The sequence below is a fragment of the Protopterus annectens genome, chromosome 3.part1, assembly GCF_019279795.1.
Source record: "Protopterus annectens isolate FY-2018-M chromosome 3.part1, PAN1.0, whole genome shotgun sequence".
Taxonomy (NCBI): Eukaryota; Metazoa; Chordata; order Ceratodontiformes; family Protopteridae; genus Protopterus; species Protopterus annectens.
The window spans coordinates 987,718,369-987,862,547 of record NC_056732.1 but is presented as its reverse complement, the minus strand read 5'-3'; positions in this window follow the sequence as shown (position 1 = coordinate 987,862,547).

Genomic DNA, 144,179 nt, shown 5'->3' with positions numbered 1-144,179 from the left:
TCCTAACTAAAGCACACATTTCTCTATATATTTGATCATACAACTTATATGTGTTTGAATGATTAAATACACATCTTCCTAAGCAGCACACATTGTAAATATATTTTTCTAGGCAGCATGTAGATTTTTCTAACAAGTCCAATACCATATTATTGCTAGCTATAGGTCCCCATCTATGACCCAGGATAACCATACCACATACCTGAATGTACTGGAGTCATGCACAATTATGCCCAACACCATATTCATAAGTGACTTCAACTATCCCACCATAAACATGTATACATACACAATAAGTAACATGCAGGCTCAAAGATTCCTTTTTTTTTTTTTTTACTCAGATGATTTTTATTTTGATGAAATACAATAATTTAATACATTCATAACATTCAATAATTATTTACAGTATTTACATTCAGCCTGACAAAAATGATTCATATAAAAACATTTGTAGTTAAATAATAAGTTAATATATAAACTATGATAGATAGGAAGAGTTTGGTTCCCTCTGTAGGGTATCAATCAAATTCAAAACTTTCCTCCACGGACTATTAACCAATGGCTTAGGAAAAGTTCTTAACTCTTTAGTTCTTTTCTCCATTAGTATGCATTTCTTCAGTGATTATAGGAATTCCTCCATTGTGGGTGCTACATTAGAGTTCCATCTTCTAGTTATACATTTTCTGGCTATTGCTAACATTGTCTACAACAAATACAAGTCATTTTTCTTCATATTATTACTATTAACAACATTCAATAAAATTAAAGACTTTGTCAGAACAAATATATCAGTATAGATAGTTTGAAGAAAATTGTTAATCTCATTCCAATATGGTTTAATATTAGTGCAGTCATAAAAAATATGAGACCAGTCAGCATTAGTAGACAGATGACATTTCCAACATAACTTGCTATTTGAATGGTTCATTTTTGAGAGTTTCTCAGGTGTCAAAAAGGCTCTGTGTAGAAATTTCCAATGAAAAATCCTCCAGAATTGTGAGTAAGAATTTAGTTTAACTGAAAATAAAATGTTTTATCTTCTATTGATAATGATACTTAAAACCCTTTAGTTAGGTATTGCCAGTAAGAATCTTTAGGAGCTGTCTTATAGACAATTAAAGATATGATAATTCATTCTTAACATTGATATTATTATGTACCATTCCAAAAATCCAGTTTATAATTTTTGGTACGGATTTGAAGGATGAGTTATGTATTATTCTACACAGGTCCTTAGTGTATGCTGTGACACTCTGAAGAACCAACCAGTCATTAGGGGATAGGCCATAGGTTGACAATATACTTTGTATGTTCAAAGCTTGTTGGTTTTCAGTACATTGCAACCAACAAAATAGATTATTATTTTCCCATAAACCAAAATCTCTCTATGTGTTTTATCAGGGAAATCCCTTGTAATAGTAAATGGTATTAAAAATCTATGCCACAGTTTTATATCTAAATTTGTGTTAATGAATTTTCTAAACACATCAAAAATATTGTTTATTAGTGTTAATTTGGTTAATTTTGTTGCACTATACTGTAAATTTAAACTTAAATAGTGCCATATCTTGTTACCTTTGTCAGTTGCCAAAGCATTCTTTGATAAATAATTTTCATTCATTAGTATAATGGAGTGTAACTGTTTCCAGTTGGAAGAGTATCTAGGATTTATCCAGTTCATCACTATTTTAATTATAGATGCCTTTATACAAGTTTCAATCTCTGGGAATTTTAACCCCATTTGTTCCCATTTTCTGATATGATGAGAATATGCCACTCTATTTCTTTTGGGGTACCATAGGAATTTCATCAAAGTTGAAATGATTTCTTTAAGGATTTTCTTTCCTGGTAGAAGTATAAGGGCTTGTGTGATATATAATATTTTAGGTAACAAAGTTATTTTTATCACTTGTAACCTATCATCAAATGTTATAAACAGATTATTCCATTTGATTATTAATGTTTTTATTAAATCAATGGCTTTAGCATAGTTAAGCTGTAAGGTTTCATCTATATTCTTGCCTAGGACTATTCTTAAATAGTCTAGAGTTATAACTTGGTTTCCAATAATATGATTAACTGGAACCTGTATATTCTTTTTTTTATTTATAATAAATATTTTGATTTAAATTTTTTGAAGGAGAGACCTGAGATTTTTCGGAAATTTGTTCTTACTATATCCACTTCACCTAACACTTCCTTAGAGTTGGGTAAGGTAAGTAAGACATCATCAGCAAACATCATTATTTTAGAAATATATTGATCATATATATTTATACCACTTATCTTTGCGTTATTATGTATTAAAATGGCAAGAATTTCTATGGCCAGAGCAAATAGGATACGGGACATGGGACATCCTTGTCTAGTACCTCTAGTGATTTGGATTGCTTTGGAAGTAAAGGGACCTAATTTGACATATGCTAGATTATTTTCATAGATGTTCTTTATCATTGTTATAAAAAAGGGGGGGGGTCAAATAACTGTAAGACTTTAATTAAATAACCCCAATTTAAGGAGTCAAAGGCCTTTTGAATATCTAAACCTATTATCAGTGCTTCATGGTTTCCTCTATTGAGGCAATCTATCAAAGTTAATACTCTTTTAATATTGTCCTGTGTATGCCTGTTATGTATGAAACCAGTTTGGTCTTCATTAATTATTTTAGATATGGGTATTTTCAATCTATTGACCATAATTGACATAAATAGTTTATAATCATTATTCAACAAAGAAATTGGTCTATATGAGTTGCAATGATTAGGGTCCTTATTCTCTTTTAATATAGGGGAAATTAGAGAGTATCTCCAAGAAGAAGGGATATTTGCTAATGTTTGAACTTCAAGAAAGGTTTGATGTAGGAGAGAGATTATAGAAGAAGGGAACAATCTATAAATGTTGTTAATTAAGCCATCTATTTCAGGTGCTTTATTAGACTTACTTCCTTTAATCCCATCTATAATTTCCTTTTGAGAAATAGGTTTTTGTAGATCTAATTTAAGTTCCTCAGGAATTCTTGTTATGTTGGGAACTATATTCTCTAGCTTCTCACATTAATTTGCACTTATTTTAACTTTATGATGCTCTGCATAATGATAATTTAAAGCCTCCAGAATGTCCCTTATGTCCTAGACTTTTTTCATTTTCCCTTCATGAAAGATACTATCAATGTTATTAATTTTTAATTGTATATTAACTTTCATAGATAGGTTATGAAGATGTTTAGGAGAGATAGCATAAGAATTTAATTTCAGTTTTTCCATAGCTAAATTAGTTTTATGGGATAATATTTAATTGTTTTGCTTCTTCTATTTTCTTATTATTATCTGTAGCAATTACGTTTTTATTAGATTTAAGAGATAATATTTGATTTTGGAGTTGTTGTAACTCTGAGTCCCATTCTTTAATGTTATTTTTGTACCAGCTAATAGTTTTACCATATAGATAGGCCTTAAGAGAATCCCAAACCATAATTGTGTTGGCTTCAGGTTTATAATTAATCTCTAAGAAAAGCTGAAGTTCAGAAGTTATCCAAGATTTAAAGTCTTTAATTTTTGTGATATATGAAGGAATCCTTGAAGTAATAACTAATTGATTGAATTCCAAGTGTATTGCTGACAACAGGGAATTATGATCTGAAAAGGGACAAGGTTGTATTGAAAAATTCAAGATTTTAGAATCAAGATCTTGTGAGATATAAATTTTATATATTCTAATTTGAGTATCATGTCTATAGCCCTGGTGTGAGAATAGTAAAGAATTTGGTCCCAAAGTATTAGATGTATCTTTTAATTTAAACATTTCTGTCCATTTTTATAACTGTTTGGCTGAGAACAATAGTCTAAGAAATTTCCTATTGGTAGTTTCTGTAATATTTGTGATACAATTGGAATCACCTCCTAGTATAATATTACCTTCAGAAGTAGTTATAATAATGTCTAAGTGTTTCTTAGCTAGTACAACCCCCCATACCCAGGAACCAGTATAAATTAACCAGGGTCCAAATTCTATTATTAAACTTAAGTATAACTAAGGCCATGAGTCCATCATTTTCTACATGTTTGTAAATGATTTGGGGATTTAAGAAAGTCTTTTCCATAGAATTGCTGCTCCTCTGGTCTTATTTTTATAAGAAGATTGAGCAAGTATTGTGTATTCCTTAGGGTCCCACATAAATGTGTCATTTATTTTAAAGTATGTCTCTTGGAGAAAAACTACTTGACCCTTGTTTAGTTTAAGATACCTTAGTAGGTTAGCTCTCTTATATGGGTTGTTTAAGCCATTAGTATTTAAGGATATCAATGTTAAATCCATATCAGAATTATTTAAAGATAATAATAAAGGAACTTGTGCTAATAGAATCCTGTATACATAATTCTTGAATAGACAATAGAATATCAAATGTTGTATTTCTATTTATCGCAATCAAAATTACTTTCCCTATGAAAGTTAAAAGTAAAACAATTGTGTCAAGCATTTCAAAACTAGAAAAACAGTTAAATAACAAAAATCTACATATTTCACTCTGATATAAACTTTAATACACCGCATACATTGAATGAGATGCATTCCTAGTCTAGCAAACAAAACTAAGTCTGCTAGACTACCTATCCCAACCATCAACCATTGTTGGTTTGAGCCCATGAAAACAAAGTAAAAAATGGAGAATATATTATAAATTAAGAGAAAAATAGTAGTGATAAACAACTAATAAGATATTGATTCCAGTTAGGTTTTAGAGATGAGTTACATACACTATTATTAGAAACATTAAATATTTATACAGTAATTATTCACTAAGGAAGCAAGAGACATATTAGGATATATATAATCTGAATGTAGTGCTTAATAAACTAAGGAAACATTAGCTTTATTAACAATCTAAATGATTACCCAAAATACCTAAGCATGTCATCTGTATAAGTTCTAATAAAAACTTCAAAATGGCAGAACAAATCAAAGAATCATTTAGCATTTGTATTTACTTGCCCTCTGAATAAATCTTATCATGACAAACTCACACTAAATAAAAACTTCATGAGAATTGGGTGTTAGCACATAGTGAGTATCTGTCATTCCCAAAAGATGTTAACATAGATTTTTAGAAATAGTCCATAAAACATATCTGTCCTTAATTAACTCCTAAACTTTTGTAATAGCAGATGTTTAAATAACTGACTAAAATCAATAATAATTAACTGGCATCAGTTAAAATGACAAAAATTAGTAAAAAAAAATATTATTTATATAAAACTTACTATGGATATCAGGTCTTAAAAGTGAATGACTCAAAGACAAAATTAAGATAGAGATAGCTGTAAATATCTACTATAGTAATAGGGTAATACTGAAATTTATAACTTGTTTGTTGTGTTATCACAAGTCATAGATATTACTGAGCTCTTTCCCTGTTATAAAGTGCTAATATACTAAAAAACATGACTTTATAATAACTGAGAACATGACATCTGAAATATAAATAATATCTAGGATACAATAAGGAAATCAACATATTAAAAGCAAAGTAATTATAGTTCAATCAAAATTATTCATATATATATATATATATTTGCTAGGATTTAGTATCGTCTTTGAGTATCCTTACAGTTATTACCATTAGTTTTAAGAATTTTGTGCAAATGTATAAGCCTATACTAAACACTTGCTAACTGCATAGGAACGTTATTTATAAAGCTCTATTTATAAACAGCTCCAGTATATTCACTAGAAATAGTGGCTATAATTAACTGTTTACAAGAAAAAATAACATTTCTGTATATATTTGATCACAAAATATTGTCACTATTATAAAAGGGAGCCATGAATATGTTTGCTGACAGTGTAGCTCATAATTCTTGTAAAAGAAGCCTACTATGCTATATTAACCAATCAGAGACTTGATATTCACAATTAGGCTTGCATAGACACATTAGATGTAATGTAATCTGATCTGCATGCATAGAATGCATGATGTCATGAGCTAAGTAAGAAAGCTTCACATCTGATGTTGTAAATCTTTATTCATTCCTTAATATTAGGACTTTGGTTCCATCCTCGGAACCAACATGGCCATTTCCAAGCCCGCGCCAGCGAAAAACTCTCAGTTAAGACCTACCCATAATGCCCCTCTCATAGTTGTTCCAGATCTCATTTGCCACGTTCCTCGTCAGACGTGCCTAGCCATCTCTCAAAGCTAAGTGGAAAATTGTGATTTTAGATATAGTTTCTCCTCAAAATTTCTTGTTTTTCAGTCAATTTAGCCTTTTCTCACTGTTGCCTATAATCTACTTCTATTTCCTACCCTTTACCTTTGGTAATTAAATTTCTATCATCATTGGTACTTTCCCTCTCTCCTGCCTTTGGTAGGCCATCCCTTACCACTTGTGGTATTTTTTAAATACCATCGTTGGTATTCTCTCACTTTTCTCTCCCTTCTTTTGTTATTCTATTAGGATAGCCTTGTTGACTTGCTATGTCAGACAAAGCTAAGTTGGGGTTTAAACAGTGTGACAAGTGTGGGCATAAGATGCCCAACTCAGATGGACACACTTGTTGCGTCTACTCTTTGGGCATGGACCATATTAAAGCTGATTGTGACATTTGTGCTAGTTTTAGTAATCGTACACTAGCAGAACATAAAAATAAGCTTATTTTAAAAGGTTTAATTAAAACACCTTTTTCGGAGGTTCTATCTGGGTTGGAGGTCTCCCCCCCCTCCAAAGACCAAAAAACATAAGGAAAAATGGAGTCTCTCAGTTCCGACATCTCTGTCAGTTATGGAACCGAGTCAGCTCCGTGCTTCTATGGCACCCTCGGCGCAGACCTCTTCAGCACCAAGCTCTATGTCTTCTCCTTCGGTGCCGTCTATGATATTCACCCATATTTCTGTTCCAACCTCAGCACCACCGACATCGGTGCCATCCTTGGTTCCGACATTGGCTCCTATGACTGTACCTGCTTCGGCACCATCCCCAGCCACAGTGCCGATAGTTTCTTCAGCTCCATCAGCTCCTAAAGTTGAATATCTACCAAGAACCAGATACTCTCCAATGTATGACCCTCTTTTGGGGCAGAGGTTTAGCCCTTTTCTTGAAAGACCTGATTCTCCTTCAGCAGCCTCCTTTAGATCCACCAGGAGGTTTTCTGTATTAGTCCTAGTGCGGGTTGTGGACCAGCTTCTGGCAGTTAGGGGATTGCCAACTCCAGCTAGACCTTTCATCTCTCTTAGCTCGGGATGCTTTACTATATATCCCCCTGTTTATCCTCCTCCGGCCTCTACCCAGGTTCCAAAGATCTCGGTACTGATGTCCACCCCGGTGCATACTGTCTTGGCTCTGACAGCAAGTTTTTCCCTGTCGGCACTGACCACCCTTGCTGCATCGGCTCAATGGAGCTGATGCTCTCTCGAAGCAGTGCTTGGCACCTATTTTCTTGCTGGCGCCATCTATGTCCATGGCTCCGATGGCTTCCAGTCCTCTTGGAGCTCCTCACCTGGAGTCGGGCTCCTCAGGGTGGGGTGTGACCCCGGTTCTGAGGTTGTCCTTCTCAGTTCCGGGCTCCCATCCCTCCTCGGGTGGGCCTGCTTTCCAGGTGATGGAGAGAGTCTTTGCTTCCGCAGGCTCACAGTCAGCACCAATGACTTCAGCACCAGAACCCTCCCTAGCATGCAGCTGTCCCAACCCCCTACTTCAGGATCCTGGGTACAGGAGCCACAAGACCCCCCTTTAAAGGGAATGGAGTCCTCCTCAGAAGATCCCACTGGGAGCCACCCCGGAAGAAATGGTGCAAGAGGAAGCACCTTGGTTTCCTGGAGGAATCTATCACCGAAGACACCAATTGTGATGAGGGGGAAGGGTCTTCACGGTCTCCCCCAGATGACGTCTCATTCGGAGACATTCTGGAAATCCTCAAGCAGCAGGGAGACTGGAAATCCTCTAACTCTTTTTCTGAGGAATCGATGTTCTTGCAGGTGTTTCAAGCCCAGCCATCTACTTCCTGGGTGACCCCACCTGCAGATAAACTTGTTACGCTCATTGTGCAGTGTGCCTGGAAGGCCTCAGACAATGTAGAACCTGTCCCCTGGAGCCCAGACAAAATTCTATCTACACTGAAGATCATCCCCACTGGTCCAAGCAGTTGACAGTTGATTCCATGGTCATGGCGGTGGCCACCAAGAGGGACTTGGCAGAAGATAGCTCCACTGTCCATCCTTCGAACAGGGAGTCTTGGACCATGGACAGACTAGGGAAATGAACCTATGCTTCAGCAACCTTCACCATTTGGTCACTAAACTACCTGGCACACTTCACTTGCCTCCAAAGAGACTTCATTTCTGAAATGTCTTCCTCTTTGGCAGGGGTACTGAAGTGCATGACACTGTCACCTCGCAGATAGCTACCCTTGAATCCATCTCAAACTCCTCAATGCATTTGATATCTCCCACCACTGAGGGGGCAGCTCGAGCTGCCGCATCAGGCATTGTCATGAGATGTAATGCTTGGATGTGGTTGTGTGACTTTGCAGACCCCCTTAAATCTTCCTTCATCAATGCTCCTGTCAACGAATCTGCACTTTTTGGACACAAAGTATGAGACACACTTGCATGAAGTGAGAAAGACGGAAAGACCTTGTCTGCTGTAGGTATATGCTTTTCCACCTCCCAGAGGTCCTACTCCAGGAACCAGAAGAGAGGAAAAATGTGGTTCAAGAAATTCCAAGGATCTCTTCGTGACACTCTTGGTGAGCAATCCCCCCAGGGCAGAGGGGGCAACTCATCTGGAAGATGCCCCTTTCAGGATAGAGGGGGTCCATGTAACCAGGGCACTAGAGATTCCTTCTCTGGCAGACCCTACCAGTGATCCTGAGCAGTGGCCCAATTGCTTTCCTCTGGAAGCAGTCATGGGTAATTTTTCTCTCTACCTACCAGCCTGGCAACTTATTACTACCGATGTTTGGGTGCAGAGAATAATATCCGGAGGCTACCAAATACCATTCGATTTAACTCCCAGACCCGTAAAAATGAATCCCCAATGTGCCACCCAATCAGAGGGAATTAGTAGCCTTAAAAATAGAAAAGCTGCTAAGACAGAGTCATCCAACCAGTCCCACCAGACCAGAGAGGATCCAGGTTTTACTCAAGGTTTTTTTAGTACCAAAAAAGACAGGGGACTGAAGACCAATCCTGGATCTCAGCCTATTGAACAAATTTATCAAATCTCAAAAATTCCGAATGGACACAGTACAGTCCATTCTCCCCTTCCTAGGGAGGGACAACTGGATGTGCTCTATAGACCTCCAGGATGTGTACTATCACATAAAGATGGATCACCACTCCCGGAAGTTTCTCCACTTCCTGCTGGGAGCCAATCACTACCAGTTCAGGGCACTGCCATTCGGTCTCTCGACAGCCCCCCGAGTGCTCAACAAATGTATGTCAGTTGTGGTAGCTCATCTTTGACTACAAGGATTCCAGGTGTTTTGGTATCTAGATGATTGGCTCCTTACTGCTCCGACCAGGAATCTCCTAGTCCACAGCCTCTCTTACACTCAAGGTCTCACTCTTTGCTTGGGGATTACAATCAACAAGGATAAATCTGAAATGTCTCCAACAAAGACACTGGAATTTATTGGAGCAGTCTTCGACACAACATCCTGTCAAGCTTCTCACCCCCTCACAGGCTTTCAAAAATAAAACACCAAATCCAAACCCTTCTTCCACAGACCTATGCACGAGCATGTCTTGTACTGCAACTCTTAGGCACCATGGCAGCTGCCATTATCTTAGTACCATTAGCAAGGCTGCACATGAGAATCCTGCAGTGGCTCCTTTCCACACAATGGTTGTTTTTAACTCACCCACTCGACCACATGATACATCTTACAAACCATTGCAAGGAAGAAATGCTATGGTGGATGAAGTCACAAATGAATCTTTGATGTCAACCGTTCTGTCTTCTCCAGCCCATGGCCATGGTGACCATAGACACTTTCCTGTTAGGGTGGGGGGGCATTTCTAGGGAAAGATGGTCCAAGGCACCTGGTCTTCCATGGAGGCCAATTTGCACATAAGTGTCCTGGAACTGAGGGCAGTTCTCTTAGCATTACAAGCATTCCATACATCCCTACCTTCTGGGACCATTGCAGTTCAGTCAGACAACATGTCAGTCATCTGGTATATCAACAAGCAAGGTGGAACCAGGTCTTACCCCCTGTGTCGGGAAGCCATGAGGATTTGGCACTGGACAATAGTTTCCAACCACTTTCTTATAGCAATGCACATTCCCTGGAATTCCAACCTTATTGTGGACAATCTGAACAGGAACATCCTGATGCCTCATGAGTGGTCCCTCAATCCTGTAATAGCATATCACATTTTCCGATGCTAGGGCAAGCCTTGCTGCAATCTGTTTGCTTCCCCCTAAAAACAAATGCAAACGCTACTTTGCCCTGATCCCCCCTCAGGGGGAAACTCCCCGAGGGATGCTGTAATGCACAATTGGCCCTGGGTCTACTGTATGCCTTTCCCATTTCCTCTCATTCCGAAATTTCTCCAGAAAGCTCAAAGGCTGAGAAGCAAAGTGATCCTCATTGCCCCCTATTGGCCCCATCAAGTCTGGTTACCATTTCTCTGGCCTCATCTGATTCACAGCCCATGGATCCTGGATCATTCCCAAGGCCTGTTATCTCATCCTCAGGGACTGATTCATCCCAATATCCACAATCTCAAGCTCACAGCTTGGTTCCTCCACTTCCAGTGGTTGCCAGGCTGCCTGACATCCCCCATCTCCTGTTTGGGAAATTCTGCTGGCTTCACACAAACCTTCCACTAGGAAAGTTTATTCTAGTAAATGGACTAGGTTCTCTATTTGGACAAAGATCAGAACTTAGATCCCCTCTCTATGTCTATTCAAAAGATCCATCAATATCTGGCAACTCTTTTACTTGCAGGAGCCTCAGCATCAACAACCACTGTGCATTTAGCAGCTATCGCCAATTTTCATAATGGATTTGATAATTCATCGATTATGTCTCACCACCTATGCAAGACATTTTTGAAAGGAGTATTACACGTTAAACCTCTGGTCAAGCGTCCCTTAGAACCCTGGGACTTTACTTTGGTGCTTCAATCTCTCACACGTCCTCCTTTCAAGCCTTTTGATTCATGTGATTTAAAGTTTTTGTCATGGAAGACCTTACTCCTAGTAGCACTTACCTCAGTGAGAAGAGTATCTGAGCTGCAGGCCTTGAGTGTCAAGAGGCCTTACTTGGTCTTCCACATCGATAGGGTATCCCTTCGTACTGACTCTTCTTTCTTGCCCAAAGTAATTTCTGGCTTTTCCATTACCCAATCTATTGACCTGCCGGTTTTCTTCCCTCAGCATTCTAATAGAGGGGAGTACCTTTTGCACACCCTTGATGTGCATCAGCAGCTTCATTGTTATTTGGACAGAACTAAAACTTTCAGGAAAACAGATCAATTGTTTGTGGCTTTTGCTGGACCCAGATTGGGTAAACTTTATTTCCAAAGTGACTTTATCCTCCTGGCTTAGAAACATCATTACCTTTTCTATCAACAGAATAAGCTATCCTTACCTTCCAGAATAAAGGCTCATTCTACCACATCTATGGCTACTTTTGTAGCTTTCCATTCCAGAGCCTCTGTGGATGATATCTGTGCAACAGCCACTTGGGCAAGACATCATACCTTTATCTCTCATTACAAATTCGATTTGGCCTCCAGGGGATGAGCATTTTTTGGTTCTATGGTGCTCAGAAATATCCTTCCTTAGGGCCACCCAGGTCTCAAGTAGCTGGGGATATGGTCCTAATAGTAAGGAATCAATAAAGATTTACAACATCAGATAAAGAAGTTATGTCTTACCATAATGTTCCATCTGTGTTGCTGATCTTTATTCATTCATTACTTCCTGCCCTCCTTTCCCCTGCCTGGACTCCTGGTGGACTTTAGGAACTCCTGGTTAGAGTATTTGCTCAGACAGAACCTTCTACTGTTTTTTTTCTATTACTACCTCTATTATATAGGGGTGGGCAAACTCGATCTGGAGTAATTATGAGAGAGGCATTATGGGTAGGTCTTAGCTGAGAGTTTTTGGCTCGCGCGAGCTTGGAAACGGCCGTGTCGGTTCCGAGGATGGAACCAACAGCTTAATAGTAATGAATGAATAAATATCTACAACACAGATGGAACATTATGGTAAGACATAACTTCTTTTTCTTAAATTTCAAATTGACATTTTCCCACCCAGCACGCTACACAGTACAGTTTCCTGACCTCACTTTAACTGCATCACAAAATCTGCTTATTTACATTAACAAATGCAAAGTTTAACTGTCAGATACCTCCAAACAGTAAAATAACATTCAATGCCAATGAGAGAGAAAACAGAACTTTAACATTAAATTCTACAGGAAACATAACTTGTAACCATTTAAAAACCTTGTGCCATAAAACATACAATCATATAATTGTCAGAGAGACCCAATTTATGTAAAAAAACAGCAAACAGCTTTTTGTTCATGCAGGTACCAGTATATATTCTGAAACAATTAGAAGTTGTAAATATTAAAAAAAAACTAGTTAATATATACTAAATCATAGATATGCCCTGTTATCCCATGTATTCAAAACAGTTTTGATAAATTAATCCAAGCAGTGACTATGCCTGTGTAATAACTCAGAAGAACATTTAGCAGGGCAATGGGCTATACATTATTTGAAATAAAACATGTCATCTTGAGGTCATAAAAGCAAAGATAGCTTACTGTTCAATTATATCACTCAATAAACCAGTAATATTATACTAGTATACTAAAAGCATAAACAGTTATTTAATTTGTATATGATCAAAAAAAAGTATAGAAATGAAAAAGCAAAAAGATAAAGAAAAGCAATAAGAAAAATATTGTCATGACATACCTTGCTTGAAAATTTAGCAAGCATAAAATAAATTAAAGTCCAGTTGCAGTAGATGTTTTGAGAGATTTAGTGGAAACAGCAATCTTTGAGTTTTTTTTTTTTCTTTTTAACATCAGTCCAAGATTTATCAGTAACTCTCTTCAGAGATGCGGATGCCCATTCCATATCTTCAGGTAAGGAAATAATGTTATTGTTTTTAATAAAAGAAGTGGCTTCCTCTAGGGCATTAAATGATTTAATTTCATTCTGATATAGAATTTTTATTCTGGCAGGAAAGACAAGTTGAGCTTTGATGTTATTCTGCTTTAACAGTTTTGTTAATGGCCAAGTTTTTTTCCTCTGTTCCAAAACCCTGTTAGAATTGGGTTTTGATTAAATTTTAGGGGAGTTTTCCTCCAGGAAGATTTTAGAACCAACTCCTTGTCCAAATAAGATATAAACGTTATGACTATTGATCCGGGAAGAGTAGAGGAGGATGTTGACACTGACTTTCCTAAAGCTCTATGAGCCCTTTCAATACCAAAGGACAGACCCTCCTTTAAATCTAAAATCGGTGGAATCCAGGTATTCAGGAATAAATTATATCTTCTCCTTCAACTCTCTCAGGCATGCCAAAAATCCTAATATTTTACCTTCTTCTTGTTTTCCAGGTCATCCACTTTACTGAGAAGCCAAATGTTTTGTTTGATGAGAAAAACTTTCTGGCTTTCTTCTTCCTTCAGTCTTCCATCAAGATCATTCAGGAATGCTTCTAAGTGTGTTATTCTGGACAGATACTGCTGTATAAGTTTCTTGAGAGAATCTGTTTTTTCCTGACAATTTTCCTTGAGGTTTTGGAGGGGGTGGAGCCAAGACGCCCAACTGATACCAGCAGTTTTTCAGAGCTCCATGAAACTAGTATAAAAAAACAGGAAATAACTTATTTTATTTTGGCTCAGAGATTCCTGAATTTGTCATTGCAAACACCCTGGAGCAGCTGGTCTGTATGCCTACTAGGAGGGCAAATGTCTTGGATCTCTTATTCACAAATATGAGAGAACATTCCACCCTCTCTTGTGTAATGACCTCACTGGTCAGATCAGATGACAAAGTGGTAACCCTTGAAATAAATATAAGTTCTGAACTCCCTGTCCCTGTACTCAGTCTCCTATAGACTACTGGCAGAGATCTATGCCTAATATACAAAGTATTCTTTGATCCAGCCCTGATGGATCTGCTACACATTCACAAAACAAACAGCACTATAATTTGCAGGTCTTAGGATCTAAACCTTGCCTGTGACATAAACAAAACATATTGGAGGGACAGTTATGTGTCTCAGAGATTATCCTTTCTCTGGAACAGACTCCCCAGTCATGTGAAATAGAGCTCTTCCCTAAGTCTATTCAAATGCAATGTGGACCAATGAATGAAAAATCCCAAATCCACCTCTTGCTTGTTGCCTGTTTGTAGATGCCCTAAGGCACATGCATATGCCAAACTCATTCTAGCCCATGGGCATTAATAATTGAGAAAATTGGGGTATGAATAATTAGGCTTACAAAGGCTCTAGGGCCATTAACTTAGTAACATCATATGATCCTAAAAGATCTCTTTGTCTTTCTGACTATGCATAAATTCCCTGTCTCCAGAAAAGACTACATAAATGTTTAATATTTTACTAGACTATACTAACAAGGATGTTTTAACACAAGAAATATAGCCATGCCACACTAAAATAATGTACTGCTAAATAAGCTCAACTGCACACTTACATGTAATAAAATGATAACATTTATACCCACAGAACCAAACAAACATACTCACATGTCTAAAATCTCCCACACATTAAAACAGAGCAACATCAAGTTTGGAACCTTACCTGTTCATAACCTTTGACAACTAATATGTGCAGTAAACACAAAAATTTAAAGTAAAATGTAGCAGATGTAAAAGAAAAAACATCTATTAACATTGCAGGGAAATAGCAAAGCCTTCTTTGAAGACAACCAAAGAAAGAAATCAAATATGCAGCTCACCATTTCTCCTTTGAGAAAAATATATCTTAGCTTAAACATGTTAAATGCATACATTCATGTGACACAGATATACTGAGTTGCACTGCTCTTCTATTAAGTGATTCATAGTAAGAACCATTCCGTGTAGTGTTCAACAACTTAAATGTTAATTTGCATGAATATGAATAATTTTGCTCAGCAGTTTGAAAAACGTAACAGCCGAGCAACCTACCAACCCATGGTAGTAGGCAGAGGAAGCAGCTGGCAAACCTCACGTACAAGTACATACTCCCCCAAAATACAAACACGAACACACTTACACACACACACACACACACACACACACACACACACACACACACACACACACACATGTACACACACACACACACACACACACACACACACACACACACACACACACACACACACACACACACACACACACACACACACACACACACACACACACACACACACACACACACACACACACAACTTGTATATTGTGCTTACCCTCATTGCTCTCAGACAAGGAAGGCTAAATACTGCAAAGCTGCTGTATATGTAGCCATCTTCTAATTGTATTCCCGTACAGACTCACAGTCACACAACCTGCACAGACATTCAGAGACATACATGCACACATATGCATAAAAGCACACACACACACACACACACACACACACACACACACACACACACACACACACACACACACAAACACATACACACACACAGACACACATGATATACATAAACACACACACACACACACACACACACACACACACACACACACACACACACACACACACACACACACACACACACACACACACACACACACACACACACACACACATACACACACACACATACACACACACATACTTGCACACACACTCGCATGTGCATACATACACACATGCAGACACACATAACACACATGTTCATAGACACAGACACACACATGCACACACATACTGATATATATCCATTGTCTGCACACTCTGCATCCTGAATGTCTCTATCAATAATGGCGACAGGCATCAGTCACCTAACATAGACAAATGCACACATACATTCACTCACAAAGCATTCATGCCTGTACATTTAGTTATGGAATTCACTCACACTTTCTGCATACTCCCTCACACACTGACAAATGGACATAATTGTGCATATTCTCTCATACACTTGCTTCTCACTGCACTAGTTATCAAGATTAGTAACCTGAGCAGATTGTCATCTACTATCTGTAAAGTGCTGTGCACACCTATGCATCTCATGTTTTCCTCCACATGAGGTTGCCAGAAGAGATGTCTGTAAATCGTTGTACTATTAAATTTACCATCCAGAGCTGTGTAATAGCCTCCACAAGGGTCTGAGTAGCATGGGCTGCACCTACCCCAATTATGGCACTTACATACTGCCTTAAACCTCAATTTGCTGCATAGCAATGAGCTCTGCTAAAGAGGAACATGGAGGATTATAGATCTGGCAGTTTTGTCTAGTGCATAATGTACCTTGTATGAATTTACATACTAGGCCAGCTGTCTATTGATACCACTGACAGTTTCAGCTACCATGTAACTGAGAGATGAACTATTAGAGCACATGAACATTTGGAACAGAGTTACCAACAATGTAAACTGGACTAAAATGAGGAAATATACCATAGTGGTATATAAAAGTTATTTTTTAAACATATAGCAGGCCAAAGTAATACTCAGAACACAGAGGGAAGCGATTATATCATTGTTCTTAAACTGCTTGAATTAAGACACATCAGTTAGCAAGCCAAATTTAAACTGAGTTGCCTGTGTGCCATTCAAAAGGGGAGTATATTGCAATGAAATGCTCACCAGCGTATATGTCTGGTTTGCTTGACTGATGATGACGTTTATGAAAATGGCCTTTCATTGGCTATAGAGCTGTATTGATGAGACACTGTAGACTGAAGCTTTCACCAACTAAAGCAGAATAGCAATGTAGATTATTTTTTATGCTTCAAAATCAGAATATTGCATCAAATGCAGAACTATGTGTCAAAACCTAAGACAAAAGCCTTCCATTAGGCAAACAATGAAACAATGATTTAGTCAACAAATATTAAAAACAAACTTAACAAGGAAACAGTACCATACTGTTTTCAAGTGAAATAGTGCCTTGGGTGAGCTCCTATTTTGCCTTTGCTTAAGACAAGTCCTGTTACACAAACATATTCTGTAAATATTCCAAGTGGTAAAGCATCATTACTATACAATGAGTACAAATTACTTTTAGTGTGTTGGTTCTGATTCATTCAGGCTTATCTATATTTATATCTACATGTTTTCCTGTTGGTGTTATTCTAAACACATGAAGCATTTTGTATGTTTTAACAATTATTACCCTCACATTTGTAAATGGTTGGGTCTAAAAGTACATGCTGTGACACATCACTACTAACATCACTCAGTACCACATTTCATAGATTTTGCCATTGTTTGACAGCTATGGTGAAAATTAAGTAGCTATGTTAAGAAAAAACTCACATATAATGAAGTTAATTTGCATTACGATATTGTTGCCATGCTCAAAACCCTTACCTAAAGGAAGATAAGATTCATACTGTAAGAACTGCATCTTTGCTATTGGAAATCAGTTCACAAAATAGCACACATTCACTAATTATCAGCCCTGGTAAATACACACAATCCCTTTTTCTTTAAGTTCACTTGACAAAAGATCTAACAGAAAACATTCTAATAAGTTGAGTGACATGGATAAAAGCAATATTTGAATTGTAACTAAATGATAAATAAGCCTTTTGCATTTATAGGTTGATACACCCTAGATACTGCCATAGCTCAGCATCCTGCCCATATGTTATATTCAGTGATAGAGAAATGATAGTCAGCTTCAATAAAAAAATACTTTTTTGTTTTAAGTATCTGCAAGAAGAAAAAATGTTCGAAACACCTGCTCATCTCCTTCATCCACAAGAAGATACATGTGAACATTCACAGCTATAAAAACTAGGGAAATCCCCTCGCACACTTGCACACACAATATCCTTTGTTGCCTGAATCTCACATGAATCAAGGTATAAATCAATGAAATTAAATGAATAATTTCCATTGCTGAAATTGTTTCTTGGCCTCGTTATTTTGTCATGTCGTTTGTCAGCATGTATGCACTTACTTTTCATAAAACAACCCTATAATGAACATAGCACTTCTTAGAAAATATTCCGGAGAGGTAAATGAGACTGCTGTCTTTAAAGTGACTGATAGAGATTTTAGATAACTTAAGTTAGCTTTTAATTCCTGCAAAGTTATGACTTCCAGATGAAAACTATCAAGAAAAAAATTAAACAATACTGAAAAAAGGGACGGATGAAGAAGGTTTCAATTCAATTCATATACATTTGTATTTTGAAATGTTTTATTTTGTCTTCTAGTAATATAATTAGCCTGATAGGCTAACATTTTGTCTTCCACAGTGGTACACATGCTATTACAAGCCTTTGAAGCATCAGATTAGCTTTGAATATGTGCTTTCCTTGAAATACTTATAACATAAAAACTTATTAATACCTAGGTTTGCAACTACTACATACTTCTACCAACTACAATTTTGGGGAATAAAAACATTTTTTTTAGATCTGTTCTTATATTCCTTCTGAAAATCAAAGCTGGCAGTTAGTGTATGGGACTAAAACTCAGACAGTTAATGAGTTGCTCACTGTGTCAAGGGTGCAGGGTTTGAATCATTCTACCTTCATCAAACTACTACATAACCTTGAGAAAGTCAATCACCAGAAAATGCTTTGTAGCAATTCAAAATTTGGACTAGGTTCCTTAGTCTCCTGGATTGCATACCTAAAAATAAACAAAAATTAATGTTTTCACCAAGCTATCCAATATTTCAATCATTATATAAAGTCAGCAAAGCATTACTGAACTATTCAAGAATGTTCCTATTACTTAGCTCTGTGTAAGATAGGTTCTGTCTGATTACTCTCATGTTAAATCCTGAAAAACATCATTCTGATATAACCAGACTAAAAATGTATAATTCAACAAGGGATATCATTTTATATTGATAGAGTCATATGAGAGTCATAGTTAATATATAACAAATGTCATGTGAGAGGAACGACTTCAGTGTATGCTTACAGAGTTAATAATAATGTATAACAAGGGGTATTGAATGTATGAGGTATGCAAATTCACTGGATACTTACTCTATTTGGATAAGGATACTATCTAGTTATTTAGAATGTCACTGTTTGCAGATAACAAAAATATTTTTTTAACAAAATCTGTGTTTATATCTTTTTTACTCATCCCTGCACTTACTATGACTTGGGGCAAAGAATGCAGCTAGATCCCTCATAAGCAATGAATTATTTATGTCAGGACAGAACTCATTCTTTAGATGATTAAGTTATTATCAAAGAAGAGGCATTTGCTAACCAGAAAAAAGTTTTCATGGTAGATTTTTAAGAAGTACACATCTTGATCTATAATGTTGAAAATCTGAAAAACATTCAGTAGCAGAGATGTCTATGCCAGATACCTCTATTCCTCTCAACTGTACAGATTTTCACAGAATGTCCAGATTTTTGCCTCATACTTTTGGTACACTTTTCATAAAATTGTGGTTTTATAGTAACTCATTGGCAAATTATTGATGATTTAAGTCAGAAAATAATGACAGACATTTGAGTTTCAGACTTCATATCCTCAGAAAATTCATGCTAATGCAAAACCTGTTATTCTAGCTACTTCCTAAGCTTGTAACAGCAATATTTAAAATGTGTCCCTATTTTTGGGCCTTTGACCCCCCCCCCCCCATTTTATGGCTGTGTCCAGATTTATTGCTCTAAGAAGTTGAGAGGTATGCCTGGAACTCTATTGTTTTGGGAATGGAGTGTCAGTCAGGGACTCCTAAATAGTAATGAATTCAATGAGAGAAATTAATATGTTGAAAATATGCAATGTCTGGACAAATATAGATCGGTTACAGACTGCAAGAATATAAGGTAAAAGCTGCCTACCCATTCACAATAATGAATAAGAATGACAATGATATAGAGGATTATGAGTAGTTTATCAGTGCTAACTTACATGTTTGAAACATGGATGCCAAGAAATTCACATTGACAGCAAAGTTCAAAAGGTGAATCTTCGCATCCATGCCAAGAACACATAATATTAGATTAGCAATCAACAACCCATTCATAATGCATAGAGCTTTATCTGCTGCATGACAAGTTACAGTTAAAAAAAATGAAAAACTTTTAAGTGTTTACCCACTTTCAAAGCCATAAAATGCTTAGCGAGCACTTTCAGAAAGGTAATATAACACTGCTCCTTATGTTTTCACTCACCTTTAATGCCTCTCAACTGTCCTGATTTTCAAAGAATGTCCAGATTTTTATCTCATATGTTAGGTGTGTTCCTCATAAACTCCATGTTTTCACACAAATTACTGAGGATTGAAGACACTAAATAATGGCATGCATTTAGGTTTCAGACTTCGTATCATTCAGAAAATCAGACAAAAACACATCCTGTTATTCCTGTAATTTTCTAAGTTTAAAACAGAAAATCAGGAACATGTTATCAATATACAGCAAATCTTTTATTCTGCCACTGTCATTTGGACTAGTAGATTTTGCTGCCTAGCCTGAGACCTATCCTTAACAACACTAACAAATGTTAAGCACCCCCCCCCCCCAAAGTCAGGTCTTGCAACACTCTAACATTTAAATGACTTGCCTTTTTCCGAATATCAGGATGTGTACTTCTAAAAAATCTACCATCAAAACTATTTTCTGGTTAGCAAATGCCTTTTCTGGGATAATAACTTCTCCTACCTCACACAGACTTACTTTAGACTTAGTTTATTGAAGGAAAGTGATAAAATGAAAACAGAAGTTTAATTTAGGAGTGGTGCAAAGTACTAACAAAACTTGCTGAGGATGAGAGATTAAAGCTATCATGATATCATGATTCGGACTGATCAGCTTAGGAGCATCAGGCAATATGCTGACAATATATTGAGATGGTCTCTGTGGATGTATTAAGACCTGACTGTGAACCTAGTAATTTCATGACAGGAATGTATGGGGGTTACTTGTAATATGACATTGCTCAGTTTAATGGCATTTGTTTCTTTGTTAGGTTCTTTATTCATTTCAAAATTTGAGATAGGAGCAACAGACTTCAGTAGATGCAGAGGTTTTGTAAGGTAACTGAGCATTATTCTTTTTGAATGAGCTACTAAAGAATGAAGTAACCACTAGATTAGCTGTTTTATCACACGATGCTTAACATTTGGAAAACATTTGTCCTACAAAGGTAGCTGAATCTTTAGAAAATCATATAGTGCAGTAGAGCAATGTTCACTTCTACTAATTACTTTATCAGTGCTATTGAGGGAATAAAGAATAATAATCATGATTAATGATGACATTAATGTTTAAGTGGTAATATGTCACAGTGGCCAGCATGTATGGCAGCAGAATAGTTGGTATAGTTAGTCTGGTTTGTTCATGATTTGCTGGTCAAGTAGTGTGTGTTTGACAGACTGGGGATTAAGTCTAGTGGTATCATTGTGAAACCGGGTCTGACTGTCTCTGCTAAATGCATCTTTGTGTTACAACATCAGTGATTGCTGAAGTTATATTTGATGAGCCAATTACATCTGTTAACCATGGAGGTAGCAGTCATAGTCACTGTGAAAAAGTACTTTTATGCTACATTGTGGTGGGATTCAAACTACAGCAACTTTAAAAGTACAGCTAACTATGCGCAAAACTGTAGATATAAATTTATCGTAGTCTTGTTTCCGTATCATTCACAAAGCTAATTGCCTCTTATCATAATACCCCTGGCATACAACTAAGCACATACTCATTTCTGTTTTTCTGGGAATTGTATATACAGTGAGGACTTTTTATTACTAAATCCTGTATGCCCAGAGCTTTACTTTCTGGGCCACCACTGTAAAAGCAATCTACCCTACCTCCTATTCAGTGGGAAAAAAACAGACAGGATGCAAATACATTAACAAATTAGCATGTGCACACAAATACATTTCAACACACAGACTAAATGGTATGTTTTGTAAAGTGCATTATAATAAAACATTTTCATAAAAGGTAAGCTGCATTGAGATGAGCTCCAGATGTCCACCACCAAGATGTTCACAAACAATCAAGTTAGGGTAATTCTTATTACTATTAGGGAGGTAACAAGACAATAGCAGTACAGTTTGACAGACAGTAATAGCAGAGATCCACTTTGCTGTATGTTGATAGATCTTTGGCTTTTACATTGGAAAATGTTGAGGTTTTAGAGGCTAGGATTATTTCAAGCTTAAGCCAAACTTCTGTTATTCAGTTATGCAGAAAATTCTTGTGGCTGCCATGTTTCAAACAGAAGATATTTATTTTAACATTTGTTGAGCTGATGATGGCTAATTGAAACTTCTTGTTATTTTTATTTGCATGCATCCTGCTTCATTTGAGTATTAACATGTTTCATGGGCAATAAAGTATATGAGAAGGCAATATAATACTTTATGGACAGTGATATAAAAGGAATTTATATAAGAAAGAAGGAAGAGGAGTGGTAAACATAGAATCAGAAGAAAACTTTGCTAATATTGATTGTAATATTTAAGATGTATATGTAAGAATGGAACTAGGATAAGAAACGGTAAGGATTACAATTAGCCATGTACTTTATATTGTGGTGTAAAGTACTGAAAATTCATTGATTTCATGGCAAGTGAGTGTGAGTGAGAAGGTGTATTAAAAGCAACAAATTAGGCTATACTGTATAATTATAACAGTGTTAACTCCCCAAAGGATTCTTTCAAATGAAGATGGTAAGTTTGGAATCCAGTAACTACACCTAAAGGCAATCACTAAGCATTGTGGGAAAGCCAACACCACACATCTTTCTGACACTGTTCCAGGGCAAATGGAAGCAAGGAAATAACAAGGCAAGAAGAAAAACAGACCTCAATATCACTATGAAACTACCAGTGGCCAACAACAAATGATAAAACAAATCAGAAATCATCATCCCGAGTTCAGGTCATCTAAACACATGTTGCTAAGAAAATAGACTGAAGACAAAATGAACACTAAATATTAGCTTGATCATTAAAGAGAAGCAGACTAAACATTGCAGTGGGGATATAATGAAATAGCAACTTAACTTCCTTAATGCAAACAGTTAATTTTTGGAGCACATATGATGCAGTCTGTAATATAATTACAAAAATACTATTTATGATTACATATATCAACAGGCAGTTAAAATTAAAATTTATAATTTTATATTTAGGGTGGCACAGTAGCACAGTAGATTGCATTGTCACCTTACAGTAAGATTTCTTCTGGTTCAGTTCTCACTTGGGGTGCCTTCTGTGTGGAGTCTGCATGTCCTCCTTGTGTTTGAGTGGGTTTCCTCTGGGTGTTCCATTTTCCTCCAAATTCCAAAGACATGCAGTCGGTGGATTGGACACACTAAATTTGCCATAGTGATATGAAAGAACAGCTGTGTCAGGGCTAGTCTTCCCATGCTGTGATCCTTTACTCTAGGTGACTGTCACTACTGAAGTGGCACCCCAACCCTAAGCGCAAAAATGAGAAAAGGGGTTGGGGACAGATGGATGAATTGATCTAAATTTATAGCTCCTGCTGTATTGTAGTGTACCAGACTTAATGGTAGAGTCACAAAATCAAAAAATGTTGCTTCATATAGAATCTAGAAAGTAATTCAAAAACACAGGATAATCAAAAAGCAGCATCTTTGTAGACAAGGACATGCACATGTGTGGAGGTGCAAATTAAGAAGTACCATCTTCCAGTATCAGACAATCAATGGATTACCAATCTTCACTGCAGGCATGCCTGCAGGAAATCTTTCAGCCTGAAGTGCATTATTTGCACCTAATGAAACTTTGCCCAATATGTGAAATGTAATCCTTACATAGGTAGCTCATAGAAAGCCCCACTCACAAACAAATAAATAAGCCAGAAGAAAAGTGGTGCTTTAGAAACATTTTTCATACATATCAAAGTTAAAAAATATAACAAGGGACAGCAATTTCATTAAATTGTATTGGTAAGCTGGAATGCTCTGTGGTCAAATGACCGTAAATGGTCAAATCCTATATGCACACATACACTCTATACAAGTGAGTGTGAGTTAATAATATGCCCACACCTTTGGCACATGTAAATGAGTTCATTAATGGATGCTACATTTCACAGCTTTTATGGGCCTCAGATTTTCAAAAACATCAACAGATAACAACTATAATCTAAAATATTGGCACTGACATTTCTTAAACTTTGTTTGCATTCCTTTTTAGCAAAATGATATGTTAATTACACAAAATGTCATGCATGGCCTATTCCTTTCAAACACTCACACACTGAAAGCATTCCTGTGCCCTATCTAAATAACCCTTTTCCCAGCTCACACAGATGCACAGTCTCATATAGTGACAGCTGTATGAGCCTGCCATTTTTGAAGTAGTCCCTAAAAAAATACAGTTTCATACTGCTGCTTTCTTAATCCTCTTATAGAGAAGCTTAACTGCACACATTGTATTCCTGTCACATAACTCAGCATTGCTAAAACAGTACGGATTGCTGATGTGCTACTAAAAATGAGAAATGTTTCATATGTGCAGGGAAGAGAATTTTTTTCGTTTTTGTCGTGTGATTCTATTGCAATGACTATCCAAGAAGCAGAGCTATCGAGATGGCTACTAAACCAGAAGTGAGACAAGCCTGTTTGAATACAGTTGCAGAGATATTCTGGTGCTTGCTTTCTGATTATCTGTACCTGCTAGATAACACTGCTCTTTTTTAAGTGCTTTTCACGGTTCATTTTAAACAAGCAAAAAGGCTATACTAGTAGTTTCATTTTACCATTTACAACTGAAAGGTGCTTTCTTGAAGCATATTATGTTATGGTTCAATCGACCAAATTAGAAACAGCTAAATGTTTCAGGAAACTTATGGCAGGATGAGAAGATTTAGCAAGGGATGTTTTTTTTCTCATTCATACCTCCTAGATCTCGTTGCTGCCAGCCATCTCACATTTCACAAATAATCTCACCGTATGTCTGAACTTCTGGCAAAGTATTTCCCATGCTGAACCTTGAGTTCTGCTCTTTGTTGTCTCATCCCCTATTAATAAAGTTTTATTTTAAAAGGAATAGAAACATGAAGATATGGTATAAAAAGTTGCTAGACTAACATTTACGATAACAATACTGCTTTAAGACTTACTGACTTTAGTCAAACTGTTTCAAGCATGATTTTGTAGTTCTCAGATTCATGAGACCTGTCTGAATTGATCTGATTCAGTTATCTCAACCTCTTAGCACAAGAAATCTGGACCAAGCTAAAAATGTTGGAGGAACAAAGTCTGAAAAATAAGGACAAAGTTTAACTATTGATCTTATAAACTTATAAAGTTGCTAGAATGAAAGCTTTTCTGTTACCATACATTTTTTGAAAGATCTGAAGTCTGAAACTAAAAAATCTATAATTATTTATTAAATTCAGTCTTCATTGATTTGTCAGAAAAAAACACTCATTTTGTGAGAAACAGACCAAAAATATGAGGAAAAATCTAGACATTCTATGAAAATGTGGGCAGCTGAGAACTATGCCTGCTGGATATCAGATTCAACAAAGTTTTAAAAGTTATATTTTTCTGTTAAAGAGTTTTGTCTCCCCATGTTCCTGACACAATGGAAGAGCTTGTGCCCCCTCTCTCTCTCTCTCTCTCTCTCTCTCTCTCTCTCTATATATATATATATATATATATATATATATATATGGATCACCTACAGAACACCGACAGCCCAAAACACCATCACCCATATGGCCGACGCCATATGGTCATCACTCACAATATCGACAGTGCCAGAACTTCACAAAAAAGGAAAAGAAAATTTCCTTTTTTGTGCTAGCAGGGGGGCTCCACCCCCCCCACAACCCCCGTACCTTTAATATACCAACTCCGAGATCGCACTACAGTGCAAGAATGGAAATTTTTCCATTCCATACTATTGAGAGTCATGGCTTTGCCATTGCTGTCATGGCTTAGTGGTTTAGTACCTTGACTCTAGAGAGATAGTGTTTCCTGTTGTTGATATTCTGAACGTCGACCATATGGCTTCGGCCATATGGGTGTCAGCATTGTGAGCTGTCATCGTTCTGTATGGGACCTATATATATATATATATATATATATATATATATATATATATATATATATATAGGGTCTATATTAGAACATCGAAGTTTCAAAACTTCAAATGTTCTAATATCGACCCCTGTTCAGCGAAAGCTGAAAATATCAAATCAACAGAAAACCAAATTTTTTCCTAGGGAAAGAATTTGGTTGTCCTTTTCTGTTGCTTTGGTATTTTCAGCACTTTGGTGGAAAGTTACAGGTCAGGTTCAGGTAAGTGTGCGATTGAGTGTGGGTTAGGTTAGTTAGGGTTAGGGTGCGGGTTAGGTATGTCTGTGATTGTGTGGACATGAGGGTTAGAGTGGGTTAGGTGAGTTAGGGTTAGGGTGCGGTTTAGGTATGTGTGTGATTGTGTGGACATGAGGGTTAGGGCGGGTTAGGTGAGTTAGGGTTAGGGCGAGGATCAGGTAAGTGTGCGATTGTGTGGACATGAGGGTTAGGGTGGGGTAGGTGAGTTAGGGTTAGGGCACGTGGGAGGTGAGTGTGCGATAGTGACAGACCTTAGGGTTAGGGTTTGGGTTTAGGTAAGTGGATAGTTAGTGGTGTGTGTATAGTTTAGTGTAGGGTAGGTGAAAGATTTTAGGTGTATGTGTGTGGATTGCTGTTTGTTTGGTGTGCTTCTGTTGTGTGTATGTGTTTTGGAATAGCAGATTTTTTTCCCTAGGAAAAAATTCGCTATTCTGTATGTTTAATGTTTTCAGCTTTCGCTGAATAGGGGTCGATATTAGAACACTGGAAGTTCTGAAACTTCAATGTTCTAATATAGACCCTTTAGATATGTATATATATATATATATATATATATATATATATATATACATTTATAAATATATATATATATATATATATATATATATATATATATATATATTTATGTGTGTGTGTGTGTGTGTGTGTGTGTGTGTGTGTGTGTGTGTGTGTGTGCGTGTGTGAGAGTGTGTTTCTGTGTAATACCAAAGATGGCAAGTCTTGGGGTGAGTTACACATTTGCTCTGTTGAGAAACTAAACATAGTCAGATCATACAAATACTCTATTGCTGTAAGATCTCTATAGCTCTCATTGACAGTTCATTACTGCTATCCTCTGTATTGTACTGAGCATGCTTAGAGAGGGAATTCACTAAATTTTCACATGTATTCTTTTACCCTTACCATCTTGCTGCTTCAATCATTGCCAGAAGCAACTAATTTAAATATTGCATTCAAACTGGTTACTTTTAGTAGCATAAGGTTTTGCTTATGGACAAGCCACACCAACATCGAAGAAAGGTTTCTTGTCAATCTTTGTAGTGAACTAACATGTTTTATAAAATTGGAACATATGTATCATCAATTACATTCCTCTGGGCAACTGTTAAGTTTTTGACAATGAAAACATATAATTGTATTAATGCTTGGAGTGTAATGAAGAATTCAAGTATGAGAATCATGGGCAGTCTGTGTCATTATGCACAGTACTCATCATAGTGCAATAATAGATGATCATGGGCTGTCTGTGTCATTATGCACAGTACTCACCATAGTGCAATAATGGATGATCATGGGCAGTCTGTGTCATTATGCACAGTACTCACCATAGTGCAATAATGGAAGATCATGGGCAGTCTGTGTCATTACGCACAGTACTCACCATAGTGCAATAATGGATGATCATGGGCAGTCTGTGTCATTATGCACAGTACTCATCATAGTGCAATAATGGATGATCATGGGCAGTCTGTGTCATTATGCACAGTACTCACCATAGTGCAATAATGGATGATCATGGGCAGTCTGTGTCATTATGCACAGTACTCACCATAGTGCATTAATGGATGATCATGGGCAGTCTGTGTCATTATGCACTGTACTCATCATAGTGCAATAATGGATGATCATGGGCAGTCTGTGTCATTATGTACAGTACTCACCATAGTGCAATAATGGATGATCATGGGCAGTCTGTGTCATTATGCACAGTACTCACCATAGTGCAATAATGGATGATCATGGACAATCTGTGTCATTATGCATAGTACTCACCATACTGCAATAGTGGAGGATCATGGACAGTCTGTGTCATTATGCAGAGTACTCACCATAGTGCAATAATGGATGATCATGGGCAGGTTGTGTCATTATGTACAGTACTCACCATACTGCAGTAAGGGAGGATCATGGAGAGGCTGTGTCATTATGTACAGTACTCAGCATACTGCAATAGTGGAGGATCATGGACAGTCTGTGTCATTATGCACAGCACTCACCATAATGCAGTAATGGAGGATCATGGACAATCTGTGTCATTATGCATAGTACTCACCATACTGCAATAGTGGAGGATCATGGACAGTCTGTGTCATTATGCACAGTGGTCACCATACTGCAGTAATGGAGGATCATGGACAGTCTGTGTCACTATGCACAGTACTCACTGTAGTGAGTAATGGAGGATTATGGACAGTTGGTGTCATTATGCACAGTACTTACCATACTGCAGTGATGGAGGACACAGGAAGAACAAAGCTATTAAACACAGTCACTTTCCAATATGTTACTTAGGTTTCTGATGCAGAAGACAGGGAAATGACAGATGCTACTTTTAAGACAGAAGATGCAGCAAGATACTTGCAGGAGATTTGAAAGTAAGCAGCAATTAAACAATTGCATATTTATGGGCTGTGCAGACATGCAATAACTGAGACGTTTAGCATCTTTATATAATGTGCTGTGGTACAAAAGCAGGAAATGAGTATGTAATGTGCTTATATAGTGATTTGTATTTCTATATTTATTGTTCATGGAGTTGGACTACTCAGATGAATGTCCTCATCTGCTTTAGTCTTTTAAAAGGACCTGGAAACCAATGAAGGAAGTATTGTCATTATGTAAAACAAAAAAAGAATGGGCTAACCTTAATGGAAACATATTGTGCTTTTTCAACATTCCTTTTGGTACTGCACATGGAGAGTAGGGTAGTTAGTGCTGCTAGCAAAACTGCATTAAATGGGAAGTAACACTTCTAAATTTGTTAAACTATCATTTTCAGTTCAGGAAATGTATAGCATATGTTTTTTTATGTGCAAACTACTAGTAAAATAACCAGGATACATATTTGCTAATCACAAGTTTGAAGTAACCCAAGATATAAAACAAGGTTTAGATTCTTGGGAGTGTTTTTTATTTTAGTGCAGTGGGGTGGCAATTTAGCTAAGTGGTACATGAAGGTATTCAGAGATGCATGTACTCAAAGGTTGTAGCATAAATACATGAAGATATTCAGAGATGCATTACTCAAAGGTTGCAGTGTATATACACATGGGGTATAGATATATATGTGTGTATATATATGTATATATATATATATATATATATATATATATATATATATATATCTATATATATATATATATATATATATATATATATATGTGTGTGTGTATGTATGGATCTACTTTTAAATCACAAATCCCACAACACCGAATGTCATATCGCTGAAACAAACATAACAAATACTAAGAATCCTGAAAGGCAGATTTTTCTCAGAGCAAGTAAACACTTGTCCAAAACATACTGTAACCACACATGTAAAACCACCTAGGTGGGGGACTATGTCCGCCACACCTCCCAATGTGGGGGGGCTGCACCCCCACACACCCCCTAACTATATATAGCAACTCTGGGATCGCACTACAGTGGGTAAAAGGACATATTTCCCCACATTGGGCCCTTTGCGATTCTAAGCTTTTGTTATTTTTGTTCTGCCAATACGACGTTTGGTGTTGTGGGATTCATTGAAGAACCAACTAGAATAGATGAGAAAACAAAGAATGAATCCATACTGGACTGGACACTAACCAACTATCCCAAACAAAACTATACAGAAGGCTGTCTCCCAGATGACCTTAGTAATCATCTCCCCACCTTCCTACTCCACAAACACTCCAATCACCCCAAACCAGTAGTCTACAAATTCATACGAGATGACCATAACCTTACCCCACAATACCTAAATACTGTCCTAAGCCACTGCAACTGGGAACCACTACGGACATGAGTTAGACTGGCAGTAGACTACTTCAATACTACTTTCTCTAACATCCTTAGCAGTCTAGCTCCCAGCAGACAGATCAGAGTTAAAGCCAACTATGCACCCTGGCTAAAAAGGGACACCAGAGCCTTACTAAAAGCTAGAGATAAAGCCTGGAAAATCTGGAAAACTGACAAAACCCCTAGCTCCAGGCAATACTATCAACAGCTTAGAAACAAGGCCAAGTCTGAATCCAAAATAAACAAACAAAATTATTTTCTTAGCGGCCAAAGGAAATATTCATATAATCCACAAAAATTCTGGCATGCTATTAACTCCCTACTAAAGCTAGGCAAAACCACTACTCCAGCACCCACCTCTACTAACAATACCCTAGACATAGTTTCTCAATATAATAACCATTTTACTAAATCCATCTTAGCCCTATCCAGTCAAATAACCAAAAACAGTCTACCTCAATCACATCAATGTGCCGCACAATCACAGCCCTTAAGGCGAAATAACATACCTAACACACTAGTAATAGGTGACTCTATAGTCAGGTACACTGACATCCCACTCACTAGGCTGGAAAAGGAGAAGATTACTGTTAGCTGCCTGTCGGGAGCCAGAATCCGCTACATAACACAAGCACTCAGGTCACTCCAGAAAAAGTACAAATGTGACTCTGTCATTGTTCATGTTGGTGTGAATGTCCTGAGACGTACCTCCCTGGACTACATGAAAAGAGACATGGAAGAGCTCTCTGATCATGCAGCCCAGGTGGGTATGACCCTGACCCTGAGTAGCATCATGTCCTCACCAAGAATGATACCTCAGTATAAACAAAAGTTGATCAATTTCAACAATTGGCTAAGTTTCTGGGGTCATTCAAAGGGGATCCAGTGTCTGTCAGCCTGGGACGACATGCTCAACAAGCCACGTTGCTTCGTAAGAGATGGCTTGCACCTGTCATCCCTAGGCTTTCAAATACTGGCCAAGGCTGTTGTGCCCTAATAGTGCCTTTTTTAGCCAAGGCTCAAAAGTCAAACCCACCTCCATAAACAGCACAAATAAAAAAATGAGGGTTATGCTACTCAACGCCAGGAGTTTAAATCTCATAATGCATGTGCTCGAAGCACTCCTCAGTATGGAGAACGTTGACATCTGTGCAGTAACTGAAACCTGGTGCAAGGCTCCAGAGAGCACTCCAGCACTACCGGGCTACAACTCATACCACATATTTCGGCCAAAGAACACGGACCGAAACACAAAAGGAGGGGGTGTATCCATATTAGTCAAGGATACCAACGCCTCCAGGTTAGTGGCGCAGCATGATACCTCTGAGGTCATCCATGTGCAACTAACATCGGGCAAATCTGCAGTGCAAATTGTGGCCTGCTACAGATCACCCTCCATGACCCAGGACCAACACTCTGCCTTTCTAGAGACATTGGAAAACATGAAGGTCCTACCGAACACCTTGATATTGGGCGATTTCAATTACCCTACCATTAACTGGGAAAACTACTGGAGTACAAACGCCTAGGCTCAGCGCTTCCTGGAATTTATCAACTCAAATGCCCTGGATCAGCTGGTAAACTCCCCTACCAGAGGTGAAAGCATATTGGACCTGGTCATCACCAACATGGGCGACAGGTGTTCCGCACCGGAGGTCAACCTGTCACTGGTTAGATCAGACCATAAACTAATCACTCTGGATGTCCACACCCCACCACCACAGCCAACCAAGGAAACCACAATGAAAAACTTTTCTAAAGCAAACTTCACCTTACTTAAGACAGAGGTGGTAAGTTTCTCAGCCCACACGCTAAAGGATAATGCTGCCCAAGATGCAGAAACCTTTACAAATGCACTCTATGAGCACCTACAAGGATGCATGGATCATGCCATCACTAGCAAACTCAAGACTCACTCCCCTAAGAGAAGGAAACCAGTCTGGTGGACCCCTGCCATAAACAAGTTATACAATAAAAGGAGGAAACTTGTTCAGAAAAAAAGCAAATCCCAAGAAGGAAAGACATCCCTGATCAGTATCAGTAAGAAACTAAGGTCCCTCATAAAATCATCCAAGGCTAACTTTGAAAGAAAAATAGCCAAGGATTCAAAAGATAACCACAAAGCCTTCTTTAGCTATGTCAAGAATCTAAGTGGCAACTCGCAGATATGCTCTGAGCTAGCACAAAATATACTGAACCTACTGATATTGCCAACATCCTGGCAGATAGATTCAGTGCAAACATCACCCCTCTCACCTCCAAAAGGGCCCACAACAATACCAGAAAAGTATAGTGTCCCAAAAATCATAGACGCACAGGTGAAAACAGCCCTTTCAAAAACCAAAAACACAGTGTCAATGGGGCCAGATGGTGTCCCAGGATGCGTCTTGCACGAACTACAGAACGAACTAACCCCCCACCTAAACATGCTGTTCAACCTCAGCCTCTCCACAGGATACGTGCTCATAGGATGGCACACAGCAATGGTTATTCCACTCCACAAAGGAGGGGCCACAACTGACCCTGGTAACTATCACCCCATAAGCATGACTTGCCTGTTCTGCAAGGCTATGGAGCGCATCATCATGGAACTCATTAACAAAGACATTGGAAACCTCCAAACACTTGACCCAACCCAGTTCGGCTTTGTTAAGGGCAGATCATGCCTACTAAACCTGGTTTACTTCTTTGAGACAGTCACCAAGGCCATAGAAGAGGGAAAGGTGGTTCACACAGCCTACCTTGACCTCGCCAAGGTGTTCAACACCATTCCTCACTCAGGTATTAAAGAAAAACTCACCAGCCTGAACATAAACCCCCTACGTCACAAGATGGGTTACCAACTGGCTTACAGACAGAACTCACGCGGTAAGAATATCCAGGTCCGACTCCAAACCAGTCACAAGTGGTGTCCCACAAGGCTCAGTCCTGGGACCCCTACTGTTCAGCATATACTTCTCAGAAGTACAGGAAAACACAGGAGGACTATGGCTAACCAAGTTTGCCGATGTCTGCAAACTGGAAGCCATAATTGACTCTCCAGCTGACACTGACATCCTCCAAAAAGGCCTTACTGAGACGGATACCTGGTGTCAAAGTCATGGCCTCAAGCTAAATGCCAAAAAATGCATAGTCATCCCATTTGGGAAAACAAAACACCCATGAATTACCACATAGGTGGCAGCCCCCTTAATACAGAAGAGGTAATAAGAGATCTGGGAACCCAAGTAGATAGTAATCTCTCCTTTGACAATCATATGGCCAAAGTAGTTAGGAAATCCTTCTATGTGGCCCATCTAATTACTAAAGGGTTCGCATCTAGAAATAAAGAGCTTATAGTGCCCTTCTACTCATCACTCATCAGACCCATCATAGAGTACAATGCCTCATTTGGGATGTACCTCACAAGACACTTCCAACAGCTGGAAAGACCACAGAAGTACCTCACCAAGAGGAATACTGACCTCAAACATATGTCCTATGCAGACCGACTGAAAAATCTCTGGCTGTACTCAGTGGCATATCGCTTACTCAGAGGTTATCTCTGCCTGACTTACAAAGCCATGTCCAACTCAGAATTGATGGACATGGTCCACCTAAAGAAATCCAAGTCACTGTGAGCCATGCCTTCTAGTGAGCTAAACCTTGCCACAACAATAAATAGAACATGCTGGAGGGATAGATTCTTTTCATAGAGACTCCCCATGCTTAGGAACAAAATACCTAACTACATTAGGCAGAGCCCCTCACTAACACTATTCAAAAAAAACATTGACGAGTGGATGGGTAACAGAAAATACACTCCTGGGATCACTTCAATTGGCTCTGCTTGACAGAGGCTCAGTTAATTAATCAATGGGGCGGCGGAAGCCAACACACTCTGGCTAGGCTTATAATTGCCCTTGGGCAGATAGCCTAGTACCTACCTATGAACCTATGAACCTATGAACAGCCTAACCTATCCCACATCACCCCCTCTTTCAGCCTATCACCAGTGCCCACCTCAACTATCAAAAAACTCCTCCTAAAACTAAAGCCAACCACACAGGCAGTTGATAACATACCTGCTGCATAACTAAAATGGCTAGTGACTCCCTATCATATCCTGCCTCCATCCTAATTAACAGCTCCATACTAGAATCCTACATACCCAAACTTTGGAAAGTATCTTACATCATTCCTCTCCATAAAGGAGGTAATTCTTACGAATTCTCCAACTACCAACCTATTGCCGTCCTTTGCACCTTATCTAAAATTCTTGAGAAATGCATCCACTTGCAAGTGATGACATTTCTTAACACACAATCTACTATCTGCCACACAACACGGTTTTTGTCCACATCACAGCACTACCACAGCCCTTCTATCCTTCACTAATCATATAATCCTTCACAGGAATGATAACAAATATGTATCAGCCATTTTCCTAGACCTCTCAAAAGCATTTGATATGGTCTCCCACTCTATTCTACTAGACTCACCAACATCATCATCCTTCACCTCCTCTATTATAGCCTGGTTCAGAAGCTACCTATCTGACAGGCAGCCATTAGTCCAGTGGAAAGGAACTCTGTCTACACAACTTCAAGCAACCATAGGAGTCCCACAGGGCTCTATACTGGGCCCACTGTTATTCTCTATTTTCACAAATAACCTCAATAGCTCTACACAATATGCCACACTCTTACAATATGCGGATGATCTGCTCCACCTCATCTCCCACCACCCTACATACACTCACTCAAGATACATTTAACTCAGTAGAAAAATGGATATCAGGTATCCAACTAATTCTAAATCCCAAAAAGGCAATTGCTACTATTTACCCCTAATTGATAAAAAAACCCTCTCCTTTACCAAAACACCTAAGGATGGCACCACCATCTCCCCTTCTAACCACACCAAATGTCTGTGCATTGAAAAAGACAATAATCTCCACTTTGATGTTCACATCTCACATAACATAAAACTAGTACACAAAAAACTAGGCTCCCTATACAGGCATAAGTCCTTTCTCTCACAAAAAGCAAGAGTCACTCTTGCACAAAGCCACTTCTTCTCAACTCTATTATACGCCGCACCAATCTTTACCCAAATCAGACAATGTGACATAGACAAACTAGAATCATGCTACAATTAAATAGCCAAGTTTGCAACTAACTCAACCTATAGAACCCATCACTGTGCTGCGCTAAAAGAATTAAAATGGCTTGAGCTACCACAGCAACTTAACTATCACCAGCTGGGCACAGTCTACAATATTCTCAAATATTCTGAAAAAAAAACCCTCATTATCCAACCTACTTACTGTCTATACTGCAAACCAGTACCTAAGATCCAGTGAAAAGTCTCTCCTCTCCATCACCAAGGCTAACAATAATGCAGGGAAAGGGCTCTACTCCCACACCATTGCCAGAAATTGGAACTCTCTTTCCCTATTTGTGTACACTGCCCCCTCCACATCCATATTGAAAAACTCCCTCAAATCGCACCTTCTTAGTACCTGGTTATGCCATTGTATCACATAACCCTAACCATACTACTATTAACTCCCCAAACTCCTCTCTGATCACATGCTGGATCTCTGATCCCCTGTAGGCTTGGTCATCTGAAAGGGTAATTTTAACTGTGGAATCTTACTTGATATATTTTCTTCTCTTACCAATGTATAACTGACATTGTCTTTTTACCTGTGTTCTATATCTTCTTTTACCTGGAGTGTTTTATTAATTTCTTGTTATAATACTATGCTCAGCATACATGATGTAACTTGTTTTGTGTATTATGCTGGATGTACTGTATTTGTATAACTTGATGCCAGAGCTTTTCTTCCCGGGACTCCGCTGAAAATGGACCTGGTCCAGTCAGAATTTCCCGGTTAACAAATGTAAAATAATAAAAAAAAAAATATATATATATATATATATATATATATATATATATATATATAGATATATATATATATATATATATCTAGATATATATATATATATATATATATATATATATATATATATATATATATATATATGTGTGTGTGTGTGTGTGTGTGTGTGTGTGTGTGTGTGTGTACATGCACAGAAAATACTCCAGGTAATCCAGGTGCAGTTAATAATTGACAGACCCCTATTCAAATCATAGCTAGCTACAGGCTTCCAACTCTGATTCAAGATGCCCACTCCTCCTATCTGGATCTCTTTGAATCTTTCAAGATTCAACCCTTTACCTTGTTCCTGGTTGACTTTAACTATCCAGCCATAGATTGGAATAAATACTCATGCCAAAATATAAATGCCCAGAGATTCCTTGATTTCATCAATGCAAATGCCTTGGACCAGTTGGTTGACATCCCCACAAGAGGTGAAATATCTTGGACTTGGTATTAACCGACATAAGTAACCACTGCAGCATCCCTACAGTGTCATCATCCCTGTTAAGATCCGACCACAACGCAGTCATTTTGAAGTCACCATCTCCCCTGCCCCCCCCCCCCCCCCAGATAGTGTCAAACAAAAAAATTCTCCAAAGCTGATTACAACCTCTTGACGGAAGGTATAAACAGCTTCACAGCCCTCACCCCCTCCACAGATACTGGCACATATGTCTAAACTTACACCAAAGTACTGTATGAGCATTTATATAGCTGCATAGAATCAGGAATACCAGACAGGACGAAATCCTCCTCCTCAAGGAAGAGTAAATCTATCTGGTGGATATCTACAATAAATGTTGTTGTCTTTCGGCTTTTCCCGGTTATGGGTCGCCACAGCGGAACTCCGGTCCACTAATGATTGGCAGTAGATTTTCACGAACGCCGAGGTGCCAGCTCAAAGTTCAACCTTCAACGAAGGCATGCCCATTTACGCATGTCTTTCGAACGCCCACCCAACCGCGGGGAGGACATGCAGACTCCACACAGAAGGCACTCCCCGCACTCCAGCAGAGAATCCAACTGGAGAACCTCTTGCTGTGAGGCAACAATGCTACCGCTGCACCACCGCAGACATCTACAATAAATAAACTCTATAATAAAAGGAAAAAATTGCTGTTCAGGACCAAGAAGGAGCAGGTGTCTAATTGGAAACAATCTCTCCTTAGCCTGAACAAGCAAATAACAGCACTAATGAAATCCTCCAAAGCAAACTTTGAGTCCAAATTGGCCACATCTACTAAAGACAACCATAAGGCTTTTTCATATATGTCCACAATCTCAAGGGAAGTACCCAGATCTGCTCAGAACTGGTGGTCAAGGGCACCACATAAACAAACCATGTAGATATAGCCAACCTGTTGGGAGACAGGTTTAGTGAAAACTTCACTCCTCTCTCCTCCCCATCAGTAAAACAGGACATCCCCAGTATCTACCCACTTCCCTTATCTGTAGGGAGCAAGTCTTCACTGGCCTCTCAAAGGGAAAAAATACAGCCTCCATGGGACCTGATAACATCTCAGGCTGCATCCTACATGAACTCAGGCAGGAACTTGCAGCACCATTAGGCACCTTATTCAACCAAAGCCTGAGTACCGGCTTCATCCCAGCCAAGTGGAGGACAGCTACTGTCATCCCTTTGCACAAAGGTGGAGTGTCCGCCCATCCAGGAAATTATAGACCCATTAGCCTAACTTGCCTGATATGCAAGGACATGGAGTGGCTTATCATGGAATTCATTAACAAGGACATTGGCAACCTCCAGACGCTTGATCCAACACAGTTTGGTTTTGTCAAGGGGAGGTCATGCCTGTTAAATTTGGTTGACTTCTTTGAGACAGTCACCAAGGCCACAGACGAGGGGAAGATGGGGCACACTGTGTACCTTCACCTGGCCAAGGCCTTTGATACTATTCCCCATTCAGGTGTAATAGATAAACTCTCTCAACTAGGCATCAATCCATATGTTACCAGATGGGTAGCAAACTGGCTTACTGATAGAACCCATCTAGTTAAAATAGGGGAAGCCACCTCAAGTAGTAGACCCATAACAAGCGGTGAACCCAGGGATCGGTCTTGGGGCCTCTGCTGTTTGGGATATACTTCTCACAGGTGCAGGCCAAATCTAGTGGGCTATGGCTGATCAAGTTTTCAGATGACTGCAAGCTAGGTGCTGTCGTCAGTTCCCATAGTGATGTGGACATCCTCCAAGAGGGTCTCACCCAAACAAATGACTGGTGTCAGAAACATGGCCTCAAACTGAATGCCAAAAAATGAATCATCATCCCTTTTGGGGAGAATGAGGTCCCCACAAATGATCACATCGATAGTAAGACACTAAGCATGCAATCGGTCATGAGGGACTTGGAAACCCAGGTTAATAGCAAACTGACTTTTGACCACCATATTGCCTCCATTGTATGGAAAGCTTTTTACATGACCCACCTCATTAGTAAGGGTATGGAACAAGGTGGTCATAACATCCCTGTATTCTTCCCTTATAAGACTGATTATTGAATACAATGCCCCTTTCGGCATGTACCTCGCAAAGCACATCCAGCAGCTGGACAGACCACAGAGATTATTCTCCTGGAGAATCCAGGGCCTCAGACATCTACCTTACATAGATAGGCTAAAAGCCCTGTCCCTCTACTCAGTCTCCTGCAAACTCCTCAGAGGTGACCTCTGTCTGGCATACAAAGCAATCTCAGTCCCCGCCCTGATGGGACTGCTGCATATCTGCAAGTCAAGCTCCACTCGAGTAACCCGCATGCGACACCTCAACCTGGTCTGTGACATCAATAGGACTTGTTGGCTGGACAGATTTGTGTCCCAGAGACTCCCCCTTTTGTGGAATAGACTCCCGCTCCACATAAAGCAGAGTACCTCATTAAACCTTTTTAAGTGCAACCTGGATAATTGGACAGAGAACAGAAATTACACCCCTGGGATTCCACCTATGTCCCTGCTGGACAGTGGCATAGGGTACTGACTTGTTGGAACATGGGCTAAATTCTTGGCTAGGCTTGTAAGGGCCTCAGGACCAATAGCCTAGTAACTTCCTATGATCCTATGATCTTACATAGGGTGAGTAGCATTATTAACTCCATCAGCCATTGTGTGATTCCATTCTTATAACAAAGATATAACAGTCAAGGGTGCTTCTTTCTGGGAGTAAATCTTTCACATTTGAGATGTTACTGTTGTGGTGTGCAGACTGTTTACGCTTTCTGATTGGACAAAAAAAGAATATATATTACTAATAATGACTATAACTCCACGTAAAACCTCATAAAAGATAACAAGTTGAAGTGCTTACCTTAACTGTAACAGTCAGTGACTTAACAGCTAGCACATTTGTCTTTTGTGCTGGAAGATTAGAAGGCTATGGGTTTTATTCCCACATCAGGTACATGGACTCATTTTCCAATACTGGCACTATAGTGCAGCATAATGTGGGTGCTACACTCCTTAGTGTACCATCCTTTGGATGAGATGGTAAGCTGAGGTTCCATCTCCGTGAGTCGGTGGTATCTCAGGTGAATGTAAAAGGTCTAATTGAATTTACTGAAGAAAGAGTAAGGAAAGTTCCTTTGTGCACAGACAAAATTTCCCCAGTCAGTGAATACTACTTCAGGTATCCCTTGAAAAAAGCACACTCACCTAGTGAGACTAACCCCACAAAAAAGATCAGCAAGACACATTAAATGCATCAGCAATACTGTAGCAGTTTTTCAGTGGGATCACTTCATATAATTAGCCCCAGAGTAAGAAAATCAACCTGTCAGACTCAAGTAATTCTTTACAGAAAAAATACCTATACATCATGGGTCTTATTTGTGAGAGGCTTCAGCACCCTGAAAAAGTATCAACACTTTCTAAATCATTTTTTATGCGTGAGGGAAAAAATAAAAGGCAGCCATTATGTGGCCAGTAATTTTAACACATGCATGTGAAAATATTGTACTTTTACAGAAACTAAGGTGAGCATAAGGAAATGCGGATGTTTACATGCCAGTGCTAGTCTTAGTCAAAGGATGAGAACTTATTTCAAAAAGTGTTCTGGTTGGAAGGATTCTGTTGGAGGATGGGAGCTCAGGTGTGTTTGCCACAACTAACTGTCCATTGATCTCATAGCCTTCCTAGATATTTCCCTGATCTTAACAAAAACGTCATGCAATGTCTCAGAGATACTATTATTCAGTAAATTATGCAGTGGACATTTGTGGGGTATTTATAGTGTCTGAACCAACAAAAAATAACATGAAGGCAGATGGTGCTACATTTTTTTCTCATAAAAGTAATGCTTGCTGGGGAGAAAGCAGTGTGGGTTTACTTAGCAAGGGATAAGATAAGCAAATAGGCATGGGGTACTCCAACCTGGCAACCTCCAGATGCTTGATCCAACACAGTTTGGTTTTGTCAAGGGGAGGTCATGCCTGTTAAATTTGGTTGACTTCTTTGAGACAGTCACCAAGGCCACAGACAAGGGGAAGATGGTGCACACTGTGTACCTTGACCTGGCCAAGGCCTTCGATACTATTCCCCATTCAGGTGTAATAGATAAACTCTCTCAACTAGGCATCAATCCATATGTTACCAGATGGGTAGCAAACTGGCTTACTGATAGAACCCATCTGGTTAAAATAGGGGAAGCCACCTCAAGTAGTAGACCCGTAACAAGCGGTGAACCCAGGGATCGGTCTTGGGGCCTCTGCTGTTTGGGATATATTTCTCACAGGTGCAGGCCAAATCTAGTGGGCTATGGCTGATCAAGTTTGCAGATGACTGCAAGCTAGGTGCTGTCCTTAGTTCCCCTAGTGATGTGGACATCCTCCAAGAGGGTCTCACCCAAACAAATGACTGGTGTCAGAAACATGGCCTCAAACTGAATGCCAAAAAATGAATCATCATCCCTTTTGGGGAGAATGAGGTCCCCACAAATGATCACATTGATAATAAGACACTAAGCATGCAATCGGTCATGAGGGACTTGGAAACCCAGGTTAATAGCAAACTGACTTTTGACCACCATATTGCCTCCATTGTATGGAAAGCTTTCTACATGACCCACCTCATTAGTAAGGGTATGGAACAAGGTGGTCATAACATCCCTGTTTCTTCCCTTATAAGACCGATTATTGAATACAATGCCCCTTTCGGCATGTACCTCGCAAAGCACATCCAGCAGCTGGACATACCACAGAGATTATTCTCCTGGAGAATCCAGGGCCTCAGACATCTACCTTACACAGATAGGCTTAAAGCCCTGTCCCTCTACTCAGTCTCCTGCAAACTCCTCAGAGGTGACCTCTGTCTGGCATACAAAGCAATCTCAGACCCCGCCCTGATGGGACTGCTGCATATCTGCAAGTCAAGCTCCACTCGAGTAACCCGCATGCGACACCTCAACCTGGTCTGTGACATCAATAGGACTTGTTGGCTGGACAGATTTGTGTCCCAGAGACTCCCCCTTTTGTGGAATAGACTCCCGCTCCACATAAAGCAGAGTACCTCATTAAACCTTTTTAAGTGCAACCTGGATAATTGGACAGAGAACAGAAATTACACCCCTGGGATTCCACCTATGTCCCTGCTGGACAGTGGCATAGGGTACTGACTTGTTGGAACATGGGCTAAATTCTTGGCTAGGCTTGTAAGGGCCTCAGGACCAATAGCCTAGTAACTTCCTATGATCCTATGATCTTACATAGGGTGAGTAGCATTATTAACTCCATCAGCCATTGTGTGATTCCATTCTTATAACAAAGATATAACAGTCAAGGGTGCTTCTTTCTGGGAGTAAATTTTTCACATTTGAGATGTTACTGTGGTGGTGTGCAGACTGCTTACGCTTTCTGATTGGACAAAAAAAGAATATATATTACTAATAATGACTATAACTCCACGTAAAACCTCATAAAAGATAACAAGTTGAAGTGCTTACCTTAACTGTAACAGTCAGTGACTTAACAGCTAGCACATTTGTCTTTTGTGCTGGAAGATTAGAAGGCTATGGGTTTTATTCCCACATCAGGTACATGGACTCATTTTCCAATACTGGCACTATAGTGCAGCATAATGTGGGTGCTACACTCCTTAGTGTACCATCCTTTGGATGAGATGGTAAGCTGAGGTTCCATCTCCGTGAGTCGGTGGTATCTCAGGTGAATGTAAAAGGTCTAATTGAATTTACTGAAGAAAGAGTAAGGAAAGTTCCTTTGTGCACAGACAAAATTTCCCCAGTCAGTGAATACTACTTCAGGTATCCCTTGAAAAAAGCACACTCACCTAGTGAGACTAACCCCACAAAAAAGATCAGCAAGACACATTAAATGCATCAGCAATACTGTAGCAGTTTTTCAGTGGGATCACTTCATATAATTAGCCCCAGAGTAAGAAAATCAACCCGTCAGATTCAAGTAATTCTTTACAGAAAAAATACCTATACATCATGGGTCTTATTTGTGAGAGGCTTCAGCACCCTGAAAAAGTATCAACACTTTCTAAATCATTTTTTATGCGTGAGGGAAAGAATAAAAGGCAGCCATTATGTGGCCTGTAATTTTAACACATGCATGTGAAAATATTGTACTTTTACAGAAACTAAGGTGAGCATAACGAAATGCGGATGTTTACATGCCAGTGCTAGTCTTAGTCAAAGGATGAGAACTTATTTCAAAAAGTGTTCTGGTTGGAAGGATTCTGTTGGAGGATGGGAGCTCAGGTGTGTTTGCCACAACTAACTGTCCATTGATCTCATAGCCTTCCTAGATATTTCCCTGATCTTAACAAAAACGTCATGCAATGTCTCAGAGATACTATTATTCAGTAAATTATGCAGTGGACATTTGTGGGGTATTTATAGTGTCTGAACCAACAAAAAATAACATGAAGGCAGATGGTGCTACATTTTTTTCTCATAAAAGTAATGCTTGCTGGGGAGAAAGCAGTGTGGGTTTACTTAGCAAGGGATAAGATAAGCAAATAGGCATGGGGTACTCCAACCTTGATAAGGCTGCTTCACATATGAGGACACAAGGGTGCCATTACATCACCCACAGATTCAGGTAGAGTTTTGCATATCTAATACAAAAAAATGTTACTACCATTTTGAGGAAGAACTCAAAACATTCATGCACAAGTGATAGCTAGGGAAGAAGGCAGCACCATTAGTTCTCCTCATTTAGATAATTTTACTACTAAATAATCAAAGACATACTGAAAGAAAGCCTGATGGTATAGCAGTCACTATGCAAGGTCATACAGAGCTTATCTGAGAAGCACATTATAGTAAAAATGCTGGAATGCTTTTCTAGTCACATATTACAATTAAAAGCTACACAACATGTGGATATGTGGCCATTATTTATGTACTAGGTAGCAACCACAGTTATTGTGTCACTGAAATGGGGGGAATGTATGATTTAGCACAGATATAGCAACAGTGTCATGGATCAGCATATAGCCAACAAGATACACAGACAACATAAGCATGCTGTAGACAGAAACACATGCAAAGAGAGAATCTAAATTGTTGATTTTGTATGTTGTGAATCATATTATTAACATGCCTTTAATGGATTTGAAAGGTAATCCTTGGGAAGTTTTGCATGTTTTAAAACAGTGATGGTCAGCATGAGGTGTAGTGGACAGACAATCTCTCTTTACAGTAGAGAAACACAGGTAATTAAAAAGTCATTTGTTACAAGTTGATAGGTTCATAGGTGAATACTAGTTTAACTGCCGTAAAGAGGCACTTTAAGTCTAGCCAATAACCCAAGGTAAGAATCAAACTGTACACTTGTGTCAATACGGTGAAGACCTTAACCATTTTGCCAAACCCACCCCTGCACAATGGTTCTCTGAGAGGTAAAGTGGTTTAATATAAGAGTTTTAAGTTAAAACATTTCATACGCTCTAGTAGACAGCTATTTCTCACTGAGAAGTGATACCCATGACAGATTCAAAGGCAGATGACTTCATAGGGAATATCACATGGGAACTGAGAAAATAGTTTAAACGCTTAGAGGTTTGGGGTCTGAAAAATATATGTTTATAGTATATTATTAGAAGTGATAAGTAACACTTAGAGACATATAACAGGGAACAGATGTCTTCTGCTGAACTTTATAAGTCTTGCAAGTAAAGGTATGTATTGTGGTTAACGCCAAATCTTCTGCTCATTTGCCAAACTCATAGGCTCAGTATACACAGGAAGTTCTATACTTCAAGAACTGGAGAGCTGGTCAGTCACTGTCCAACATGGCCAAATAAATAAATAGAAATAAATAGAAATCTTTTCATTTTCATTCTCCTTCCTTTTATTCCAGCAAACTTCTTTATTATTTTCCCCTAGCACACACATTATTATTCCTATGGTATTTGCAAAGAATGTACTAGACTGGGCCTTTAAGTCTATGCTTCTTAATATGCAATGACTTTCAGTATTGCTTTGTACTATTCCTTCTGTTAGTCTGTATCATCAGTATGTTTCATCACAAGTCTGTATTATTTCTAATATTTGATGGACTATTTTGAAATTATTTGCTTTAATCTTTTACATCTGTATAATTATCATTAATAACCTGCTGTACCTAGATTGTTGATAGATATAACCTAGATAGATTGATTCTGTATCTACATTTTTGGAGCTTTTCTCCCCAGGACTCCATTGAAAACGGGTTCATTTTGGCCCAATGGACTATCCTGGTAAACCAACTGCAATAAATAAATAAATAAATCAGAGGACAATGATAATGTGACACATACTTTTGGAAAGAGTCACATTTAAAGATCTTTAACATCAAAGTCTGTGAAAAATCTTCTAATCTATATTGGAGTGGCAATTTCTACTGCAGCTATGAGTATAAGTGAAAAAAACTGGATTAGGCTGAAGGAATTTATCTACTAGATAATAAGATAGAAAACCAAACTAGAACTCCAGCAAATAAAAGTCAGCTCTGAACATAAAATATAACTGCAAAAGAAAACAACAGGCTAACCACCACAGAAAGAAAACATAAAATATGAATTTTAACAGCAGAATCAGGCAATTAAAAAGTTGAAAACCACCAATGAGAGCAACAAACAAAATTGCTGTTGATTTTAGATCTGAAGAAGCATTTAAAATGCAAAAGTGCTTATCTCTGTTTTTTCTGTTATTAACATTCATATTTTATGTTTTTTCCATGGTAGTCGGCATGTTATTTTCATTTAAAAATAGTAAGATAGAGACAATGAAATGTCAAAACATTAAATGACTTTTGAGTTTGGTAACTGGCTAGAATCTGAGAAGTAAACACTCATGTAAGAGAAAAGGAGAAGACAGACATCTGTAGGGATAAGGGCTAAATAAAAGGGCCAGCTAATGGTAGAGTCAAAGAAAGGGGACACATGCTACTACTACAATGCATACCAGTTAAAGTGGGTGTAGGAAAAAGGATGGCTCATCTTTCCACATCATCATCATACCCTCATAGTAAAAGGGAAGAAAATAATAGGGTTTAAGCACTACTGACATCAAGGCAATCTGTGTAGAAGCCAAATATGAGATTCACATTTTTCATGTGTGTGTGTGTGTGTGTGTGTGTGTGTGTGTGTGTGTGTGTGTGTGTGTGTGTGTGTGTGTGTGTGCGTGTGTGTGTGGTCTTCTGTAAAATCTAGAAAGGTGTTTGTTGTAGTAGTACATGTGTGACAAAAGGAGGTACTGCCAGCACAGGTTGCTGGAATTTTGTAAATAAGTATAAGTCATTGGTGAATATCGAAATGATTTATATAAGATGCTTGTGTTACAAATGTATTAGAACTGTATGTCATGTATATCAAACAAGTTTGCCCTGATGTTTGTGCTGAAAAGGTATTTGTAAAGTGCTTGTGTTTAAAATGTATCCATAGTGTGTCCTACTAGAAGAGAACAGCAATGTACATGCACTATTGTAACTGTTTAAACGTATATGCTTAACAGAGGAAACTGCAGGGTTAACTGCAGTCCAGCAAACTTTAGTAAAATATTTGAAATTAAATCACTTTATAGGCTAGGCCATAAAGAGGCTATCTCACAGGTTTCAATGTAGCCAGAGACACAAAGTCTGTACTAGGAGGCTTTCTGTATCCTTTGGGGTGAACTAATTACTACTTTGAAAGCATGAAGTAATATGATTATTTTATGACTTCCAGCACCTGCCAAAGATTTGAGTAAAAGCCCCTCTATGTGTATTTTTATGGTAGGTGCTAAATACTGCCAGCTGCCAGCAATTGTGGTTTTGCATGAGAACTAGAAGTCAGATGACCAGAAATAATGTCATTTTGCAAGCTATCCCAGCAGTAATGTTTTAGATATTATTTTGAGAAATCTGTTGGTGAGACAGAGCATTCTGTATTCTGTTTTGGACCTGACAACAAGAAAAAACATTCACCACATTACCAACCATACTCTATTAGTAAGTTACTATAGTATAGTAATTCTCTTACAGTCAGGAACATAGCAAAGCTTAGTTTAGGTATTATTTTCTTTTTTATTTGAGACTGTCCTTCAATGTTCTTTTAACTATTTCCTGTGATTTTGAACTCTGATGTTACTGCAAGTATATACTTAGCATGTCCTTGTTCTTTTATTAATTATTAAATATATTTAAACCTTTCATTGTGGCTGATCTTTGTAGAGATATTTAAGTTTTGAGAGTATTTGCATATTTGTTTGGTGACACTGTATGGGAAACTCCTAATAGCCTTGCTCTTGTTCAAACTACCATTTGTATTAATATTAATTTCACTCAACAAAATTGGACACCCTTTGTTAAGGGCCTTAAAGTAGCTGGCGAGATATCATTGAGATGATATCTCAGAAACCTTAGTTTAACGATCAACCACATTGCCGAAACTTTTCCCACTGTAAGTATCCATCTGACCAACATGTACAAGAAAATACATCACACTATCTCTGACCCATCCAGGTGTGGGGGCTGCACCCCCCACATCCCACTAACTAAATATGCCAGCTTTGGGATTGTACTACAGTAAGGGAAAGGGCAAATTTCCCCATGTTGGCCAACCGGATACTTACCGTTGGAAAAGTTTCGGCAATGTGGTTGTTCATTAAACTAAGGTTTCTGAGATATCATCTCAACAATGACATTTGTGGGTAAGTTGGATTTTGTTTATTTGAAGTAGACCTATATATATATATATATATATATATATAATATATATAATATGTATATATTATATGTATATATATATATATATATATATATATATATATATATATATATATATATATATATATATATAAAATACATATAAATATTCATATACATATACATATATAGTGTAATGAGGCTGGGCTGCTTGTATAATTTTTGTTCACCATTTTTGCAGTGAATTGCATGTTAATTTTGATATCAGTGTAGGTGGTTTTCTTTAGGGAGGGTTTCATCTTTGTGAATCTTGTGAATCCTTGTACTCTCACCTCCTTGAAAGTGACATTCAACTATCTAGTAAATAATTAAGGTTTTTGATTATTTGTATATAAATATTTTCCTTATAGCTTAGAAATCTAGTCTATATCAGGCTAATGCATTTGAAGTAACCACAGCAGAATCTATACACCAATTTTCAAATCTTAAGTGGGAGCCTTTTTTAAATTTTTAAAGTTTTTGCAAATGGCTAAGTCTATAGGGTATTAATAGCATTATAAATGAAGAATACTTTATCATTAACTCTTGTAGATGCCCAGGAGGGGTTGGCTTAATGGTTAAGGTTTTTTACTGACAAAAAGTACTGGGTTTGATTCTGACCTTTGATTATTATTGGCTAGGCCTGTAATAGTTTGCAGACTGATAGGCTATTAGTTACCTCTGAACCTATGTACCTATGAACCTGATATTTCAGAGATGACCAAAATGAATATCATATCTCTAAGCAGTAATTGAATTAATAGCTCCTACAAAGTGGAATCAACATGTCACTTATTTCAGGATAGCATATGCAGTGAAGTCCAGAGACAGGATTCTGATTCACAATATGCACTGGATCTTTCAGCAGCTTAACCACTTCTTATAGTTCCTCAGTCTTTAAAGCTCAGGGCTATCAGCTGTAGTTGAATATATATGTGTAGTTTAACTGAACAGATTAATTTACATGATGAAGACATAAAATGTAACACAAGCTTCCACTTTTGCACATCACCCTTAAGTTAACATAAGTCATAGCAGTAGCAATGCTTCCTCAGTGAATAAGTGAGTTACAACTCCAAGACAAAAAAATACTCATAATCAACATGATAAAAAAAAAATAGCTGCAAACATGTTTAAAGGGTAGAAGCCCCCCTTGCATCCCCATTTGGGGTTTGCCCCCTCCACTCCCCCAAAGTTATATGAAAATATTTCTATATACATGCATACACACACACACACACACACACACACACACACACACACTCACACACACACACACTCACACACACACACACATACACACACACACACACACACATATATATTTTTATATATATATATATATATATATATATATATATATATATATATATATATATATATATATGGTTTCCCTTTATAATCTCAAAATATGAAATCTTGGATTTCAATATCTCAAGACCATAAAGGCGAATTTTTAAAATAGCGAAAGTGCATAATCATGAATTCATTAGACTACGTTACGTGTGGTGGCTTGTTTAGATGGTGTCCAGTGTTGTGTGTGGATTTAGGTGCAATTTAAGGTAAGTGAGTGTTTTGTAAGGGTTTGGTGGGAGTTTGGATGTATGTGAGTGTGTTTGTAAGTTGTACATGTGGGTTAGGGTAGGCAGGTGAAAGTATGAGTGTAAAAGTGTTGGATGTGTTGGTGTGTGCGTGTGTGTGTGTGTGTGTGTGTGTGTGTGTGTGTGTGTGTGTGTGTGTGTGTGTGTGTGTGTGCGTGTGTGCGTGTGTGTGTGTGTGTGTTTGTGTGTGTGTGTGTCTGGGTGTGAGTTTACTGTCTTTTCCTGTTTGCGCAATCTCGGAGTTAGTATATATAAGTGGGAGGTGCAGCTTATCTGTAGTTTAGGTGTGTTGATGTGTGTTATTGTATTTGTGTATGTTTTGTTGTTTGATTTGTTGTTATAGAGTGGGTAGGATGGTGTATGTGTTGTGTGGTGTATGGTGTATGGTGTGTTAATATTCGCGGTTTTGGGATTTTGAGCGTTCGCCTTTATGGTCTTGAGATATTGAAATTCAAGATATCAGTATTTCAATATTATAAAGGGGAACTATATATATATATATATATATATATATATATATATATATATATATATATATATATATATATATAAATGGATTCCTATCAAAACGTTGACTTACCATAATACTGAACTGCATATGATTGAGATGGAAACACCATTAATCCACAAAAGTGAAAGTAAACATTGCCAAAAGTGTAAAACTCTGAAACACAATTGTGCATGCACAGCTGACATTTATCATTTTTCCCACTGTAGTTCGATCTCAGAGTTGGTATAAATAATTTACAGGGGGTGTGGGGGTGCAAAGCTCCCCTGCAAAAATGTTATGAAATGTATAATTTTGTTTAAAATATGTGTTTTTTATTTGTATTGTTTTAGAGGTTTCAGCTGGTGCCAGCAGTGCATGTGCAGTTGAGTTTCAGTGTTTTATACTTTTGGCAATGTTTACTTAAGCTTTTGTGGATTTATGGAGTTTCCATCTTGATCATTTGCAGTTCGGTATTATATTAAGTTGATGTTTTGAAAGGGATCCATATATATATATATATATATATATATATATATATATATATATATCTACACATGCACACAGACACGCGCACACACACACACACACACACACACACACACACACACACACACACATACATATATATATATATATATATATATATATATATATATATATAGGTTCATAGGTTCATAGGTTCATACTAGGCTATCTGCCCTAGGGCATTTATAAGCCTAGCCAGAGTGTGTATGGCTTTTGCCACCCATTTTAAATTAATTTTGCTATGCCCTTTTTCGAGGTTAGTATACTGCGCTTCTGTCTAACAGTGACACAGAAGTGATACCCGGGGTAAACCTACGATCTCCCATCCACTCATCAAGATTCCTCTTGAAGAGAGTCAATGAGGGACTCTGCCTAACCTGGACTGGGATTTTATTCCAGAGTGAAGGGAGCCTCTGGGTTATGAATCTGTCCCTCCAGCATGTCCTATTTATTTCAGTGCTGAGGTTTAAGTCCCTCGAGCGCGTAGCTCGATGGGATTTGGATTTTCTGAGGTGCAGCATGTCCATTAATTCTGGGTTGGACATGGCTTTATAAGTCAGGCACAGATCGCCTCTGAGCAGGCGGTATGCCACTGAGTAGAGCTGGAGTTTCTTTAACCGGGCAGCATACGGCATCTGTTTGAGCCCCTTGATCCTCTTGGTGAGGTACTTTTGGGGTTTTTCCAGTTGTTGCAGGCGTCTGGTAAGGTACATCCCAAAAGGGGCATTGTACTCAATTATGGGCCTGATGAGGGATGAGTAAAGAGGCACGATGACCTCCCCTGATCTAGATGTGAATCCCTTCATGATTAGGTGGGCTATATAAAATGTTTTTCTAACCACTTTGGCCACGTGGTTGTCAAATGAGAGATTGCTATCAACTTGGGTCCCCAGGTCCCTAATTACTTCTTCTGTACTTAATGGATTACCACCTATGTGGTAATTTGTGGGCACTTTGTTTTTGCCAAAGGGGATGACTATACACTTTTTGGCATTTAGCTTGAGGCCATGGCTCTGGCACCAGTTGTCTGTTTCTATGAGGCCCTTTTGGAGGATGCTTGTGTCAGCTGGAGAGTCTATTATGGTGCCCAGTTTGCAGTCATCTGCGAACTTGGTCAGCCACAGTCCTTCCATGTTGGCCTGTACCTCCGAGAAATATATACCGAACAAGAGAGGTCCCAAGACTGAGCCTTGTGGGACGCCACTTGTAACTGGTTTGGAGTCTGACATGGCTCCAGCTATTCTAACCATGTGGGTTCTGTCCTTTAGCCAGTTTGCAACCCATCTAGTGACATAGGGGTTTATATTTAAGCTGGTGAGCTTATCTATAATGCCCGAGTGGGGTATTGTATCAAAGGCTTTTGCGAGGTCCAGGTAGGCTGTGTGGACCACCTTCCCCTTGTCAATGGCCTTGTTGACTGTTTCAAAGAAATTATATATATATATATATATATATGGTTTTAGTAGAATCTTACACTACTGAAATATTGAACTTCAGTATCTCAAGACCGAAGTGTCGAAACAGCACTTGCACGAAAGTGCAGAATCCCGAATGCGGAAATGCCAAATGTGGAAATGTCGAATCCAAGGTTGTGGAGTTGTGTACGTGATGTGGGATTCCCTGTGTTCATGATGTGCGGTGTGGTATGTGGATGTAGCTGGAGATTCAGGTAAGTGATGTTTCACTAGGGGTTTTGGGTAGGGATTTTAGTGGGTATGTGAGTGTGTTTAGAGTTTTGAGGTGTGGGTTAGGGTAGGAAGGTAAGGTTGTGAGCGTGTAAGTGTTGAGAGTGGTGGTATTTGTATGTATATGACGTGTGTTTGTGCAATGGGAGTGTAGAATTTGTAGTGGTGGTTTTTGTGTGTTTGTGTTTTTAGTGCAACCTCGTAGTTAGTATATATAAGTAGCGGGGATGTGGGGGGCCTGCAGCCCCCCTGATTATATCTAGGGTCCACGCGTGTGTTTGTTTGTTGTGTTTGTGTGTGTTTTGTTGGTTTGTAGTATATGGAAGAAGGTGTATATGTGCTTATTTATGTGTAGAGTGCGTATGTGGGCAGTCGCGATTTTGAATGTTGCGTTTTTGGGGTTTCAGGTTTTTCAGTTTTTGGTTTTACAGTCTTGAGATACTGAATTCCGATATTTCAGTATTTCAGGATTGTAAAGTGAAACCATGCACACACACACACACACACACACACACACACACATATCTATATATATATATATATATATATATATATATATATATATATATATATATATATAAAAATCAACCTCATGGTTGCACAAACAGGATGAAGGGAGAAATCTTCCAAAAGAAAGAAATCAATGTTATTCCGCATCTAAAAACCATATTGTTAGTGTGTGTGTGTGTGTGTGTGTGTGTGTGTGTGTGTGTGTGTGTATGTGTGTGTGTCTAACTAAAACCTGGTGCAGCAGCACTTCATGCAGTGTGTTAACACTTTTATTTATTTTAAATGAGAGGAAAAAGGGTCCGGTGCAGGGTACAGAAATAGGACCTGATTGGATGGGGCAGGAGGGACAGGCTTTTGTTGTGTATCTGGCCACTTGGTTGATGTGCCAGGAGAAGTGGACATTTTTTCCGCTTGACTTGAATAGGTGGGAGAGGGGTGCATGGATTGGGTACTGTCTGTAGGAAGCCAGCCAACTAGCATGGCATCCTGCAGTTTTGCAGAAGTCCTATTTTTCTTTTTTTGCTCTTTACTTGAAGAGCTATGGGCTGGACTACTAGTATATGGTACTAACACAGGGTACTGGTTGAGCCAGCTACACTACTGCAAAAAAGTATAATAGCACATGTCCAGTCATGCTCTGTGACCACTTTGCAGAATTGAACTCACCAAGAACTGCTGAATAAGCCATTCTTCACTTTAATCACTTTGTCTTCTTCTGGCTTTTCCCAGTTATGGGTCACCACAGGGGATCATCTTTCTGCTCATGAGTTGCCAGCCCAGCGCCCAACCTTCCACAGAAGGCACACACACACACACTCACACCTAGGGCCAATTTAGAGTGTCCAATCTACCTACTGCATGTCTTTGGGAGGAAACCGGAGCATCCGGAGGAAACCCACACGACTACAGGGAGGACATGCAGACTCCACGCAGAAGGCACCCCAGACGAGAATCGAACTGAAGAACCTTTTGCTGTGAGGCGACAACACTAACCGCTGCACCACCGTGGCCACTCTCTTCACTTTAATCACTATATAGTGAAAAAAATAAGAAAAGGCATATATACATACATGTTTCTATGAAGTCACAAACTAAATTGCACTAATCTGGGGAAAGCAAATCATGTCAAAAAAAGACAGAAAAAAAGACAGAAAAAAAGAACTTGAAGGCATAACATCAATAGTGTGTTGGAACTATTACAGCTCTTCTAAAATGGAGTATGAAGCTTCAGAAAGGTTGCCCTCATCAGTGTGCATATCACTACTGTAACTTTAAGCCACTCTTGTTTGTTATTATTGACTGGCACACATACATTAAGAGATCCAATCATTGAATCTCAAGCTTAACACTCTTGAAAACTGTGTGTTACCTATTTCTGCCACAAGAGACTTTAATGTACAGCTGTCAGGTGGAAGACACTTCAAGGTCCATAATAAGTAATATTATCAGTGCTCATGTGTCCCTAAAATATCTCTTGAGGGACCAAAATGCTTTAGCCATGTTACTGCTCACACAACTGTGGGTTAGCTGTGTTACTGGCTGTTGGGTGAGACACTCTCTTCTGGCAATATTATTTGGCATGTACACATTGGCAGATTTTAACAACTGCCTAGCTCCACATGCTGTAGAGGCTAGAATTAATTGCATGCACCACAAGGAAGCCTTATCACAAGTGTCACAGAACAACTATTTGAATGGGATGAAATCATCAATATGTTGAAAGGCCTATGTTTGACCTAAAAGGGAGAGTAAGAGTTTGTGGGGCTGTTGCTAAAGACATTGTTTTATGTCACTATACTCACATTATGTTGGCTTGTGCTGGATTTGAACAACTTCTTATGTAAACCCACATAATATAGAACTGCGTATTAACCATATGCACCATAGGCAGACTGTCAACCAAAATGTGAGACAGAACATATTTGAGGGTATGGCATCATCACTGTGCTGCAAGGTACATGTGTATGGCTTATAAGTAAATAAAACACTAGGGGAAGTTCTCTCCTCATCTCAACATCTTGCCTGAGTGGAGGCATCACACCACATGTTTTGGATAATCCAGTCATTACTATTATTGTGGGAACACTATCACAATATTTAAAGAATGCCTGATTCAAATACCAGCCTACCTAAGTACATGAGCTACATAGCATTGACTCATTTGCCATTGACACAGGAGAAGTTCTACTGCAAGGGTGAGTTAATGTACATTTCAATGGGTACCCTCATATGTGCTTATCTTGACTTAAAGGGACTGAAGGTGGTAGGATAGCTCTCGTCTAGTATAAATCTACAGATCAGATCTGAGCTGAAGCCATTCCTACCTACTTCTACAATCACTGATACAAGTAAGTCATTGCTGTTTTTAGACACTTATCTATCTTAACATAGTAGCAATGGTACATTATATCAACTGCCAGTGCCACAAGAGAAGTTTAACCACAACTGTAAGGCAGAATATATTTGAGAGCATAATTTGTTTGCAAAAAAATGAATGCAATAAAAGGGTCTGAAAGGGATGAGTAGCAAGAGATAAACGGGTCAGAAAAGGATGAATGAGCCCTCACATAGTGTAAATCTGCACATCAGAACTGTGAAGCTAGTTTTAGCTAGTTCTACAATCACCAATACAAGCGAGTCATTACTGTCATTACTGGATTCTAAGACTTACCTATCTAAAGGAAGAAGCTACAGTGCATTATATTAACTGCAGGGACCACAGGAGAAGTCTGACCACAACTGTGAGACAGAGCACATTTCAAAGTTAAGAAGGTTGCGATGGTTTTGGTGAATGCAGGAGATAAAGGAGGAAGTAGACAGGTTAAGCATTCAGGTGAAAAGTGTAAAAAAGAGCTGAATAGATGAAGTATGAGAAAAAAGATGCAACAAGATAAATGGGGTGTTTGTAAATTAATATTTATGGAACTTTTAGGATTATTTATACATGCCTTTGGAAGAAGTAGACAGAAGATGAGGTGAGATGAAAAGTAAATCAAATTGTTTAGATGGTGATGCTTTAGCTGTAGCTTGAATTGGTGAGGTTGTGTAGCTTGCTGTAGAGACAATGGAAGGGAGGTCCAAAGTTTGGCTACTTAGGAGGAGTGGAGGACATCCCTGTTTTACTTACTGGAGAAACTGATGCCAGAGAGAAGTTTGTCAGAAGATCTAAGGACTCAGGAAGTGAAGCATCATAACACGAGTGAAGGAAGAGATGAACAGTTATTGGAAAAGTATAGTATGTTTTGGACTTGTTTTAGTTGACAGAGGTTAAAAAAATTAGGGAGTTCATGACAATTTAACGGAATAAAAGCACTGCAGTGATGTGTCTATGTGGGTGAGTTGTACATGAATTTGTGTATTTTATTATAGGTTTGTTCTAGTGTAGAGAGCTGAAAAGCTTGAACTTTGAAGAAAGTAGAGGCAGTGTGGTGGAGAGTGGGGCAGTAGCAGTATATTTTCTGGTGGATTCCACGAGAGAGGTTCTGGACTGGCAGCTCAAGCCGAAGTTTTGACCTTTTTTTTTTCTTTTTGTGATCTGTTGTATGTGGAGATCAAATTTTATGTTTTGATCTATGGTTAGTCTTAGCAGTTTAATGTGATTAACTCATTCAATTGAGGCTCGCACTTGAAGAGCTGAAACTGAAGCTAGTTACAAAATCTTGGTGGGCTTTTTGGGGGAACATCATCAGTTTAGCTTTATAGGGGATTAAGAACAAGGTTGGAGCCACTCACTTAGTCTTATACTCGGCATTTGAGGCAGCTGTCATAGGATGAAAGAAATATAATCATGGTTCTCCACCAACACATGATCTTGGTTTGTCCATTTTGACACAAGTGTGATGATTGAGAAGATGAGAAGGAAAAGACAAACATGTCTTAAGTCAAGTCTCATTGATGGACAAGAACTCTGAGCAGTGTACAAGTAATCAAGCAACATTGCTGTAGGAGGTATTAATAGATCACCCTACATTCATAAGACCAGTCATTTGATTATATCCTTTGCAAACTGTGAACAGCATCAGTTAATTACTGGGAAGAGTTGAGAAACAGCATTGCTGTTTTATTTAGAAACATCTGTATTTAGTTGAAGTAATTGTGTGGCATGCTTGCTGTGAATATTACTCATTTCTGGTTGCATTTAATTTTGATTTGAAGATCTTCACTTAAGGTTTGATTACTTCTATTTTATATCTTATTCTAGGGTCTATATTAAATCAGTGAACGCTTAAAAACTGAACGCTGATTTATCGACCCTATGTAAGCGAAAGCTTACAATCCCAAACACTTAGAACAGCATTTTTTTCCAGGGGCTACAGAGCTGAGTATATTTTTTTGGTTTTAGAGCTTGTACTGTTAATTGTTGCTTAGATGTCCATTGAAACTGTTGTCTCCCTATTCTGAGAGACTGCTTTCTACTCTATCTGCAAATATACAGAGCTGAGTATATTTTTTTGTTTTAGAGTTTGTACTGTTAATTGTTGCTTAGATCTCTGTTGAAACTGTTTTGTCCCACCTCCTCCTATTTTCTGCCGTGTCTTCAGTTGGTATAACTGTTTTTTACAGCTTATGTGTTATCTAACTCAAGGATCACTTGCATAAAATTAGACCTGTTAGTAACAGCCTGCATTTAATTGCTGGAACCTGTGTTCTGAGAGACTGCCTTCCAATCTATCTGCAAATATACACAGCTGAGTATTTTTTTTTTTTTTTTTGGTTTTAGAGTTTGTACTGTTAATTGTTGCTTAGATCTCTGTTGAAACTGTTGTCTCCCTGTTCTGAGAGACTGCTTTCCAATGTATATGCAAATATACAGAGCTGAGTATATTTTTTTGGTTTTAGAGTTTGTACTGTTAATTGTTCACCAAAACACCAAAAATACAGAACAGATGGAAGAGGCACAAATCCGTAATCCACACGAATCCCTTTATTAAAACGACTCTTCAGTTCAATAAAACGCAGAAACAATAAGTTTGACTATACAGTCCACTAACGCGATTTCACCAGCACTGCGTTTTCGTTTAAACCACTTCATCAGATGGAGACAAATGCATACCTACACAAAAAACACTCCTTATATATTCATCAAAATAATTAAACAATTAGTTAATTAAAGGGAACAAGATACTTAAACATTTAAAGGGGTAAGACATAATGCATACAACACATACATTAAAATATATTATAATGGATTTATTAAAGAATTTAGTTTGTTTTATTAGATTAAGTTATTATAAAGTTTTTATTAAATTTTGATAATAATAATAATAATATTAATAAATTAACTATTTTACTAAGTGTTTGTTCATTATGGTTGAATGGGTTCATGTTTCTTTAAAAAGTGGATGTGAGCTGAGCATTCCTTAGGAATATTGATTGACTGCTTGTTAAGAAAGAGTATTTAAATGTTTTAGGGGTGAGGTTCAGTTTGTTCTGATGATGTCAATTCATTGATGAAAGCACTCAACATGAAACACTGTGTATTTGGACATTATACTAGTCTTTTATTTGCTTTTATTCATTAAAAGGAGTTTTCCATGGTCCTTTTAGTGCATTTTTCTGTAGTTTAAATAGGAATACTAAACTTATGGATGATGAGATAGATTTGATTACTGAATTCATGGAGATAGTATTCGATCACAATTATATATTCTTCGAAGGAGAATATTCTAAACAACACAAAGGTGTAGCCATGGGGGCCTCTTGTGCTCCCATTTATGCCAATTTAGTTTTACTAGAGTGGAACATAACAAGGTTTTTAAGAGTGAGTTTTTTCAATACATGAATTTGTATGTAAGGTTCCTGGATGATATCTTTATTTTATGGAAGGGCCCCGAGAATAAGATTCAGGAATTGGTTAAGTACTTGAATGGAAGTACTATCTGCGGTGGTGGTGCTGCGGTAGCGTTGTCGCCTCACAGTAATACATTGTCCTGTTCGATTCTCAGCTAGAGAGTCTTTTGTGTGGAGACATGTGTGAATGGGTGTACCTTCATTGAAGGTTGTGCATCAGGGCTGGCAACTCGGCACATAAAAATCTACTGCCAATCATTAGCAGACCGGAGTTCCGCTGTGGCAACCCCTAACTGGGAAAAACCGAAAGACACAACAACAACTTGAATGGAAGTACTGTTTTATTTTGAGATTTACATATGAGTATAAAGACAGTGGTATTAATTATCTAGACACCTATATTCAAAAGGTGAATAACAGTTTTAAATCTAAGGAGTTTAGGAAACCCACTTTCAGCAACTCTTATTTACAGTACACCAGTAGTCACCCTCCACATCAAAAAAGTAGTATTATTAAAGGGCAACTCATTCAGGTAGCCAGAATGACATCCAATGAGGAAGATGTGGATGAGAAACTACACAAAGTAGCCAATTTATTCAAGGAAAGGGGGTACCCCATCAAAGTTATTTCAGATTACGTGAAATATGTAAGGAATGAGTGGGGAAAGAAATATAAGCCCCTATTAGGTAACCCAAGTTGTATCATCGAAGTCGAATACAGTGAGAGGGAAGAAAACAGAATTTGAAAGAGCTATGGTGGTTCCTTACAGTAGTAAGGCCAATGAGGTGAAAAAAAATAATAGAAAATAATTGGGCCATTTTAAGGAATAATTCGAAGTTGTGGTCGGTAGTGGGCTAAAAAAATACTTTTGTGTGGAAGACAGGAATAAATCTGAAAAAATGTTTTGAGGAAGTACAAAAAAAACAAGGGAAGGTATGGTACGACAAGATGCGGTACTTGCTCTCAATGTAAATATATATGCACAGAGGAAAATGTTATGATAGCCAATACTTTAAAAACCTGGGTGAGATTCGACTGGGGTGATTGTCAGACTACAGGAGTGGTGTATTTGGCTATGTGTAAATCCTTTCCCAGTTTTTATGTAGGTAAGTCTGAGAGGCGGTTAAGGGACAGGATATATGAACATACCTATCAAATATCCACTAGTAATACAAATAATTCACTATATAAGCATTCTATTGTATGCCCTAGTTTTTCTGAATTTGAGTTTTCCCTATTAGAAAGAGTGTTGAAAAACCCTAGAGGAGGTGGCTTTAGAAGTCATATTGAGGAAAGAGAGGTAAGGTGGCAAATTAAGTTACAGGCGAGTCAAGACCCATGACTTAGTGATACGATTTCCATCAAGCCCTTGCTGCATAAGAAAGCAGCTTTAATGAGATAGTCTACTTTTTGACTTTATAAGTTTTAGGTTTTTTTATATACACTACATTTTCATTAGAAATTATTATATTTACTATGTACACTATATGTTTTTTAATAAAAGTTTTATTAAAGAATGTGGAGCTTTAGTAGCTTAGTTTTAAAATGTGACATACTGTATTTTAAATTAGGAATGGGTTCCTTTATGAAGTTAATTGAGTGATGTCAGCAAGTATTTTACTATTTAAGGGGAAATGTTAGAGGTTGTGTTAGATTCCGATGAAATCCCTATTCAAAGGGAAGAAAGAGCTCAATCTGAACTTGTGGAATTTGTTTTGTAATAAACTGGAAGAATTTTGTGTATCCAGCTGCAGCAGTGTATTTTTTATTTTTTAGTGACTTTGTACACTGTTCTAGGCTGTAATTTTGTTAAGAACTGCGGTGGTGGTGCTGCGGTAACGTTGTCGCCTCACAGTAAGACGTTGTCCTGTTCAATTCTCAGCTAAAGCATCTTCTGTGTGGAGACATGCGTGAATGGGCGTACCTTCATTGAAGGTTGTGCGTCAGGGCTGGCAACTCAGCATGTAAAAATCTACTGCCAATCATTAGCGGACCGGAGTTCTGCTGTGGCGACCCCTAACCAGGAAAAGCCGAAAGACACAACAACAAAAGTTGGAGTTTTAAGAGTTCTTGGCTAGGGTCAGTTAAAAAGAATTATTTTGCAAACTGTGAATAGCATCAGTTAATTAGTTGGGGGAGCTGAGAAACAGCATTGCTTTTTTATTTAGAAATATCTATATTTAGCTGAAGTGTTTGTGTGGCCTGCTTACTCTGAATATCGGTCATCTATGGCTGCATTTTTCTCCTCCCACTCACACAGTTCTTGTTGTGTTCTTAAATTTGATGGCTTTTGCGTTGCCTGCCCCTACTATAAATCTCATTTTGGACAGTCCTCTAGTTCTATCACTTCAGCTCATTCTACTGAATAGAGAGAGATCATTAGGAAGACCCACCCCTTAAGTTCTCAGCCTTGAATTATATTGTTTCTCCCCTTCCCACTTAACCTAAATAAATAAATAAATAAATACATAACTAAATAACTAAATAAATAAATAATAAAACAGTGCATGTTATTCATCTGCTTTTACTGTATGTGTGTTTCTTCCTACTTTATTACTTTATTTTGCTTTTTCTGCTTGTTCTTAAAATATTCAATTACATTTTTTCTGCTGCATGTATTACTGCTTGTTAGTAGCCTGATTAAATTGTAACTGTTATTATAAGCCTTTTGGTTTAAGCATGTGGGCTTTAGGCCAATTGTTTTACATTAGGAAGGTTTGTGATCTACACCCTTGTGGCAGGAGGTATAGCTTACATCCTTCTAAGTTGGGAATTGCTGGTTGAAGGCAGTTGAACAATGTGTCTGTTATTCTAAAAATGTCTTAGTTCTTGTTTAAGCACTTGGTTTCACGCCAGTTATTTTACATTAAGATGGTTTGTGGTCTACACACTTGTGGGAAAAGAGGGTAGATTCTTCCCTTCAGAGCTGGGAATTGATGGTTGAAGGCTTATTGTGTCTGCTTATTTGAACTGTTTCTTTCTGAAATTGGTGTACCTTTTTTGCTCTAGCATAGACTAGATTCGGACCTGCTGAATCTAGCTCTGTTTGTATAACTTGAGCACTAATCCAGGCTATCTTTTTATGGAGAGATTCCCCTGCACCCTAGTGGCAGGAATGTGCAACTAGAACTCGTCTGATTCAAGGTTGCTGTAACAGGGCTCAGTTTTGAGCTGTTTTATTGGTTAATTGCTTAACTTCTTTAAATCAGTTTGCTCTTGTTTGCTACTATTATATTTAATTGTGTATCTGTTCTTCTGTGTTAAATCAACTTAAACAGAGTTTAAATATCTTTAGCATAGTCTGGTTACAGGTGTTGCTGTATCCAGAAATGTTTGTGTGATTCCTGTGTTTCCTGCTATGCTATCTTGTGTTGTTCAGGGCCTGCCTGCACTTAATGGGAGTAAATGAACTGGCTGGAACTGGTCTGGCATAGGGCTTTGAGCTAAGAGCTCAAGGACAAGGGTTGATTGGTCAAGTCCAGTGTTTCTATTTTACTTTCATTTTTGTGGTATTTTAATCCCTGTGTTCGCATGGGTTTGTGCTTGTTTGTGCATCATGCACCACCACTATGATGTTTTAACCCTTTGTGAGGTATCTCAGCTGCATTTTTTCCTTACCAGCACTGATGTCTAAGTGAGACCCCCACTTGCAGCTACTGTATTGATTTTATACAGGCCTACTCATACCTATAGGTACCCTCCTCAGATAGTACCCACTCTACTATTACTGACTTCTCTTCCACAGATTCTGAAAACTATGAACGGATGATTTCCATGGTTTCTCCTGCTAGTCTAGTTGATATGGGCATCCTGAGACAGTGTAGCAACTGTCTTATGTACACAGATGACCCTTTACTGCTACCACCCAGGAACAAAATATGTGAGAGATGCAATTACATTAAGAACCTAGAATCCTTGCTGTCTCAGTCACAAGTCAGTACATCTGGCACTGAGAAGGTTGTCTGCACAAAGACTATGAACACCACACCTCTACCACCACCCACACCTGTACAACCCACTCCTACAGATGCGGACGTTCTCAACTAAAACATACCTTAATAAAAGAGACCTCCAAAGCAAAAACACACATGCAAATCACAGCTCACAGCATCAAGCATCACATATAGTACACATGCCTGTGTCTCTCAGCCTCTAAGGTCCAACCACAAGCCCAACATACTAGTCATAGGAAACTCTATTGTGAAACACACAGATGTGCCTCTCACCAGGCTAGACAAGGAGAAAGTCACAGTAAGTTGTCAGGTGCTAGAATCCACCATATCACGTACACACTCAAGTCTCTTAGCAACAAGTACTGTTATAAGTCTGTCATAGTCCATGTTGGTGTGAATGACTTGAAATGACCTCTGTGGACTAGATGAAGAGAGATGTGATTGAACACGCTGAATATGTGTCCCAGGCAGGTATGTCCCTACCCTTAGGCAGCATCCTACCATCACCCAGAATGATGCCTCAATACAAACAGAAAATGATTGACTTTAACAATTGGCTTAGTTTCTGGTGTCATTCCAAGGGGATCCAGTACCTGACAGCCTGGGAGAACATGATTGACAGGCCATGGTGCTTTGCCAGAGATGGCCTTCATCTGTCTCCCCTGGGCTTCAGGCTTCTGGTAAATGCTCTTGCCACCCCGATAGTGCCTTATTTAGGCAAAGGGCATGAGCACAAAGTTACCAACATGAACAATTCTTCTAAATGAAATTTAAAGGTCATGCTGCTAAATGCTAGGAGTCTTAACATGAAATTGCATTCATTGCAAGCATTCCTTGCCTTGGAGGATGCTGACATTTGTGCAGTCACTGAAACCTGGCTCAAAGCTGTGGACAGCACACCAGCCTTACTAGGTTACTCATCCTGCCATACTTTCAGACCCCAAACAGAGAGCTACAAAGCCAAAGGAGGTGGAGTTTCAATATTTATCAGAGACATACACACCTCCAGGCTGGTCAAATGGTATGACACACAGGAGACACTACAAGTACAGTTAACTGCTGACAAAACACCTATTCAAATCCACCAACAATGAATATGGATGCCCACTCCACCTATCTGAACTTACTTGAATCTATCAAGATTCAACCCTCTATCCTGATCCTGGGTGACTTTAACTACCCAACCATAGAGTGGAAGACCTATTCTAGCCCAAACATGAAGGCCCAGATATTCCTTGAATTTGTCAATGCCAATGCATTGGATTAGCTGGTGGACACCCCTACAAGAGGTGAAAATATCCTGGACCTGGTCCTAACCAACACGAGTAGCCACTGTAGCACCCCTACAGTGTCATCCTCCTGGGTAAGATCTGACCATAAAGCGATCACTTTTGAAGTCATAATTTCCCCTAACCACCCCCCCCCCCTTGTCAGGATTAAACAAAAAAACTTTTCCAAAGCTGACTACACTCTCCTGAATGCAGGTATAAGCAGCTTCACAGCCACTGTCTCTTCAGTTGGAACTAGCACTAATGTCAAAGCCTACAACAAAACACTATATGAGCACCTACATAACTGTATGGACTCAGCAATACCTGACAGGACCAAGTTATCTTCCTCAAGGAAGAGTAAACCTGCCTAGTGGACAGCAGCAATAAACAAATGTTATAATAAAATGACATTTCTGTGCAGGATCAAGAAGGAGCAGGTGCCAAGATGAAAGCAATCTCTCCTTTGTCTGAACTTGCCAATAAGGTTACTGGTTGAATCCTCTAAGGCTAACCTTGAGTCCAGATTGGCCACATCCACTAAGGACAGCACAAGGCCTTCTTCACATATGCCTGCAGCCTCAAAGGTAGCACCCAAATCTGCTCTGAATTGGTGGTCAATAACACCACATACACAAACGCTGCAGCTATACACAACCTGCTGGCAGACAGGTTCAGTGAAAACCTCACCCCCCCGTCCCCCCATTAGTAAACCAGGACATCCCCAACACCTGTCCCCCTCTCCTCATCACTAGGGAGCAGGTCTTTACTGCCCTCTCAAAGGCAAAAACTACAGTCTCCATGGGACCTGACAACATCCCTGGCTATATCCTACATGAACTCAGGCATGAGCTCTCAGGTCCATTAGGCACCCTATTCAACTAAAGCCTGAGCACCATCTTCATCCCAGCCAAATGAAGGACAGCCACTGTCATCCCTCTACACAAAGGTGGATCATCCACTGACCCAGGCAATTATAGGCTCATCAGCCTAACTAGCCTGATCTGCAAGGCTATGGAATGCATTATTATGGACCTTATAAACAAGGACATTGACAACCTCCAAATGCTTGACTGCGCACATTTTGGTTTTGTCAAAGGGAGATCATGCCTGTTAAACTTGGTCGACTTCTTTGAAACAGTCAGCAAAGCAGCAAAGCCATGGACGAGGGGAAGACAGTGCATACCACCTACCTTGACCTAGCCAAAGCCTTCATCATTATTCACCACTCGCCCATAATAGATAAACTCTCTCAGCCCATATGTTACCAGATGGGTAGCTAACTGGCTCACTGATAGAACCCACTCAGTCAAAACAGAGAAAGCCACCTCTAGCAGGAGACCAGTAATGGGCAGTGTACCCCAATGATCAGTCTTGGGATCTCTACTGTTTGGGATATACTTTGCTGAGGTGCAAGCCAAAACCAGTGGTCTATGGCTGACCAAATGTGCAGATGACTGCATGATGGGCACTGTCTTAAATTCCCCTAGGGATGTGAACATCCTCCAAGAGGGCCTTACCCAGACTAATGACTGATCCGAGAAGCATGGCTTCAAATTGCATGTCAAGTAATGCATCATTATCTTGGGGAAAAAGACATCCCCACTAATTTTCACATTAATAACAACACACTAAGCTTGCAGTCAGTCATGAGGGACTTGGGCACCCAGGTTGATAGTGACCTGACTTTTGATCTCCACATTGCCTACACTGTATGGAAGGCTTTCTACATGGCCCACCTCATAAGTAAGGGTAACTCATCAACGAACAAGGATGTCATAACATCCCTGTACTCCTCCCTTATCAGACCCATTACCAAGTATAATGCCCCTTTCGGCATGTACCTTGCCAAGCACATACAGCAGCTGGAGAGACCACAGAGGTTCTTGACCAGGAAAATCCAGGGTCTCAAACACCTATTCTATACAGATAGGCAAAAAGCCCTGTCTCTCTAGTCAGTCTCGTGTAAAGACTGCTCAGAGGTGACCTATGTCTGACATACAAGACCATCTCAGACCCAGCCTTGATGAAGTTGCTGAATATCCGTAAGTCAAACTCCACTCACACAACCCACATGCAAGACCTCAACCTGGTCTGTGACATTAATAGAACTTGCTGGTGGGATAGATTTGCATCTCAAAGACTCCCACATCTGTGGGAATAGACTCCCTCTCCATGTCAAGCAGAGTACCTCTCTAGTCCTCTTTAAGAGGAACCTGAATGGCTGGATGGGAAAGAGAAAATACACCCCTGGGATCCCACCTGTGTCTCTGCTGGACAGGGGAAACAGGTGCTGACTTTGTGGGAACATGGGTGAAATTCTTGGCTTGGCTTATAAGAGCCTCTGGGGAAATAGCCTAGTATCATCCTATGAACCTATCATCCTATAGGCATTTTTTTATCCCATAGTAAATATGATAATTTCATTGTCATCTCCCAGGAAAATTTTAGACTGAAGCATCAGGACAAAACTGCATGTTAATTTAGTCATCATTTAGAGTGGCTGGAAGAAAACTATGTACACTGGTCAATATATTATATGTGTGTGTGTGTGTGTGTGTGTGTGTGTGTGTGTGTGTGTGTGTGTGTGTGTATATATATATATATATATATATATATATATATATATATATATATATATATATATAGCTATATGGGTCTACTGTATAAGTTCAAAAATACACTTCTTCGAACTCACACAGTCGGCCCTGGGTTATGTGAAAGTGCACTTAATGAAAGTGCACTTTCGCAAAACCTGCTTCAGCGAACGGGCTACGTACTGCCGTTTAGTGCAGTAGTCACGGACCTTAGGGTTAGGGCACGGGTTATGGTAAGGGGATAGCTAGTAGGGCTGTCCCCTTACTATGACCTGTGCCCTAACCCTAAGGTCTGTAACTACCACACCACAATAGAGGACATAGCACGTTTTCCTACTGTCCTCCACTGTGGTGCGATACGTTCATAGAAGCAGAGTTCGCGAAGGTGCACTTTCGAATAAGTGCACTTTCGCGTAACTGAGCGGTCTACTGCTCTTTTTCGAATACATGGTATTCGATGAAAAGCAGTAGACCCATATATATATATTTATATGTATGTACACACACACACACACACACACACACACACACACACACGTGTGTGTGTGTGTGTGTGTGTGTGTGTGTGTATATATATGTATATATATATATATATATATATATATATATATATATATATATATATATATATATATATATATATATATACAGGGTCTATATTATGTTGACAAAATCTAATTACGACGAACATCTTTCTTTCAACTTTCTGGTTTAAAAGCCGCATTTACACTTGTTTCCCACCTTTCCTGAAACTAGTCAAGTCCAGATACAGGCTTGCTGTATCCGGGACTGTTAGTAAGCGTCTGAGCCCCCCAAGCCTTTCTGTGTTGGAGGGAAGCCTTCTAGCTTATCAGTGGGAGTGGTAAGCATTAGGTAGCCTATCTACCACAAGAGGAGTGGTTCCTGGCCCAGAAATTGTAGCTACTGGCTGTTTGGGCAGTTTTTTCCCATCTCTTTCAACTTTCTGGTTTAAAAGCTGCACTTGCGCTTGTTTCCTGCCTTTCCTGTAAATAGCCTAGTCCAGATACAAAGTTGCTGTATCCAGGACTGTTAGTAAGCTTCTGAGCCCCGCAAGCCTTTCTGTGTTGGTGGGAAGCCTTCTAGCTTATCAGTGGGAGCGGTAAGCACTAGGTAGCCTATCTACCACAAGAGGAATGGTTCTGGCCCAGAAATTGTGGTTTATTGGCTGTTTGAGCAGTTTTTCCATCTCTCTCAACTTTCTGGTTTTAAAGCCCATGTTTGTGCTTGATCCCCACCTTTTCCATAGTTAATTTAGTCCAGGTACAGATTTTCTGTATCCAGGACTGTTTGTAAGCTTCTGAGCCCCGCAAGCCTTTGTGTTGGAGTGGAGACTTCTAGCTTATCAGTGGGAGTGGTAAGTGCTAGGTAGCCTGTCTACCACAAGAGGAGTGGTTCTTCACCCAGGAATTGTAGTTTATGGATCATTTGGGAAGCTGTCCATCTCTTTCAACTTTCTGGTTTAAAAGACCACATCTGCGCTTGTTTCCCATCGTTCCTGTAACTAACCTACTGGAAAGCACTAGAAAGCCTTAAACTGATACAAGTCTTCTAGCTTAAAAGAGAGTCTTTGGAGTGATTATCAGTTTACTGTATTTTCTTGCTGTACTTAACTGTTTTCCACTTAAATGCTGATTTTCCAGTGTTTATTGTGATTTAAAAGCTTGGTTTTTTCACATATTGTACTTATTTGACTGCCTGCACTTTTAAAAAGTTGTTTTTTGTTTAAATAATTTAACTGTTGTAGGCTACACACTAAAGTACGATAGCCTTTTCTGATTGCTTGTAGTCATTTAAAGCTGTTTTAAGTGTACTTTTTATTGTTTTTGCCTCATCTTTTCAAAAAAAAAAAAAAACATTCCTTGTTTTCCACCCTTCTAAACTAGTATAGTCCAGTTTTCAGGCTGGTGCTGAACTCCGGGGCTGTGTTACAAGTTTCTGAGTTGCCCACACCTTACTTGGATAGAGGGAAGTTTCTCTGTTCACCTGTGAGTGAGGGGAAATTTGAGCAGCCATCTGTCCCTGGAGGAGTGGTTCCCGCCCAGAAGTTAGAAGTTTAAAAACTGCGTTTACACGGTTTTGCACGTGGGGCAGCACCGGTTAGCTACGGTTAAATTATTCCCGTCTCCACTAAGTCTCCTCTTCAGTTTTTCCCTTGAAACTAGTCTAACTCTCAACCTAAGCACTCAAAAAGCATCCTACAGTCCAGCACTTGCTCAGACCTAATAGCAAGCACTAATATACCCAACACTTCATTGCCCAGCAGAGCAAGGCTCTTTATCCACCCCTCACCAACCAAGCAACTAAGCAGCTCACCCTACTATTCAGGCATGACCAAAGGACAACTTCAGGTGTACTCTCCAGTCCAGCTGGTAAACCTGTGTATCCTAAGGCAATGTTACAACTGCCTCATGTACACAGACAACTCTATCCTCCTACCACAAAACACTAACATATGCGAGAGATGCAATTATACAGCCAAACTGGAGACTAAGGTCTCTCCACCCAAGACTGGAACAGACAGTCATGAGGAGAAGATTAACACTTGCACCACACCTCCAGCCTCACACAGACCTACTAAACCAGCACTGGCCAAAAATACACATAAATACACTAAATCATACTCAGAAGCTCTAAATAAAAACCTGCAAAAGCATCAGAGAGCTCCAAAGCAGGCACCCAAAAAAACCTGCACTCCCGTCACAAACCAGACAACGCATAAAACACACAAAATCAATGTGCCACACAATCACAGCCCTTAAGGCGAACTAACATAACTAACACACTAGTAATAGGTGACTCTATAGTCAGGCACACTGATGTCCCACTCACTAGGCTGGACAAAGAGAAGGTTACTGTTAGCTGCCTGTCGGGAGCCAGAATCTGCCACATAACACAAGCACTCAGGTCACTCCAGAACAAGTACAAATATGACTCTGTCATTGTTCATGTTGGTGTGAATAACCTGAGACGTACCTCCCTGGACTACATGAAAAGAGACATGGAAGAGCTCTCTGATCATGTAGCCCAGGTGGGTATGACCCTGACCCTGAGTAACATCCTGCCCTCACCAAGAATGATACCTCAGTATAAAGAAAAAATGATCAAGTTCAACAATTGGCTAAGCTTCTAGTGTCATTCAAAGGGGATCCAGTGTCTGTCAGTCTGGGACGACATACTTGACAAGCCGTGTTGCTTCACAAGAGACAGTTTGCACCTGTCACCCCTAGGCTTACGAATACTGGCCAAGGCTCTTGCTGCCCCCATAGTGCCTTTTTTAGGCAAGGCTCAAAAGTCAAACCCACCTCCATAAACAGCACAAATAAAAAAATGAGGGTTATGCTACCCAACGCCAGGAGTTTAAATCTCAAAATGCATACGCTCGAAGCACTCCTCAGTATGGAGAACGTCGACATCTGTGCAATAACTGAAACCTGGTTCAAGGCTCCAGAGAGTACACCAGCACTACTGGGCTACAACTCATACCAAACATTTCGGCCACAGAACACGGACCGAAACACAAAAGGAGGGGATGTATCCATATTCATCAAGGATGCCTACACCTCCAGGTTAGTGGTGCAGCATGATACCTCTGATATCATCCATATGCAAGTAACAATGGGCAAATCTGCAGTGCAAATTGTGGCCTGCTACAGATCACCCTTCATGTCCCAGGACCACCACTCTGCCTTTCTGGAGACACTGGAAAACATGAAGTTCCTACCAAACACCCTGATATTGGGCAATTTCAATTACTCTACCATTAACTGGGAAAACTACTTGAGTACAAACTCCCAGGCTCAGCGCTTCCTGGAATTTATCAACTCAAACACCCTGGATCAGCTGGTAAACTCCCGCACCAGAGGTGAAAACATATTAGACCTGGTCATCACCAACATGGGCGACAGGTGTTCCGTACCAGAGGTCAACCTGTCACTGGTTAGATCAGACCATAAACTAATCACTCTGGATGTCCACACCCCACCACCATCCCCAACCAAGGAAACCACAGTGAAAAACTTTTCTAAAGCAAACTTCACCTTACTTAAGACAGAGGTGGTAAGTTTCACAGCCCCCATGCTAAAGGATAACGCTACCCAAGATACAGAATCCTTTGAAATGCACTCTATGAGCACCTACAAGGATGCATGGATCATGCCATCCCTAGAATCCAAGACTCACTCCCCTAAATGAAGGAAACCAGTCTGGTGGACCCCTGCCATAAACAAGTTATACAATAAAAGGAGGAAACTAGTTCAGAAAAAAAATCATATCCCAAGAAGGAAAGACATCCCTGATCAGTATCAGTAAGTAACTAAGGTCCCTCATAAAATCATCCAAGGCTAACTTTAAAAGAAAAATAGCAAAGGATTAGAATGATAACCACAAAGCCTTCTTTAGCTATGTCAAGAATCTAAGTGGCAACTCACAGATATGCTCTAAGCTAGTGCAAAATAGCACAAAATATACTGAACCTACTGATATTGCCAACATCCTGGCAGATTGATTCAGTGAAAACTTCACCCCCCTCTCACCTCCAAAAGGGCCCACAATACCGGAAAAGTGTAGTATCCCAGAAATCACAGACGCATGGGTGAAACAGCCCATTCAAAAGCCAAAAACACAGCATCAATGGGGCCAGATGGTGTCCGAGGATGTGTCTTGCACGAACTACAGAACAAATTAACCCCCCCACCTAAACACGCTGTTCAGCCTCAGCCTCTCCACAGGTTATGTGCCCATAGACTGGCGCACAGCAACAGTTATTCCGCTCCACAAATGAGGGGCCACAACTGACCCTGGTAACTATTGCCCCATAAGCCTGACGAGCCTGGTCTGCAAGGCTATGGAGCGCATCATCATGGAACTCATTAACAAAGATATTGGGAATCTCAAACACTTGACCCGACCCAGTTCAGCTTTGTTAAGGTCAGATCATGCCTACAAAACCTGGTTGACTTCTTTGAGACAGTCACCAAAGCCATAGACGTGGGAAAGGTGGTTCACACAGCCTACCTGGACCTCCCCAAGGCATTCAACACCATTCCTCACCTAACCAGTTACAAGTGGTGTCCTGCAAGGCTCAGCCCTGGGACCCCTACTGTTCAGCATATACTCCTCAGAAGTACAGGCAAACACAGGAGGACTATGGCTAACCATGTTTGCCGATGACTGCAAACTGGGAGCCATAATTGACTCTCCAGCTGGCACGGACATCCACCAAAAAGGCCTTACTGAGACAGACACCTGGTGTCAAAGTCATGGCCTCAAGCTAAATGCCCAAAAATGCATATTCATCCCATTTGGGAAAATCAAAACACCCATGAATTACCACATAGGTGGCAGCCCCCTTAATACAGAAGAGGTAATAAGAGATCTGGGGACCCAGGTAGATAGTAATCTCTCCTTTGACAATCATATTGCCAAAATAGTTAGGAAATCCTTCTATGTGGCCCATTTAATTACTAAAGGGTTCACATCTAGAAATAAAGAGGTTATAGTGCCCCTCTACTCATCACTCATCAGACCCATCATAGAGTACAATGTCCCATTTGCGATGTACCTCACAAGACACTTCCAACAGCTGGAAAGACCACAAAAGTACCTCACCAAGGGGATTACTGGCCTCAAACATATGTTCTATGCAGACTGACTGAAAAAAACTCCGGCTGTACTCAATGGTATATCGCTTACTCAGAGGTGGTCTCTGCCTGACTTACAAAGCCATGTCCAACTCAGAATTGACGGACATGCTCCACCTAAAGAAATCCAAGTCACTGCGAGCCACGCACTCTAGTGACCTAAACCTCACCACAACAATAAATAGAACATGCTGGAGGGATAGATTCCTGTCACAGAGACTCCCCATGCTTTGGAACAAAATTCTTATCTACATTAGGCAGTGCCCCTCACTAACACTCTTCAAGAGAAACCTTGATGAGATGATGGGTAACAGAAAATACACCCCTGGGATCACTTCATTGGCTCTGCTTGACAGAGGCTCAGTTAATTAATCAATGGGGCAGTGAAAGCCGATACCCTCTGGCTAGGCTTATAAATGCCCTCAAGCAGATAGCCTAGTACCAACCTATGAACCTATGAACCTTTTCATCAACACAAAATCAGTGAAACCATTCATTGAGTTTAATAATGGCAAAAACATAGTTGGCCAGCTTCAGAACTTTGCCCTTTTCTCCACTGTAGTGCGATCTCAGAGTTAGTATATATAGTTAGGGGGCTGTGGGGGGCAAAGCCCCTCACTTAGGTGGGTTTGATTTAGTGTGGATTTCGGTTTATTGTAGTGTGGGCAAGTATTTCCTTGCCCTTATTAAACTCAGTGAATGGTTTTGTTGATTTTGTGTCGATGAAAAGGTGTTCACCATAATTAGATTTTGGCAACATAATATAAACCCTATATACATACGTACATATGTAAATATATATATATATATATATATATATATATATATATATATATATATATATATAATATATATATGGGTCCCCCTCAAAAGGTTGAGTTTTCATTTGGTCAACAGCTGTTTAATCAGCCATTTATGATGAACTAAGCAGGTTACATGGTTGCACAATTCCCTGGTTTGAGGAATATACCCTTACTCCATGTTTGCACAATCCTGGAGTTAGAGTATATAATTAACAGTGGTTGTAAGGATGATGCTTTCATTTGTTTTTTTAATTTTAAATTTTTCAAGAACAACAGCTGTTTCTCAGTGTATGTGTAGTCGAGTGTTGAAATTAGCATTTACAATGTTTTTACATTGACATTTTGCATGTTGGTGTTCAGTGCATTCCATCTGTAGGACTATACCCCCCCCACACACACACATATATATATATATATATATATATATATATATATATATATATATATATATATATATATATAGATATATATATACATATATAAACTGTAAGGCAATTCTTGGCTGCATATACAGCAAACCGACTTAGCTTAAATACAGTTTTTGTGTGTGTAAGTGCTGGGTTTTGATTTGGTGATGTGTGTGCATGCCTTTGGGTGGATCTTGTTATTTGATCCATTTGAACAAATATTTAATGCTGAGGTTTCCATTCAGGCCTGGGGACGTGTCTGCTTTGAGCCCTATTTGCCATTTGAGCTCTCTGACTTCCAGTGGTCTGCTTGATTCTATATTGAAGGTGGAAACTTTTTCTAGCACTAGTAAGTTGAATCTAGGGGGTTGTGTGCACTCCTTGGAGTGTCTTGCAAGGGCATTCATGGAGTCAGAGCATCTGATGGCTTGGTAGTATTTCTTTATTCTGTCACTCAATTTGTGGGTGGTCATTCCAATGTAAAAGTCTTAGCTGTGGGCACATTTCCCTAGATAGACTTTGTACTTGTTGTCACAGTCATACCTGTCTTGAAACATGATAGGGTGTTTTCTATTTGCTATTTCAAGCCTGTCTTCTGTAATGATGTATTGGCAGCAGCAGCAGTGTCTGTCGGGGTGGGAGCTGGGGGACCCAGTATTCCTTGGGTTGTTAGGTTTCTTTCCTTGTTCAAACAGACCTTTAAGGGAGTGTGTCTTTTTGAAACAGAAGGTGGGCTTTTCGCCTAGTGTTTTGTGGAGTACTGGGTTGCTTTGTAGGATGCCCCAGTTGTTTTGCAATGTGTTCCTGATTAGAGCTGCATCAAGGGAGATAGGGATGGGGAACCTTGGTTAGTTAATGTCCCTTTCTCAGTGGGATTCTTCAAACTCGTATTTGAAAATGGGCAGGTGTCTTGTGTGTCTGTGTTCTGCCACTTGGAGGGCTGTGGAATGGACTAGGTTCGCTGGGTATTGTTTATCGAGAAAGAGTTTGCAAAGCTTTTTGCTTTCATTTGTAAACTCTGTGTCCTCACAACTGTTATACTGACAATAAATAAAAGGGCAAAAATTATTGTTTTTTTCAGGGGGAGGATGCAAGCCCTTTTGCATCCCCAATACCCCCATTAGCTTCAATAGGCCAACATTGAAATCGCACAACAGTAAGGGAAAAGAGAAAATTCCTTTATCCACAATGTGATGACTCTTTACAAAAAAAAAATGCAAAACAGTCAGTAAATGGTTCATAAAATGTGAGCTTGATCAATCGAGAGCAGAATTCCCATTGTGACAAATCAAACCTGTGACAAAGGTCCTGCTTACTCAACCAGGTGGATTTTTTTTAAAAGGTCACCAAAGCAATGGATAAAGGCAAAATGCTATACACCACTTACTGTTACCTGGCTAAAGCTTTTGACACAGTTCCCCACACAAGCATATTAGAAAAGCTAAATAAACTGGGAATAAACCCCTACATCACCTGCTGAACTGTCAACTGGCTCAGAGATAGGACATAGATAATCAAAATACACTGACAATATGCCCCTAAAAGTTTACCAACTTATTCAGGATTTGAGAACTTATGTGGACAATGTCTTAACTTTTGACTAACATGTATCCATTGTTATATGAAAGTCCTATATTGCACAGCTTATAAACAAAAAGATTATGTCTAGATCAAGAGATTTCATTGTCTCCCTTTTCTCAGCCCTCAATAGGCCATTCATTGAATATAATGCCCTCTTTGGCATGTAGATCTCCAAACACAAGCAAAAACTGGAACTCCCACAGAAATACCTTACTAAAAGGATACAATGCCTAAACAGCATATCCTACATGGACTGACTCAAAGCTCTGTCACTATGCATAGTATCCTACAGACTGCCAAGAGGTGGTCTGTGTGTGGCATACCAGGCATCCTCTGACCCATTACTGATGGATTTGCTGCTCACCAGCAAGGTCAAATGGCATCAGAATTACTCAGTGTAGGAATCTAAACCTTTTATACAACATCAACAGAATGCTTTGAAGGGGCAGGTATATCTCACATAAGATACTGCTGCTCTAGAACAGACTCCCCATTCATGTAAAACAAAGTTAATTCCTGTCCATATTCAAGTGCGGTTTAGATCTATGGATAGGAAACAAAAAAAATACCCCAGGGCAGCCCCCTGTACTAGAAGCAGCTCCTCAGTCTCTTATCCCATGCATGAGTGCCCTCAAATTATCTGTGGTATGTTCCCAGTTATTCTCATTAGGGGTAATAGAAAATTATCGGCCATGGGAGGGGTAAGGCCAGTCTATAACCAAATGGATTAGGTTATTTCAAGCACAACAAGGGAAACTGGTTAGGGTTAAAATGGCCCCACAAGGGCAGCTAGCCTGGTACTTACCTAAGAACCTATGTTGCTAGAACCCTGCATCAACTGTAAACACAGTACAGCAGACTGCCTGGAATATAACTGCCATTTTAGGTAAATCATGTGGACTGATAGTCACATGGTGGGATGTCAAATCAGTAGGTCAGAGCCATGACACTGCATCTGCTTTTGGGGCATGGTATGGAATCCTCCCCACACATAGTTTCTGCTACCAACACCTTTACATGTCTCCTCTCCTCATAACAGATTTCCTTGATGTTGTATGCTGGAGATGTTTCTAGCCATATGCTCTGTGTTATGATGCATACAATATCAAGTCCTATTACCTATGTATCACAATGATCCTATGTCTGCTGATTGTACATTGCTGTAGTCCACACAGTTTCACCTATGTAGAATATCAAGCATCATCATATACTGACTTGGCTCTGCACTACTGATATTTTGTCCTTGAAATAAAATATTTTGTCAAAATCATTTTAGATTATTAATCATGTCCCTAACGGAAATTTTTAATAACAGTTCAGTATAGTATGGATTTAGTATTGCAGCTCTAAATGAGTCAGCTTGTTAAGTCTACAGTAAAGCCTTCACCTCTATACCACCTGTCCCAAACCATTCTTGATAAACAGATGTGAGAGTTTAAAGTGTCCTTTCTAACTAAAGTTCAGATATTAGTTATGTTTTAGTGAAGTGAAAATAATTTTGACCGCTGGGTTTCCTAGCATAGACTTAGGGTGAAACATCACGTTAGATTTTGTCCTTCTTAGACCGACACTGTGCACAAGATCCCTGTTGATGGTCAAAGGCAGATAAGAAGGACCTTATTTCTACTGGTCTCATACGGGTTTATATTAGATCAGCGAATGCTTAAAAAAGCGAACGCTGATTGATCGACCTTATGTAAGCGAAAGCTTACAATCTCGAACTGTCAGATCCGCGATTTTTTTCCTAGGGGAAAAAAATCACTGATCCAAAACACATACACACAACACAAGCACACCAAACAAACAGAAATCCACACACATACACCTAAAATCTGACACCTAACCCTACACTGAACTATGCACACACCACTAACTATCCACTTACCTTAACCCAAACCCTAACCCTAAGGTCCGTCACTATCACGCACTCACCTGCTCCCGAACCCTAACTCACCTAAACCTGCCCTAACCCTCACATCCACACAATCACACACATACCTAACCTGAGCCCTAACCCTAACTCACCTAACCCACCCAAACACTCACATCCACAAATCGTACACTTACCTGAATCCGACCCATAACTTTCCACCACAGCACTGAAAATACTGAAGCAACAGAAATGGACAACCGAATTCTTTCCCTAGGAAAAAATTTGAGTTTCTGTTGCTTCGATATTTTTAACTTTCGCTAAAATAAGGTCGATCAATCAGCGTTCGCTTGTTTAAGCATTCGCTGATCTAATATAGACCCTCTCATACAGGGCATTTCCTATACCCCAGATGAATTACATATTCTGATAGGAAGCTATAGTTGTAACTGGGGATGAAATCTACAATCTAATTTTGCACATCTCATCTTTCTCAGATGTCATTGTTATTTTGCAGTACTTAACCAATGAGTTAGAAAATAGGCATTTGCTATTTTAGAAATTATTAGAGCAAATATGTATATTGATTTACAGAAGCAGCAAAATATAACCACATCTAAAGGAAACCTCTTAATCCAAGAACAGTTCAGTTGTCAACATTTTAACAAAGTTAATTTTTGCTGTAACAATGAATCAAAGTGGGAAGCAAAATAGCATTCTTTTAAGTTAAGACATTTAATTAAAACAGGCATTCTTTATTCTGAAATCATTTCACATCCACCTGTTAAAATTGCTTAAAACAGCATGACCCTAATAATACTATGAATCAAAAGATGAAATTTGTACCAGAAACCCCATTTCAAGCTGGTGGGAAGACCAACTGGGTAGAACCAGACGGTTATTAAAGTTCTAAATATTTTAGGGCACCAACTGTGATCATTCAAAGTAGCAGAAAGAAGAGGCATTTCTGCAAAATTAAACATACCTGTAATGAATCTAACAATAAGCAGATTAGTGATGAATGTATGAGCTATAAAAATGTATTTACCGTGTACACATAACTGTGACAGATTTAATACAGTTTATGTTTGCACAGCATTACTGTACAAAGCCTTAACAATTCACAGGACATAGGCAAAACTCTGTACTCAACAAAACATTTGTAATTATGTTCCTTGAGAAAATTGGCTTCTACAATTCTGCAGCATAAAAAGCTGAGATAAAATATCTAGAAACTGGAGTAAATATCAGAAAACATAACAGATCTTATTTATTAACATACGACTTGCTTTGGTGGAAATTGTAAAAAAGATTTTGAAACAGTTTTACCATGGCTGTTATTAAAAATATTGTTAGTTTGTTAATTTAATTATTACTGTTCTGATGTTATGTAGAATAGTTTCAAGCAATGCAAAGGCCTTACATGCCGATGTTATGTAGAATAGTTTCAAGAAATGCAAAGGCCTTACATGCTGTAAGAAACAAAGAATTTTGCCCAAGATGGATTATTTATACCCTGTTGTAATACTCTTAGCCATATTTTGTGATGTGCCTTGAAATGTATAAGAAGATGACTGGGGAATGTCTTCAGATCAAGCAGAGGAGGGATGTACCGTGTCTGTGAGTAAGGATTTACTTTGTTTACATCATTGTATAATTGAAAGGATATGGGAAAAGTTTAGTGAAGTCATGGAGAATGTCCTTCAGATGGTATAATCAGAGATTTTCTGGCAAACCATCCAATGACTCAAGAGGTGGCATGGGGATACATTGCTAAGATTCTTCTCTACATGTGTAGAGAAACAACAAACTCAAATGTGGGACACTGTGGGTGTGAAAGGATCACTATAAAGAGTTTTAGAAACCAGTGGATATTGAAAGCAAAATTCAAATGTATTATCATGATAAATAAACTCTAAGCATGCTGAAATAAGAGGACACAAAAATAATACACAGAATATAAATCACCCAAAATCGCAATGAAACTTAGTGCTAAATGTTATGATGATACAAAACAACTAGGTATCAAAATCAGAAAAGGTTTGGTTAAAGATATTATCCTAAACCAAGGTGAAGCTGGGCAGTCTCTGAGCCACCTTGTAAGGGATGGGGATTCCAAATTTGTAGAGTCTTGTAAGTTATATATATAAGATTACATATTCCAAGCCTCATTTTTTGGAATTGACAGTCATCATGGGGAGGACAAGAAAGCCCATGTTAATAAGGAAGTTAAGAGCTCTCAGATGTAATATGGACCTCAAAACTTTACAACCAGAATCTTGAATGCAGTATAATACTCTACAAGCAGCCACTTCATATTCAGTAGCACGACAATAATATGAGCAAAGTGTAGCTGGATGAATTCTGTGTCAGGTAGTCTGTGGAAGAAGGCATTGCAATAGCCAAGCCAAGAAGAAGCAAAGCACAAATGATCAGCAAAAAGACCTCGTTGCAGAGATTTAGTGTCCAGTCCTGGTGATGTTAACAGATGATAGCGAGTTCCCTTGTTATCATCTGTCCAGTCCTGGTGATGTCGATAGATGACAGCAAGGGAATTTGACATCTCCATTTAATACTTCATTCCAAGATGTCATCTAGTCATTCAGTTTCGTGGCAAGTTAACACATGCTATAGACAAATCCTAACAAATCAATCCACTTGTGATTAAGGGAGCAAATTAACATCGAGAGTGGCAGGAACATCTACGCCCACAAGTTATATACATGTTGAGCCTCAGATGATTCCTTTTTGACCAGTAAAACACAATTTTAAGGTCATCTGCAGGGGAACTCATGACTATCATGTATTTCTGATGGAGAGGGTGGTAAATGTATCTTTTATTTTATTAGCATAGCAATGATAATGCAGGTCTTTCCTCCTAGTCTGTTCTCCTTGGGTCTGCATATACACAGTGAATTACAAAGGGCTTAAGATGGAGCCTTGTAGAGCTATATACTCCAAAGAGTAGGAATAGGTTAAATTGACACCCATCACCTCCCTCTGAAACTGTCCTCAAAGGTAGGAGAAAAAAATGTACTGTGTTCGAAACCACAGTAAGGATGATCAAGGAGGATCAACGCTGAATAGACATGCTGACTTCTCACCATAACAAATAATTTGCTGTCTAAATAATGACACTTTATCTGATTCTATAGCACAGATGTTTTGACCAAGACTATGGCGGAAATGATATAGTTATGAACATCAACTGCACTGCCAGATGAGCTGGCTGGGGAAGGGTGAGTGTGAGCATCTAATCATATCATATACATATGGGGAGAAGGTATTGATGCAGTCCCTTCACAAATGCACCACCTGGAAGAAGGCACAGGATTGCAGCTTTCACTACAAACATGGGGGGGGGGGGGTTGCAAGCCCATCATGATGTCCAAACACTCCAGCCTGAGGTGCAGGCATGCAGAAGCCTACTCTTATGAAGGCTCAATCTAACAGATATTGTACCTTACTCTCTTGCCAACAGAAGAAGTTTTAGGTGTGTTTATAAATATTGTTAATCCCTGCTGTATAATGGTTATAATACCCAGGTCTTGCCTTCCTCCCCCATCGCTCTAGGATATTGGGAGTGGGAAGAATGATTGGACTAGTAATACATATGAACCTGATAGTGACAGGGTGGAAAGAGGACTAGTGATCAAAAATTACTTAAAAAAATATATGGGACCAGCAGGGAACAGGTACTCATATTAGCCTTTCATCATCAGCAGGAACCTTGTGAACAGTGTAAATCTAAACTGGACAAAAATCTCAGTTGATGTTTCACCCTATGTTTGTGCCAGTAAACCAAAGATGTCAAAGTGGTTCCCTTCTTATGTGCTGTCATAAAAGTCAGCATTGTGTTACCCAATTCAGGATGAATGGTCGATATTCTGCCTGTGATTTTGTTTGCTATCAGTGATGACAGCAATACCATAACCACACAATAGGTTGTCATTAAAGTTTACCAAAAAGAAAATGTGGAATGGGAACTACAACTAACTACAACAAAGATGTACATGATGTCAATAGCCCCTCCCAGTTAGGGCATACAAAAAGTCCCCTGGTGTGTAGGACAGTGTATGTGATGCTAGTGTCTGCTCCTCCAGAATATTCTTCACCTTCCCAGCCCAGGGATGGAGTGCTCTCAACCCTCTGGGGACTGAGATGTATAGTACTTAGGACAGTTATGGTTATTTATTCTTTTGTTGACTGTGTTAGTTTCACTAGTCTAGTTGATGATATTCATATGACTAGAGGAATTTGACTGCTGCATCAGCACTTCCCCTACTCTTTTTGACTGTTGCCATGTGATCTTTTATATCCACCTGAGCTAGCACTAGCAGGTAGATAAGGCCTTGATTTAGCATCTCATCTGCAGGATGACATACTCAGGAATGCAGCAGTCCCCTACAGTGTCAACAATACATTTACCTGGTGAGGGAATAGAACACACAGCCTTCCACACCAAAGGTAAGTATGCTAACTGTTGCACCACTCCCATTGTAATGGGTTCAGACTTAGAGCAGCTGATGGTCAGCTGAAGGACACAAATTAGTCCTCCCCCAAAAAACAGCCTACATTACCTGACATAGATCACCAGTGAGTGTAATGACACCAGCAGTCTGAGTTATTGTGAGCTGTAGTACGAATCACCTTTGGCGTGTTACAGAATTATTAGTGCTGTATCATTCATTTCCCTGTCTTGTTAGCAGCTTATTTTCAGCTGCTCTAAGCAAAGTAAATTGTATAAGTCCTAACATTCCGTGCATAATTTGATAGCATTTTTATCCATCTTATGACTGGTTCCTTAGATATCTAAATCTTGCTAAATAAGGTTAATTACTATTACTTTGTCATCTATAGACCACCATCTATATCCCCTACTTACCATGGCAGTTAGACAAAATTTCATTTAGTCTTAACGCCATTATGTTGGAGACTTCATCAATCTGTCAGTAAACTGGATGACATCAACTAACAATGGTCATCATGCACAAAACTTTTGTGACATTCTAAATGCTGACTTCCATGTGCAAATAGTTAACTATCCTACCAAAGACCCAAATACTTACAAATGTGACCCCTTCTTACACACTTGACTTGAGGTATACCTTGATGGACTATATGAAGAAAGAATTGATGGAGCTCTCAGACTATGCATCACAGATAGGTATAATCTTAGCACTGAACTGCATTTTACCTTCTTAAAGGATGGTGACACAGTATGAGAAAAAAGATTTAAATTGTTTTAGTTTTTGGTTATATTTGAAGGGGGTACAATATTTGTTAGCCTGGAAGGATATGATCAGCACACCACACAGTTTTGCTAGAGATGGCCTGCATCCATCTCTTCTATTCATTTTGTTATTGGCAAAGACATTGTTCACCCAATAGTACCATTTTTACTCAATGCCACCCTAAACAATGCTATAACAAAGCTGCTAAATTTGTAGCACATACCCCTTTCAGAACCAACCACTGTATAGCAGAGAAAAGCCTTATTGTTTAGAACTGCCAATTTCAACTGACATAAAGACATCATCTTATCCCCTATAAAATTATCCAGCATCCATATGCCTGTCCACCACTAAAAACATTTTAGACAGCTGTGTTCCCAGTCTGTCACTGCAATCCAGTGAACAAAAACTGCTGTCTGTCTACAAACCTAATAAATCTGCTAGCCATTGTCTGTACTCGTACAAGGTTGCTTAGGCCTGGAACTCCTTACCTGTATCCATTAGGTATATACCCTCCCTCCCATCTTTCAAAACCACTCTGAAAGATTTCTTAGCTAAAATTGGGTTCTGTTCTTGCTCAAAACCAGACTAAACTATATCCCTAAATGTGAACAAGCACCTTTTCATTCCTTATACCTCCTTATTCTCCATTCTTCACTTACTTTCTTACTACTCTCTCTCTTCCCTGATTTTTTCTCCAAATATACCATAAACCTTTTACCTCACTTCATATTACATCTCCTATTTGTATTAGACTAACTTACCTTTAATTTCTCTACAAGCTGTCTACAGTTTATCTAAATATTAAATGAATGTCATATACCTTGTATCGAATCGTAACTTATATTTTTATATTATGTCTAATTTATTATAATTATTTAAACTTCAGATGCTTTTGATTTATTTTTTAAGACTGTAAAATTATTGTTCTTAACATGTTTTGCAATAATTTGAAGCTTTGATCCCCAGGCCTCCACTGAAAATGGGCTTCTACCCAGTCGGACTTTCCCGGTAATCATATGTCAATCAATAGACACTACTGATTTGTAGAAACATACACCACCACATTATACCAGCATGTAAACAACTGTACCCTATAGAAACAAGTGCAGGGTAAATCCCAGAAAAAAACATGGTGTAACAATAATACATACAAGTTTTACGATAAAAGGAAGAGATTATTTACCAAAATTAAGAAGAGTATTTCCAAGAATGCTAGAGCTTTTGTCACTGAAATAAACAAGCAACTCAAGAGTTTAATAAAATCTACCAAAGCCAAGCCTGAAGCTAAAATAGCTCCCCAAGCCAAAGACAATCACAAGGCCTTTTTTAGTGGCTCGTGTTACGTCAGAAGCACAATCAGCAATACACTGAGCTAATTCTGACTGATGTTACCTACACTAAGGCTGAATATACAGCAAACCAGTTGGCTGATAAATTGAGCTCAAACCTTACTCCTCTCTGCCTTCCATCTATCCTCTCAGACATACCTGAAACTGGCTTGCCTTCATCTATCATACAAGACCAAGTCTTAAAAGTGCTATCAAAAGCTAAACGTATTGCATTGATGGGCCCTAAAAATATCCCTGGATGCATCTTAGATAACAAGAAGCAAGATTTAGCCACCCCCCCCACAACAACACTGTTTTACACTGTTTAACCTCAGATGCCATACAAGCTTTATACCAAGTGAATGGAGAACAGCTACAGTCACTCCTGTGCATAAGGGAGGACATTTCACAGACTCAGGAAATAAGAGATCCAGAAGTCTGACCAGCCTCATATGCAAAGCAATGGAAAGACTTGTCATGGAACAAATCAACAAGCACACAGGGAACCTCCAAGCATTAGACCCATCTTAGTTTAGATTTGTCAAGGGCCAATAATTCTTACTCAGCTTTGTGGACTTTTTTGAAAAGGTCACCAAAGCAATGGATGAAGGTAAAATGATACACACTGCATACCTCTACCTGCTCAAGGCTTTGGCACAATCCCCACTCAGACATGGTAGAAATGCTAAATAAAATGGGTATAGACCCTTACATCACCAACTAGCTTGCTAACCGATTCACAGATAGGACACAGAAGATCAGAAGAGTGGAAGCTACCTCTGCAAAGGACCATTCACCAGTGGAGTCCCACAGGGATCAGTGCTAGGATCTTTCCTGTTTGGCATCTATATCTCTGAAATACAACCAATACCAAAGGGCTCTGGCTGACTATGTCTGCAAATGACTGCAAGCTAGAAATAGTCATTAAATCCATAATTGATGTAGCCATTCTGCAGGAAGGTTTGCCCCAAACAAATAATTGGTCCCAGAATCAGAATCATGGATTGAAGCTAAATGCCAAAAATGCATTATCATATCCTTTGGGAGGTCATCTACCCCAGGGAACTACCACATTCACAATATGTCCCTAAGAGTTGATGCATTGTTTTGAGATATGGGAGCTTATGTGGATAATGACCTAACTTTTGACAAACTTGCATCCTTTGTTGTATGAAAGTCCTTCTATATTGCACAGCTTATAAACAAGGGGATTGTGTCTAGATCTAGAGATATTATTGTCCCCCTTTACTCAGCCCTCATTAGGCCACTTATAGGGTACAATATCCTCTTTGGTATGTATCTATCCTGACACATGCAGCAAATGGAAAGCCACAGAGATACAGTACTAAATGGATTACTAAAAGGATACAAGGCCTAAACATACCTATCAACTGTGCAGATTGCTGCAGAATGTCCAGATTTTTGCCTCATATGTTTAACCTGTTTCTCATACAATTGTGGTCTTCTGACAAATCATCAGCAATTCATTGAGGATTGAAGTCAGAAAATTATGACAGACATTTGAGATTCAGACTTCATACCCTTCAGAAAGTCAATGCTAATGCAACACCTGTTATTGCATCAACTTTCTTAGTTTGCAAGAGCAATCTTTGAAAATTGTCCCTATTTTGGGGTTTTGCACCTCCCCACCATTATATATGGCTTTGTCCAGATTTCTTGCTCTTAGAGGTTGAGGGGTATAGGTCTAAACAATGTGTCCTTCATGGACTGAATCAAATTACTGTCACTGTACTTGGTATCCTACAGACTATTAAGAAGTGGCCTGTGTCTGGCATAAAAGGCATCCTTTAACACAGTATAGTTGGACTACATCAGCAAAACAAATTGCATCAAAAATACTCAGTTCAGGCATTTAAACCTCCACCACAACATCAACAAAACACTTCGGAGGTACAGATATATCTCATAGTGGATTAGGGTTGCCACCTTTTCAATTGCCCAAAGTGGGACTTTTTTTTAGAAACGTCAGATTTTGCAGGGCAAAACATACCCACAGCCAGTACAAAGGAAAGAACTTCACTTTTTTGCCTAAATAAAAGCTTATTATTGTAGCATTATAGTTGCTTATTCTGTTTTTTATAACATTTAGGTGTTTCAGATGCAAAATAATTGTTTTATGCAACTACTACAGAAAATATAGGATAAGTTTTGTCCTAAAATCTCAGGACATTTGCCATTTTTTCAATTTTTTTGCAGGACACAACTGCCCAAAGAGGGACTGTCCCTCGCAAAGTGGGACAGGTGGTAACCCTATAGTGGATGCTAATGTTCTGATATATACTTCCCATCCACGTAAAACAAAGCTCATCCTGTCCTTATTCAAGCACGACTTGGATCTATGGATGGTTAATAAAAAATTTACAGTAGGACTGCCCCTGTACTATTAATGGAGAGAGGCAGCTCCTGAATGTTTTATCCCACTCATGCATCCCCCAAATTAGCTATAGTATAGCCTCAGTTATTCTGACTAGGTGTAATGTACAGTTAGTGACCATGGGATGGGTAATGCTTATTCTGCTTATAGTTGGACAGTTGACAGGCATGATGTTGAAATAGACATCTATTAGTGATGACCAGGAGCATTTTCTACTTATCGCAGAATCTTTGGATGCAGTAGGCCCACAATATGAGATTAGTTTTAAACTTCTCATTATGCTTATGCTTTTGTCAGGTTGCTACAGGTAGCTCCATCCAGCTATGAAACAGGGGCTAAAATTCAAAGGAGAAAACAGCAGCCTCACCTACAAAGCTTGCTATGGAGCTATACCATTTGTGATGATCTATAAGATCAGTAAATAGCAAATAATTACTTTTGCAGTAAACCCCAAATGAAGAATAATTATTAATTAGTTGATGCTAACTCATAAACTGTCCCCGGGATTCATGAAGCTTGGCGCAAGGCCGGCTGTAGGCTTGCACCAACAGTGCAGCATGAAGATGGTGCAGTAGCACCAAATGTATATTAATGAAGGCGCGCTGCAGCCACAGCCACTTGCACAGGAAAGGAGCGCTAGTGCATAGGGCGTGTAGAAGTGCCGCACTGAAGTGTGGAAATGCCAGCTGTCGATGTGCAACCTAAAATGCTTGCATATAACAAGTTGCAAGATAGTAATCACATCCGTCAGTGTCCGTGGATACTGAAACGTATGCAAAGCATGCAAGAAAGTTCCTGCAAACACAAAATGAAGAAGCAAACACAAATGCATGGTAGGGAATAACAGGTCCCTATCCCGCGAACAAATGACATGGAAAACCGTGTGCCCGTAGTCCAACGCTGTGTAAATAGCTATACCGAGTGGAAGTGAAACGCATCATATGTTAGCGAGCCGGCAGTAGGTATGTCCAGCCCAATGGTTAGGGTCACCAGCTGACCCATAATGTGAGGGAGGGTACACAGCTGGGCAGATGTGTCCATAACAAAATACATGATAAATGTACATATCTAGCGACCGTATGTCCGAATCATATCCCACAAGGCATGTAATAGTCACATACAAATGGTATGTCCATATTTCACATACCAAATGTGACAGGAAATAGAATAAGCATGTAAACGAAACAGAAGGAGCATATAAACAGCTACAACAATAAGGAAACATGTAGGCTGAAAGGAACAGTATTATCCATACTGTTGACTGTGGGGACGTGCTGTCAAGTACAGTCGGATATGTGTACGGAATATATTTCATCCCGGACATAGGAAAAGGTGGCATCCTACCAATGATTAGAACAGTCAGCCAAAATCCGCAAATCAGCGGTACAAGCCGAACTTGTCAGGATGTGTCACAGTTGAACAGGTAGTACCCGGGTATACCAACCATGTAATGAAAGTTAAGTATGGGCGTGTACCTATGTGCATGAGGTATAACATGTGGAAAGCAAACATGGCAAGGTAGTCCACACAACTGTAAAGGTACCTGACATATGTAGGGTATTCAATGTGTTACTCTGGTCGTGTCATGGGCCAACAACCAAAGCAGTGGTGTATGGGGTGTGAGGAATATGTGTGTGTGGGGGGATGGGTAATGGTACAATCCTCCAAGGCGATACTGTGTCGTATGCAGAATAGGTGAACCGGAGGTGTATGAGGGAGCAGCAGGTGAAGCAGAAAGAAACAGAAAAACATGTATAAACAGCTGCAATACAACCAGACGGGCCATACTGTAGAACACAATCCCACAAACATATGAATATTGAAATGTGTGATACAAATGTATAGACATGTCACCGGCACATACCCACAGATTGGTCCTGATGGAACTGGCCATAACAAATACAACACACCTGGATGCATAATGGACTACCCAGCATCCCCTCCACATCACACAACCCGCTCCCTTACCTGAACGTCCACTAAATCCAGCCATACTTGGCCTACTGGTTTGGTGCTGCCACATCTACACATAGTGACCACTACGCATATGTAGTAGGTAGTGTCACCCTAGGCAGTTGCAGGATTGCACACAATGTATCCCTTGCATGTAAAACCCCCAGCACATTTTCATAACGCCAGAAGAATGTTCGGTATATCTCTTGTTTTGGTCTTGTTCCATTTTTGGGATATCCCTCATGGGATAAGTAACCTGTGTAAACATTAGAATGGAAGACACAAAGTCCAGTCCTGTAGATATCTGGACACAAGTTGGAATGTGCATTAGTCATGCACGACACTGTCCAGCCCTAAATGGTCATGCATAACCTACTACCCAGGATCAAACACCTGCCCGTGTGAAGCACGTGTCCCGACACGAATAAGCGAGAGAATATATTGCACACATTCGCATAGTGGCACATGGTATAAGGTTGATGAAGGCACTGATGTAAACAGGTTACACCTGATCTACTGTGTGAGGGACAATTAATGTGTGTGTAGGTGTGATCTGACCAACAATGGTACAATGCCAAATGTCATGTGACCGTAGGAAATAACTATGCACCATACTGCATGTAACAGTTGCCTAAAGCGGTCACGTCGGGACAGAATAAATGTAATTTGTACAAGAAACAGGCAAACAACAAAAGTGCCAAAGGTATAAGGCTCACAGCTAGGAAACAAATGAATGTTCTAAACCTGCACTGACCGTGGCTATGTGTTGGCCCAAACAATCTTGTGTCCGCAGTAGGGTTATCATCTGTCCCGCTTTGTGAGGGACAGTCCATCGTTGGACAGTTGTGTCCTGACAAAAGACATTTCAAATGGCAAATGTCCTGGGATTGTAGGACATAATTATGTCCCATATCTTGTGTAATAGTAGCAGAAAATAATGATTGCAGTATCTACAATACCTAAATGTTACAAGAAACAGAATAAGCAACCAAACCGCTACAAAAATAGGCTTTTATGTAGGCAAATAAGTAAAGTTCTATCTGTTGTACTGACCATGGGTATGTGTCGGCTTGTAAAATCAGATGTGTGTTCTGAAAATGTCCCATCTTGGCCATTTGAAAAGGTGCCAACCCTAGTCACCAGAATACAGCACAACCTGTACATATGACAATGTCAACGATACCAATGGTCAGAGCATTCGCACAATAACTGGCCAGACCCTTAAAAACTCACAAAGCCAGTGACCTTTGGGGGAAAGGTGTTGAATGAGAATGACTACTTACAACAATGAAGAGTAATAGATGCATTTAACTGCAGAAAATTAGTAGTATTATAAATCTGTCAACAAGTCCCAAGTTAATAGTACTAATATGGTAGAAGTGTCCGTGATTGTCCCTGAGTTGTCATAGCCTTGTCCCTGTAGACATGAGTCCCAGAGTATTAGAGAGGTCCGTACACCAACCAACTGTCCCATCTGTTGACAGGACTATTGCATAGCTGTAGTGAATTCATAACAGATGTCCAGAATAATATTCATTGTATGTATAAATGAATGAAATAGTCAAATGGGCACCAACCCAATAATGTGGTCAGAGGTGCCCAAACACCTGCGTCTGTAAACACAGGTAGAATGTTAAACTCTGCACTAACTCTGTCCATGTGCTATGTCTGATCTTTGAACAATGCCAAAGCAGTGCTAGTCACCAGTTGGCCAAGCCTAAACCCAAACCAGCACTTGAAAACTCTTACAATCAAACACGTGTATGTGCGAGAACTATAAGCGTAGGAGTTATGAATATCCTTGGAGTGAGTAGACTTGCAGCACGGGTCCAGAGCAGTAGGAAACGTCCTAATTGTAGTACTGGGGTTTTCCCAGCAGGAGAATGGATGCCTGCTGTGGAAGGGAAGTGGTGAGGCATATGTCAGAGTAGCTATGAACCATGGGTATACATATAAATGAGCCAGAACACCAATAGTGTAGTGGATACAGCATCCACCCAACGTAAAGGCATTCCCGGTCCAAGTACGACTATAGCACATATTAATTGTGTAATGAATGCCTCTGTGCTGTAAAGCCAACATTTATACATGTAAAGGTGACCGCGTTTGCATGGCTCTGTTAACCAGATTCCATCAAATTGGTACTGTCATAAGGAATAAGGCACATGTAATCCTAAAGACGTGCTTGTAAACATATGTAACTCAGAATAAGTAGATGCAAGTGGGCCTGTGCGGGTGTACGCAGCTATTAGCATAGCAAATGTATGTTGTCTTCTACAGCTGTGACTTTCATATATATATATATATATATATATATATATATATATATATATATATATATAGTTAGATAGATGTGTGTATAGATAAATATCCACAGACATAACAGAAATATGCAATTATATATCTACATATTTATCAATATATACACATATATATAAATATATATATATATATATATATATATATATATATATATATACACACACACATATATATATATCCACATTTATATATCCACATATATATATATATATATATATATATATATATATATATATATATATATATATATATATATATCTATAGATAGATATGTTAGGAATGCTGACAGACAAAAGCAAACCTAAGGGTTGTGAAGGGAATCCAGAGCAAGTTAGGAATTATGAAGTGCTCGCAGCATATGTCACATAAAGCTGCACAAGTGTGAGTAGAGCACCGCTCTCCACACCAGAGGCAGGGCTATGCCAGTGGCCATAACACTGTTGAAGTGCTACATCAACATTGTAAACAGACGGAATGTAGGACATGTTGCGGCCACCTACACTAGTAACCCGCAAATCGTTCGTACTCCATAACACCAGGAAAGGCACGTATGTGCAAATATGAATGGATGGTGTGCCTGTGAATACATGAGGCAGTACAAAATGTGTATAGGGCCCCAATGCTCATGAGAGGGCAATGTGTAAAGGTGTGCTATGGCTGCGATATCAGGTGTATAATGGCTGTTATGCGGGGAAACTCAACACGGGTGTGCAGGAGAAACTATGGATATGCGAGTATGGACACAGGAGTGATAGGGTATGTTGTGCCGGGTGCAATGGAGCGACCTGTGGAGGTCAGCTAGTACATAGGTGCGATTCCCAGATAGAGGATCGTTTGCGTGGAGACATGCGTGAATGGGCGTATTGTTGTCGGACGTTGTGCGTCAGGTCTGGCAGCCCGGCACGTAAAACCTATACGCCACCAATGAGCGGAACGGAGTTCTGCTGTGACAACCCCAAACCGGGAAAAGCAGAAAGACACAACTACATGAAGACAACAATTTGACGTCACGGTAACACAAACACACATCCTATCAACAGTAATAATATGAATGTGTACAGAAACAAACAGGAAAAATAGGCACACACAAGGATATACTACGGATATATATATAGATAGATATATATACACAAACAACAGGTAGTGATATATACACATACACACAAAACAAACTATATGTCAGTGTAGATATACACATTCACATAAATAGGTTACTTCACAGCAATTAGGGGTAACATATTTACAGTCAGGGCATTTGTGACTGGGAGGTCCAATAAAGAAACGTTGTACCCCCCCACATCACCCAGCTAGGCCAGACAGACATACAGACAGGCAATACAGAGCAATACACTGCCGCTGTCCAAAACACCGGTAGGAAAGGACCAGTGGGAGAGTTCTGCAAGGTCTACACTTTAAACATGGATAACGGTGTCCCTTGCGGGACCCCAAAAATTCAGGGTATGAAAGAATCTGCTGACATTATTATGAGCAGTATGTAGGTGTACGTGGAACAGTAGGTTGTGCAAGTGTGATAATACATGGGTTGACAAAACGTATGACGTGTCCTGAGATGGGCAGAGTGGGCAATGTGTAGGGGTGTGCTCATACCCCAGCTGCTCTCGCAGTAAGTATTTGTCATGACTGCTGTAGAGGGGTGCCAGGTAGGTGGACCATGGGTATGCATTAATGGGCTTAAGTGTGCAGGTGCTGGTTGGCAGAGATGTAGTAGGCCCGTCCAGTGGAAGTCATTAATATTCCTGTGTGGGCATAGCATACACCTACACCTCCCAAACCTGAAGAGCACATCTACCGGATAGTTTGTAAACCATCGGAGAATACATAGAGACCTACACAGTGCCGTGTACCCGATTAGCATGGACGTCCATAGTTATGTATCAGAATGTAACAAAGTCCAACTAAACACTGCCAGAACTACTGATATTAGGTGAACAGGTGGCAGAATACAGGTAATGACAGATGACAACATGTATGAGTCATAAGCGGCATGTACCTCGACAAACGTGAATGAATACATATGTTCTGTGACTGTGAATGTGTCTGGTTAATAGAACCAATCATCTAAATGTGTCCTGCAGGTTGTTATGCATTGCTCCTGATACAGTGTTCATTCACACCCATTGGTATGTGAGTTCTGCTACTGACAGAAAGTGCATAAGTTGCTGACCACCTCAGGTAGATGATAGCATAATAGAAGAGGTTAAACACCCGTAGGCCTGCGAGGGACAAACCCATCTGGGCAGTTGTGTCTTGCAAAATGACAGTTATGGCACATGGCCTGGCCGCCTGTGAGTTCAGGAATGGAGGCTATATAGTGTGTGTAGTGGTGTCAGACATCAATTTGTTGTATCAGTAACAGCTACATGTAATAGGAAACAGTATTATCAATTATAATGCTACATGAATAACCTTAACGTATGCAAACCATGGAGGTCGTCCATGTACTACTGGCTGTGGGTCAGACCTCTCAACCAATTGGGGACAAATTTCAACAGAATCACGGACAAGTCAAGAAAACACAAGGACAATCAGGGACACGGTTAAAATATTAGAGCTATTAACTGGAAACATTGACAGAATCAGAGCATATGAATTGATACACATTTTCTGAAGTAAAAGAAGTTTGTAACTTTTAATTATTGTCATTATTCATGAAGTGTAATTCACCACCTGTCCTCCAAACATCACTAGTTTTAGGAAGGATTAAGATGGACAGAGTTAAAATTTGAGTCAAAATCAGGGACGGCACTGAAAATCAGGGACAGTTGAGAGGTATGCTGTAGGTATGTGTTGCCTCAACACATGTGATAGCTCTACATATAGGGTCTATAGGGCCACCACCAGTCTGAATGGCCAAAGTGGAACCTGCTCTGTAGAACTGTCAGATGTACCAGGGCAGAACATACTTACAGCCATGCATAGTACAGAAATATACATATCGGAGCAAATCAAAGCGTAGTCTAGCAGCAGTATAGTTGTGTATGCTACTACATATGACATATCGATGTGTCAGGTATACAAGACCTGTAACAAGCAACCAGTACAGACACCTACAAAATGAGAAGGTCCCCTAATCAGGACAGTTGCAATGGCTAGAGTATTGTCCATACCACTCAACTGTCCCTGAATGTCTGGTACATCCCTGAGTTTGACTGAAAGTCTAACTGTGTCCTTCTTAATCCCTCCTAAATGTAGTGGCTGTTGAAGGAAAGGTGGTGAATTACACTTACTGACTAATGACAATAAGTAAGAGTTATAAACAACTGTTACTTCAGAATATGTGTATTACGTCATATGCTCTGATTCTGTCAATGTGTCAAGTTAATAGCACTACTTTTGTAAAAGTGTCCCTGTTTTTCATGACCTGACCCTGAGTCTGCAGAAATGTGTCCCCGATTGGTGGAGAGTTCTGGTATTGTCACATGTGATGTTTGATGAAGGACTATCCCATGCAAAGTGGGAAAGGTGTCACTCCTACAGTCTCCCGTCGTGCAATCTGAAAGGTGGTCAACGTGCAGTTGGTATGCGGTAGCATGACTCGGCAGACAGCTGCATTAACAAACTCAAGTCACATATCAGCATTGCAGAGTATCGGTTCCCATATATCAGGCAGATGGGAGCAGATCCTATGAGGAGCACGCATATAATATGAGTACGTCACTGGACAGGCTGCCGAGTCCATACAGTCGAACGGCTGCCGTGGCAAAATGGTTACACATACCCGATACTGTAGTCATGTAGTCTGATGTAGTACGCATCACAAGGGATCGCACACACCCAGCGTGAGTGACAAATGTAAGCGGAAATGTCGGAGAGCGAGCGGCTGTAAGCGTGTTTGTCTAACAGTATGCCAGTAGTGCCCTGTCAAAGAAATGTGGAGTGTAAACGTGTATAAGGTGCTGTGACCAGAGGTCAGCAGTGCTTAACACAGTGCAAACCCACGCATAACAGCTCCCACCTGCTGGACTGTGCCTTACCCAGTTTGTATCCAAAGGTGTCGGCCTGTCTGCAAACAAAGAACCGCCCTATACATGTGATGGTAGAAGTACCCTGCACACATAGCTCATGTGAATTAACAATAGACCATGGCATATGTACAGACAATAGACCGCAAACACCATACAGCGCAGACATCCAACAGTACAGCAATGTACTGGCAGATATGTCCAGACCACTGGTGTGTGCATGCCTGGCCATCCTGTGGTTCAGTGTGTGAGCATGCCCAGTATGACTGTTACACATGTTGTAGACTGACAATACTGTCATGTATGTGAGCATGCAAAGTATGGTCAACTGTATTGCATGTGTCACATGTCTAGATAGTTAGTACTGTTTTGCTGACCCCTCCGTTCTACACAGACAGGTGACATGCTGTGTCTGCAAGGCAGCTAATGGTCATGTGGCATTGACAGTTGCTATATGTCTGTATAGCGTGGGGGGACATGCAACCACAACCACAACCACAGTCCTACACAACACCGTGGGTGGTGCACATGACACTCACAATTGTAGGTGTGATGGGGGGCACAGCCAACAGTTGTACACATCTGCTGCTACTGTACTGGTCTGCCGGGTACTCCATGTCAGTGTGTGGACCTACCTAAATTGCTGGTTGGAGGGATACCAGGGTATGTCAGTTCCCAGCATTAATTACCAGCACAGTGGTGTTGGACGTCCTATTACACATCCTACATCAAACAGCCTGGCCTGCTGTTGTCTGTGTGTGTCATAGGGGGTTGGGGTCAGTCATTGGGCATATCCATAGGCCATCATATATTATTTGTTTGTATTGGTCCACATCTGTCCAGCTGCATGGAACGTGTGTGGGCTGTACGGACACACATGATGGTCAGCCCATAATCTGCAGTGGGTTAGGACACCCTGTGTACTACAGCCTACCATTGTGACCCCTGTATGTGCTACAGAGGTCATGGTGCCACTATGGATGTGTACTGTCTGCTGCCCTAACATATGGCCACCACAGTCACTTGTATGCTCACATACATACCAGAGCAATGGGTAAGTACACATTCTAATACAACTGCCACTTGTTAGGTCAATAGACATACCCTGGTTGTGTTACGGACTGGAGGACAGTGCTGGAGTGCTGCCTATGTCAGATGCACACAGTGCACCTCCCATACATGGCCGAGCACAGGTACTGTCATGTTTGGCATCCATTGTACTGTGTGCTGGTCAGAGAGGGGAAATCTGTGGGTACCTACTGTGTCAGTGCATATGCCTTGTGTTGCCTCTTTGCCAACGGCAGGTCATACTGTGCATGGGCTGTCGCCGACTTTGCCCTACTCAGGTAGTTCCTTCACCAAGTCACACTGTGCCTGTACAGGTCTTGGCATTGGTGTTGGGCTTTGTGGCCCTGCCCCATACTGTTCCTGCTGCAACTGTTACTGCAGGATAACATTGTGTAGCATAGCAAATAACATAACAACATGTATGCGTGTAGCTTGTGAATACTGCAGAGCCCCAACAGATGTGTCCGGATACCAGAACTGTGAACCGAGCATCCCAAACACATGCACATGTATATATCTTGCCTGTGCATCCGCCTCAGTATGGTGTGACTGTTCAGGTGTGTGTGCATTGCTGATGGGTATTATAAGCCACTACACCAGTGTTTACCTAACATCCCCCACTAGGAGACTGTAGGGGATGTCCATATAGGCATTGGTGTGCTACAGCTGTGTCAGACGCCATATATCGGACACATCACAGCTTCCAGGGCAGACAGCACACACATTCAATCTCATGCCGTGGCCATCACATAGGGACTAGCTGTTGGAGGGTATGCCCCTGCACTGACTGTAGGCCCTACCCTGCTCCCCGGGTGGTGCTACATGTGCAGGCTATAGCACCCAGTACCCCAGGGTACTCATCCATGTGGTTGAACAGCTTCATATTGCTGGTCCACTAATCACGTGTGTGGAGGACCTGTACATGCTCACTAGCATGTGTTGACATGGCATCTGTGTACTGGTGCAATACTCTGGATGCAGATGCCTGTGAGATACCCATGATATCCCCAGTTGTGCTGTGTGAGGTACCTGTGGCTAGTACACCTAGGCCAACACATCCTATGGTATCCACTGTGATGCATTCCCCTCGGCCTGTTTGATGTGTTTGGCACAGGTCAATAAGCTGCATTAGGAGGTCTCTGTCCACCCCATGGTTATCCAACATCCCCAGCCCATGTAGACCCTGGTAAGTCACCCCCAGTCTATAAAGTCTTATGTCACCCCAGTAAGGGTTGTTCGGCAGCATACACATCCGCACTTCCCCAGTCTCCTGCACATGTTGGTATATGTTGCCTGCTGCACCCCGTGACATTTGGTTGGACTGTGTCATGAAATGTCCCTGCAGGTATACACCGGTGGTGTAGAGTGTGGACGAAACATGTGTGTATGCTGCTTGCTCGCATTAATGTACTGTTCATGTGCGGGCAGGCCATGTAATCAGCTGATTGTGCTGATCAACACCTTTTTGTGCAGCCTGTACACCCTGACTACCCCACCACTGCTGTCATCCCCCCAACGTCACCAGGCAGGTATAGACACAACCCTAGCTTAGGTTTGCTAAGGCAGGAGCAGTCCCGAGGCACAGTTCTGCAATGTACGTACAGTATGCCTGATCCCCCCTCCCATGCTGTCAACTATATGCGAGACCTGCACCTGGCTGACTACACACATACACTCCAGGGACCAGCAGCACACCCTGGTGATAAATGTGATACACCTCAGTCGACCTCATCTGCATAGTATAGTCTTCTTATGAATAGTTATATGACCCATTCCAAACCTCCAACATATTAACCACTGCTCAGTGTTGCTCAGATCCACACACAACTGGCAACAGGTGCCTTACCATCACCATATTTGATGTCCCATGGTCTGCCCAGCAACAAAATAACCAGTGTCTACACGACTACAACCCGTGGCCCTGCACACCACAGACGATGTGCATTAACATCACGCCATGGCAGATATACATAGATCCCAGGTTATCATGTACAGATCATCCGGCACAAATAGTCAATAGTGCTGATGTACCCAGACATATGTTCACATCTATGTCCACCTCTACATCTTCATGTATCACATATATTATTTGTAGACATATATACATGGACATACATATATGTATATATACATAAACACATATACATGTACACACATATGTAGATATGGCATTTATATCACAACAGCAAACCACATGACAGCAATGCATTAGACAGGAATGGAAAGGAAACTACATGTGCCACCTGCATCATGTAGTGTTGTTAATATCAAGGCACGTGTGCTATGTTGCGTCACAAGGGTCAGACCATAGCAAGGGTAAGAAAAGGGCTGCTGACAGTTACTCACCAGACCTATTGGCGACTGTATGTGTTGACAACCCAGTGTCTTGGCAGAATATGTGGGCTGTGGACACTAAATAGGTCAGCAACAAAACAAACTGGACATATCCTGCAGCTAGCCACCCACAGATACCAACACATACGCTATAACTGCCAAACACACACCTGCCATGCCTTGAAATCAAGCATCTACCTGTGTAGTCTACCACACTACAGCATTATGCAGTAACAGAATGCGCTACTGAGTTCCAGCATCACTGCACTCCCACAGGCATACTTCTAGGTGGATGACATCATCCGCAAAGGCAAAGACGCTGATAGGGAATGTATGTGGTGTGAGCCATCTAAAAGCATTACTCTCTCCCCAGGCAGCTGGAAACACACGCACACACACACACAGAGGCAGACACGTGGCAGGGCTGGGAGTCGAACATACACCTAACTACCATACACCTAACTACCTTATCACACTACAGCATTACGCAGTTACAGAACGTGCTATTGAGATTACTGAACACAGCACTCCCAGAGGCATACTTCTAGGTGGATGACATCATCCACAAAGGCAAAGATGCTGATAGGGAATGTATGTGGTGTGAGTCATCTAAAAGCATCACTGTGTCCCCAGGCAGCTGGAAACACACACACACACACACACACACACACACACACACACACACACACACACACACACACACACACACACACACACACACACACACACACACACACAGGCACACACTTGGCAGGGCTGGGAGTCAAACATGCACCTAACTACCTTATCACACAGTTACAGAACGTGCTACCGTGATTACTGAAGACAGCACTCCCAGAGGCATACTTCTAGGTGGATGACATCATCCGCAAAGGCAAGGACGCTGATAGGGACTGTATAGAGAGTGAGCAGTCTGAAAGCATATTACTGTCCCAAGGCAGATGTAGACAAACACACGGCAGTAGTGTGATCATGGCAACTAAATATCTACGGAGCATTACAACACCACTACATAGATACGGGACTCACCACAGACAGTACACCCTTCAAGACAGTCAACCAGTGTGTTCAATGTAGGCATCCATCGTGACGTTGAAAAGGGACATCTGTTGCCTGGATGACCACCATCACTATACAGGATGTCAATGGCCATGCCCATACACAGAGGCACATCACCAACACAAGGTGTCACTGGGCATGCCTACACCCTTAGCATCACACGTCCATTTGGAATGTACTGTGTGTCCATCTACACAACGGCATACTGGGCATGCTCACACACTTAGCAGTTGCAAAGGGCCATCTTGCATGCACACAGATTCTAAACATGGAAGGGCGCAGTTTGGAATGTACTGTGTATCCATCTACACAATGACGTACTGGGCATGCTCACACACTTAGCAGTTGCAAAGGGCCGTCTTGCATGCACACGGATTCTAAACATGGAAGGGCGCAGTTTGGAATGTACTGTGTATCCATCTACACAACGACGTACTGGGCATGCTCACACAGCAGTTGCAAAGGGCCATCTTGCATGCACACAGATTCTAAACATGGAAGGGAGCAGTTTGGAATGTACTGTGTGTCCATCTACACAACAGCATACTGGGCATGCTCACACACTTAGCAGTTGCAAAGGGCCATCTCGCATGCACACGGATTCTAAACATGGAAGGGCACAGTATGGTGTTACTGTCCCCACATACATGAAGGCCACTCACATGTACTGACCAGTACACACTCAGGAGCCATCACAGATGTCTCAGGTGCAGATCACAGAGGTACACACCACAGTCTACAATGTAGCCCTCAGACATCACCATGTAGTTGGACCAGCAGTACACAGCCATACATTACCACAACACTATGTTACTCATGACCAGTGGACTGTACATAGGTCTACAGCAACTGTGCAGACCCTGGGTCTTACACAGCTGTGACAGATGACTGTCGCTGTACACCAAAGAACACACATGTTTGGATATGACATACATGTAATCGCAGTGGATATGAGCATGGTCCACACACACAACACATATGTACATAGCATAGCTTTTGCTGTCCTCCATGCAGATAAGTGGCTACAGCAATCACACGCACGCAAATGGAAGGTGGGTCCATGGCTGTTGAATGCTAACAGTACATGAGGTAGCAATGTTGACCGAGGACACATTCCCTCTGTACTAGTTACCCATGACACCCATCATATCATACAACAGTCCATGTGTTATGTATGTCATCACACATGTCCACCAATTGCAATGCATACAAACATGGCTACATGACAGGCATGTAGGACCAACACACATGTACAATTTGTAGTGTGCATGCATCTACCATGCATGTGCAGTAGCTGATGTATGTAAATCATCTGTGCCCAACTACAACATGCAGTTGCAATGCAGCCCCATCATTGACACCTGTATATGGTGACATACTGACAGTACGGTAGGATGTACATCAGGTATGGATGGATGTGTGTACATAAAGTGGTGATCCACCTGTGCAGATGGATGTTTGCCGGGGACGGCTCACAGGTGTGTCACACGCCATCCTACCATTACATGTGCAAACAGTATGCTGTTACTGTTACTTGACGGTGAAGCCATAAAACCTACACAGCGGTCATGTGTTACTGACTGTAAGTCACTTGACACCTGTAACACTTACATCCTCCCATGTGCATATAGCAGCACAATTGCCGGACATAGCGTTGGTTCACATAATGCGGCCAATACTGCTGCATGTCTGTCAGATGTATCATCATTTAGCAGGTATATAATTCACAGTACTGGCATGGGTGTTTGGTTGTGTGACCATATATGCCACGTATGGCGGGGAATACATCCCAATTGTTACACACCCCTGTACACTGTTATAGAGATCTGTACATACTCCAGTATGGAAAGCATGATGTAGGCAGGGGTGGTGTGTGTATCACACACATATCAGCTATCCGTATGTGAATGACATTTGTGGTCTCCACCGTGTGTGTGTGTGTGTGTGTGTGTGTGTGTGTGTGTGTGTGTGTATGTATGTATGGCTGTCTGGTGCATGGAGTGAGGGTGTATGCTGCCATACAGAACACACAGGATCCCTAACCCCTCATGGTGATGCAGTCTACTACCCTGTTGATGCCATCGGTCTCAGTCATACCGGCTACCTGTACATGTTCTTTCTTTGTGTCGCGTCATGTGGGTGCACAGTACTTTGAGGGTGATGACCACATAGGCAGGGGCCCTCACTTCAACACTATGGGGTGTGCATTATAGTGTTGTTGACCCCGTGAGTGTGGGCATGTTCCTGTAATGTGACAGGGTATTACTGCTACACAGTGAGGCCTCATGCTATCAAGTGGCCTCTAACGTTATCATCAGCCAGACCGCTGTGTACATTCCCTGCACCATGTCAGCATACCTGTGATGTGACCTGGTATGGATGTCACGTCTCTAGCCACTGTAGCCCATTAAACTGCCCACATGCTTCTGGATCATTATATGTGTGGACATCTGTGGTATGTTAGCCTTTCCAACAGCCATGTTGAGGCTATGTATAGCATGCTGATATTGCCATACTTGCCTGTGAGTACTCCACAGTTACACATGGGAGACTGCAAACACTGCTACCTGTAGGCACATGCAAGTAGACCATAAGGAGGGAACCAGGGCATCATTACCAACATGCTGTTACTGTTGTTACCGAGGCACATACTGTGAACATATAACAATGCATGCTAAACCTGTACAACATGGTATGTTTGGTGTGTGTCAACAGTACACAACTAATGTAATATACACTTCTCTCACTATTCTTACACAAGTAATGTAATGTACATTTCTCTCACAATTCTTACATAACTAATGTAATATACACTTCTCTCACTATTCTGTTCACCCTGTGCATCAGACCATTTGAGCATGTCCCTGCACCGATGGTGTGGATGACAGGGATGCAGCACAGGCTTCATCATATGCACAGGGTGATAATGTTTGCCAGGGGCATAGGCTGCACCAATGGATGACATCAAGTGTGTGGGTAAGGGCCGGTGATATGATTGGACATGTCTGTTCAGTATGCATGTGGGTGTTGTAGTGCCCTACAAATGTGTTTGCTGTGTGCGTGTATGTGTGCACACAGTTCTGCCTTTTGTGAGGCCTACACAGGGTTATTATTGACAGCTCTAGATTGTACAGACCAGGTTGTACAGCTCACTGTGTCCGGCCACGGCCACGTGACCTGTGCCTGCCAGGAGTTGCACGGGCACTACCAGGCGGAGGTACAGATTGGCTACTGTCAGACGACACATGTCCACTGGAACCATGTCCCCACTGGGAACGTCCAGGGCCATGTCCAAGTGCCCTGCTGTGTCCTGGTGTGGACAGCACAGCATCAGCTGCTCTGCTACTGCTACCGGCACTGTGGGAGCGGGCATGTGAGGTGGCACGCTCACATTGATCTGCACTAGGTGGTGTAGCTGGCCTACATCTACTTGGCCTATGCCTCACTCCTACCAGATGTTCCAGCACAGACAGCTCATGCTCGTGGATTGCCATGCCATGGTCAAGGATTCCGACCATATCACCCATTCACCTGTCCAGAACATCAGCAGTCTGCTGTTGCACATTTGCCAATGCCTGGATGTTGTCATTTAGGGTATGGATAGCAGTCCTCTGCAGCCTCTGCCCTTCTCTGTTCTACCGTTCAGCATGTGCCTGTGCCACCATTACAGTCTGGAACATGCGTCTGGTGATACCAGCTGCTGTGCTCTGTCCTGCAGGTGCATGTCTGCCAGAGGTCCTCCTACGAGCAGCACCGGCCACATGCCTGTGTGGCACATCTGCAGTCATTACACTGACACCATGGTGTGGAGACACACCTTTTGTAGCCACCACACGTTCCTGTTCCACTCTGACAGATGCTGACTGTCCTTCCTCTATGGCCACTGGTGATGCGGTATGTGTTGGCAGCAGAACTGTGTGCGGGGAAGAGGGGGGCATAGCTGGGATGGCAACCATTGGCACAGATTCAGCCTCTGACAACCCTGCCTGTACCTCATGCATATGTTCATCACTGCTAGTATCTGTGGGGACACTAACATCAGATGGACCGCAGGAGGGTAACGCACCTACATCACCTGTGAATGCAAAGAAAGACTGTAAATTACAATAGACACACACACAGTGACAGACACACACAGTGACAGACACACACAGTGACAGACAGACAGACAGACACAGTGACAGACAGACACACACAGTGACAGACAGAAACACAGTGACAGACAGACACACACACACAGACACACAGTGACAGACAGACACACACACAGACACACACAGTGACAAACACACACACACAGACACACACAGGCACACACAGACACACACAAACACACACAGACACACCATGCATGTGATTTGACAGACGGCATGCAGCATGCATGTGATACAGCAGACGGCATGCAGCTCAGACATTAATAGTGTTAGTTAGCATACACACAGACACACACAGACACACCATGCATGTGATTTGACAGACGGCATGCAGCATGCATGTAATACAGCAGACGGCATGCAACTCAGACATTAATAGTGTTAGTTAGCATACACACAGACACACACAGACACACACACACACACAGACACAGACACACACAGACACACACAGACACACACAGACACACCATGCATGTGATTTGACAGACGGCATGCAGCATGCATGTGATACAGCAGACGGCATGCAGCTCAGACATTAATAGTGTTAGTTAGCATACCTCCCTGGGGTGCACACTACAGCAAACAGGTGTCATATCAGTAGCCATGCAGTTCACACAATCATGGTAGTATGCATGCATCCCCGTGATACATCATGTGGACCAGAACAGGATAACAGTACACATGGCTGACATGACCTTGACATGTAATCTGCTGACGTGTGCATTAACATGCATACATGTCTGACACAATGGTGTCCTGACACATGTACAGCGTTGTAATGGGCATCACATTGCGATGTTGTCTGTATGCCCTACAGATAGAATGCATGTTTAGCAAATGTGCACGAGCATGGAAGGGTAGTGTGAGCCGTCTACATTGCTATACAGTGTGAAGTACAGACACTGTGCCATTGCATGACATCATGAGGCGTCTATATTGCTATACAGTGCATAATATGTACACATTGCATAGCCATAACTGCATGCATACCCATGACATAACTGTGGATTGTGACCCACGATGCTGAGGTGTATTCACACCAAACCATGCTGTGTCATGTGACAGGTCACTGGAGGACCTACAGATGACACTCCTGCACAACTACTACAGAGTCTTAGCTGCCTGGCAACCATGTCCAAACATAGCAAACTTGTCAATTCACCATGTCCCACATGACATTGATGTACCACACACATGAGGTGCACAGCTAACGGTGGTGTCCTACAGCAGCGAGGGAAATGTACAGTATCTGTGGCCTGATGTGGTGTCAATGTCTATGGAAGCTGTACAGGTGACTACTGTCATGCTATGACACAGTCGTGATGTGCAACACATTTTATATGGTAGACTTCAGTGACACCTCCACTAGCTGTGCACAGGCTTTTAGGATGTCCAGTGTACCACATCAACTGTATAATCAGTCAACTAAGGCTATAATTGGACCATGTTTGGACAATGTGCAACAGGGTGTATACACATCACATCTACTGTGTGGCTACGTGTCTCTGGCCATCCCCCATGGCCATGTGTGCACATGTGTTGGCCAAATGTGTGCAATGGCCATCTATCTCACATGTCTGTGATGTCACATATGACATACACCCATAGATGTCAGATATGTCACCATCCACAGGGCTATGCAGACAACGGGTTGTATGTTTGGTATGTATGTGGGGTATGGGTTATGGGATAGTGTGACAATATTGCAGCCAGAACACTACTTGTCTGGGACATGTCAGATGGTACATCACAATGTGTGCACCCATTGCAGGGGCATATAACACAATGGTGACTCCTGTGGGCTGCCCATATCACAGCTCACTGTGTGGTACTGTTTGTGTACCACATGTGTTGTTTCAATGTATAGTACATATGTCCACACATGTAGCAATGACAAATACTGTGGTTTCCTGTCGGTGTATCATTTTGTTTGTATATATTGCACATGGGTAGCCAGTGTGAATGATGAGTGATGCGACCTGTATATCATGACTGGACAAGTGTACAAGTGTTAACTGGCCACATGGCAAATAGATCTATGCTTTAACATGCCTGATACTGATGACAGTCTCACCTGCAATGGGCTGATGTCTGTGCGGCACGCCAGAGGTACCTGTATAGGGGTGACACAGCCATTTGAACATTATCCATGACTGTATGACAGCCACAGGGTGCACTGTGCATGTTAACACATTCGCCTGTACAATAGCATATAGTATGCACATGTGTGCATACACAGGGTAGCATACTGTAGTATGCAGCATGTGTGTCAACATACCTTGCATATGATGTTACATTACATAATGTACAGTGACACATGCAACTAAATGGGATATAATAGTCATATGTGCAGTCCTGACTTACCAGGCAACTTCAGGTTCATTGGTTGGGAGATACCCACCTCCATGATGGAAGCTAGTGTTTGTGGATGCTGTTATGAGGGTGTCCCCAGACTGGCCAGTAGCTCCTCAGTGTGTGTGAGTGGGGGCTGGGTTGGTGGCCCACCACCTGTTCCACCTTGTTCCCTGGCGATTGCAGTGGCACGCTGTTTTGCATGTCGTATTAAGTCCGTGCAGTGTCTGCGCACCTGCTGGTAGGTGCGGTTATGGCCACCCACATCATTCACCCACCTGCAAAGATCCTGCCACAGGTCTTCACGCTGCTGGGCATGCTGTGGCACATGGCTGAACAGCACCTTGTAGTTCTCATGGAGGTACGGGATGAGGACATCATCCTCCTGGCAGCTGTACGCTGGCAGGCGTGTACGAGGCATTATCTGTAAGACATAATGATGGGGACAGGTCACAGTATCAGAGGTGTACAGAGATACTGCTGCACATACATTGCTAGTAAATCTAGTACATCTGCACACCCATTATGCATTGGATATCATCACCATATATGTGTGTCACCTCATTACATTGTTCATACTCCATGTGAATGCTGTCTTGATGTGGCCATGTCTGTTTGCCTGCACTGGTGTTCTTACCTATCAGCACATGCCTGGATGTGTCCACGGTAATGCTGTTGACCTTGATGCCGTGTATATGTCACATATCAACACATACACTGCCTTAATGGACTTGAGCAGTGACAATGCACACATATGCATGGAAACCTTTACATGCATGTGTTTTGCCATATGCATCTACATGGCACTGTACAGCTGTTCAACATCCTGCCACAGATCGCCTGTGTTGCACATGTGATAGACATGGGACAATGGCTAGTTGGACGTCATTTGCAGGGATGGTTATCAACTATAGCATGTACGGGCAAGGTTTCCTATCTGTATCCGACAGCCATATTGCCACCGCAAGGTGCATCAGTGCCACATTACTGATCCAGACAGGTGATACTACATCTACCATGCGGTCATCACACCATGTATGACAGAGATGACATGTGCAGCTTTGATGGACAGGGTTGCATGGTATGACGGGAGTATGTTACATGTATGGCACATGGATCTGTCCAGCATGTGACGATCCTAGTAGTAGGACTGTGGCTGTCCATGACGTATGTCTTTCAGATCAGGATATGGACATGTAGCATGTCCAACATCATAGTGTAGCACGTCTTTATGCAAGGTAGACAGCATGCTGCATAGCAGAAGTGAGGATTGCGAAGGCTGGTATCGCCCATCCACGCATGGCCAATACCCCTTAAAGGTGATATGTGATCCAATATTGGTCACCAGAGTGCTGTGTATGCCTGTCTAATGATCTCCATGCTCATGGATTGCACCCTGTCATGACATGGGTACCTCGTATGACTACCTAAGGGGCCTGGAGATGTCACCAACTCAGGAAGGTGAACTGCACAGCACCATCCCTTACACAGTGTCCATAATGTTGACCGCAGCCTAGGTGGTAGTTAATGGGTACAGGGATATTCACCTAGCGGTGACAATGCTGATATCATCTGTCAGAATGTGCACATATGTCACACACCTCACCCACAAAGCCCATTCTGTATGTTGTTCACAACACTGAGACAGCTATTGCTCATAGGTCATGGCCATTCACATCCTTACATATACAGATGCCTCACATTTGTCTGTGTGGTATGGGCTACAATGAGGGTGGTGTACAACACATTAACCCTGTTTTACTGTAGCTGGCACTGGTGTGATATGCACATGTCACTCTGGCACATTTTGTGGTGTTGATTCTGTCAACAGGCCACTGGTAGAACACTCCTGTGACATACAAAGGTATATGTAGTCAAACATCTGTACTGTCATGTACATCTGTACTGCTAACCTCTACATTGATAATGGTTCATGGACTTGCATACCATACTCAGCAGGGTAATAGTGCGGTGCCACCAATTATGACTGTCGTCACCACTTGTGGGTTGATATTATCCAACACCCTATCTGTATTGTATTTTCATGCTCAGCACTTGTTCAGAACTTGTGAGCACTTCATGAGCTACCGATTAACATAGCACCCATTCCATACCATTTCTCACAAGTACACTGTCTGTCGTTATATTTCCAACTTGCTTACAGTACAACAGCTGTTGTACACATGTAACTCACATATCTTGTGAGACATGTTTGTATATACAGGCATGTGCAACTGTCACGTACCAGTGCTATTGCCTGTCTATATGATGAATATGTCATACATGTGGCAAAAGAGCAATTGTCTCATGTACACAGTCAATGCTCACCTCCCAACCTACGACACTACAGCCTGTGGGAGATGCACATATGCAGCCCTGCTGGGGGTAATGCTGTCACCAATCCTGACTGAACCTGACAATCATGTGGGGATGTGTAACATTTGCAACACACCCCACTCATCACATAGTCTCACAAGATGTCCACCACCACAGGCTACACATACGAGTACAACTTGTGCAGTACCTCTCCATACTCTGTGTAGGCACCAAAGGCAGCCCCCATCACCAAACACAACAACAATAACTTATAGCCCACAGACTCATGTGTGCCCATCACATACAGCCAATAGGGTGCTATAACATACACAACACACCTGTCATAGATGACTCTGTAGGCGGTCACACTGATGTTCCACTCAGCAGGCTACACAAGGCGATAGTCGCTTATATCTTGCTGTCAGGTAACTGGTTTTGCAACATAACCTATGCACCCATGCCACATCTCACCATGTGGCATGGGTGCATAGATTATGTTGCAAAACCTGTTACCTGACATAACCTATGCACCCATGCCACATCTCACCATGTACAATTTGACTATCATTCTCCATGTTAGTGTGACTGCCCTGAGATGCAACTTCACAGACCACGTGTGCAGGAACATGCAATAGCTCACCGGTCTTGTAGCCCTGAAGGTATGGGCCAAGCCCTGGGGAACATTATGCATTCATCCGGACCTGTTACCACTGTACAACGACTGACTGTGTCACTTCAACAGTTGCCTATGCTTCTGCTGTCATTCCACAGGTATCTGGTATCTGTCCGTTTTTACTGACATGGTCAACAAAACAGGATGCTTTGGCACAGATGACCTGCACCTGTCAGCCCTGGGAGTACAGATAACATGTAAGGCTCTTGCTGCTTCTATAAAAAACAACCAAAAATGACCAACGAACTTTTTAAATTAAAAACAAAAAGAACACAATAAGAGCCGGCCAAATAAAATTTATGCTAGTGCTATTTATTGTAAATCACACTTTCAGCTAGGACAATGCCTCGCCTTCCTCAGACAAACAGCTAAAATGCTGTTGAAAATTCCTTTTATACAAACAAGTTAATGATCTCATCAATTAGCTTGGGTTATTAGTTGCCTTGACTTTTAATGTAGTGTTTGTTTAATTACAAATTTTATTGAGTAAATAATGTTAGTTAGAGAACCTAGTTAATATTAATTTATTATAATATAGATCTAGTTATTTAAGTTGTACATATTTTTCACATTTTTATATAAAACTTGTTCTTTTTAGTGTAAATTGAAATATTTTTAGTATTTGTATTCTTGGTTTCTTTTGATTTGTTTACTTATTAAAGTTTATATATACACTTTTAACATTTTTTACAATAGTAGGCTGTGCTGACAAGTTGTCAAGGCAACTAATAACCCAAGCTAATTGACAGGTACTACTGATGTGAGACTGACACTACCCCACACTTAACTGGGATAGCCACTCATGTACTGACACATTAGGCCAACGCTGTCCGGGATTCATAACCTCCACTCGGCTGGATCAACCCATACACACCACCTCCAAGACCAACAATATCCTTGACATGGACACTACTGGTGTTCCACACCTGGGGTTATCCCCTCATTGGTGGATTCTGAACATATGCTAATCACCCTTGTTATCCACATCCCGGCACCACACCCTTCACGGCATACACAATACAAGAGTACTACAATGCCTACTACAGACGTCTTATGACAGCAGTAGTTAACATCATGACACCCGTGCAGATGGACAATGCACATACAAATGCTGAAACATACCCCAGTGCACTTCATTAGCACTTACATGACTGCATGGATCATGCTATTCCACACAGAGCCATGATGGTACCCACCAGATAATGGACACCACTCTGGGGGTCCAGTTCCATTGACATAATTTACAACAACAGGTGGAGGCTGTTGCAAATTGGAGTACAATCCCATGGGTGGGGTAGCTCACTGGTCAGCCTCAGTAGGGCTACAGGATCCCTCATCACATACTCCGAAACTAGCTACGTAAACATTACTGCGACACATTCCAGGGTGTACCACAAGGCATTATGGAGGTATGTCAGTAGTCAATGGCAATACCCACAGCTGCTCTGACATACAACAGTTACTCAGGAACATTACAGAACCAGGTGATGTTGGCAACATGCTGGTGGATAGGTTCAATGCTAACATTACACCCTCTCACTCCCTACAGGGCCACAATCCATGCAGGAACATTGAGGTTTCCCTGCGGTCACACCTACACAGTACTGACCTGCACTCTATATGGCCTGGAACACTGGCTCCATGTGACCGTCCAACATCCCAGGCTGTGATTTACACAAACCTCTGAATGACATGTCTCCCCACTTGGCCACCATATTCAGTAATAGCCTTGTATCACACATTGTGGCCCCTGAATGGCACACAGCAACAGTTATCACACTCCACACAGGTGGCACCACAATGCACGAGGGGGACTATTGCCCTATACACCTGACTGGACTGTTCTGCAAGGCTATGGGGCACATCATCATGGAAGTCATTCACAGAGACATTGGTGGGCTCCGGTCCTTTGATGGCACCCAGGTTGGACTTGTTAGGGCCAGAGCATGGCTCCTACACCTGGTGGACTCCTTTGATACATTTACCAGGGTAGTTGATGATGGTAAGGGGGTCCACACAGCCTACATTGTCCTCTCATTGCCTTTCAGCACTGTTCTCTATTCTGGTATTGACAACGTACACATCCACCTGCACATCGACCCCTATGTCTCAGGATGTTATGCAAAGTGGCTCACGGACAGGACACACACAATGAGGGTAGCATACCATAGTACCTACTGTATTTTGGTTACACTTGGCGACCACAGTCCTCAGTCATAGGGCCCCTCATGTTCGGTATATGCTTCCCTGAGGTACAGGCTAGCATAGAGGGACTTTCCCTGCCTAGTTTTACAGACAACTGCATACAAAGCACCATGACTGATCCACCAGCTGATACTGACTCCCTCCATAAAGGTGTCACTGTGATGGATACCTGATATCAATATCATGGCCTCAAGCTGCATGACACAAGGTGCATGAACATCCCCTTTGCATTACACCATTCACCCACTGACTATCACATAAGTGGTAGTCACCTATATACATGTCACATCGTATGTGATCGTAGTACACACGTATGTCGCACCCACTCCTTTGATAACCATATTGCCACTGTGGCGTGGATATCCTTCTACGTGGCCACACTTATCTGTACTGGGTTTGTAGCTGGAACATAGGCACCCATTGTACCTCTGAACTCCAGACGTATACACACATTCAATGGTACAACACCCCATTTAGGGTGTACCTCACACAACAGCTACGGCTTTATATACCACAACATTAACACGCCATGACGTTTATTGAGCTCCGATGGTTGACGTATGCAGCAGAAAGACGGACACCATGTCTGTACACATTTGCATACTACATACTCAGGGGTGACCTCCGCTGAACAGACAGGGCCCATGTCCACAACAATATTCATGGATATACTCCACATAAGCAACATAAGCAAAAGCCACTGTCAGCAACATGCTCATGGATATGTGCACACACGCAACAATGAGTGGGATGTGCTTGAGGGTTACATACCCAAACCAGACATTCACCATGCTTTGGAACATGATCAGTTCTATGGTATGAGCATATGGTTTGAATGTCTGGCAAGTCATCCTTATATACATCGATACCTGTAACATGTGGTTTCCTGTCACCAATTGGTGTTTCTGAGTGACTTATTACTTGCACATCAGCTGTGCAGCTACTCCATTCGCAAGTTACGCGGCAACAGTGGGGTATAATTGAATTCTCCACTTGGGCATTGCCCATTTGCCCTACCTTCAGGGAGATGGCCTGTATTGTTGTGAGTAATTGCAACTGGTATGTGTAGAGACACGGATAGTTTGGATTCATGTCCCCTGTGGATTGTGTGTGACGGCTAGAGTATGTGGTTCTACATGTGAGAGTACCTGTCATCCCAACCATCTGATAAGGGACTATTGCAAACAAAACCTGTAACATCACCATTTGTTCCATTGTACAATGGCTACGATTTCACATGGTGCCTTTAAATGTGTCTCTCACAAGGTATGTTAACGCTTCTGCAGATGTAATTGACTGACTGGATGTTTGTGCTGTAATTACAGTCTGTATTGCTATAGTTTCGTGTGTGGGGGATGTAGGTGGGTGTATGTAGCATATACAGGTTTGTGGGGCTTGCATTTCTACATATTCCATATATGTGTGTGGGCTCCTTCCCTAATTAAAGAGCTATCAGTTAGTAGACTTTTGTTACGGGCATATACATTGGGCCATTGTTAATTGGTTTCTATATAGTATGCAGGTGAGGTTGATACTTCCATACCTCCAGAATTACAGTGATATGTAAAGGAATGTTACTAAATGACTGCTGTCCCGTGTATTTCTGTCCCAGATATTTGCAGTCATTGCAGTTGTGTTGGTAACTGAACCTCTTTGGCATGGGTTGCCACCTTTTCAAAAATGGCCATTGTGGGACACTTGCGGAACACACATCGGTGTTTACAGGCCGACACATACCCATAGTCAGTACACAGGATGGCACATACTTTTATCCTCAATGCATACTTATTGTTGTAGGACTTTGGCTACTTATCATATTGCATGTAACATTTACGTTTCTTACATACAGGCATAACTATTTAATGCAACTATTACATAATATATGGGACATAATAATGTCCTACAATCTCGGACAGTTGCCCTTTGTAATGTTTTATGTCAGGACACAACTGCCCAGGGAGGGGCTGTCCCTCCTAATGTGGGACAGATGGTAACCGTATGCCTACGGCTAGCTATAACCACACCTACCGTAATGATCTACCTCCGAGTTGGCACTGACAGACACACGATGCAGACACACACACACACACATTACAGTCACACGGAAATGCACACGGCACCCTCAACACACACATACACAGACTACGGCAATCACAAACACAGTTGAACACAGTACCTACGTGGACCGCAACACCGGCAGCGGTAACTAAATGTCCCTTCATATCGTGATAATATTACTCGCAGTTCTAGTGTTCCGGTACTGTGTTCTTTCGGTCTTTCAGCCTCGTGGTTACACGTGTCGGTATGTGACACATTCCATAGTTGGCGGTATCCTATTTATTTGTACCTCCAAGGTTTTATGAATGTCGTTGACCTATCTATATATTTGCAGATATCGGTGAATCCATATATATCAACATATATCTCTCTATCACCCTTTCTATCTGTATTATATATATGTGTGTAGATATATATATATATATATATATATATATATATATATATATACATATATATCTGACAGAGAAAGTGACAGGCAAAATACACCTTTCATTGTGTCCTTGTCGGTGTATACTGTTTCCTGGACTCCGCACGTTTGTGTCTGAACCTGTCACATTACACACCTGCTGTAGGTACATCTTGGCTACCATAGTGTTAGGTGATTGTATACATGATTGCGTGTTCTACTCCTGGCAGTGGTCGTTTTAACCTTCAGAGTAGTACAGGGGTGAATAACACTGGTTTCACCTGTTCTGGACATCATTGGCCGTGATCTGCACGATATTCTAAGAAGCCCTATTCCACGCATATCCGTATAGTCATATTTAAATGACACTTACCAGCACTGGGCAATGCATATTCCCGCTAAGGTGTGCTAAACATGATCTGATGACCTGCATCTGACATGCATTATTCGTGCCTTCGGGATTACGTTACATCCCTTGCAGGACGTGGGACTGGGAACATGCACGACGGTCACTGCATTTACCACTTGGCCATCTGGGATTTGTACACATGTTATGGCATTTTGTATGTGGAGTATACTATGGCTGTTACTCCATACTGCACTCACATGGGTAACTCATTTAGTTTACATATGGATGAGTCCAATTAATGGTATGTCCATGTTATGTTTACTGGATGTGCTCCAGCATTGGGTATGTATATCACAGTGAGCCACACACGATAATGTGCTACACCTTCAATCGACCATTGGTGGAGCATGCTGGGGTGATGAATACCTGTCATGGGTACACCCCATGCCTTGACACAACATCCATGATTACATTATGTGAAGACCCTCATTAACACAGCAGCGAATCCATGCAGAGTGTGTGGAGAACAGTGCTTACACACATGTGATCCCGCGATTGCCTCTTCTCCACTGAGCAACAGTTGGTTACTCGATGTTGTGGCAACAGCAGACACTGTTTGCCTCATTTGGTGTATGGCCCCTGACAATCGGGCGTGTACCTACCGATGTACCTAGGAACCTATGCACACAGCACCAACATATGCTGATAGGCACATGTACTGTTCAGGTGTTGACATTCCTTGTTCCAATAGCTGTTGTGTGTACAATGTTTGAGGGCTGCCTATGTAGGATTCACACAGTAGGCCACCTATACATTACAATTTACAGGTGATCATGTGTGTGTGCCATCCATTTTACTGTGTGTGCAGGTGGAGAGGTGTGTCAGTCCACAGGGGCCTACACTGTCAGAGTATGTGCTATACGTTCCCTCTTTGCCAAGGTGTAGGCATATTGGGCATGCCTCTGTCTGCCTACTGGGGCTGGCACAGGGTGTTCGTGGTCTGAATCCCTCTGTGCCTGTGATGGCCTTGGAAATCGCGGTGGGCTATGAGGGCCTTCACCATTTTGTCCTTGCTGCAGCTGTTTCCGCAGGATCATATTATGTAACATGGCACATACTATGAAGATGTGGGCACATGTGCCTGGAGGGTACTGCATGGCTCCACCAGATGTGTCCAAGCAATGGAACCATGATATCAGCATCCCGAACACACGCTCTATGATGATTCTGGTTTGTACGTGTGCCTCATTATGGTGTTCTTGCATGGGTGTGTGTGCATTTCTGAATGGAGTCATCATCCACGGCTCCAGTGCATAGCCAGCATCCCCCACAAGGTGGCTATGTGGGATGTCCCCCCTGACAAATACCTGATACAGCTGTGAGGCATGCCAGATATGGGAGTCATGGTAGCTTCCAGGGCTGCCAGCACACACATCCATGATAATGCCCTGGGTATTGCACATGACCTGGCAGTTGATGGAGTGGAATCACTTACGGTTTATGTAGCTCCTACCATGCTCACCGGATGGTGACTTGATATGTATGTGCGTGCAGTCTATTGCACCCAGTACCTCCGGGTAGTGTGCCACATGGTGGAAGTGACGCATATTGCTGGCCAACTCCTCCTGAGTTTGGGGGAAGAATATATGCTCATTGGCATGTGGTAACATGGCATCCAGGAACTGGTGTAGTTCCCTGGATGCTGATGCCTGTGAGATCCCCATTATATCTCCAGTTGGCCTTTGAAAGGTACCTGTGGCTAGTATTCGCAAGCTTACACATACCTTCGTGTCCACTGGGATGGGTTCCCCTCTGTTGTTTCTGGTTCTCAGGCGTGGCCGGCACAGCTCAACTATTTGCTGTAAGATGTCCCTGTCCACCCTGTAATGCTCTACTATCTCCAGATCATGTAGACCCTGGTAGGTTACCCTTGGTCTGAACACTCTTCTCCTCCTCCATGGCCTGCGGTGGTTGTCAGCATCATCCTCCACAACACCGTCAGTCTCTAACACATGGTGATGAATCACAGCTATGGCAGCTCCCAACATGTACATTCTAAAAGTTCCCTGTGTGTTTACACCTATGGTGCAGTGTTTGGGAATACACAGGTGTGTGTAGGGTGCTTTCACACTTTATACTATTGTGCTGTGAACACCGATGATGTCATAGGGTGTGTATGTATGATCGTAGCTACAGGGTATCTTATGTGTTTTACTACAGGAACTACTATTGTGGTGCCTTTGGTGTTGAATTACATTTGGCTGCCGTGGATTACCTCTTGCCCTTCCCTTTTCATTTCTTCACGTTTCACCTACCATTTTCTGGCATGCATCCAGCAGCCTGCTTTCATTTGTACTTTCCTAGACATGGCTTGTCATGCGTAATGTGTTCTATTGCCAGTCTACTGTAGGTTTGCTTTGCTCTGCTCTGACAGTTCTCCTTTCTTTGCAATCTGACACCTCCCCTATCCTGTTTTGCAGGTTTCTGCAAGCAGACTTGTCAGCTGCCATCGATTGCCCACTGTGAGTTAATAGGTGTTAATTGCTCAGTTGTACTCCAATTACCCTACTGCAGCATTTCCTTCTTTTCTTCCCCTGACCTTCCTGTTTGTGCTATGGTTCGTGGCATGTACATCCGCTTACCGGGTTTCAGGCACGTTTTCATCCCCGTACACATGTGCTTTCGGGCACCATATGTGCTCTCAGCTAAACGATTCTATACTTACCTCCCCACCCCTGTCCTGCAGCTTTGTTTAGCAACAGCCAGGCCAGATTTGCATTGCTCCAATGTGCTTACAGCTATGGTGGCACACCCCACTGCTGATGTCATGTATACCTCTGAGCCACTCCTCGGTGTTATAGCACTGCGCTGTATGGTACATCTTTAATCCGGCGGGATGTTTGCGATTCAGTATTACCTGCCTCATTTGCATGGCATTGACTACTAATTCATAGTTACCACGCCGAACACTGTCACAGACCTTTAGCAACTCTTGCAGCTTGGTTGTGGTGTACCATGCATACCATTGCGTATTATGGTGAAATCCTGATTTGTATTACATTGCGATTTTATGACATTTGTATATATTTTCTTTGTGTTCCAGTTTGCGCACACATGCCCTGTGGTTGTACTTTGCGTTACTGTGGACATGACATTAAATGTTGTTTTTTACGTGTTGTGCATCTTTTCGTATGCCATTGGCTGTGTATTTAGCCATTGGCATATGTTAACTTTGTAATACATGAGTCTGGTCCACTTCCATAGCTCCGATGTTCTGTTTGGGAAAATGTAAACCGTGTTTTTTGGTTTACATTTCCGTGGGCTTACGCTATGCCTGCACCACTTCATGAATCGCTATGTACCTTCATTTGCATGGTGCGGCACTGCACATGGGGTGATTAGCATACCTAAGCCGAGGGCTGTGCAGTTCTGATGTATGCCTGTACTGCACGTGGAATTGGATCGTACCTGAATCGCTCGACGGCCATATTTGGTGTTATACCGCCTATGCTACTCCTGCACCTGGCGCAAGCTTCATGAATCCCGGGGGGTGTGAATTCATAAATCTTTTACACGTCCAAATTTCTTCCTTAGAATTTCTAAGGAAGTGGCTTAAAAATCACTAATTCATCAACAAACCCTTATGCTGATCATATTGGCCAATATTTTACAAAAGTATTGCCATCAGTGCTATCTAAACAATGTCTCAGTTGCCAGTGGTATGGTAACAGTGTTCTGTGATTCAGATACTTGATAAGGCTGCTGTGAGCAACATCTCATTAGCGGTTCATCATCACGTCTCTGACACAGACATTAGCACAGTTAGACCTAACCATGCTAGCGTTCACCCTACCACTCCAAGCAATGCACATGTAAACATAATGACACTCACGTGCACACACACACACACACACACACACACACACACACACACACACACACACACACACACACACACACACACATACATCATGAGTGCAGCAGTAATGGCTTTAGAAAAACTCATTTACACAGAGATCAAATTTAGTATTAGACAAATGTACACACATACACACACACACTCAAATACACCTTTGTAATACATACCTTCTGCAACAATACCAGCCCCGATCCTTACACGAATGCATGTACACTGTCATTTTTTTTGCTCTTCAAATAGTGCATCAGAGCTGTTATTTGAACTACTGTACCATGCTCTCCAAATGCCAATAATGTTTCCCCGGGGGAGGGGAGCATATAGCTAATTACATTTGGTGCACCTCTCAGACTGATGCATTTGCATATGGATTTGCCAGTGAGATCACAATCCATTTACAGACTGGTGCCTTTATATCACTGTAGCAGTACAGCAGTCTCTGAATCAAGCCCATGCAATATGCAATATTGTTGGACTGTGCAGTGCATCTGGTGGTTCTGAATCACAGAGATTATGTCTCCATTATTAAGACAATTCCTACTTATACTATCCAGATCAGAAACAACTGTATCTATATGTAACAAAAACAACAACAAAAAAGCTAGGGTACTAGAGTGCAGCTTCCCACTAACAATCTTCTATACCTTTCCTGTGTCAAATGTCATTTCTTCATTTTACTTACACATTAGCTGATGTGTATAGTGTAGGGATTAACTCTACAAATTCTTTGCAAACATTTTTTCTAATATTATCTTATACAATTTTGCCGGGATGAGTTCTGGCTACCCCTCAACCATGAACAAAATAAAATGGTTCAGGAACACATGCATTCAGTTAATGAATGACCTTGTAGTATATAACTATTGTAACTTATCAAATCATTGTACCATAGTTACAATATGAGCTCTCAAAAATATGCAGCTGGCTTGAGAATACGTAACTGCAAAGGAATGTATGAAAATAACAAATTCAGTACTACAGCAAGACTAAACCACATTCAGTCTAAGTGGACTATTTTCAAAGCTACATATAACTGAAAAATAAACAGCTTCAGCCATTTACAGGTAATGACTGGGCTATTGGTCTAAACACATGTACAAGCTTAACCAATTAACCATATTCAAAAGTTCCCTCCAGCCTCGAGTAGGCCAACACAAAATAGACTGGTAGGAGAATTATCTAAGCTTACCTTGAAGGTGGAAAGAGTGTTACTCTGCTTGAAATGCACTGGAAGTATATTTCAGAAATGAGACCTATATTGAGATATGAATATGTCATGGTTAGTGTGTCATATTTACATGTCAATGAATGTTTAGAATATTGAAGTAGACATTTAAGGAACAATGTGCTCTGAGAAGAAATGGTGATGAAGGAGAGTTGGTTCTTTCAGGGTTCAAAAGACTAGACATGAGGCACTATGAAAGACTGTATAAAAGGATGAGTACAGATGGAGGGCTGACAGTCAAGCTAAATGTGTGATCTGGGGGCCACTGACCAGTTTATTTATGACTCTGAAATCTCGCAAATTGAGTGATACAGTTCAACAAATATAAGTTGAATGGGATATTTTATTCAGTAATTGGTATAATAACAGATCAGTAAAGGGAATCAAGACTTCTTTGGATCTAGAAGAGATGCTAGTCTTTGAAACCAGTAGAGCCAGACAGAAGGACTGTTAACTACTAAGGAGAAATGTTAATTATCAGCAAACATATCTAGATCCTTATAATATTGTCTGATTGGAGAATGTGTTACTTATACAGTATGAATGTAAATACTGATTCCCAAAATTAAATAAACTAACTTTCTTTTCACATTTAGCCTGGAGCTGAGCTTGTGTCCATGCAGCCCATAAAACAAAGAACCAAGGACATGTGCCAGCAGAACTGGTATACACCAATTCAATAGTGCACTTATTGATGTTGTATATTATTGCCTTTTTAATATATTTCTTAATGATTTTATAATTATTGTATTACTAGTTGTCAGCAAGATTTTTCTGCTGGCATTTTAAGATCTAGAGTTTCAACTGGAGTCATGTGATCACCATTACTTTTAAATAATGTACTTGTTTGTATGACATTAACTGTGGTGGTGGAGTTTCAACTGGAGTCATGTGATCACCATTACTTTTAAATAATGTACTTGTTTGTATGACATTAACTGCGGTGGTGGTGCTGCGGTAGCATTGTTGCCTCACAGTTAGATGTTGCCCTTTCGATTCTCAGTTAGAGCGTCTTCTGTGTGGCGACATGCGTGAATGGGTGTTCCTTCGTTGAAGGTTGTGTGTTAGGTCTGGCAAGCCAGCACGTAAAAATCTACTGCCAATCATTAGCAGACCGGAGTTCCGCTGTGGTGACCCCTAACTGGGAAAAGCCAAAAGACACAACAACAACTTGTTTGTATGACATTATTCTGAAGAAGTCCTATTAACTTAAAGGACAAAAGTGCTTGGCCATTGTAACAATACATTTTGATCATTGTAATCTACATTTGCTTTTGTTTGGACTACCTGGATTCCCTTATTCGCTTGGCACTATCTGAACCATTTTCTCGGTTCATTTTTTAACATTTAGTTTCAGACCATTATCCTTACATCAAGTGTTGATTGTCTAGCCTATGGTGGAATAATTGTAAATCAGTGAAGGAATGAATAACATTCAGTTCACAACTACCTGCAAATTTAGATAACCACAGGCCAGGGGTGCTGGCCACATAGTCTGAGAAACAAATACTAAACAGGAGAGGGCTCACCGCTCACCTCTGTGGTACAGAACTTGTAACTTTTTACTTTCATAAGGGACACCCAACATTCTAATAACATGGGCTCTATCAGAAAACAATTTGGTAATCCACCCCACAACATGTGTATTTAAATTTATATCTACAAATCTATCAGTATTGCATGCATGTATATAGTGCCAAAGCTTGTGGTCCATTTCAGATATGCTGTAGGTACTGTATAGCTGCTATCCACTATTTCAGTTGAGGAAGGTCCAGGATTAATACACGTTCAATGTCCAAATTAATGAGGTTTGAGCTGATACATGAAGCTAGGGAGACTAATGGGTTGATAGTTACTAGGGTTTGTTGTTGAGTCACCCTTGTATAATGACATTATAATGACTGTTTTGTAGGTTTTTGTATCTAAACAGTGGAGAGGTCTAAATTAAAAAGGTTATGTAAGGGTTTAGATAGGCTATATTGAGTATTGATAATTAGGCAACCTTCTATACTATCATGGCTAATGAATGAGGTTAGCTTTTGAGATGGCGAGGAGGCTGTTTCACAGACATTACAGAGGAAGTCTGGGACTGTGGAAATTGGCGAATAACTGGATGGAGTAAAGTTTGTTTTAAATTTGTCAGCTAGGGTATTAGTTATTTCCTTTGGATCAAAGTGGGAAATATTTTTGTGTTCTAACTCTGAATCTTCTTGCGTGTTAGCTATTGGCTTATTGACATAGTTAAACAATGCTTTTAGTTTTTATTCAATGACTATGTTATGTTTCTATTCAGTTTTGAGCTTTCTAATGGTGTCCTTAAGCTTTTTGCTAATTTAAGTGTTATTCTAAGGTGTAAATAATGCGACATCTTATAAGCAATAATTAATTTATTTCTCCCATTATGTAAATTATTTATATGGGTATTGCAATGCAGGGGTTTGCTTACAAAATATCCATTAGATTTGATGAGTTTAGTTACTTCTTTTTCCATACAACTATTTAAGTGGGAGTAGAAGTGAAAGGCATAGGCAGCAGCTTTAGTAAAGTATTCCACTGCAGAATTATTTTAGTGAAATTTGTCAAGGTCTTAAAGTAATCAAAGAAGGTTTGCTTCTGAGAAGTCCCTAAGCAAAGAAGTATTTGCAGGGAGAGTATTTCCAGTTTTAAAGGAAAAGGTTGTGGATTTATGGTCTGATTTAATGAGGGAAGTTAAAGGAGAAGGTTACTGACTCATGGTTAGATTTCATGAGAGAAGATGACACACATGGAGGTGTGTGAAAAGGGGTCACATTTGTAAGTTTTTGGGTCCCTAGTAGGATAGTTAAATATTTGCACAAGGAAGTCAGCATTTAGAATGTCACAAAAATGTTTGTGCATGATGACCATTGTTAGTGGATGTCTTTCAGTTTATGGACAGATTGATGAAGTCCACAACATGATATTGTTAAGACTAAATTTAATTTTATCTAACTACCATGGTAAGTAGGGGATATAGATGGTGTTCTATGGACAGCAAAGTAATCCTCATAATCAGACTAGAAACCACAACTTCTCCCATATTACAGCCAATAGAAAGCCAAGTGACTTCCTTCTACTAAGCGTAAATATTAGAAGTATATCCAACAAAGTCCATGAACTCCATGCCACCATAGACTTGTACTCCCCAGATATAGTCATCCTGACAAAAACCTGGCCAAAACCTCACATTACCAGTAAGCAAATACTCCCTACAGGTTACGGCATACTAAGAGTAGATCGGCTAAACAAGAAAGGAAGTGGTGTAGCTATAATATTTAAACAGCATCTAAACATCCAGATCTTAAAATCATCAGCTCCACAAATAGGCAATGAAGAAATAATATATACCAACCTCAAAATAAACCAAAACAAAACCATCAACATAATTGGATGCTACTTCCCACATGGCCAAAACATCCCTCCACTAGAAAACCTCCTCAGCTGGTCTACCCACCATCTCCGCCAAGAAACTTTAATTTTAGGTGATTTCAATACTGACTGTTCTGGCAACAATCCAACCCATCATGTAAACCTTCATGGCTTCACCCAACTAGTCCAGTCACCAACCAGGATAAATAAAAACTCCAGCAAGCACACTACCCGGGATTGGATACTAATCAGTAAGAGCCCCCAGTCATATATAACAGGCTGCTTATCAGATAGCCTCAGTGATCACTCCCCAACATTCCTACTCAAAAAATACCTATATCAAGCTAAACCTGTCATCTACCGTCAAATACGTAAAAAACTAAACTTTAACCCACTCACATTCATCTCATCCCTCAAAGAATGTAACTGGCATCCTCTAAAGTACCTCAGTCTAGATGACGCAGTTGAATCTTTTAATACTACCTTCCTGAACATCCTTAATTACCATGCCCCCATAAGATTTTCCAGAACCAAAGCACAACCCTCCCCATGGCTACAGAAAACTACTAAGTCAGAAATGAAAAACAGGGATAAAGCCTGGGAGCACTGGCGCAAAACCAAAACCCCCTCAGCTAGACAGAAATTCCTAGAACTACGCAATAGAGTCAAAAAGCTAATAAAACAGGACAAATTCCAATACTACCAGTCTTCCCTAGACTCCTCACAACATAGCCCCAAACAATTCTGGTCCTCCATAAACTCCATCCTCCACTCAGGTAAAGTCAGTACCCCTCCTCCTAATATCCCTCACTCCTCAGAAAATATTGCTACCTCATTCAACACACACTTCACCCAAACCAAACTATCACTAGCTAAACAACGCAACCCCCCCCTCCAACCAATAATCTAGACTCTGCCACCAAACATGGCACACTCATACAATACGCAGATGACTCAACTATCATCTGTTCAGCCCAGTCCCTACCAAAACTGCAAAAAGTCACACAGGAAGCCTTTTCCTCTGTTGAAACTTGGTTATCCAATGCCCAGTTAATACTCAACCCAAACAAAACTAAACTACTCCTCTTCCAACCCACCAAACATACTCAAAACAACTTTCACTTTAACATCACAGCAAAGACAACACCACTATATACCCAACTAAACACACCAAATTGCTAGGAGTGGAAATAGACAATAAACTAAAATTTGACATTCACATATCCATGACCATAAAAAAAGTCCACAAAAAAATAGGAGCGTTATACAGAAATAAGCAATTTCTCACCAAAGCAGCAAAGATTTCAATAGCAAATTCCCACCTTATCTCCACCCTACTTTATGCCTCTCCAGTATATACCAACCTAAGGCAATGCGATCTAAACAAGCTAGAGACCTGCTACAACAAAATTGCCAAATTCACCACAGGAGAATCCTACCGTAGTCACCACTGTCTCTCACTTGCTGAACTGGGCTGGCTTGAACTCCCTCACCTCCTTCAGTGGTATCAACTCTCACTCACCCACAAACTAGTAAACCATCCACTAAATGTCCCATCCCTCCAGAATCTACTCCAACCCTATCGCACCACCAGACCACTAAGATCCAGCAACAAAAATCACTTGCAGATCACTAAAGACAATAACTCTGCTGGTGAAGCACTATTCTCTTGCACCATAGCCAAATTATGGAACTCCCTTCCACCCACAATTACCTCCATACCATCATACACCCACTTCAAAACTTTACTAAAATCGCACCTAAAAACATGCTGGCTATGCCCTTGCAACTCCCACTCTAATATCACCCACCCCATCCAACCACTACCTTTCTTTCCACTCCACTAACTATCTTGATTATAGCAAGCTCAGATGCTCATAAGCCTAGTACTTATTATACAGCAGGAACTTCTCATTGTAACATTTGTTAATGTCTGTTATGTACTTCACAGATAAAGATTCTAGTCATCTACTGATGTACTATGTTCTTCATCTGTAAATATGTTGTAAGTAATTGCTATGTTAAATTGTTAATCGCTATGTAATCCAATGTAACTACTGTCTGTTTATTTTAACTGTGGAGCTTTTCTCCCCGGGCCTCCGCTGAAAATGGACCTACATCCAGTCAGACACTCCCGGTCAACACATTTAAATAAATAAATAAATAAATAGTAATTAACATTATTTATCATGATTTAGATATCCAAGGAACCAGTCATGAGGTGATTACATCCTTGACAAATACTGACAATACTTCTGCAATTGGAAGTATGTCTGAAGACATGATAGGCACTAAACATAAGAACTGAGAAAATGTTGTTATCTTTGCTTAGAAACAATTTCTCTGTAACTATACATATATGAATGAGTTTAAGTTGCAGGAGGTCCTCAAGTTCAGTTTTTTTTTTCCAACTTTTCAGACTCCTGCATTGCGTAGGAACACCATAATTGGTTCTGAATGATTATACCAAGCCAAACTATCCAACAGATGGAGTGCCTAAAAAAGAACACTATGAGAGGAGAACATGTTCTATCCAAAATGTACAAGTTTTGACAAGGGAGGTGCAGACCATCTTTGGCAAAGTAGAAAGGTTTGCCATTCATTTAATCTCAATATGACACATGCTGGATCCATCCTAAGTTACAACAGCTACATGAACAATTATTGAAGCCAAATATCTGGTCTTTGAATCTTGGTATAATTTTGGGTGATGACAAAATACCACTGAAGACCAATGTCTTTCAGGCCTCAAACACATGCATGGCTTTATTCTTTTGCATGCCATTCCTGATACAGTGCCTAAGGGCATTCACTCACATGTAGGCCACAACTATGTCATAATCATATCTATCAGGCTGGAGGAATCTAAGACCCTGAGTTAAACCCACAAATCTATTCTTATTCCATAACAACAGTAAACCATCACCTCATTCTTATCCAGCATGGTGAGCATGGTGTCTGCATGTTGAAAATACAGTCACCAGATACTAAAGCATTACTCTGGGTGGATCCAGGCTCAGTGGACCTTAAAGCTTGGTGGCTACATCTTGGTGACAATTAGAGGTATGTAAACTGTCTATGGGCAGGTAAAGGTAAGGGTGTTGTTGGCTGAAATAATAGCCAAAGGTACTTAGTCCTTAATTTGAGATTCTTAAGCAGTGTTCTTTTAATATCCTCATCATCAGTTGTGTTGTAAGTGTGTGTGTGTGTGTGTGTGTGTGTGTGTGTGTGTGTGTGTGTGTGTGTGTGTATGTGTGTGTGTGTGTGTGTGTGTGTGTGTGTGTGTGTGTGTGTGTGTGTGTGTGTGTGTGTGTGTGTGTGTGTGCTGTGCTTACTAAATTTATTTTGAAATGAGAGGGTAACCTGTAATTTCAAAAATACATCTCTCCTGTATTGAATTCTTGTGAGATAGAAATAAAGGGCTTTCTACATGCATGAAGGCAATCGCTTACCTTGCCTCAGAATACCAAATTGTATCAGGCTCACTACAGAAGAGGCAAGAGCTGACTGAAATTTCTTAAGTGCCCATGTAGTCCTCATTCAAATTGTTCAGTCTGTGCTCAGATTTATCACTATTGATGGAGTACAATGTAGAATAAAGATAACATTTATAAGGCGTTTTGATGCTGCTGAAAATTTTCCAGATCCCTTACAAGAGATGTCAGATTTCTTACTGGTGAGTCTTTTAAACCACAGCTAGAGAATGCCTTGCCTTTAAAATGTGTTGCTTCACTTACTGCAGATGACTTACATATAGTTATAGAGTCTGTGGATTTATGACAATATGCTGTAGGTGGCATCATTACTGTAAGACACTCATGAAGATCAACTTGTCTTGGAGAAAGATCTGAACATACCTCTCAACCATATCTCTCAACTGTCCAGATTTTCACAGAATGTCCAGACTTTTGCATCAGATTTTTGGTCCCTTCCGCATAAAATTTGTGTTTTTTCTGGAAAATCAGAGAGGAGTGAGATCACTAAATAATGACATAAATTTGAATTTCAGAATTTATATCCTTCAGAAAATGCATGGTAACACAAATGATTTTAAATCCTGTTATTTTATTCTATCATCTTTCTAAGCTTATAAGAGTAACATTTAAAACCTGCCCTTATTTTTGAGCCTTTGTTTCTCCGTTATGTTAAGCTTTGTCCAAATTTCTTGCTTTAAGAAGTTGAGAAGTGTGGATCTGAACATTTCCAATGCAGTAAGCTACTTGGATTGCAACATCCTCAGAAATATTCCATAACTCCCAACTTGGCTAGGTGTTTGAGTACTAGATGTGTCTGATTCTGCAAGACAGCAGATTGACTGTGCTGTGCAGTAGAAAGGCCCAATACACACAAAAGAGAATTTGTGATCATTTGTTTCTGGAACTTGATCCAAACACATAAAATAATTTACCAACTGCTGCTGGAGTCTACAGACCACTAATGGTAACTCAGATGAAGAAACAGCATTACATATATCTATATCTCAGTATAGGTATATATAGAGATATAGATATATATATACCTCCATATCTCCCGTCAAATAATAGTTCCATCCTTTATTGCTGATGTTTACTCAGATGTCATAGTCTGTATAACATATTTCTCACTAACTGAACAATTATACTGTACTATAGGAAGATGTCCTTTCTGCTAGCTGTACATTGCTATCATTTCTTACAATGGAGGGCACAGGGGGTTGGCATAATAGTTAAGGTGTTTGCCTCACAGACACTAGGTATATAGTTTGATTCTCATCTTTGGAAAAAACAGCTAGGTTTAAAATGGCCTGCGTGCAGCTCGCCTAGTACCAACCTATGAAGAGTTACCTCTCACAGAAATATTGTCAAAATGAGTTCCTCAAGTTTAATTCAGTGAATCTACTGTGATATGTTGGGTTACTCTTAAAAGAATAAAGTGAATATCTTAGAATTTAGTTTTGTTTGCTTACCATAAGGGATATTTTCAGACAGTGTGAGAAGGCAGAACTACTGCTTTAAGGAAATCTTCTATCCAGAGTCCACTGAGATCCCCTTATTTTCAATCTTGCATGAAAAACTTACTGTGCCTGAAATGGGTCCATTCTGGATCAGTCTGATGCCCAGGTAAGGTTGCTGTGCTTACTAAATTTATTTTGAGATGAGAGGGTAACCCGCAATTTCAAAAATACATCTCTCCTGTATTGAATTTTTGTGAGACAGAAATAAAGGGCTTTCTACATACATGAAGGCAATTGCTTACCTTGCCTCAGAATACCTAATTGTATCAGGCTCACTACAGAAGAGGCAAGAGCTGACTGAAATTTCTTAAGGGCTCATGTAGTCCTCATTCAAAGTGTTCAGTCTGTGCTCAGATTTATCACTATTGATGGAGTACCATGTAGAATAAAGATAACATTTATAAGGTGTTTTGATGCTGCTGAAAATTTTCCAGATCCCTTACAAGAGATGTTAGATTTCTTACTGGTGAGTCTGTTAAACCACAGCTAGAGAATGCCTTGCCTTTAAAATGTGTTGCTTCACTTACTGCAGATGACTTACATATAGTTATAGAGTCTGTGGATTTATGACAATATCCTGTAGGTGGCATCATTACTGTAAAACACTCATGAAGATCAACTTGTCTTGGAGAAAGATCTGAACATACCTCTCAACCATACCTCTCAACTGTCCAGATTTTTGCAGAATGTCCAGACTTTTGCATTAGATCTTTGGTCGCTTCTTCATAAAATTTGTGTTTTTTCTGGAAAATCAGAGATGAGTGAGATCACTAAATAAAGACATAAATTTGAATTTCAGAATTTATATCCTTCAGAAAATGCATGGTAACACAAATGATTTTAAATCCTGTTATTCTATTCTATCATTTTTCTAAGCTTATAAGAGTAACATTTAAAACCTGCCCTTATTTTTGAGCATTTGTTTCCCCGTTATGTTAAGCTTTGTCCAAATTTCTTGCTTTAAGAAGTTGAGAAGTGTGGATCTGAACATTTCCAATGCAATAAGCTACTTGGATTGCAACCTCCTTAGAAATATTCCATAACTCCCAACTTGGCTAGGTGTTTGAGTACTAGATGTGTCTGATTCTGCAAGGCAGCAGATTGACTGTGCTGTGCAGTAGAAAGGCCCAATACACACAAAAGAGAATGTGTGACCATTTGTTTCTGGAACTTGATCCAAACACATAAAATAATTTACCAACTGCTGCTTGGCAGATAACTGCTGCTGGAGTCTACAGACCACTAATGGTAACTCAGATGAAGAAACAGCATTACATATATCTATATCTCAGTATAGGTATATATAGAGATATAGATATATATATACCTCCATATCTCCCGTCAAATAATAGTTCCATCCTTTATTGCTGATGTTTACTCAGATGTCATAGTCTGTATAACATATTTCTCACTAACTGAACAATTATACTGTACTATAGGAAGATGTCCTTTCTGCTTGCTGTACATTGCTATCATTTCTTACAATGGAGGGCACAGGGGGTTGGCATAATAGTTAAGGTGTTTGCCTCACAGACACTAGGTACATAGTTTGATTCTCATCTTTGGAAAAAACAGCTAGGATTAAAATGGCCTGCGTGCAGCTCGCCTAGTACCAACCTACGAAGAGTTACCTCTCACAGAAATATTGTCAAAATGAGTTCCTCAAGTTTAATTCAGTGAATCTACTGTGATATGTTGGGTTACTCTTAAAAGAATAAAGTGAATATCTTAGAATTTAGTTTTGTTTGCTTACCATAAGGGATATTTTCAGACAGTGTGAGAAGGCAGAACTACTGCTTTAAGGAAATCTTCTATCCAGAGTCCACTGAGATCCCCTTATTTTCAATCTTGCATGAAAAACTTACCGTGCCTGAAATGGGTCCATTCTGGATCAGTCTGTTGCCCTGGTAGGGTTGCCACCTATCTGTTTTTTTTTTGTCTATCCAGAAATCAAACTGATTTTCCTGTAGTCTGGAAAACACTGAACAGACTCCTTAATTCTGTTTTAAATAACAAACAGACTATTGGAGTTTGTTAAATCTCCAGTAACACTGCTCTTTGACTTAAGAAAACCATTTCTAACATGATGTGACTGTGTCAGAAACCATAAAAAGGACCCATTCCTCCTCCCACTATGTACAGGTGATGTCATGAAATGGGTGGAATTTGGGCAGGATGAGAGGAGGAGATAAGTAGGGTAAGGGGAAGTACAAGGGGTGTGGCTTTGGACCAGTTTTGGTCAAAATGAAAGGTGGCAGCCCTATACCTAGGTAAATGGATGTATGAATGAATAAATAAATGAGCAAACAACAAATAAATACATAATGACAGAATACAAATAAATGTGACCTGTGGTACTTACGAAATTCCTCACTAATATATTTTGCTGGTAAAGGATTATCATTACTTCTTGTGTTTCCAGATGTTTTTCTTGAAGAAGAATCACCTTAATGTGCTCAATGTCAGTAGCAGCTCCTAAAATCATCTTCTATTTGCTTCCCTTCTTCATATTCTCGGAGCTTGTTTTTCACAATGAACCTGCCTGCCTTAACCTTATAATTGGCAATCATAAGCTGCAGGACCAGATTTGTACTGCACAGCCTTTAAGGTTGTCAACCACAATAGTTGATTGCCCTTACTGTACACACTGGTCTACTGCCAAGACACACCATCAAATCCTTAATACTATCACCTTGAATATATTGAAATATAAGTAGGAATCATAACTATGGTATGAGTTGGCTGCTGCTGATTGGTCATTAGTAACCAATCAGGATGACTGTGACACTGCTTTGCAGTACTCCTTTAATATTCTCCTGCTAACACTGTAACTGTACAATCCTACCTCCTACCAAAACTAGAAGAGTTAAAATAAAGTCTATAATCTTGTAATTATAACAGGTGAAGAAGGCCCTTGCAGTGCACAAAACACCTTATGTATATATAAGAGAACTGGATTCCATGTTGACTGTAAATAAGTAACCTTTCTAAAGAAGCATCAATAAGCCCTAATAAGATGTCTGAGAGGTTACTGCAAAGAGAACAATAACTTACCTGGGCACTTTGTAACATATTATTTTAGTTCATGATGTTCATGGGCTCATAGGTTCATACTTGGCTGTAGATCCAGTGTATCACTTGTAGCCTCACCAAAGGTACCATCAGTTTACCAAGACATGAATTAATACTAAACCCCAACTTAGTTTCAGCTCCTTTCAATAAAATCTAGAGAAGCCACAACAGGCTGTCAGAGTAAATCAAGGAAGGCATGACCTTGATTGTTTTGTTAAGGAAATGCTGTGGTCTTTCAGACTGAGTCATATGCATAGCCAGATACATACCAAACAGAGCATTATACTCTATTACTGGTCTGATAAGGGAGGAGTAAAGAGGAACAATGACTTTCTTGGATGTAAAAGATATGCTCCTGGTGATTAGTCTGACTATTTAAAAGGATTTTTCAGCAGCAGTGGTCACATGTTGGTCAAAGTATAGCTCATTGTCAATCAAGGTGTCTAAGACCATAATGACTTAGTCAATTTTAGGGGAATGTAGTCTATGTGATAGGAACTGTTGTGCCCATGTTTGCGCGAGAACATAAAGGGACATTTTTGGCAATTAGTTTGAAGCAGTGGTCCAAGCACATCTGTTAGCATGAGTTAGACCCCCCTTAGAGAATATGTAGATCATCTGTGGTATTTATAACAGCTCCAAGTTTGCAGTCATCAGCAAACTTCATCAGCCCCAGACCTTTGGTGTCTACTTTAACATCAGAGAAGTAGATACCAAAGAGGAGTGACTGGAGGACAAATACTTGTGGGATACCACTGGTAGCTATTCTTTTAGTTGAGAGCGTGCCTGCAACACTTGCAGACTGTGTTTTATCAGTGAGATGGTTTGTTATCCACTGGTTAACTTATGGGTTTTATTTAACTGGATTAACTTAGCAATGATGCCTAATAGTAGAACGGTATCAAAGATTTTGGCCAAGTCCAGGTATGCAATGAAAACTAATTTACCTGAGACAAAGCCTAAGTGGCTTGTTCAAAATGTTCATCAAATTAAAGAGGCCAGATCTGCTTTAACAAACCCAAATTTGTTAGGGTCCAGGGCCTATGTCTTCATTTATGAGGTTCATAATGATTCAGTCCGTTGCCTTACAGATAACGCTGGTGAGACTCAGAGGTCTATAGTTGCCACAATTATCTCCCTATGCGGAGTGGCATGAATATAGCAGTTCTCCATATTTCTCACATGAATCTAGTGGGGAGGCTAAGACTGAATATACATAATAAGGAGTCAATTAGGCAGGGTTTGGTGCTGAAAATAAGACAACTTGCAAACTGTTGGGGCCCATAGAGATAGTGTTTTTAGACTCCAGGGAGAACATTGGACTTGTTTGGTGGGAGATATTTTAGGGGTGAAATTGTCATGCTAAATTGCTGTGAGTAATTTTAGGGGAGATAGCTGGGTAAACTTGAGCTGAATTTATCCACTAATATGTTGGCAATGACCTCATGAGTAAAGTATGTGATGTTAATTTGCATTAACTCAGTGCCTTATTGAGTGGTGACTGAAAATTCAGTCTTGCTCTTGGAGCATTTGATTCAGTTTCTAAGTCCTTTGTTGATTATTTTAATCTCTTCTCTTGCTGATGGGGTGTTGTACTAGTCTGTTACTTTAAAATCTGAGGTTAATACAGGAGTAGAAATGACACAAGACACCAAGGCTCAAACTTGACAATTTATTAAGCAAAACTTTTCTAAATAAACAGTAAAGCTAATACTAAATAAACAGAAAGACTAATAGATCATGTACTTACAAGCATATGCATTAACAAAATCATCTTTGCCACTGATAGGGAAACTTTAAATCCTATCCAGTGCAGCTATCTGTTCAGTCAAGGCAAGGCCGACACTGGCGAAATGTCTCTAAGCTCAGTTCAGGCTGGTGCTGTGATCAAATCCGGATGCTGATGATGATTTTCATCTTAGCCTTTGAGCTTTTATAGTCTTTTTGAGTTGATAGAATATTGTAGAAAAATCTGACATTACAGGCTCATCATGAGTTGATGGAATATTTTAGAAAATTACAGATCATTTCCTAAGTTCAGCAAACAAAGGCCAATTACCATCCAAATGATTCCACCGGACTGGCACAAAAAGGTACTAAATGAAAACCAAGGAATCCACCACGATGTAGAATAAAACTTTTATTCACAGAACAGGACAGGAACAAACGAACACTTTCACATACGTCGAGTATGCTTCATCAGGTTACATTTTCTAAGTAAAATCCTGCTGCTTATATACTCCACTGAGTTATATAATTAATCAATCTAGCAATGATCTTGATTGCTTGATAAGTAATTAATTAAATAATTGAGCATTGGCTTCCTTATTTAAAGCAGAAGTCATAGAATTTCACTTATATTTACTTAGTCTGTTGACATAAGTTAGCGCTGCTATATCAGTATTTATAACAAAATAAAATGAAACGAAACAGTATATCTCACTAAACTGTTAAAATATATACATATTTCATTTATATAAAATTCTCAATAACATAAAATACTATTATGTATAAAAATATAAAAATATATAAAAAATAATCAAGGTCATACTATCCTGCTATCTTTAAAATCTCTATACAGTACTTTACATAACTAGCTGTTTGCATATCAGATATGACACTCGTAAAACTCATCTTATTGAGAATAACATATAATTGATAAGTAAATAAATATTAAATAAGTACAGTATATTCAAAAGTGGTAAAGTGCAGAACATATGTAATCTATCAGGTAGTAGGTATATATCTTAATTATTATTCATTACATCCTAGGAGACTATACAACATATAATCATCCAATTCATCATGTATAGTACTGGGTAGATACAGCCTGTCAGACCCAAGAATCATAATACACCAATTCAAATCAAGTATTACTCTATCATTTGTCTAACTATGTATATATATATATATATATTAATTGATAGGTACTTAAATGTCAAGTTGTCTATTTCATTATTATATTCTAATGTATAAACCTACTATATATACATAAAGATGAAAAAATATAAAAGATATAAAAATGTTTGTATTTATTCAGTGTAGAATATAATTATACTTAGAGACTACTCTAGCAAAATAGATGAAAAAAGATATTTATTATCATATATGTTATAAATATGTATAAATATAATCTATTTTTACAGGGTATATTTCTCATATGCAATTAACTACCTACGTGCTTCTAGTATAGGTTTTATACTAATGTTGATGTTTAATCCAGGTTCTATATGTGCTCGTAGTTTGAATATCCAATCTAGCTCTGCCTTAGCTAATATGTTCATTCTGTCTCCACCTCTAGCTAAGGGTTCAACTACTTGTAACACTCTAAACTTGAAATGATGGTCTTGATTAGAGCTAATATGCTTGGCTAAGGCGTTTGTTGGATTCATCTTTCTGATATCATATATATGGTTATAGATACGGTCTCTAAGCCTTCTAGAGGTGAGACCTTCATAAAACGCTTGGCACTTCTCACAAGTAGCTAGATATATTAAATTAGTGGTGTTACACGTAGCACTTGTAAATTACAGATCATTTCCTAAGTTGTAAACAAGTCTCGTAATGTCTGGTCTTGTGCCCTACGTCCCTTTTTCAAAGAACAGTTAGCTCACAACCTTGTGATATGGTTCCTCTTTAAAATCCCCACATTCTGGTAAACATCTTTTAAGCTGATAAACAACTTATAGGTTAACAAAAGTTCAGTAATACCAGTAATCAGTGAGCAAGGCCTGCTCTTAAGCATATTGTATTGTTACAATATTAGCAGCATATTGTGAGGTAGTGGCATATCAAGAACTAGCAATAGTCAATCTAGCAATAATTAAACATACACAGTAATATGTGGCTCGAGGCATAGCAAAAACTGGTAGACTGTGTGGATCCGTCACAGGCCACCCCTTGCATCGAGCAACGTACGCTGTGTATTCTTTATAATGGTTAAAACTGACATCAGTTTGTACCTTCTCATCACTTCACAATAAATGCAGCATGATATTATGGAAAATAACACAGAAATTATTGTGGTCAAAAGCAAAGGATACAATAACAAACTGAACCACACTGAAGCCTTAGATGACCACATAAAAACATCATACCAATGTGAAACAGTTATATTCTGTATTTTATTTGCAATTTTTACAATGGTACCTTTATCTTTAATCATTTTAATCACGGTTTGATGCGCATCATTTAGTGTTTTATTTAGAAGTTGCAACACTGTTTGTCCTTTCTGCTTAATCGGTTGAAAGTCCGGGTGGACTAGAGATGGCCACTTAAAAGTGTGTAATGGTTTTATGCTAGCATTAAATGTGACGTTCATCCATCTAGTCAGTTTAATCAATTCTCCAGTACAAAAATCAATAATTGCATGGATATTACTTTTACAGTATGCTCCACCAGTTGTGATCATCTCATCACTCCAGGCTAATTTACAGGAGGATATCACACAAACAGTGGTATCATTTAGCTGGTAGATGTCTGTACCATTTACTACATACCTGTGCCAGGTGCATTCCCCAGTTTTATTATGTAAACATGGGTGAGGCTTCCTTTTCACCATCATGCATACCCACCCCTGGGGCCAGGTTTCACAACCTGCCACATTAACGGGTACATCATTATAATTAATCAAAGTAGATTTAATTTGAGGTACCCACCAATTATCTCCAAATTGTAAGGGCAATGTAACAAATGGACAGATCTGCTTTGTTCCTTTCTTACTAGCAAGATAGTCAAAAGTTAGTATACAAGACTTATTTTCACATGCAAAATTTATTGGCTTTAACCAATGATACAGTTGCAGTTCCTTTTGCCAATGGGCTGCCTTTTTAGCCCCCCAAGTTTGAGTGAATTGCAAATATTGCTGGTTGGCAGCCAACTGAGATAAGATACAAAAAGTTTGATTTACTTCTGCTGTGAGGTTATTTAAAATTTGTTTTGTATATATATTTGTATGTTTAATCCACCTCCATAAGACAGTTTGAGTTAAAATACTGTCTATAGTTCTTTGTCCCAGCTCGGGATCATGGTCTGCTAGTAGCTTAAAGACCATATTTAGGTCAGTGCCCAAACGGCTCAGTTTGCTACGTAGGGTATCTATATCTACACTGTTTAGGAATCCAGTCCCTGTTCTGACTGCACCTAGTGCAGTACCAAGAATACCTGTAACATCACGTTTATTTTTTTTATATTTGTAATGTTTGTACTTGATATGCAAAGAATCAACCGGCCATAATTGTACAATTTTACAATGTGGATACCTGGTGGTAATATTAACTGCTGACATGTTAACTATCATTTTAATATGTTGTATAACTCTAGCACTACTTACAGTTTTACATTTTTTGGTATATCTTACCACATGTCCCAAACCATTAAATACAGTTGAACTATTGTCCATGGCATATATCTCCAAATCCGGAGATAGGGTTTTTGCGGTGTCATTTTCCCCTTGAAATTTAGCTATGCAGGAGGAATCTAATGGAGACTTGGCTAAAGGAAATCCCAACTCGTTTAGCCTTTGGTACAAACCTCCAAAAGGGTTGGAAACACATTTTTTAGGATGTCTATCACAGTTTAGTCTACATACAGTCATAATGTTTTCCGTCTGAGTGATGTTACAAGTTAAGGCAGGCTTGGGTGTCACCGCATATAGATGGTCTCCCAATTTTTAATAAAAGTCACAGTCAGCTGTTAAATTTGCAACATCTTCCCCTTCGAATAGAGGGATAGGATCAAGACAGTTATATGGCCCATCTAAGTGTTGTCGTCAGAAAAGTTTGGCTCCTTCCCAAACAGTGGCAATAATCTATGGAGAGGAAAGTACAATGGTTGTTTAGCAGAATCAAGTAATACTAAAACAGTATCACCAGGTCCATCACAAATTACTGTCCCATGTTCATTTGGTTGATTGGGTGTGGTCACTATAACTTTCATTCCCAGCCATTTGCTTGGTTTAGTATCACAGTCTTGTAGTAAGATGACAGCATCTTGATGCATACAAATTTCTACTAAAGGTTGTCCTTTCTGAATCATTTGTGTCTTGTTATCTAAATTGATAGTCTTTACTATCACTTCTCGTTCTGGCTCCCATAATGTAAAAACCTCCCAACTTTTTCCTAATATCCCTTTTTGCCCCCAGTGCCAATTCTCTGGGAGAAAGAGTTTTCAGCCTGTCTCAACTAATGCCATATTTTGTGCTGACACCCTTTGTTCAGTCAGTGCACATAGCCAGAATTGAGTTTGATCAGTATTTGTCAAAAGAGGGTATATGGCATTCGGATTCACACAGCAGTTGGATCGAATGTCATTCATATGCATTTGCAAGGGAGTTCCTTGATGCTTCTGGGGTCTGTTATTCAGCTGACTCACAGCTAATTTTAATACCTTTGCCCAGCCTCGCAACATTTCATTATTTGTATTTTTTCAAATTTGTTCTTTAAGGAGCCCATTATACCTTTTAATTAAACCAGCAGCTTGGGGATGATATGGGATATGCAGCACCTATTGAACTCCATTTTCCTTTGCCCATTTTTGAACCTCTGCTCCGGTAAAGTGGCTGCCTTGGTCACTTTGTATTTCAGTGGGAATCCCATATGCAACACATAATTTATTTAATTCTTTTAACACTGCTTGCTGGTTTGCCTTTTTGCATGGGGACACCATTAGTAATTCTGAATAAGTGTCCACCATCGTCAGGCAGTATTGCTGATTTTGATCCAGTGGTAAAAGGCCAATAAAGTCTATTTGCCAGATTTGTGCTGGGCGGCTGCCTCTGTGAATGTGCCCGCATGCTTCTGCTTGCAGTTGCTTTTGTTTATTTCTTTGACAAATTTTACACTGCTTTATAACGTCCGTAGTTATTTCCTTATTTAACTGTATACCATGCCTCCGTGCCCATTTTATTGTCGCATCTCTTTCCAAATGCCCACTCCGATTATGGGCCCATCTTGCCATACTAGCACTTTTGGCTTTCTCTTTAGCAACATGTACTGCGACCATCTTATCTACCTGCTGGTTATGCCTCCTTTTATTTGTTACAAGTGATGCATGGGCATCTACATGTCCAACACTGATTTTGCATTGTTGAGCTTTTTTTTAAATCCGTTGCCAGTCTTCTGAACCACCCCATAGAGGTCTGCCATGGATCTTTTAATCCTGTTGCTGCCAGGCAGGTAACCAGGTTGTCAATCCTTTAAAGACTGCCCAGCTGTCAGTATAGATGTATGCTTCATCCCCAGGTGATAAACTATCGATGACCAGGGCAACAGCTCGTAATTTTGCCTGATTATTTGAACCGGCAGTACCTTTGTCAAATAACACAGTTTCTGTTCGTGGGCAATAAGCCACTGCAGTTTGGGTCCTACCATTTGATCCAGTTTTGGCAGAACCATTAGTAAACCATGCAAATTTCTGTTTTTCTGCATCTAAATTATCAAATGGTAATGCTTCAGTAATTGGAGACTGTGGAAGCTCATGTCGCTGTTGTTTTATCGCGTCAGCATCATTTAGAATTACCAGTCCAGCCAACTGCTGTTGCACCTGGGACACTCCAGGCACGATGTTGGCCCTTTCCTGTAAATACCACTTCCACTTTTGTACAGTCGAAGATTGTGCTATCAGGGTTTTCATCAAAGTATTGTCTCGTAGCCACCCCTGGATTGGGTAGTCTATCTTAACTGTCACTGTTTGTTGTTTAGTTATTCCTTCCACATGAATTAATGCTGTGTACACTGCCAGTATGTGCTGCTCAAGGGGGCTATATCTCATCTGCGCTCCAGTCAGGGATTTGGACCAAAATTCCAAGGGTCTCTTTTTCCCAGTGTCATCCTTCTGCCACAGCCCCCAAGACATAACATTATTGGCAACTGTTACTTTAAGGACAAAAGGTTGTTGTGGATCAACTGGGCCCAGCCCCACGCTCTGCTGTAGAGCCTTTTTTGCTTCTTTAAAAGCCATTTGTTGCTTGGGACCCCACTGAAAGTCACATTTTTTTCTAGTTACATAGTGAATGGGTCGCAAAATCAGTTCAAGGTGAGGTACAAATGCTCTCCAAAAGCCCATTGCTCCCAAAAAGGCCTGCGCCTGCTGCTTCATTTTTGGGACTGCAATTTTCTGGATACTCTCCAGTGCTGCTGCAGGAATTTTCCTTTTTGCTCCATTTCAAATCATACCAAGGAATTTTACTGATGTCCCTTGTTGTGTTTTATTTTCATTTATAGCCCACCCTCTGTTCTGAAGGTGCTGAATTACAGTTTTTAGTGCAATATCCACATTAGATTTTTCTCCAGTAATCATTATGTCATTAATGTAATGAAAAATAGTCACTTTGTCCAGTTGTAACTTGGCTAGGTCTCTAGCCACTAGTCCATGACACAGGGTAGGGCTGTGCAGATATCCTTGAGGTAACACTTGGAAGGTATACTGCCTCCCCCCCCAGGTAAAAGCAAATTGGGCTCTGCTTTCTTCTGCTATCAGAATGGAGAAGAAGGCATTTGCTAAGTCCAAAACTGCATGATATGGTCCAGCAGATGAAGACAATCTTTTCACGATTGTAACAATGTCTGGAACAGCTGCCGCTAAGGGTGGGGCCACCTTGTTCAGACCTCGATAATCTACAGTCATTCGCCATGATCCATTAGGTTTTCTTACTGGCCACACCGGTCTGTTGAATGGACTCACTGTTGGCTCAAGTATGCCAACCCGAAGCAGTTTTTGGATCGTTTTAGTGATCTCAGCGTGCCCACCTGGGATACGATATTGTTTGATGTTCACTATTGTTTTAGGCGTGGGAATATAAAGCGGTTCCCACTTAGCATTGCCTCGAACTACAGCCTTAACTGCGTTGACTGAACAATGCCGCACTCCAAACCTAAATGGCCCTACAGTGGTTTCCAAAGTTCTACCCTTTAACACATCTATTCCTAAAATGTGTTTAGGTACTGGAGCTATTACTGCTTCAATGTAAATAGGAATACCATCCCCAAAAGCTATCTTAATCTTGGTTTTGGTACCTAGTGTCTTTGCCCCTCCATAACCATCAATTTCTACATACTGTCCACGAAATCTACGGGGGTTGCCTGCAAAAATGGTTACTTCTGATCCTGTGTCTACCAGAGCCATCACATGTTGTGGCCCTCCCCTCCAAAAAATGGTAAGGGGTACGTAAGGGCGTCGGTCCCCAGGTGTAATTGCTCTTACTGTACCCCTAGCTACTGGGGACCTGCCTACTAGTCAATTTGTCTCTGTTTTTTCGACCGGGGTTCTCCATTCCTTTCCTCCCCAGTCTCTCTCATCATTAAATTCCCCCTTTTGCCACTGTGCTAGCTCCTCATCAGTAGGGATGTCAGGATATAATTGATTCCATCCTACCTTCCCTTCAGTGGTACTCCTAGTTGAACTTTTTGTAGGGGTTTGCTTTTTACTTTCAGAACTTGAACCTTTTTCTTTTTGTTTTTGCTTCCACTTTTTATATAATTCTTCAGTAGCTATCCCATCTATTTCCGCAGCTTCAACCCCCCACCGTAACAGATCTAGAAACATTTGCTTTCTTGTAACTTTCTCTCCAGATTTATCTTTTGATCTCTCCGCATTTGCCTTTCTAGCTCTTCTCTGTTCTTTTTCTTCCACTAACTCTACCCTTTGATTTAGAGTGGCTATTACGTCCCATATCTGCTGACCTACACAGCCTGCCAGGGCAGCCATCAGCTGCCCTTTCCACCACTGTGGTGTGTTTTTGATTAATTTGCTCCTTATATTGCTAGTCATAATTTGTGCATCTGGTCCTCTCGGAAGCACTATTATCTCATCTCTCAATTCCATTGAATAAACGGTAGCCAACATAGCCATTTCTCTTAACTGCTGTATTGCCTCTGCTATTGTTTTCCAAGGCTTATGTTCATCAGCTACTGCTGTAGCATAGGGCCAAGTAGTGCGGAAAGCTGAGGCTAACCACACCACCAGTGTATTCACCTGGGAATCACCATGATCTACATTGTTTACTATTTGCTTTAAACGCGGGTGAAACACCAGACATGCACATTGGTGCATCTCTTCAGCATTTAGAGACACCGCTTCTCCCCCTGTGTCCCAAACCCAAAGAAACCATGCTAAAACAGTTTCCCCTGGCCTTTGCTTATAGATTTGGATTATATTCAATAATTCAGCTTGAGTATAACTCTGCACCTCAACCCGTTGTTGTGGCGCTGCCCCCCCAGTCCACTGTCCCTTTTTCTCAATAACTGGGCGCGCCTCCACTGACGGAGAATTTACTATTTCAAAATCACTATCACCCTCATCCGTAGAGGGGAGATCACCTTCCCACTCCTCAGGATCAAACTCTGCCTTACACAGCAAAGCATGAACCCGAGGCCTTGAGGGTGGATGGCGTAGTTTTCTCCCATTTCGTTGCCTACGCTGTTGAATTATCCGAGTAGCTAAAGTCACTGAATTAGATTTCCAGTGTTCAGCTTCCTCCCCTACTTTAACAAGTGCCATGTTTGCCTTCTCCAAGGCATCTCTATCCAATCTATGTGTGTGTGTGTGTGTGTGTGTGTTCTTTACATTGCTCTTCTAATTCTAAAACTTTTTCTTTTAGTGAATCTACATCTCTGTCTAATTCCTGAATTGCTTCAAAGAACAGCCATCCGGCTACTCCCACCCCCTCCTTCACCTTTTTCCCCTTATCATCCAATTTTAGCTCCTCTAAAGCTCTAGCTAGACTATCAGGGTCTGTCTTAGGTCTTCCCTGCAAGGGTTTTGGAGAAGGAGGAGGTGAAACTTGACTCAATACCTTAGCAAGAGGATCTCACTTCCCAAATAATGCTGTCAAAGTAGCATCAACGCCCAACTTATTTGGGGTGCCTAATTCGGCATCCTTCTTACCTATGCCTAGGTGTTTTAAAGGAAAAAACATTGGTTGTTGTTGTGACATTTCCACTGCAAACCCCAGATCCTGCCGACTACGCCAAGTGTACTAGTCCGTTACTTTAAAATCTTTGGTTAATACAGGAGTATAAATGACACAAGACACCAAGGCTCAAACTTGACAATTTATTAAGCAAAACTTTTCTAAATAAACAGTAAAGCTAATACTAAATAAACAAAAAGACTAATAGATCATGTACTTACAAGCATATGCATAAACAAAATCATCTTTGCCACTAATAGGAAAACTTTAAATCCTATCCAGTGCAGCTATCTGTTCAGTCAAGGCAAGGCCGACACTGGCAAAATGTCTCTAAGCTCAGTTCAGGCTGGTGCTGTGATCAAATCCGGATGCTGATAATAATTTTCATCTCAGCCTTTGAGCTTTTATAGTCTTTTTGAGTTGATAAAATATTGTAGAAAAATCTGACATTACAGGCTCATCATGAGTTGATGGAATATTTTAGAAAATTACAGATCATTTCCTAAGTTGTAACCAAGCCTCGTAATGTCTGGTCTTGTGCCCTACTTCCCTTTTTCAAAGAACAGTTAGCTTACAACCTTGTGATATAGTTCCTCTTTGAAATCCCCACATTCTGGTAAACATCTTTTAAGCTGATAAACAACTTATAGGTTAACAAAAGTTCAGTAATACCAGTAATCAGTGAGCAAGGCCTGCTCTTAAGCATATTGTATTGTTAAAATATTAGCAGCATATTGTGAGGTAGTGGCATATCAAGAACTAGCAATAATCAATCTAGCAATAATTAAACATACACAGTGATATGTGGCTCGAGGCATAGCAAAAACTGGTAGACTGTGTGGATCCGTCACAGGTGTTATGTTTGCTTTTACATTTATGAATTTCTTCCACTTATTATATAGTTTGTTGATACTGAGATTCCACCAAATGGGTTGCTTTTCAACTTGGCACAATATTTATGTCTTATGGGGATTGAGGCCCTAAAGCTGCCTAAGAGGTAGGCATAGAAAAATGAAGTATTTAGGACATTGGATTAAGTAGGATTTCAAGGTGGTAGCTAAGGATATGTGCAAAGATGTTAAACAAAAGATTAGACAAAAACTGAGAAACTGGACTCTCTTGTTTATGGATATGGATAGCAAGATACAAGCAGTGAATATGCTTTGAGTCCCTCTTGTTTTATATAGAAGTCAGGCATATTTTTATCAACTAGAGGATAAGTTGTGGACATTAATTAATAAAGAGATGAAGGAATTTATCTGGGAAGGAAGAGAGCAAGGGTCAAATTGGATAAGCTGATCCTTCCAACAGAACATGGTGGTTTAGGATTACTTGATTTGAATGGATATTTTACAGATGCACAGTTAAGGATCATGTACATTACAGAAGCATAAAACTATAATTCAAAGTGGAAAAGGATTATGATGAAATGGGGGGGGGTGCTCAACAAATAATGACAGAATGGGATTTTGCATGCAGATCCTTAAGGAGAATAACAGCCATAAAGAACATTCTATTCATAAAGTAGCAGAAAGTGTTCAAAGAGCTAAGCCAACATAATAATGGAGAAAGGAGATTTTGCTGATAGTGATGACTGCAATTAGGGTATGGAAAACAGGCAAGATGAGGTTTTAATTTACTAAAGAAACCTGTAAAAGGAGAAAAGGTATTAGGAGCAAATAATTAGAGAGGGTAAGGTAATATAATGGGAAGAGGCCAAGAACACTTTGGGACTGCAGGCTAAAGACTGCCATCCCTAAGAGAAAGAGTTAGGGGAGTACATAGTGAAAGGCATGTCCTAGTAGAGTTTTTAGTTGACTCTAAAACAGAAGCTGCTATTAAAAAGGCATACTTAGTAGGCCATATAAAAATATTGCATGATAACTATAGGAATCAATCCGATGAGATTAGAAATGATTGGGAGGAGAGACTGGATAAGAAATTCACAAGGAAGCAATGGGAGGGCATATGTATGGCTCAAAAGTATGCAAAAAAGTATAGAAGATTTAGGATTTTTGGAAATATTTCCATATGTATTGTTATACCCTATGCAGACTCCAAAGAATTTTTCCTCAAGTAGATGGCAAATGCTGGAGGTGATAGGGAAGAAAGCGTTAGGAAGGAACATATACTCTGGGAGTGTAATGCATTGGCAAACTTTAAAAATTCCCTACAGAGTACTCTGTCAGAAGTATTGGGTAAACAAATGGATGTAAATAAGGAAATATTTATTAGCTAGGATACAGGATATTAATTGCCTAGATGTAGTAAGGCCTGGTTAAGTTTAATTCTAATGGCTTACAAAAAAGCAATTACTAGAAAATGGAAATCAGAGTATAAACCAACTGTATTTAAAGTAGTGACTATTGTAGCAGAGAACTGGAAGTGTGGTCTATAGAAAAGGGCAGGAGCAAATTACATAGAAAAATTGAAATTGTAGGAGCAATACGTGCAGAACAACATTTAGGAGGGGGAGTGAGATTTAAGGGAGGCCAGGAATTGAGCAATTTATGTAACTCTGGACTGATGATAATTATACAAAAAATATGTATGATGTATAATGTTTGTAACTTGGAACTTGTTAATATGGCTGTTTTTCATTTATACAAATGTATGTCTGCCTGTATCCATCCATCCATACAATCATCCTCAACACCTTTTATAATCTTTATTTTCCAGCTATATATCTCGTATATGGAACTCCCTTCCTAACTACATTCTCTCAATCTTGTCCACTAACCACTTTAAGCCATCACTTAAAGCTTATCTAAAAAAAAGTGTCTATGTCCCAGTACTAACCCCTTGTGAATGCTCTGATACATCACAGTATACCCCAACCATATCCATCTTCTTTCTGGGTGTTTAATCTTTTATTCCTACCGGCCTGTCTTAACCTTCTATCTTGACATAAGTCATACTTTACAAATAGTTATAGCTAAGTTCAAAGCCTAGGTTTTGTTGTCATGATGTAACAAACATGTATTTTCTTATATATAATATGTATTTTCTTATGTATACTACATTTTGTTTGCTTTATACTTTATTGATTATTGTAATTTGTGCATTAAAATTTACTGTTACTCACGGAGCTTTTCTCCCAGGGCCTCCGCTGAAAAAGGACCTTTGTCCAGTCAGACTTTCCTGGTAAACAAATGTTAAATAAATAAATAAATAAATACAATTTTTGAACATGGGGTTGAGGTGTCACTACAACAGTGACAACCATCTAGAGCTAAGGTTTATACCGCTAGATAGCTAGCCCTGCCATGGTTGTTCTTTCACACAACACACTCACGCGCACATTCACAAATTATAATTTTGTACCTTTGTAGGCCGTTGGTGCTGTAGTAGCATTGTCACCTCACAGTAAGACACTGTCCGGTTCGATTCTCAGCTAGAGCGTCTTCTGTGTGTAGACATGCATGAATGGGCGTACCTTCGTTGAAGGTTGTGCATCAGGCCTGGCAAGCCAGTACGTAAAAATCAACTGCCAATCATTAGCGGACCGGAGTTCCACTGTGGCGACCCCTAGCTGGGAAAACAAACAAACCTTTGTAGGCTGTTTGTTTAACTCAATAGCGCAGACTGAAAAACGCTATTGCTGCTGACCGCTCCCCTTCATCATAGTGTTTGTAGTCCTCTTTGTAATCCAGGACATTTCCAAAAGACATACGCAATTGTAGGCTGTTAGCCAATGCATTCAGATAAGTTGCCTAGATTATATGTTATTATATAATGTTGCTGTTGCCTGTTTTTTTCCTACTATAACATATGTGTCAGTTAATAACTGCTACCAGGGTTAGTATCTTTCTGGATTTGTCTTACTCTGAATGCTGTAATATTTAACTACTGCTGCAAGTATTTGTTGTCATTATTTGTTCTAGTTCAATTAGATACTAGGGTTAGTAGTTGCCTGCTTCTGCCCTACTGTGAAAATTGTATTATGTATCAATTGCTGTAAACTCCTTTTGTACTAGCTCTGTTAGATGTACTGCTAGCTCTTTTTCTTAGTGTTGTGTTCCATCTCTGCAGCTTTCTTATCTTATGTTTCTTTCTTCACCCCCCTTCTCTATACTCCTGTTCCCCCCTTTCTTTACCACTGAGACTATTTTCCTACTCCTTTGCTCAACTAATATTTGTGATTGTTCTGCTCTTCTACCTACAGCTGTGCATGCTGCACTCCACCCTATTTACTACATCGTAGGAAATCTCCCCTCTAAGGAATTCTGCTACGGGACTCTGCCAAACCCTCTTGAGTGCTCCAAACAGATAACCCCACTGCTGAAACTCTAATAGTGTATGTATTGTCACTGTAAACCTAATTCTGCTACTTGTGCCTCACTATTGTGTTGCCTGTACTTTGCCCCGTGCTAGCCAAGCAG